This window comes from Osmerus eperlanus, chromosome 22, assembly GCF_963692335.1.
Source record: "Osmerus eperlanus chromosome 22, fOsmEpe2.1, whole genome shotgun sequence".
Taxonomy (NCBI): domain Eukaryota; kingdom Metazoa; phylum Chordata; class Actinopteri; order Osmeriformes; family Osmeridae; genus Osmerus; species Osmerus eperlanus.
Genome location: NC_085039.1, coordinates 3,830,208 through 3,974,386, shown reverse-complemented (window position 1 = coordinate 3,974,386; position 144,179 = coordinate 3,830,208). Strand labels below are relative to the sequence as shown.

Sequence of the window (144,179 nt, the reverse complement as noted above, 5' to 3'; positions counted from 1 at the left end):
AGATGCAAGATCACAATACTAGCAGATGAGTCAACCAGTTCTGGACACAAATCAACACTAATTGTGTTTTTGAAGACCAGTGTTGATGGAAACATGGACCCCGTTGCCTTTCCTTTGGACCTGATTGAGCTGGATAGTCTGTCTGCTGCCCATATCAAAGACAAGATAATGACTTGCCTGTTCAAGAATAGCTTCACTACTGAGTTGCTGCAGGAAGTCTTCATAGGGTTTTGCAGTGATGGGGCCAATGTAATGTTAGGTGTGAAGTCAGGTGTGGGGAAGCTGCTCCAGGATGACTTCCCAGGAATCATGCTGTGGCACTGCCTTAATCACAGACTGGAGCTTGCTGTGGACCAGGCACTGGACTCAACAGGGGGAACAAAAGACTTTCAGGCATTCCTTGACACCCTGTATTCTTTATATAGCCAGTCACCAAAAAATGTGCGACAGCTGAGTGAATGTGCTCACAACCTGCACATCACCCTCAACAGGATTGGGAGAGTGTTCAGTGTCCGCTGGGTCGCTTCTTCATGTAGGGCAGTCACAGCTGTATGGCAGTCTTATCCAGCCTTGGCACAACATTTCCGGGAGGCATCAGAGGACACTTCCAGGGATGGCAGAGAGAGGGCCAAATTCAAGTGGCTGCTTACAAAATTGTGCTCTGTTAATTTCCTGACAAGTCTTGCACTGATGTTAGATGTTCTCATTGAACTGAAGAACTTGTCAGAAATTCTTCAGGACAGGAAGACCACACTTCAGAAGGCCCATGACATCATGTCACTGTATGTGAAACGTATCGAGAGCCAAAGTACACACTCAGGCCAACATGTTGTTGAAGCAAGCAAGGCAGAAGAAATTATGGAATTCAAGGGAGAAAAGTTAGGTGTTGGCAAGTCCCCCATCATTGACTCTGTGAAGTTCATCAAAGCAGTAGCAGAGAGTATGAAAGACAGACTCTTCACCACCACAGCAAACAGGGCACATGCCAGTGTCAAAGCCACTAGAAAAGAGGCCTACAATAGCCTCATCGGTAAAATGGAGGTTCTTAATCCTGACAACTGGGACCATTGCAACCCTCGGTATGGCGAAGAAGAGGTAAGGGATCTGTGTAATGCTTTTCACCTGAACGAAAAGGAGGCACACCTTGGGTTCATTGAATTCAAGGCAAGTGGAGGAAGAAGCGTTCCCAACAGGTTGAGGAAATTGCTCATTGCTGTGGACACACTGTCGGCAAGTAATGCAGACTGTGAGAGGGGGTTCAGCACAATGAACACCATTATAACAGATTACAGAAACAAACTAACAACAAAAAATGCAGCAAACCTCCTCTTCATAAACACAGTGGGTCCTCCATGTAAGGAGTGGGATGCCCTTCCTTATGTGAAGACTTGGCTTGGCAAAGGAAGGAGAGCTGCTCATTCAACCCAAGGCATGGCTCGTCGTCATCGTCAAGCAGATGAGGACAGCTACTTCAAGCCTCTTTGGAATTTATTTTAAGTGTTAAACTTAAAATAAATTCCAAAGAGGCTTGAACAGAACAGTGGAACAGAACAGAAAAGGTAAAACACAGTGTTTTACCTTTTCTGTTCTGTTCCTCTGTTCTAACTATTCAGCTAAAAAATAAATAAATAAATGTTGAAATTAAGTGTTTGCAATTTATTCATAATCAAAAACAGATACAGGTGGGTTAAAGAGTGATACTAGAGTGATAAGAAGTCCTAGTGAATGCTTGATAAGTAGACTATAATACAGTAAATAAACAAATAAATAAATAATAAATAATTAGGCTAAGTGAAATTTTCGGCGCGCGCATTACACCGCGCGCATTAAACCTGTATCATAGTACCACCAAGAAGTAAAAACTACTTTCACCCCTGGTTATATGTCTGGAGTTTGGAAAGAGACCTTCTAGGATGCAAGTGAAGGCCTTCTTCATGTAGCTAGCTGAGTCACTCACAAAAGCCCAAACTCTATTAAAGTCGACTGCAAAGTTGTTGAGACAGGAAATGACAGCCAAAAAAGCCAGGTCTGCTACAACAGCTCGCTCACCCACTGGTTGGAGCAGGATGGCCAGTGCACATCTACCACAAGCATCTGTGGTCTCATCAAGGACAATGTAGATGTCCTTTCCTGCTACGGCATCTTTGATGTCCTGCTCATATTGTGGATAAAGCTCTGGCAGGTACTCTGTACGCAGGTGGGAGGGTGCTGGAATAGACCCACCCTGCTTGCAGTGTTTTTGCAGAAACGTTGACAATTTGGGGGCCTTTTCAAGTGGTATGTCTGCCTCTATTAAGGTTCTGGTAAGGTCCAAGATGAATTATTTTCTCTCTGCTGTAGAGGGGGTCTTTGCCAGACAGGAAGCCAGAGTTTGTGTTCTTGTTTGAACAAAAAAATAAAAGAGAAAATTAAAGTTATAAGAATGTCCATGTTTTGAGCTCATCAACATGCTTATGAAGTCTCTGAGCAGTGAGCACCCAGAAACACACACACATACATATAGGCTACTAGTCTACTAGGCTACAGACCTTTATATATGGGGTGGCCAAGGGGTGGCCAGGGCTACTTCAGGGGGTCCACAGACCAAGACCTGAAAATGTGTGTGTAACCTTAGCCTGGCATCTAAGCAGTTATTATTAGCAATTATTAATATGATCACATCGGAGAGGGCGTTCCACATCGGAGAGGGCATTCCCTGTGTCCATCTCCGTGAAAACGGAGTAGTATAATTCGACCTAAATTCGGCCTTTATACTACTCCGTTTTCACGGAGACGGAGTGTGGTTAATAAACGTCAATTCGGGAACTTCATCTTATTCCTGGACGATTGTTCCTCTCTGACCAAGTCAGGTCTTTACAATAGATTTCAAATGGCTAAATGATAATGTTTTTGTTTTAAAAGTGTGCTATATAAATGAAAATGAAAAAAACTAAATTGAATCAACTACACCACAGTACGACAACTGCGCTGTAAGCTAGCCTACTAAGCTCTAAACAAAAACAGAGACATTTCTCTTATCTGAATCTGTTATGTAACCAAATTGCCAATATGCATCTTTTTATATGGCTCTGCGGCCCAGCAACTCAACTTTAATAACATTTTGTTCAGGAAGCCTCAACCCCAATGTTAAACCTTAAAACGATAACTGTAATATGATGCGCTAGGATATTGATTGTCAGGTATTGGATGTCTAAACCATCCAAGGTAGACTGACCACGAGCTACGAGGTTGTGAAACGAAAGTTTCTGCTCCTATAAAAGCCACAAGTCCGTATGAAGTCAACCTTGTTATTTGCGATCTTCTGTTGAAATACTACACTACCCACAATCCTAAGCTAAACAACACTGACCAACACTGATTGGTCGAACTCGCGGTTACCATGGCGACGTTTACCGCCCCCGCGACCGGCTTAAGCGATCTGAAGGTTAGAATGTTAGTTTGAGGAAAATAAATGAAATGTACATATGCCAGTGGTGCTGAAAAACTAAAGATATCGGACAACAAAATAAAAGCTTTATTCAGTCTACCAAAAGTGACCTCTTTCTTTGGTCCAGCATCTGTAGAGCTAGCTAACCCTAGAAATGGCAAAGAAATTTGCCATTTCTTTCCAAAATTTTAGAGAAGGCTGTGGCACAACAGCTCACTGAGCACCTCTCCTCAAATCAGCTTTATGAACCTCTCCAGTCTGGATTTCGTCTCCACCACAGCACTGAAACTGCATTAGCCAAGGTAGTCAATGATCTACTGTTAGCCTCTGACGCGGGTTCTATCTCTGTCCTGGTTCTTCTAGACCTAAGTGCAGCTTTTGACACGGTGGATCATGAGATTCTCTTGGAACGTATGGAGAACTATGTTGGGATTTCTGGTACGTCACTTCAGTGGTTTAGATCGTATCTATCTGATAGATCACAATATGTCCACTATGATGGCTGCTCATCCAGGAGCTCCACTGTAAAATACCGAGTACCACAGGGTTCAGTTCTAGGCCCTCTGTTATTTTCTCTCTATATGCTGCCTTTAGGAAACATAATTAGAAGCTCTGGGGTAAATTTTCACTGTTATGCAGATGATACTCAGCTATATATGTCTATAAAGTCTGGAGAATTTCCACATGCTATGGAAAAATGTGTTTCTAGGTTGAGAGCTTGGATGACTGCAAATTTCCTTCTTCTAAATTCGGATAAAACCGAGGTTCAAATTTTCGGTCCTAAAAGATATAGAAATAATTTTTCCAATCTGACCTTAGACCTAGACGGCGTCAAAGTCTCTCAAAGCCAGCTAGTAAAAAATTTAGGAGTCACAATGGACCCAGACCTTTCGTTTGAGTACCATATTAAGCAAATGACCAGAACTGCATTTTTCCATCTACGTAATATTGCCAAAATACGAAAATTTCTCTCAAAGGATGATGCCGAAAAACTAATACATGCATTTGTTACGTCCCGATTGGACTATTGCAATGTGTTGTTCTCTGGCCTCCCAATTACCCACCTAAAAAATTTACAGAGGGTGCAAAATGCTGCTGCTAGACTATTGACCAGAACAAGAAAGTTTGATCACATAACATCTACTCTTGTCTCTCTACACTGGCTCCCTATCCAAGCCAGTGCTGACTTCAAAGTTCTACTACTAACCTACAAATCTCTGCATGGATTGGCACCACTGTACCTCTCCAGTCTCCTTGCACCCTATTGCCCCGCAAGGACACTTAGATCTCAAGATGCCGGCTATCTGGTGGTTCCCAAAATTAAGAAAAAAACAGCTGGAGGTAGGGCGTTCTCATATAGAGCACCTCTTCTCTGGAACAAATTACCGGTCTCAATTAAGGAGTCTGATACTGTTTCGACATTTAAAATTAGGTTAAAAACGTTATTGTTTAGTCAATTCTACGACTGTTAAAGGTAAGTATGTTACTAGTTGGAGGCAACGGGGGACGGGTTGTTTCCATCCTTATTCTATAAGTATAACTTATTTTAGAGTTCTCTTCCCCTGGAACAGATTTCATGTTCCAAATGAGGGGGGCTGTCGCTGTCTTGGTGTGTGGGGTTGCATCAAATTCCCCTTTTTTGCTCTGTTAAATTGCTGCACCAGTCCACACTTGACCGGTGGGGATCTCATTCTATTATGACTGTAACTGTTAGCTGCTCCTGGCATTCTCTAATCCCTGCTCTCCTCTCTCTGTGTCCCCCCCACACACATCCCTTGTGGTGTGGGGGGTTTGAGTTGTCAGCACCTGCCTGGTCGTCGGTCAGCCAACGCTGGACCTGGTCGCGAGTCTCCCGGTCCTGTCCTACATCTATAAAGTTGAACAATGGATTTTGGTGTTTTAAAAACCCATCGACACTGTATGACTATGTTTAGCCTGTGTTCTGCTCCTCTCTCTCACCAACCGTCTCTGGAGGAGGGGATCCCTCTCTGAATTGCTCCTCCCAAGGTTTCTTCAATTTTTTTTCTCCTGTTGAGAGTTTTTTGGGAGTTTTTCCTTGTCTTCCTTGAGGGTTTAGGTTGGTTGAGGGGCAGTTCTATGGGCATATGTGAAGCCCTCTGTGACATGCTTGCGTGTAAAAAGGGCTATACAAATAAATTTGATTTGATTTGTTTTGAACCCTACCGTAAATGTACCGGCGACAGATGTGCGCGCACCGCGCCACTGTCCACGGTGCTGAAATAACGCGGAGCCCATCGTTGTATTTATGATAAGTTCGGTTCAGTGTCAGTCAGACTCTTTTTCTTCTTTGCTTTTGTTAAATAATTCAAGTTGAGGGAATGTTTGAGCTGTTTATTTTTAAGTCAGCCTTAAAGGAGTGTCCAAGGGCCCCCAGATGCTTGAGGCCGCTGCTACTAGGTTTATACTCATTCAAGGATTTTACTGACTGTATAGCCTATATAGATCAATAGTGAATACATTAAATCTGTAAGACACCACACTGAATTGTAAAATAAAAATAACATTAGTATACCTACATCCCTTATTTAGTTGTAGCCTACACACTCTTGACGTTCTCTTAAATAGGCCTAACTTTTCGGGACTTGTAGGCTGCTCTTAATGAACTGCGCTAGATTAAATAAAAAATAGCTGATTTAATAAATATACAGTAGCCTAGGCTACTACTCCAATAAATTGTTATGCTTACCTGGTCCACTAGCCTTCTTGTTCTTGTGTCGGAGCGACCGAAGATGTTCCACAACTGTCTGACGGCGAATATATTCAATTGAGTGCTGACAGACTTTACAAAAAAGTTTTGATCCATCTTCATAAAAGTCGCCTGAAAACTCCCTGGCCCTGTCTCTTGCAGTTATTTTCGTTGATAAGTGTTTCCTTCTCAATTCTTCTGGGCTGAATCTCGGCATTTTGGCTGACGTTTGAAAAATAGAGCCGTAATATGAGGTGAGAAGTTCATTTACATTTTGCCTCAGACCAATGCGTTCTATTTTAAATTCCGCGGGTTTTCGTCGGAATTCTGCGCCCGCGTATTCCGTTTGGGCCTGGTAATAACCTGCAGAGTGCACTTTGTGAGCTGGGCATCGTGGATACGCTCGTCCAAAAAGAGGTAGCCAAAGGGTTCATGATTGGGGCTTATGAGGAATCCCCTTTTTCCCCGTTCAGTGTCAGCCCCATAGGCGTAGCCACACGGTAATACTCGGGCAAGAAGCACCTAATAGTCGATCTGTCTGCTCCGCACGGCTGCGTGGTGCCCAGCATTAACAGCCTGATACCGCGTGAGACTTTTCCCCTGTGTTATGCAAGCGTGGACAACGCCATCCACATGATCAAAATTGTAGGCGCGTGCGCGTGGCTGGGCAAACTGGACATGACCGATGCGTTTAAGGTCATGCCTCTCCACCCCTCCCAATGGCATCTTTTTGGCGTACGATGGCGCGGTAAACTGTATTTTTCTGTTCGGTTAACTTTCGGCTGCCGCAGCAGCCCACACATCTAAGACACGCTGTCGGAAGCGCTGTGCTGGATTCTGTTAAGCGTGCGTAAATTGCCTTTCGTTCTGCACCTACTGGACAGGCGTCCCGTTATCTGACGAGAAGACCGTAGGCCCGCTGACCTCGCTCGAGTTCCTCGGCATCCAGCTGGATAGCGTCCTAATGCAGGCCTCGTTGCCCGCGGAGAAGCTCGAGGGCCTTCGCTCCGTTATGGGGGCCGCCTGCAGTACCTTGTCCATGAGCAAACGCGAAATGCTGTCTCTGTTAGGCCATCTAACCTTCGCAATGCGCATTATCCCTCAAGGGCGTTCCTTCATCTTGCGTCTCCTAGACCTGTGCAAAACTGTGGACAACCTGCAGGACACCCTGGTGCTCGACGTTGGGTGCCAGTGTCGGATTTGTCCTTCTGGGCTCTCCTGTGCGTCCAGTGGAACGGTATTTCATTCTTTTACAACAATGAGGTAGAAACGTCTGCCGCCCTAGAGTTTTATCAACAGTAAAATATTTCACAGCGAGTACAAGAATTTGAAACCGTTACAACTAACCAACAAGAGCAACAAGTCTCTCAATACGAGTCATTGTGATCCTGGAGGAAACTAACATCAGGTCCAGCCAAGCATTCCTAAGTGCCGTTGTACTCCCGGAACAAGTGCGTCTTGAGCCTTTTCTTGAAGGTGGGGAGACAGTCAGTGTCCCTGATGGAGGTGGGGAGTTGATTCCACCATTGGGGGGCCAGACAGGAGAAGAACTCGTGTTGGGACCGGGCGCTCTTGAGCGGTGGGACCACCAGACGGTTGTCAGAAGAAGACCGTAGGTGGCGGGGGGGTGTAAGGCTGGAGGAGAGACTTGATGTAGTCGGGTGCAGTCCCATTCACCGCTCGGAAGGTCAGTACCAGAGTCTTGAATCTGATACGGGCTGTGATGGGAAGCAAGTGGAGGGAGATGAGGAGCGGGGTAACATGGGAGCGTCTGGGTAGATTGAAGACCAGACGGGCCGCTGCATTCTGAATCCTCTGGAGAGGGCGGGTTGCGCATGTTGGGAGACTGGCGAGCAGCGAGTTGCAGTAGTCCAACTTTGAGAGGACAAGTGCTTGGACTACCAGCTGGGTGGAATGCTCAGATATGTATCTCCTGATCTTCCAGATGTTGTAGAGGGTGAATCTACACGACCGGGTGACCGCAGCAATGTGGGCTGTGAGGGAGAGCTTGTCATCCATGGTCACCCCGAGGTTCCTGGCAGAGGATGAAGGGGTCACCGTCGCCGATCCCAGCGTGATTGAGAGATCGTGGGAGATGGAGGGTTTTGCCGGGATGATGAGGAGTTCTGTTTTGGCGAGGTTCAGCTGGAGGTGGTGCTCGGTCATCCAGGCGGAGATGTCTGTGAGGCAGGCCTTGATCCTAGCTGAGATCCCCGGATCAGTCGGGGGGAACGACAGGTACAGCTGCGTGTCGTCAGCATAGCAGTGGTAGGAGAAGCCATGGGAGGTGATGATTGGTCCAAGCGAGGTGGTGTAGAGGGAGAAGAGGAGGGGTCCAAGGACGGATCCCTGTGGGACACCAGTGGAGAGCTGGCGGGGGCCTGACACTTTGCCTCCCCAGGAGACCTGGTAGGATCTTCCCGACAGGTAGGATGAGATCCACTGAAGTGCAGGGCCAGTGATGCCCATCTCAGAAAGTCTGGCCAGCAGGATTTGATGGTTAACCGTATCAAACGCTGCAGAAAGGTCCAGTAGAATGATGACGGATGACCTCGAAGCCGCTCTGGCAGACTGGAGGGCAGTGGTGACTGAGAGGAGGGCAGTTTCTGTGGAGTGGCCAGTCTTGAAGCCCGATTGGTTGGGGTCAAGCAGGTTGTTCTGAGAGAGGAAGTTTGACAGTTGGTTAGATACAGCGCGTTCAATTGTTTTAGAAAAGAAGGGTAGTAGTGATACCGGTCTGTAGTTCTGGAGGACAGCTGGGTTAATGGAGGGTTTTTTGAGTAGAGGGCTAACTCTGGCCTGTTTGAAGGCAGAGGGGAAAGTTCCGGAAGTAAGAGAAGAGTTAAGGACATGGAGAAGAAAAGTTATGATGGAGGGAGAGATGGTTTGAAAGAGAGGGGAGGGGACTGGATCAAGGGAACAAGAGGTGGGGCGATGAGAGAGAATGATGTAACGCAGGGTAACTAATGGGTTAATGTTAAACGGATTTAGTCTTAACTGACTGTGGAAATAACCTATCAGATTAAGATGGTTCGGTGGTTTGGGCCAATTAAATGACATCTAGATATTGAGGGTCGGCTTTAGAAAAGAGCGGGGAAAAACCATAGGAGAAAAACCAGAGATTTCGTTGGAAGAGCTTGATGTAAGGAAAAAGAGAACGATTATAAAGAAAATCAAAGTGCTAAAACTAGTAAAGTAATAATAACAAAAATATTATTATTAGAGATTGATCTTTTAGAACCATTGGTATTTGGAAACGCCAGTTGCACATTTTTGATCGTCTTGGTAAGCTTCACTCGTTGAACTACGATGCTAGCATGAATATCACAATGCACGCACAAGTTTGATGTTTGTTCTTTATTAAAATGTATTACAAGGTTTAGTTGTGAAATGTGGTAGGTCAGTTCAGACTGTTATATAAGGGTCAAACTTCTAAAGAGCCTGCTCAAAGTAGGCGCTAGCTTTTATTTTTTATTTTTCATATCTCATGGAAACATGGCTTTGGCGCATAGCTCATTGTCGATATAATGTTGGTTAGCATAGGCATTGTGTTACAAGTTACGTTCTGGCTAAAATGGTTAAAGGTTAATGTGATTTGTTATTTTGTTTGAAGGAAGACAAAATTAATAGCAAAATGTAAATTGAGGGGAATGGCGAGCGAACCCACAAGGATAAAGCTGGAAGACTTGGAACCTTCAATTTGAGGACGAACTATTCCCTTCTTTCATATCGGACTGGTAACAGACTGATTCCAAAATCACCATTGGTGGTGATTTATTTTCTTTGGTGTAACCGAATTTAGCTGGAACCAACATTTACGAATATTGTTTTTTATGTTTCTGTGTGATCCAATTTGTAATTACGGATGGTATTATAGTCAAAGGGTGCACCCAGAAAATAATTGATTGTATTAATATCTGTGGAAGATTGTTCTGTTAATGCATGTGAGACCGTTGCCTTGTCTGCAAGTAAAAAATAATAATACTTGTTGCAACTCAGTACTACTGCTACCTCTTGTTCGCATCTAATTTCTTCTGATCAATTGGCCTATTCTTCCCATTTAGTATAGTTAACAACTTTGTTACAATGAGGTCAGAGATCTCTGCCTCGGACAGGGGAGAGAAAGCGTTTAGAAATTTAGTTGGGTCAGTCATAGAGGGTGAGTGGGTAGGAAAGGTGGGTTCAGGGAACCGACTGCTAATGTCAGCAACTTTTTTCTCAAAGAAGGAGGAGAAGTCGTCTGCTGTCAGGGTGGAGGGGGAGGTGGGTTAACCCTTGTGCTGCCTTCGGGTCACATGACCCAAAGGTTCACAACGAACCATCGTTGTGTTTACCCAATTTTACCCAATACAAAAACAAATAAAAAGTATTTTCTTTTAACCTTCGCGATGTGGGGGGTCTGAGACAGCCCGACGGTTAAAAGAAAATGCTTCACTTTGTTTTTGTATGCTGTAAAGTTGTCACAATACGATGGTGGGTCACAATGACTGATGGGTCAGAATGACCCGAAGATAACACAAGGGTTAAGAAGGGTGGAGAAGGTAGAGAAAAGTTTGTGATGGTTTGAGGCAGAGTTAATTTTGTTCAGGAAGCGTCTAGACAAGTTACAATCAATTATGGCGTATCCGTTCTTTGACAACCCTGTGGTGGATGAAGGTGCTCAGATTATACAAAGAGCGTTTATCCCACCAGCCCCAAGGGTCTTCAGAGACAAAAGTAATGCCTTCCTAACCAGTATCTGTGGAAGAGTTCAGCAGGCCCAGCATAGTTTATCTAGATAGATGTTATCATTCTTAAAAAATATATACATAGAAAAACACTTTAGCAATTCTTAAGGATGGCAATGAACACATAAGAGAAGCCTACCATCCTTCGTAGAAAGTAGTAGAAAGGAGAGTAGTAGACTAATAGTAGAAATGAGGGGGTAGCCTAGTACAGGGGTTCCCAACCTTTTTCCCGGGAGACCCCTAATTTAACATTCAAAATCCTTAACGACCCCCCCCCCCCTCCTCCTGCCTTTACTATTAGTTAATCAGACAGGAATTACATCATCTGTTCTCAAGTTTTTAATAAATGCAACAACAGCAGAATAATAAACACAAAACGCAACGATTCAGAAGGATACTTTTTTTCTTGCAGCATCAGGCTCCACTCCACTCATAATAATTATACAGTTTTTCTCAGTCGCTTTGGTGCATTTCTCACATCACTATTTACATTTGCACAACAGTTAATGCAGTTCTCAAAACAATTAGTACAAACTGCAAAACCTAGTTGATAACCTGCAAAAGCGTGTCACTTGCTCAAAATGGATAACTCATTCCTCAAAAGCAAGTATTCATGTCAATGAAAGTGTCAGTGTCATCAAGATGAAAAGTCCCGACACCATTGTTTATGAACAAGATAGTCAAATGGCTTTGTCATGTTTTCATTATGACAGTTTACTCTGTAAATGTTTTCCAATGCAAAAAAGTCAGATCTTGGTGACACTACCTGAAAATGCTCAAGACAGCACTATATACTATTTGCACAGCCATTTGAAAAATACAGTAAAGTTACTGTATTTAGGGAGGTAAATGAGTACAAGACACTGAATATGTATGTTTCACATTTTTACTGCATATGCTCTTTGCAATTCTAATTTGTTCACAGCATTGTGCAAAAGAAAAAATACACCCTTATTTATAACAAATATAAACTCCCTTTGGGTACAGCTGTGCACAACGGTAAACAATATTGCAGTACAACATGCAACAACAACATCAGGGATCCGCCTATGTACTTGGCCTCTTCTTCCTCTTCCCCTGTTTTGTCCCCTTCCTCCCCGCACCCTCACCCCTCTTCCTCAAGGCTGACCTTCCATTTCTGTGTCACAGTATTGTAGAAATGGTACACACTATGTCCTGCTTGGTTCATATGTGCTTGTAAAGTGGGGGTTTATGGGACTCAGCTCTGACAGTGATTATAGAGAAGTGGCTTATCATTGGTTGCAACTGATACTTCACACACCCCTTCTCTTCAGTGAAAGCTGAGATTCACCTGAGAGAAATGGTTCAATTTAGGAGACATTTTCAGGAAAAAAAAGATTTAAAAAAACTTTGTAAAATTTGCTTGACAGATTTTGACAACTAGTTCAACATTTTTGTATATAATGACTCAAACAATGAAATGAGGACTATTAGTTTTATATGGAATGACTATTCAGCATTCACAAGTATAGTTAATTTTGACTGACATGACATAAGCAAATGATAATGTTATAAAACAGCAGAGAGTTGTATGAAAGCAATTGATGCATGTCCAAACGCACTTGCAATTTGTTGGAAGGAATGAGAAACTGCTACTATGATGTGCACAAATGACTAAATGTTGTGGAGGTTGAACTAACTGTTGTGCAAATGTAAATAGTGATGTGAGAAATGCACCAAAGCGACTGAGAAAAACTGTAATAATAAAATAATAATAGGAGCAAATCATAATCTACTCATGTTCAGTTAATCAGAGAAATCACTTATGAAACAAATGTAGCAATTGAATTTTCATCCATAGGCCTATATACAAAAAAAAACGTATTTTGATATTTTGTCATGTCTTGTATTGTTTTCCTTTAATTCTTTGTAGCCTATCCTTTCCTTTAATTAGGTTTAAAAGTGTAATAAGGCTATTTAATGTGAGCTCTGGGCCTGCATTTCTTGAGCTAGAGATTGGATGTCAGGTGCGATTTTCGTTACAGCCGAACGAAAGTCATTGTGCACTTCTAACTTGTTGCGTGCCTTCGTTTTGATGGTTACCAAAGAGCTGAAAGAAGTCTCCGACAGATACGTTGTGGCAAATGGCAGGAGGAGTCTGGTGGTGGCATGGTGTGCAAGCTTCGGCGCAAAGTCGGGTCCTTTCACGAGCCAGAACCGTTTGTACCCGTGTTCGGTAAAGAATCTCTTCATAAGAGAATTTGTCTTGACATCCACAAGTTCATCCTCCGCTTCTAGATACTCCACGTCCTCCTCTTTTGCGGTGAATGGATCCATTACCCATGTGCATTTGGCCACATGTTCATTGACATCCGAGAATCGTGACTTCATCTCCTCTTGTAGCAGTTCCATGTGACGTGTGAACTCTGCTCAAGGATTCCGGCAACTTTCCATCAGTATGTTTGAGAAGTGATGGAAAGTGTTGTAGGTCATGTTTCAGCAGTTTATTCTTTCTGAATTCCACTTTTTGCACGAACGCATCAAGGATTTCCTTGCATTCCAGGATGTTTGCATCTGCGCCCTGCATGCGCTTGTTTGTTTCATTGTATAGGCTGAATATGTCAGCCAGGTATGACGTTCTAGTAAGAAATTCACAGGTCATTTGGTCATGCAGTTTCTGGTTGTTCAGTTTCAGGAATTCCTTTATTTTTTCTTTCAGTTCAATAAAACGAACCAACACTTGGCCCCTTGATAGCCAGCGCACTTCGGTATGAAGGAGTGTCTGATGCGCCTCATCTTCACACAGTTCTGCAAAGATTTGTTTGTTCAATGGACGGGCTTTAATAAAGTTGACTATTTTAACAACGGTATTGAGCGTTTCATTCAGCTCATCAGAGAGGTGTTTGCTGGCCAGGGCTTGACGGTGTATCATACAGTGAAACACAAGACATTGAGGAGCCTTTTCCTTTACTCGTGCATTAACCCTTGTGTTCTCCTCGGGTCGTTCTGACCCATCAGTCATTGTGACCCACCGTCGTATTGCGACAACTTTACCGCATACAAAAACAAAGTGAAGCCTTTTCTTTTAACCGTTGGGCTGTCTCAGACCCCCCACATTGCAAAGGTTAAAAGAAAATTATTTTTATTTGTTTTTGTATTGGGTAAAATTGGGTAAGCACAACGATGGTTCGTTATGAACCTTTGGGTCATGTGACCCGAAGGCAGCACAAGGGTTAAAGCCCTTATTTTTCCCCATCATTGAAGCAGCTCCATCTGTGCAGCACGCAACTAAATTATTATAGGGAATGTTTTGCTTGGTAAAGTACGTATCAATCGCATTGAAAATATCTGCTCCCCGCGTCGTTGTTGACAAATTAGTAGACAGAAGAATGTCCTGCTTTATTTCTGCGTCTTCAATGTACTGTACATATGCAATGAGTACTGCTTCATCTGCCACAGTAGAAGTTTCATCAAGTTGGATAGAAAATGGGTACATCTTTAACTTTTCAACTAATGTCTTCTCAACATAATCTGCCATTCTGTTGATTCTGTCTTTTACTGTATTATTTGATAAAGGTACAGTTTTAAGTTTGGAAGCCACCTGTGCGCCACACATTATTTCTACCATCTTTACACAAGCGGGTTTAATCAGAGTTTCCCCGATGGTGTGTGGCTTTTTGATTTTGGCAAATAGGAGAGCGCACTCAAAAGACGCAACAGTTGCCTGTCTGTTTTCATTTCCAGCTTTAGTAAAAGCATCTGATGTTCTGGGCCTGTTTGATGTAACCAGTTCTTTTTTCCTAAGGAAAAATTCCCTGGGTTTACCGATTGTCTGTGGGTGTTTGGTGCCTCTTCAGTTTGCAGGGCTTCATGCTTTAATTCGCTAGCTTCTCACCACATATTACACACTCGATTTTCACTTTGTCCAAGGCTTCAATAAAACCAAATTCAAGATCACTCTCCAAATAAATCCTTGTTTTTTTTTTGGCGCATAGTCCTACATCTTTCTCTTCTCCCTGGCGCTTTGCCATAATCGTTTGTTTTACTATAGTCGCTATGTTGTCTTGAGCGTTGCATTAGAACCAAAGAGTATAGCACTTCTAGTTGCTTCAGTGCTTTTATACTCTTTGCTAGATAGCCGTTTGAATTTTGCCGCGTCTTTTTTAGCCGCTTCTCTGATTTCCACTCTATGCACAGCAATAACAAAAAAATCTTGATGTTAATAAAAATGTTTCTTTTCATATAGCTTACACACTATTATACTTGCAATAATTTTATTTATTTGTGATGTTTAACAGTTTTTATTTGTGTATTATTTCTTCCTCTTTACACTCTCGAACTAGAGTGAGCTTGGCGACCCCTCAGAAATCTTTAGCGACCCCTAGTGGGGGTCGCGACCCCAAGGTTGGGAATCGCTGGCCTAGTAGACTGCAGTCTATGTACAGTGCCTTGCGAAAGTATTCGGCCCCCTTGAATTTTTCGACCTTTTGCCACATTTCAGGCTTCAAACAAAGATATAAGAATGATTTTTTGTGTGAAAAATCAACAACAAGTGGGACACAATCATGAAGTGGAACGAAATTTATTGGATATTTCAAACTTTTTTAACAAATCAAAAACTGAAAAATTGGGCGTGCAAAATTTTTCGCCCCCCTTAACTTAATACTATGTAGCGCCACCTTTTGCTGCGATTACAGCTGTAAGTCGCTTGGGGTATGTCTATCAGTTGCGCACATCGAGAGACTGAAATTTTAGCCCATTCGTCCTTGCAAAACAGCTCGAGCTCAGTGAGTTTGGATGGAGAGCGTTTGTGAACAGCAGTTCAGTTCTTTCCACAGATTCTCGATTGGATTCAGGTCTGGACTTTGACTTGGCCATTCTAACACCTGGATATGTTTATTTGTGAACCATTCCATTGTAGATTTTGCTTTATGTTTTGGATCATTGTCTTGTTGGAAGACAAATCCCAGTCTCAGGTCTTTTGCAGACTCCATCAGGTTTTCTTCCAGAATGGTCCTGTATTTGGCTCCATCCATCTTCCCATCAATTTTAACCATCTTCCCTGTCACTGCTGAAGAAAAGCAGGCCCAAACCATGATGCTGCCACCACCATGTTTGACAGTGGGGATGGTGTGTTCAGGGTGATGAGCTGTGTTGCTTTTACGCCAAACATAACGTTTTGCATTGTTGCCAAAAAGTTCGATTTTGGATTCATCTGACCAGAGCACCTTTTTCCACATGTTTGGTGTGTCTCCCAGGTGGCTTGTGGCAAACTTTAAACGACACTTTATGGATATCTTTAATAAATGGCTTTCTTCTTGCCACTCTTCCATAAAGACCAGATTTGTGCAGTATACGACTGATTGTTGTCCTATGGACAGAGTCTCCCACCTCTGCTGTAGATCTCTGCAGTTCATCCAGAGTGATCATGGGCCTCTTGGCTGCATCTCTGATCAGTCTTCTCCTTGTATGAGCTGAAAGTTTAGAGGGACGTCCGGGTCTTGGTAGATTTGCAGTGGTCTGATACTCCTTCCATTTCAATATTATCGCTTGCACAGTGCTCCTTGGGATGTTTAAAGCTTGGGAAATCTTTTTGTATCCAAATCCGGCTTTAAACTTCTCCACAACAGTATCTCGGACCTGCCTGGTGTGTTCCTTGTTCTTCATGATGCTCTCTGCGCTTTAAACGGACCTCTGACACTATCACAGAGCAGGTGCATTTATACGGAGACTTGATTACACACAGGTGGATTCTATTTATCATCATTAGTCATTTAGGTCAACATTGGATCATTCAGAGATCCTCACTGAACTTCTGGAGAGTGTTTGCTGCACTGAAAGTAAAGGGGCTGAATACTTTTGCACGCCAAATTTTTCAATTTTTGATTTGTTAAAAAAGTTTGAAATATCCAATAAATTTCGTTCCACTTCATGATTGTGTCCCACTTGTTGTTGATTTTTCATAAAAAATTACATTTTTATATCTTTATGTTTGAAGCCTGAAATGTGGCAAAAGGTCGAAAAATTCAAGGGGGCCGAATACTTTTGCAAGGCACTGTAAGTAGGTAGGCCTAGACTATGTAGTCTGCTGGAAGCAAACTCACTGTAGCCAAGCCTTGACCACTGTTCAGTCTGTCTGCATCTCGGTGTGTCTTTGCATGTGGGACATTCTTGAACAGGGTTGGTGACTTAAAAAGGTTTAGCAAAGGCAACTATGCCAGGAAATATGAAGGGTATACCTTGCTCCAAAGCAGTACCTGAATATTATCATCAGTTTTCCAGGTCATTTTGAAACACAAAGAAACAAGGATACTTTTTATTCAATTGTATAAAGCATGTTCATTGTTAAAAGTAGCCTATATGTTGACAAGCCTCTATATTACTTCATCCTCTCCTTCTGGCTTCCCCAATATTATAGGTGCATATACTGTGGCTGTGCATATACATGGGCGTATCCAGGCCCACTGGAAGACTCAGGGTGTAACTGCCTGGTGCCCCCAGGGTTGAAAAAGCGTTTCTAAAATGCTCTCTAGAGTGGCAAAAATTAGACCAAGTGCCCTACTGTCTGCCATTCACATTGACATATAACAAACCAGACCAGCCGCAATCTATCTGCGGTCTCTCGAATCCTTCTTAGACTCGAGCTGCCTTTGCAGATTCCCAAACACAAATAACACACCAGCTGCAATCTATGTGCGGTTATCTCGAGCTAGCCTGGCTCTGCCCTCGTACGTACTACAGGGAGTCAGATGGCTGAGCGGTGAGGGAGTCGGGCTAGTAATCTTAAGGTTGCCAGTTCGATTCCCAGCCGTGCCAAATGACGTTGTGTCCTTGGGCAAGGCACTTCACCCTACTTGCTTCGAGGGGAATGTCCCTGTACTTACTGTAAGTCGCTCTGGATAAGAGCGTCTACTAAATGTACTTCTGCTCAATTTAGATTTTGCTTCTGTACTAGGTCTGGGATTTCGGTGTATTAGTCGGTTTTCAGAAACAATTTTTTTGTAGGTCCAATCAGCGAACAGAGGGAGTGGCTGAGAACGATGACGTTGATGTTGTGCACTAGTTTGAGTTGTAGTTCAGTAATGGCGGCAGAGAAAGATACTGTCGAAGTACAATAATCCAAATTTGTATCCAATATCCAAGTTTTCATCCAATATCCAAGTTTTTAAAACAGCACGGAAAAGGCAGCAAAGTAAGATGCAAAGTGTTTATTAGAATCCAACACAGAGGAACGATTCCAACAAACGTGAGTGTGGTCTCGAGATCAGACTAACTTTTTCTCCGGACATTTGTCTATATATCTGCTTTCCATTATTTTGAGATATTTTGTCATTGGTACATTATCTCTGGTCACAGATGCATGTATGCATTTCACGCCTGGTTGGTCAATGGTCACAAAATTTACATTGCTCGTACTTTACCCCTACTTTCTCTTTCCAAGGCCCACGTGGGGCCATGCCGCCCAGCTGCACAGGGACACTGAGTCTAAGGACATAAATCTGTCCCCTGACATCAGGCGGTTGTAGTTCTCAATATCTGGGCTATGTACTCCTTCATGGGAGAGGCCTACACACATTCTTTTCTCTCTGGGACTCAAACCCCATGTATCTGGACTTCCACATTTGGCCATGTTTTAGTGGCAATTCTAATCCATCAACAGCTTTGCATCTGGTTTTCAATAATATAGAGTATAAAAGTAAAAAAGGTGATTAAGTGGTTCTATATCAATCATATAAACCATGATCATTTCTCCATCGTCATAATTACAGCAGTGTGATGTTTTTTCCACAACAATACGAGCGAAGCTATTCGGTCTGTTGTGGCAACGCTGCCGAATATCCATAAGTTAAAGCCGGAGCAAGAACAATCCTTGCTGAGTTTTGTTGGTGGCCATGCACCCCACGGGGTTCGGGAAAAGTTTGATTTTCCAGCTACGGCAGCTAGCTCCGTTACAGTAGTGGTGAAGGAGTTGGCTTAGGCGAACGCTAGCGATTGGTTATGGCAGATCAGAGTGGCTCTGAGCAGATCCAATAGTTTTAAACTTCAACAGAGTACCCGCCTTCAAAGACAGTTTCAAGGAGTCGAAGAACAGGTTTAGCAAGGCGGTGAGGGAGGCTAAACGACTGTACTCTGAGAGACTAAAACACCAATTCTCTGCAAACGACTCTGCTTCTGTCTGGAGAGGGCTCAGCCAGATTACCAACTACAAGCCCAGAGCCCCCCACTCCACTAACGACTCCCGCTTGGCCAATGACCTGAATGAGTTCTACTGCAGATTTGAAAGACAATTGGACAGTCCTGAACTACCCCTTCCCACCCAGGAGGCCTCCCACCTCCCCCCCTCTACAGTGACGACTCTCTCCATTCAGGAGGGTGAAGTTAACAGACTTTTCAAGAGGCAGAATCCCCGCAAAGCAGCTGGGCCGGACTCTGTCTCTCCAGCCACCCTCAAGCACTGCGCTGACCAGCTGTCTCCGGTGTTTAACTACATCTTTAACACCTCACTTGAGACTTGAGACATGCCATGTGCCAGCCTGTCTCAAGTCCTCCACAATCATCCCTGTGCCCAAAAAGCCAAGGCCAACAGGACATAATGACTACAGACCCGTCGCCCTGACCTCTGTGGTAATGAAGTCTTTCGAGCGCCTGGTGCTGGCACACCTTAAATCCATCACTGACCCTCTACTGGACCCCCTGCAGTTTGCCTACAGAGCCAACAGGTCTGTGGACGATGCAGTTAACATGGCCCTCCACTTCACCCTACAGCACCTGGACTCCCCAGCATCCTATGCCAGGATCCTGTTTGTGGACTTCAGCTCTGCCTTCAATACCATCATCCCCGCCCTGCTTCAGGACAAGCTCTCCCAGCTGAACGTGCCTGATTCCACCTGCAGGTGGATCACAGACTTTCTGTCTGACAGGAAGCAGTGCGTTAAGCTGGGAACACAAGTCTCTGACTCCCGGTCCATCAGCACCGGATCACCTCAGGGCTGCGTCCTTTCTCCTCTGCTCTTCTCCCTGTAAACCAACAGTTGCACCTCCAGTCATCCGTCCGTCAAACTCCTGAAGTTTGCGGACGACACCACCCTTATTGGGCTCATCTCTGGTGGAGACGAGTCTGATTATAGGTGGGAAGCGGCCAACCTGGTGACCTGGTGCAGCCAGAACAACTTAGAGCTCAATGCTCTTAAGACAGTGGAGATGGTTGTGGACTTCAGGAAGAACACAGCCCCACTCACCCCCATCACCCTGTGTGACTCCCCAGTCAACACTGTGGAGTCCTTCTGCTTCCTGGGCACTATCCTCTCCCAGGACCTCAAGTGGGAACTGAACATCAGCTCCCTCATCAAGAAAGCACAACAGAGGATGTACTTCCTTCGGCGGCTGAAGAAGTTCAACCTGCCAAAGACAATGATGGTGCACTTCTACTCAGCCATCATTGAGTCCATCCTCACCTCCTCCATCACCGTCTGGTACGCTGCTGCCACTGCCAAGGACAAGAGCAGGCTGCAGCGTATCATCCGCACTGCTGAGAAGGTGATTGGCTGCAATCTGCCTACCCTCGAGGACCTGCACACCTCGAGGACCCTGAGGCGAGCGAGGAAGATTGTGGCCGACTCCTCCCACCCTGGACACTCCCTGTTTCAGTCACTCCCCTCCGGCAGAAGGCTGCGGTCCATCAGGACCAATACCTCACGCCACAAAAATATCACCTGATAATGGACTCCGCGGAAGCAACCTTCACGCCTCCGCATCGTCCATTATCAGGTGATGTTGGACACCTCGTCGGGCATTATCCCTTACATATCCTACCTTTAGATAACTGCAGAACAAAGTGTATAACTACATATATTTCTTTAATAATGTGCATATATCATCATATGTCAAAAACTGTAAATACAGTTATAAGCTCCGGCGCAATCGCTACACTCTACGTCCTCGTTATCAGTCCAAACTTAAATACTGTTCATAACAGAACGCTTTTGTTTTCAAATTGTATCTCAACTCGGGGTATCACTGGCACAGTTGATGGCAGCAGCAATATGCTGCAACTCGCACAGTTTTTATTGGTGATCCACCGGCCACCAAATAATGTGGTTTTCGAGCCTCCACCTCGCCTACAAGTAACAGTGTCTGAGAAGATACTTTCTCGTGCGCGGCACCAGAAACGTTCTCGTGCTCACCAGAAAGGTTTTTATTTTTTATTTTTTTTATAATAGATTAATTTGCAGAGCTAACGAGCCCCAATTCCGTTTGTGTGGTAGGCCTATTTGCTATAATCTTTGCTATCGCCAGTTTACTCCAGATCGGCACACAGGTGCTTCAAAGTCCCTAAAGACGATTACCTTATACAACTAGACCATTTAAGATAATTATGACAATGGTAGAATATAGTGTAGTTCTGTTCAGTGTATCGCTAACCATGACTCCGAAGAACTACAACTACACGTGATGATCTTGGATTAAACTGACGCTAGCAAAGTTTCCATCTTTTGACGACGCCACATAAATGGAATAGGTGCTAGCTAATCTTTGCTCCATCGGTTTGTTTGCTAGCTATGCTAGGGTGACCAGACGTCCTCTTTTACCCGGACATGTCCTTTTTTCGAGACCTAAAAAATGCGTCCGGCAGGGATTCCAAAATTGTCCGGGATTTTGCCTCGTCGGATATTTGTGTTTCTCTGGGTCTTTCACAAACTATTACGCCCTTACAAGCAGGGGCGTAGCCACGTGGTGGCCAGGGGGGGCCACAGCCACCATTGGTCAGAGAATGGCCACCCTGCCATGGCCCCCCCAACCTCACCCTTTTTTTTTTTTTTTTCAAACCCTCCTGAACAGAAACGGTATATAGCTGAAAAATGCATTAGTATTTTTTTATAAAGTAGTCTTATATTATCATTTGTCACTTACGCTACAAGCCCCATATTCGCAACATGTTGGGCCACGCCCCCATCAACAGCGCAAACCAACGTACCTGCATTCTGACAGCGCTTCAATGGAGACTAGCAGCTAACCACTCGATACCGTTAGAAAACTGCTGCTCCCAGAAATAATGTCCTGGCTACCCCCCTGCTTACAAGTTTTGGAAAAGGCACCTCCCTTACGTTCCACCTTCTTGCGCGAGCTCTGACTGCAGAGAGAACTGTCATTTTGATCAGATAGTGCGATAGTCTCTCCCCCCCACCCCCTGTCGAAGTGTCCTCTTTTTTACAAACTCAAATCTGGTCACCCTAAGCTATGCAAATGCAGCTAGTGTGTGTGAACCCTGCCAACATAAAGTGAAATCACTATGGTGCGATTAACGATTCGTTAATTTTGACATAATCCTTACAAGGACTCGGGAGTAACGAGTCCTCTCAAAGAGTGATTCGTTCATTTTCTCGTGGCCGCGCATCAGGGGTCTCATTTATAAAGCTTGCGTACGCACAAAACGGGGCTGAAAATGTACGTACGCCACTTTCCATGCAAAGGTTGTGATTTATAAAAAACAAACTTGACGGGAGAATGTGCGGTCCTCCACGCAAACTCTGACCCTCCCGTATGCCTACGCACATTTTGGAAACAGTTGGAATTGGCGACGCAGATGACCGTACTGTAGTCAGACTGCAGAAAGTAAATGTGGGAAGAACGATTACTCGTAATATTTATATATTTTGTTTTCCTCACACGTTTTTTTCACTCGATTTCATAATTATCATGAAGATTTAATCCAGCAGTATTATTTTAGCTTGTACTGAGTGATAATTGTTCCATAAACACCTTGTACAATCAACTCAAATTCGAAATAAAAATTCAGCGCTGTCTCACCATCATATTGTCCACTACCGGAGTGCAGGAGGGGGAAATGCCTGACTGCATGGAATGCAGATAACATCACATATCCTACCTTTAAATAACTGCAGAATACAGTGTATAACTAAATATATTTATTTTATACTGTGCATGTATCATCATATGTCAAAAACTGGAAATACAGTCGTTAAGCTCCCGCGCAATCGCTACACACCACGTCATCGTTATCAGTCCAGATTTTAATAGATTACTGTTCATAACAAAACGCTTTTGTTTTCAAATTGTATCTCGACTCGCGGTATCACTGGCACAGTTGACGCCACTCGTACAGTTTTTTTTAATTGGTGATCTACCGGCCACCAAATTTTCGGAGTTTTCGGGCTCCACCAATAGGCTAACAGTGTCTGAGAAGTTGTCATGCGCTATGATTCACCGTAAAGAACAATCGCATGCCAGGGTCATGATGAGATACTAGATTAGCATTCATGAGGTGCTTTGCATTGACTATTTATGGTTAAAAATGGGCGTGTTCAGGGCGGGGTACAATGCTGATTCACGTACGCACATTTATGGGTAATCTGTGATTTATAAAGGGAACATTGCGTACAGGTGTGCGTACGCACGGTTTTATAAATCTGAATTTTTGTGTGCGTACTCCATTTTAGGCTTTTGGGCGTACGTACACTTTTAGTAATAATCCTACGCACAGTTTTATAAATGAGACCCCAGGTCTTTGCCTGCTGGTCCTGGTGGCCATGGGTCTAGGGTGCTCCACTCCGCTGGGTCTGGAAGACACACCCTCACCTGCTGGGTTCTCTTGTGGTGGCTGTGAAATTGTGGGTGTGGTGTGTATTTTCCAGACCCAGAGGAGTGGAAAAAACAGTCCCTGGTGGTACAGTACCGATCCCAGAGGTCCCAAATAAGTCATCCATTTGCTGGAGAGAATAAAAACATGTCAATGTACCTTGCAAATAATTAATCATTATTTTGAGTCAGACATGAAAATGGCATTTCAGATATGCAGGCATATACTGTCCAGTTTTCTTGGTTATGCACAGGGGGATGAAGGTGCTTTTTATATCCAAAAGAATCATGAGGAATAGCTACCACCTGTTCCATTCATTATTACTAGTATTTACCAAGTGCATCCAATTTCTTTTCAGTTATCTTTAAATTACCAGTGATTGCAATGGTGTTTTAATGATGGAATGATTAATTATTGAACCAACCCATGTGTAGTCTATAGCTTTGGGTATTGTGCGGAAAAAAAACTGATTTCTGTGCATATTATAATCACTCAATTATGATATATTCATATGTTCTGTCTTATTCATTCATAAATATGTGTTCAAATTGTTACCCAATGTATTCTAAAGACATTCGCAGGTTTATGTAGTATGAGCCTGCCTAAAAAAAACAAACACTTATTGGCTGTATGTTATTTTTTTATTCACTATAAACACTGTCTTCTGATCTTCATGCCTCAAAGAGACTTTGCTAGTACCACTGTGTCTCAATTGGTCATTTTATATCTAAGGGTAAGTTTAAACTCACTCTCCGATCTGCAGGTCAGCTATAATTAGTCTACACCACTTTCTTCAACAATTACTGCAGTCAGTCAATAAAGGCAAATATTTAATTCAATTGTACTGTTTGGTCCGGATTTGAGCATTGGCGAAACTGCAGAGGCCTGTTCCATAATGCGAGTTTACCGAATAAGCCAGATTTATGTCAATTAGTATAAATAATTTCTAGTTAATTTAGGTTCCATAAAGCTAGCTCAACGTAGTTTGAACTCAGTTACTATGGTAACTTATGCTTCGAAACTAGCCTGTTCCGGGGCAGGCTAATTCATTTGATTCACATGACGTCACTGTAGCTTTGCGCTGCCATCTTACCGACCGACTCGGTCTCAATCATGCCTGCAATATGTCGAGCAGTTGGCTGCAACAACAGCCGAAAGAGGAACCCCGGACTGGTATTTCATTCTATACCAAAAGACTAAAGGCTAATTCTCTTACTATTGTTATAATGGGTAGCATCTACGACTCCATAGTTGGAGTCGTAGATCTTCTGTAAACCTTCTGTAGGCCTCGTTTCCCTTCCCTTCATGTTCTTCCAATGAGTATGAACACATCTCAGGGCTCGACACATCTCATCCGCTTGTCCAGGACAAGTGGATTTTTTTGTAGGGCAAGTGGAGTCAGGTGGCTGAGCGGTTAGGGAATCGGGCTAGTAATCAGAAGGTTGCCGGTTCAATTCTGGCCGTGCAAAATTATGTGTCCTTGGGCAAGGCACTTCACCTTACTTGCCTCGGGGGGAATGTCCCTGTACTTACTGTAAGTCGCTCTGGATAAGAGCGTCTGCTAAATGACAAAAAAAAAAGAAGAAAAAAAAAAGTGGAAGAGAAATGAACTTAGTTATACCTCAAACATAATAAAATGCCATGTTACTTAATGTGATGTGCAGTGCCACTCATTACGTCTAATTAACCGATTTTAAAGTTGATAGCTTTTTTCCTCGGTTAAGTTGATAATTTAATCTCTGTAAATTTTGCACCAAAAAGGTCGAGGAGGACAGCCTTTGAGAGAACGCGATTCCCCATTGATCTGTCGCATCAGAATTTTGATTTGGGTCACGAAATCTTGAAATTTGAGTGAGAATGCGTTGCCCGTATAGTAGGCGGCAGCCATGTCTTGGTCCCCCGTTACACTGTTTTGACGTTAGCCTCAGAGTCAGATTCGGGCGCTCACTGGCAGTGTTCACAATATCGTATTTCACTCCATTTTACACCAAAAACGTTGGGGAGTTTTTGTAGATATGAGCCTGCCAAAGATAGCCAGAATCTTGGATTTCTTTAACCGAGCTTATTTCATTTGTCATTTGCCTGAGAAAGCGACCTCCGTTAGCCAGGCTAGTTTTGCGCGTTTCACTAGGTCAGGCTATTTAAAGGTCTCAGACAAGTGACTTTTGTGCATGGAACGTAAGTGCCTCAAAAAGTTAATATCAAGCCCAGTATCTGACATTAAAGAACATGTCTTGATTAATGACAGCTAGCCGTGATCTAAGTGGCACTAAAATGAGTTCTAGCTAGCTGTTAGCCACTTAGCTATCAACTCGCTACGTAGTCAACTACTAGTCAACTAGTAAACTACCACCAAAATCATACATTAGATTTTTTTGTGTAATACTTAAATTTCCCATGATTAAATATAAGTCCTTGGTGGCCAGGTGCCGCACTTTCACGTCATTCACCCATCCAGCCACAGCATATTGATAAGCACCCATAAATTCCCTTACCAACTGCTTGTCGGCAATAAACAATTGGATGAATGATAACTTTCTTAAATTAAATGAAGACAAAACTGAAGTCCTACTATGTGGCCCCAAATCCAAAAGAGAGATGCTAACTAAGAATCTCGGAGGTTTGACCCCCAGGCTTAAACCAGAGGTGACAAGTCTCTGTGTTATCCTGGACTCAAGATTTGAATTTCAACTCTCACACTAATAAAGTGACCAAAACAGTTTTCTTTCACCTGAGGAATATAGCGAAGGTATGACCATTCATAAACCAAAATGATGCAGATAAGTTAATTCATGCTTTTATATCCAGCCAGCTGGACTACTGTAACGCTCTTTTCGCTGGTCTTCCCAAGAAAAACACTGAAAGACTACAGCTCATTAAAGATTCTGCAGCTAGATTGTTAACCAAAACTAAAAGGAGAGAACACATTCGTCCTGTCCTAGCCACATACAAAGCTCTAAACGGACAAGTACCTAGCTACATTGCTAACTCTCTTATTAACTACACACCAGCTAGAACACTGCGATCATCAAATCCAGGCATATTACAAGTCACCAGAAGCAGTCATAAGAAGATTGGTGATGCGGCCTTTGTCAATTACGCCCCAAAACTATGGAACAAATTACCCATAAATATTAGGGAAGCAAATACGCTAGACATTTTCAAAAGACAGCTTAACCCTTGTGTTATCTTCGGGTCATTCCGACCCATCAGTCATTGTGACCCACCGTCGTATTGCGACAACTTTACCGCATACAAAAACAAAGTGAAGCATTTTCTTTTAACCGTTGGGCTCCCTCAGACCCCCTACATTGCAAAGGTTAAAATATTTTTTTTTAAATTTGTTTTTGTATTGGGTAAAATTGGGTAAACACAGCGATGGTTCGTTATGAACCTTTGGGTCATGTGACCCGAAGGTAGCACAAGGGTTAAATGTATCTGTGCAAAATTGTACAAACTGCAACACTAAGGAGTTTTGGTACAGAATGCGAATACTGCAATCAAACCCCCTCCATATACAGTGTGCTCCTGACTCACTGCTTCTTACAATTGTTACAACCCCCTTGCCCTGATATATTGCACTTTACAACCTCCCCCATCCCTCAGTCACATCACCTATCTCACACATACACACACACACACACCTTAGCCTACCTAACTAGACTTACCTTGTAAAAAAACAGGGGGGTGTTCCATCAACATTGCTAACGCAAGTCGCGCTAACACGAATAAGTCTCACTTGGGTAAACGTCAACTTAGACTTAAGCCTCAAGCCGTTCCACTAACGTTACGTTCCACTAACAGGCAACGCTAATTCAAGCTAGAACTCAATAAGCTTAGACTGTGCAGCCCAGATCAGGCGATCGTCGAAATGAGGAGTTCTGTCGAAAAAAGCAAAGCGTAAACCAGCACAGGGGTGTTATTTTCAGCAGTGTAAATTGATTTTTTGAGTTTTTTGGGAGTTGTCCCCAAAAAGGACAATGTTGCCGCAATTAACACGGCAAGGGATACAACTTGTCAAACCATTACGACCGTTATATTACGTAAATTGTAGGCCTACCAAATCTACTTAACATAACTATATGCAGTTAGGCCTACTGATAATTAGCGTAATTTGATGAGCTGTCTGAAACCGTTCTGACAGTAGCCTATGGCCAATATTCTCAACAGGAGATTGAGAATAATATCCCAAAAAAGAACGTGGCAGCAATTGAAAATTGTAGGATAAAATTCAAAACACTAAAGAAGGCCATGGTTAATTGCACTTGATGTGGGCTAATAATGTTTTTGTCTTCACATCATTAACAAAATGTATAAATTACTTCAAAATAACTTTGGCCCACACATTTATTAACTGATAGGCTAAATGCTGAGCTTTAAGATAAAAGGCAAAGATAACCATGACTAAAATGGGGATTCACTGAAATAAGTATTATTGCACAGATCCAGCACAAACTTTCAGATCAGAAGGTGACCCAAACTGTAGCACACTTTGCTTGGCAGAACAGTCATACAGTCAACAGTCAACGGTCAATTGCTCAGCATGCCTAAAAATATCTAATTATTATATTACGCATGCAATAACTGGATGCAAATCCAATTATTACTATTCTGGCTGACAGTGTATGGACAGTTGCCCCATATTTCCATATTTCCAATTAACATAGTGTGCCTCCACAGATCCAGAGGGGGCTTGGACAGTGGCAGACTATGGCTGTTTGAAGGGCAGGGGCAGAAATATTTAAAGGGCTGCTACTGCACGACATGGGCTTTCACCAGTGTAACAATGGGAATGGGACGACACCCCAAGTGTCGTCACAGCCTCACTTTGGGAAAGCATGCCCTAGTGGGCACATTGTAGGGGAGACTGTTGGACACAGCATCTAATCGTCTTCTTTGGAAAGGGCACCATTTGGGACACTGTCATGTAGGGGCAGGATAAAGGGCACTTCATAACAGCACCCTTTTCCACTGGAAGTAAGGGCACGGGAACAGTCAAATTTAGACCATTGTAAGGGCACCTTATAGGGTACGGCATTACATTTTCTCTACTATAAAGGAACTCATGAAGACATGTTTTTAAATTTATAGAGGGCATACTATCATTTATTTCGTTAAGGGGCACCCTGCACTGTAAAAAAAAAAAAAAACATTGTAAAAAACAGGAACAACCTGACAGCTGGAACGCCAGATTAAACCCATTACATTACAGTAAAAAAAATGTTTCATTAACATTAATTAACCGTAAAATAATTGTAATTTTCCTGTACCAAATTTACAAGATATATCTGTAATATTACATTACATGCTGTTCTTTGCCGGTAAATAGGGCTTCTATTAATTGAACTTCTCTGTACAGAAACAGCATAAAATATGAAAAAGGGCCTAAACAAGATACAACGGTTTAACATCTTCATTCAAAAGAAGTCGTGTGCTCAATGTACAGAATCTAGATACTGTAATCGGCATTTAGATACTACAGATACTACCGGCGCTTTTGATTACAACTGTAGCGCCGACCAACTGTGCGAATTGGAGAGAAATATTGCTCGCCATTATATAAATATTTGTGACAGGTTAGATCGCCATCTAACTGGACAACATTCACACTCAGAGTGAACACTAAATGTATCCAAACTACAGACCATCACATCACACATATCAAAACAGAACGAACACAACAACAAAACTCCAAACAATGCTTATCTAACTAAGCTTAAACCTTTAACTCTGTAGCTTTTCAGCTTGACGCGGGGCATTCTGGGTAACAGGGGCGTTTGCCGCTCCACAACTATCTAATCAACTTTCCTTCGTCCTACTCTCGAGTATTTACATTTATTCATTTAGCAGCCGCTTTTGTCCAAAGCGACTTCCAAGAGAGAGCTTTATTAACCCTTGTGTTATCTTCGGGTCATTCAGACCCATCAGTCATTGTGACCCACCATCATATTGCGACAACTTTACCGCATACAAAAACAAAGTGAAGCATTATCTTTTAACCGTTGGTCTTTCTCAGACCCCCCACATTGCAAAGGTTAAAAGAAAATTATTTTTATTTGTTTTTGTATTGGGTAAAATTGGGTAAACACAACGATGGTTCGTTATGAACCTTTGGGTCATGTGACCCGAAGGCAGCACAAGGGTTAAAAGTGCATTGGTCAATGATCATAAACAACGAGATAGCCCCAAAAAGGCTTTTGCAGGCTTTTGTAGTCTTTGATATTGACTTGTGCATGCTGGGATTTCATGACGTCAACTACCCGAGCTCAGTTCACAATTATAGGTTCCTATGTCTAAACCAAAAATTATGTTAGTAAGTTATTTGTCCGTGGGATGAAAGTAAATATCTGCAAAATAACTGGTAAATTAGCTAGTTTTGATAAAGTGAAATTAAGTGTTTTAACAGAACATTTGGTGAACATGTTATTAATATTAGTAAAAAAAAAAACAGACATTCTAGTGTATTTTTAAGTAACAACATTTGGCTGTAATGTTTATGTAAAATTATACATTTACAGTTTGCCATTGTCTTTCTATCTGTATTTCCTGTCATTCAGAAATACAGGGAAAAAACACGTATAATTTACAGAAAAAGTGCGGTAAATTCATCTCTTTTTTTTTTTTTTTACAGTGTGGGCACTCAAGCATATTTTGTAGGCATCAGGCATAGGCCTATATCTCAATCTAAATGATCCGAGTATAATTATCATAGCTAGGCCTATATAATTGTTAACAGTCGCCTATAGCCTACGAACGAACGAACCTTCTATTGATGAGAGAGGGACGAGTTGATTCTCGGTAGCCGGTCAATGTTATCTGAATTTGACTTTGGCTCTGGAGGCTCAAACTTGTAGGCTAAATACAACTAGAGAGGGTACAATTTCTGGGGAAATTGTAGGGTGTGCTTGCTTGCGTCGGTTGGACAGGGGTCCATTTTTTAATGACATTTTTACAACTGATATTTCTGTATTTTATATAAAAATGCATACTTATTATTTATAAAGATTACATAGATTTAAAAGCATTTTTTTTTTGCTGCTCATTTACAACTGAAAATACGAGTGAAGTGTAGAATGAAATAGATGTCTTCTCATTTCCCCTGCAAGAGGCAGCCTCATCGTTGAATCAAAACGAATAAATTTGGCAGACCGGTGTACAAATTGACCTAATCTCTAAGACTTAAACGTCCTTTTAAGTTTTCCCTTCTCGTGATATTTTCAGGCATTTAGCCTACTCATATTGCATTCATTCATGAATAAAGAACCCCCTTTGAAGATTATTCTACGACGTTACCGGCAGTAGAAGATGGAATCGCGATTCAAACAGTACCATCTGCTAACTGAAAATATGCCCCCAAAAACGTAAATAAGCTTGACATTTATTTAGTGGAAAATTCATCTCTTTTTTTTTTTTTTTACAGTGTGGGCACTCAAGCATATTTTGTAGGCATCAGGCATAGGCCTATATCTCAATCTAAATGATCCGAGTATAATTATCATAGCTAGGCCTATATAATTGTTAACAGTCGCCTATAGCCTACGAACGAACGAACCTTCTATTGATGAGAGAGGGACGAGTTGATTCTCGGTAGCCGGTCAATGTTATCTGAATTTGACTTTGGCTCTGGAGGCTCAAACTTGTAGGCTAAATACAACTAGAGAGGGTACAATTTCTGGGGAAATTGTAGGGTGTGCTTGCTTGCGTCGGTTGGACAGGGGTCCATTTTTTAATGACATTTTTACAACTGATATTTCTGTATTTTATATAAAAATGCATACTTATTATTTATAAAGATTACATAGATTTAAAAGCATTTTTTTTTTGCTGCTCATTTACAACTGAAAATACGAGTGAAGTGTAGAATGAAATAGATGTCTTCTCATTTCCCCTGCAAGAGGCAGCCTCATCGTTGAATCAAAACGAATAAATTTGGCAGACCGGTGTACAAATTGACCTAATCTCTAAGACTTAAACGTCCTTTTAAGTTTTCCCTTCTCGTGATATTTTCAGGCATTTAGCCTACTCATATTGCATTCATTCATGAATAAAGAACCCCCTTTGAAGATTATTCTACGACGTTACCGGCAGTAGAAGATGGAATCGCGATTCAAACAGTACCATCTGCTAACTGAAAATATGCCCCCAAAAACGTAAATAAGCTTGACATTTATTTAGTGGAAAATTCATCTCTTTTTTTTTTTTTTTACAGTGTGGGCACTCAAGCATATTTTGTAGGCATCAGGCATAGGCCTATATCTCAATCTAAATGATCCGAGTATAATTATCATAGCTAGGCCTATATAATTGTTAACAGTCGCCTATAGCCTACGAACGAACGAACCTTCTATTGATGAGAGAGGGACGAGTTGATTCTCGGTAGCCGGTCAATGTTATCTGAATTTGACTTTGGCTCTGGAGGCTCAAACTTGTAGGCTAAATACAACTAGAGAGGGTACAATTTCTGGGGAAATTGTAGGGTGTGCTTGCTTGCGTCGGTTGGACAGGGGTCCATTTTTTAATGACATTTTTACAACTGATATTTCTGTATTTTATATAAAAATGCATACTTATTATTTATAAAGATTACATAGATTTAAAAGCTTTTTTTTTTTGCTGCTCATTTACAACTGAAAATACGAGTGAAGTGTAGAATGAAATAGATGTCTTCTCATTTCCCCTGCAAGAGGCAGCCTCATCGTTGAATCAAAACGAATAAATTTGGCAGACCGGTGTACAAATTGACCTAATCTCTAAGACTTAAACGTCCTTTTAAGTTTTCCCTTCTCGTGATATTTTCAGGCATTTAGCCTACTCATATTGCATTCATTCATGAATAAAGAACCCCCTTTGAAGATTATTCTACGACGTTACCGGCAGTAGAAGATGGAATCGCGATTCAAACAGTACCATCTGCTAACTGAAAATATGCCCCCAAAAACGTAAATAAGCTTGACATTTATTTAGTGGAAAATCGCTCATTCATAAAAAGCTCACTGGTAGCGATCATTGTCAGTAACAACGCAAAATGCGATATAGCCCTGTGTGGAGAAGCTGCCCCGGTAAATTGTACTACTACGGTACAGTACTAGACTACTGCTGTGTTCGTCTCGGTAGCGATTGCGTTGGTTGAATTGGATTTAACGTTCCGTTGTACGGTTTAGGCTGAAATTAATTATTTTCATGAACAGATTGACAAAGTTTAGGCTGTGGCAATGAAGTTCAGGTTAGTAGTTAGATAGACTTTTGATTTAAGTAAGGGGAGTGCCGAACATGTTCTGTCGCCGTTTGACTTCCTACAGCTGTGTACTGTACAGTAGATGTTTTTGTAGTGTCTCGCGTAGGCTACAGCGTTGCAGTGAGCAACACTGGTTTGAAACCACAGGTAATGATCATTTCACCCACAAATCGTTTACTTGTAATGTAATGTCATAATAAATCCTACAACGAAAATGTATATGTGAGGAATGTTTATTTTAACGATTGAAAACAGATAACGCTACATCATAGACCACTGTAGTATGTGTTGCCCGGGCAACACAGGCTAATGTCATGATGCTAATACTTCAGTGAAATAGTAGACTACTGTTTCCGAAAGTAGATGTACTTCCTTAATAATATCAGCTTATACTGTACATTACACATCACAATTGTGTGTCATATCACAAAGTAAAATGAGTAAATAGTTATCACCCTGGCCTCTTTGCTTGTGGCGTTTCTGCGGCTGCCTTGCAGTAAAGCTATAGTTAGCCTAGCTATCCCCCAAGTTAACAGATGCGAAACGAATGTTCTGCCAAAGGTAGTCACGCGTGTTTTCGTGACGTTAGTGACGTAGTGACGTTAGTAACGTCAGTGACTGTGGCTAGCAAATTAGCCACCGTTAGCTTCACTTTTCACCACAAAAACTTAACTTCAGCCTAAACCATGCAACGGAACGTAAATTCCAATACAAGCAACTCAATCGCTACCAAGACGAAACTTTTGACACCTACGTTGTCTATGTAGGCCAAATATTGACTGAGTTTTAGGGGGGCGAAAATAAACAATAAATAATAACTAGAAAAGGCTGTTCCTGTGAAACAGCAGTGAGAATGCTGAAAACCTGAATGGGGATAGCTGACCATGCTAAAAAAGCTGAAAATAGTGAAAATTTAGTAGAAAGTTATAAGCTGAAGCTTCAAAGCAACCGAAAGGTATTTTTGAAAGGGTCTGGAGCAGCATTCCAACAATGATTTGAAAGGATTTACCATTACTTTTAAAGGGAGAATAATTTGCACAAAAACCTTTATATTTTAAAAAGTATAAAAGTGAGAAATGAGAAAATACCCGCAAGCTGAAATGAATTTCAAAAATGTGTGAGTGACACAAAAGAGGCAGTGTGGAAGCTGAACTGCATCATCTGCATCATCTTAACAAAGCTAAGAGCTAAAATAGCCTACAATGCGGGAGAAGCTGAAAGCTGAACTGTTAAACAGAAGAAGTAGGCTAGCTAGTCGGAACAAGAATATTATCGTTTTAACAGCTGAAATTATAGTTGGGATAGTAATAGCAGTAGCAGATGTAGCCTACCATTGAGTGCGTTTACTCGGCTTTCTTAGTAGGATTCAATGTGTTGATGGAATGAAACATACAGCAGTAGAGCCGATACAGGAAGACACGGTGACACTTTGTTGCAGAAGGATGATGGTGCAAGTTTTGTCCGTGGAGCATACAACGATTAATAAAAAAGAATCATGTAGACGTGTTTATTGAGTAATCGCATAACTAATTACACATGTAAACGGAGTAATCGTATTATTGGCATAAACCGACAATTGCTAGTAATCCTGTTTCTCATGGTCAAGTAAACGTACCAATCACCTGTGTGAGAGACTGAGTGGTGCGTGTCTGTCGTTACGGTGATGGTGCAGCTATGATTGCTAACGCGTTGAGGGCAGAGAATAAGAGAAATGTAGCTAGAATCCACACCTCAAACAAGATAACCTAGACGCAAAACTGTACGTCCAATCCAAAATATAAGGATATTTTCCGAGACCCAAGACTCTGCCGAAACCAGAGATATTCTTTATATGTCTGTGCAGTCAGAAATACGACTCTACCTGCAGTTTCAAAAACGTGTTCCTTTTGCTCTCCTGGTGCTTGTTTGTTTGGTTGCCACGGTGATGGCGCAGCTGTGATAGCTAACGAGCTAGGCAGAGAGAAAAACGAACATGTACCTAGCATCCACACCTCAAACAAGTTGACCTAGACGCAAAACTATACGTCCAATCCAAAATATAAGGATATTTTCCGAGACCCAAGACTCTGCCGAAACTAGAGATTTCCTTTATATGTCTGTGCGGTCAGAAATACGACTCTATCGGCAGTTTCAAAATCTTGTTCCTTCTTGCTTTCTCTGACTGATTTTACTCACCTCTCCATTGAAGTTAGTGAGAGAATTTGAAAGGCTGCTCTCGCTTCAAGGCTCATAGCTGAAAATCTGTAAATGTGAGCTCTTTAGTAGTTACATTGGCTGAAAGAGGACAATTTTTCCTACATTTTAAGGTATAATTTGTTTCTGTAAGTTAAACTATATGAACGTTAGAGGAATTTGTTTGACAAATTAGTTGAATATCAGAAAAAGATTAATCATAAATTCATCATAAACTCATTCATAAAAATCAAGAAGGAGCAAACATTTTAATGTATTTCAAACTGTCATAATTCAAAATTGGCTGAACATTTGAAAAAGCTGAATCATTTGGGAATAGCTGAATGTCTTGTGAACATTTTAAAGGTTGAATGGTGTCTCTAGCTGAAAGTAAGCTGAAGTAGTTACGTTTGAAAGAGGAGGAAGCTTTTTAATGATTTGAAAGGATTTACCATTACTTTTAATGGGAGAATAATTTGCACAAAAACCTTAATGTCTTAAAAAGTATAAAAGTGAGAAATACCAAAAGTCATAGCCATCATCTCCTGAAGGAGCTGAACGTTTTGATACAAAAGTTGTAGGAATCGGTTAAAGTATGCAGAACGAGTTAAAGGCCAAAAAACGGCGGAAGAACTGAGAAGTTGAAAAGCAATAGTGAGAATGCTTAACAGCATTCTCACAACTAGAAACGGCTGTTCCTGCGAAACAGCAGTGAGAATGCTGAAAACCTGAATGGGGATAGCTGACCATGCTAAAAAAGCTGAAAATAGTGAAAATTTAGTAGAAAGTTATAAGCTGAAGCTTCAAAGCAACCGAAAGGTATTTTTGAAAGGGACTGGAGCAGCATTCCAACAATGATTTGAAAGGATTTACCATTACTTTTAAAGGGAGAATAATTTGCACAAAAACCTTAATATTTTAAAAAGTATAAAAGTGAGAAATGAGAAAATACCCGCAAGCTGAAATGAATTTCAAAAATGTGTGAGTCACACAAAAGAGGCAGTGTGGAAGCTGAACTGCATCATCTTAACAAAGCTAAGAGCTAAAATAGCCTACAATGTGGGAGAAGCTGAAAGCTGAACTGTTAAACAGAAGAAGTAGGCTAGCTAGTCGTAACAAGAATATTATCGTTTTAACAGATTAACCCTTGTGTTATCTTCGGGTCATTCTGACCCATCAGTCATTGTGACCCACCGTCGTATTGCGACAGATTTACCGCATACAAAGACAAAGTGAAGCATTTTCTTTTAACAGCTAGGCTGTCTCAGACCCCCCACATTGCAAAGGTTAAAAGAAAATCATTTTAATTTGTTTTTGTATTGGGTAAAATTGGGTAAACACAACGATGGGTCGTTATGAACCTTTGGGTCATGTGACCCGAAGGCAGCACGAGGGTTAAATTATAGTTGGGATAGTATTAGCAGTAGCAGATGTAGCCTATGCGTTTACTCGGCTTTCTTAGTAGGATTCAATGTGTTGATGGAATGAAACATACAGCAGTAGGGCCGATACAGGAAGACACGGCGACACTTTGTTGCAGAAGGATGATGGTGCAAGTTTTGTCCGTGGAGCATACAACGATTAATAAAAAAGAATCATGTAGACGTGTTTATTGAGTAATCGCATAACTAATTACACATGTAAACGGAGTAATCGTATTATTGGCATAAACCGACAATTGCTAGTAATCCTGTTTCTCATGGTCAAGTAAACGTACCAATCACCTGTGTGAGAGACTGAGTGGTGCGTGTCTGTCGTTACGGTGATGGTGCAGCTATGATTGCTAATGCGCTGAGGGCAGAGAATAAGAGAAATGTAGCTAGAATCCACACCTCAAACAAGATAACCTAGACGCAAAACTGTAGGTCCAATCCAAAATATAAGGATATTTTCCGAGACCCAAGACTCTGCCGAAACCAGAGATATTCTTTATATATCTGTGCAATCAGAAATACGACTCTACCTGCAGTTTCAAAAACGTGTTCCTTTTGCTTTCCTGGTGCTTGTTTGTTTGGTTGCCACGGTGATGGCGCAGCTGTGATAGCTAACGAGCTAGGCAGAGAGAAAAACGAACATTTACCTAGCATCCACACCTCAAACAAGTTGACCTAGACGCAAAACTATACGTCCAATCCAAAATATAAGGATATTTTCCGAGACCCAAGACTCTGCCGAAACCAGAGATGTCCTTTATATGTCTGTGCGGTCAGAAATACGACTCTATCGGCAGTTTCAAAATCTTGTTCCTTCTTGCTTTCTCTGACTGATTTTACTCACCTCTCCATTGAAGTTAGTGAGAGAATTTGAAAGGCTGCTCTCGCTTCAAGGCTCATAGCTGAAAATCTGTAAATGTGAGCTCTTTAGTAGTTACATTGGCTGAAAGAGGACAATTTTTCCTACATTTTAAGGTATAACTTGTTTCTGTAAGTTAAACTATATGAACGTTAGAGGAATTTGTTTGACAAATTAGTTGAATATCAGAAAAAGAGCAGCAAGCAGAGTGTGCCACAGTTGCTCATTCATAAAAATCAAGAAGGAGCAAACATTTTAATGTATTTCAAACTGTCATAATTCAAAATTGGCTGAACATTTGAAAAAGCTGAATCATTTGGTAATAGCTGAATGTCTTGTGAACATTTTAAAGGTTGAATGGTGTCTCTAGCTGAAAGTAAGCTGAAGTAGTTACGTTTGAAAGAGGAGGAAGCTTTTTAATGATTTGAAAGGATTTACCATTACTTTTAATGGGAGAATAATTTGCACAAAAACCTTAATGTCTTAAAAAGTATAAAAGTGAGAAATACCAAAAGTCATAGCCATCATCTCCTGAAGGAGCTGAACGTTTTGATACAAAAGTTGTAGGAATCGGTTAAAGTATGCAGAACGAGTTAAAGGCCAAAAAACGGCGGAAGAACTAAGAAGTTGAATGCTTAACAGCATTCTCACAATAAATATATATGTGAGAGAACAAAGGTTGTGCTCTCGCCGAAGGCTTGAGCACACCCAATTAAGCTGCTAGTGGGATCATCCATTTGAAGCGGCATTTAACAGATGAAAGAGGGCAACCTTCCTTTTTATCATTCAATTGGAGGATGGATAGCCATATACAAAATACCCCCTTGTAAAAACCAAATGCCCCCCATCCAATTCTTTCCGGAGCCGAGCACAAACTATATCGCCTCGCCCCGCCCTCTCGAACTCCACCTTCATAAACCTAAACCACGACCAATTCATTCCGCTATATTGTGTCAGAGTCGTGTACCTCTCTGAATCCCTTTGCGTTACTGGATTTGAGTGGCGGTTTGTCTACAAGTCTTGCACTGCGGAATTAAAATGGGTTTGTTGCCAAAATGTTGGTTCGGATGGGCCACACTTTTTGCCACGGTACTGTCAGTGAAGGGTGCTAGCCAGCGTGATTTCTTTAAATATGGAACACATATTGGAGACGAGGTTTTGAAGCCAGGAACCGACGAAACCCAAGAACTACTTCTGGACCAGTCACTTTTTTTCTTTTCTGAGGCTTATGACACCGTTTACGTGAGTATATTCTAAGCGCACACCCTGCAGTATGTAGCCTAATTGCAAGAATTTGTTAAATTTCTGAATTTGAACAACACGGTTGGTGTTATTGAACTTTATATGATTCAATTTAGGTCTACATTTATCTCTTGTCCCTCCCCTGCACACCTTGATGGCTTTTTATTCCATTATGAGATTTAGATTCTTACATGAATAATCATGTTAGTCAACTGTTTAATTTAGCTAGATAAGGTAGAGTGATGGAGACTGCATGTTTCTGGAATGTTATTGGTGGTTTCGAATGCAGGTTAATTGGAGTCGATAAACACAAGACCTTTCAAATGCCCACATGTGGGCTCTGGCCTGATGCCCTTGTATAAAATATGTTACATATACCCTGCACGATGATGTGATTAGTAATGATACATGCTAGAATTGAACATGATTTACTCTAAATTGTTCTATTATCAACCGTTTGGAATATTCATATTGTCTCACTTTCTCTTTTTATCAGCTGCGTTCTTAACTTATTTAACTCTTGACTGCAATTTAGCTTGCTGTTAATGAATGTTGACGGTTAATTATTAATTGCCTTTAGTGCAGTGTTTTACAATTAGAACTCTCAACCCCTTTGTTTTAGATTGACATAAGTAGCATTAACTCACCAAGTCCTAGACAAGTACATTCACATTGGCAAGCTTTTGGTTGAAACATTGCTTTTGTTGTGGATCTAAAGAGAGTCTGCACTAAGACTTGACGTCCAAATACAGTCCTATTGTGTGACTAATCTCAAAGAAGTTGATTGACTACAGTATGCTAGACAGACCAAAGGTTAATAAAAGGGATTAAAAAAAGTATTCTTACCATCAGACTGAGGACGTCATTTGTCTTACCTCAAAATATTGTCTGTATAATTTGCTTCGAATTTATGTTTTGTCATCCCCTTTACACAATATTGTATTCACAAACTTTATTACAAGAGCTTAGACATTAGACAACAGCTGTAGCCAGTTTACTATCATATACATTTGCTCATGATAAAATGTAGTGCTTTCACTTCTGTTATCTGTTTTCATATTGTTGACTTTTATCAAACTTCCTTGATAAAACACATTTTCCCTGGCCACTAATGACCCAATGTGCTTCTTGACTCACGCCCCCAATGAGTGACCTCCTTTTCTGATCTTTCAACAAATACAGTCCAAGCTTGTTCAGAACTATTCCTAGTGCCACTTGAACTTTTGCTAATAAGCTACCAAATTACTCCAGTCATGGGGTGGTGTAACAACTCCAAAGAAATACATTAAATCAGACAAGATCTGTGCTTTAATTTGGGGTATTTTTCAATTTCGACTATACACTGAGACACATAAGGCATGCTTATATGAGTTGATATGTAACGGTAGTTACGGTGATACATTTCAAAACGTACCCCTTAATTACCCCGCAAGCAAGCAATCCCTTTTTCTTTTTTTTGTATTTTCTTTTTTTAAAGTGAACGAATGGCAAAAGAATGCTATTGCAAATTCAGTAAAAATGTGTCATATTGCATAAGCTGAATCAAAGTGACTCTGACATGGTCTTGTTGCTTGTCACATTTGTAGTCTGTTGTTTATGCAACATGTTCCCATGTCTGCTATACTAACAGTAAACTGCTCCTACATCCCTTGCCCATGTGGGATTTCCCCCTTTTTGTATCTTCCTTACTCCCTAGCTCACTGGTAGATGCACCGAGCCAGTCAACCTCTGCATCCCTCCAGTGTTTTGTCCTACCCTCCTCTGAAGGACTGATTGAGGTTGCGATGCTCTTCTCCTGACTCTCCCATTGTCTTAGATATGATCATGTCCAAAGACGCGTGCACAATATCCCTGTAAATGCTTTAAGTTCTCATGACAGTATAGAAAAGCATGTTGGTTATGGGTGGAACGGATAAATGTAAATGTAAGGGTCCTTAATTCTCAAATGAAATTTTCAACATGTATGTACAATGTGACATTCTCCCCCATTTTTTGTTAAGCAGACTCTAGGGTTAATGGAGATTTAGAAGTTGTAGTTTTTATAGGGTCTAAAGATTGCTAACTACTGTAAACAACTTGAGATTTTATTGTTGTTTTTGAATTAAAAGTGTGGGAAGTTATAAAATGACTGACACAAGCATGTGTCTGTGAAGATTCCTTGTGAATCCTGGCACAGTCAAAACAAAAGCAAAACTATTGACAACAAAATACATGTTGTTTAACCTGAAAGCGTAGGCAACTGCCCTTAAGTATTGGCTCTGTTCTTTTACACTTTACAATTTATAGTAGAACAGTAAAATTGTCCTCTGTAAGAGTCCCAAAAAGTCATCTATGTACAACATCATTGGGTAACTTGGCACATCTGGAAAGTGTCACAACTTACTGTAGCAAAAAGACAAGACTCTTAAAAACAGCTGGTTAGTCTCTCATTTCCTCCTCTCTCCATTTGTCTCCTTAAACTGATAATAAGACCCCAGCCTGACGTAACTCAGACATTGTGCATAGCACCCCAGAAGGTTGTACAGAATTCTCTGAATTTTTCAGAATTCTAGATTGTTGGTTCTTAAGGTTTAGAGCATGAAAGAATGAACAGGACACTCTTCAAGCGTCAATGCTAATGCTTCTAGTGGGCTCCAACTTGATGTTCTCCACACACCCAAACAAAACCATAACTGAACCAAAGAGAGAGAGCCCCTTCCTCTCTGCAACCTTTCAGCTTAAGCCCTTCAGGGCAGGAATACAGTTAGCCATTAGCTTCACCTAGCCGCACAAAAGGTCCCCTGTCTCGTCACATTGCGTTCAAGCATACTCCCCCTCCATAGTCGTTTTCTCTAAAGTCAAATACCTTCTGGGATGGGAGGCGGTCATTCACCCAGATGCTATTGTCATTCATGCGTTCTTCTGAAGGAAGTCTCGTGGAGAGGCGGGAGGCTCGGGCAGAGACAGACAAACCTAAGATTCCCTGTGAAAATCCCTAGAGGCTTCCCTCTTGGCTCAGCTTCCCTCTTGGCTTTTCAAAAACATTCAAGCGGCCGGGAGACTAACCTTAGTTCCTTTCTCAGTTTTCTACAGGTAGATTCAAGATACAGTGCTGTCGCAAATTATTGTTAATATATGTATTTTTAAGATATGTATTCAGAACGAACACCAGTTCCCATCAGCACAATTTATTTATATTCTGAGAGAAATAGCAAGTATAAAAAAAAAAAATAAGCAAGACATCTCGAACATCCTGGCCAACTGTGGTCAATAACTGGTTAAACTGATGCTTACCCAAATGCAAGTTATGCTATCTAGATGAACTTCAGGCTACAATGTGCTTCTCTTTTTTGTTGTCTGCTAGGAACTAGAATATACAAGATGTGGACAATTTAAGCTCCTTCAGCTCCTTGTTTTATAGGGTTAAACAAGAACAGAATAGTGATTCTACAAGGCTCTCATAGAACATGAAAGAGAACTGGTGCCGTTAAATGCTAATACCACATGGCTAATGGTGTAATTTACTCAAACATTGTGGTACCTAAACAAAGAGTACCCCTGTGGCTTTTCCTAAATGTAGTCTTTGTGTACCTGTTTGCCAACCGCAGGAGCCATGCACATTAGCACACAGACCTGTTAACATGACGTTTTAAGTATAGTCCTGAGGAAAATGTATCGGTTTACAGAGTGCAGCCTCTCTTGCCATTATTTTCAAGGTGTCAACAAAGCCTTGTCTGTCTGCAGCCTTCAGGAGGTTGGCTCTGTTTGTATTTGTTTGTATTCTGAAGGAGATAGATAAGTAGATCTTGCAGTGTGGAGAGATTGTTTCTGTGTTTGTAAAATAAACAACCTGCTCTGTTTAAAGTCATTAAAGTAAAAAGCATAATAATTGTGTTAAGTTCACCTGCTGAGTTTATAGACCTGTCGACTTTTATGCCCTTGGCTGTTGTGAACTGTGAACCTATACATTCTTACTGTGAATTCAATGTGCATTATCTTACACAGAAAGGAGCTACACATTGTTGGGGAATCGGCTGTACTTAGTTCATAAACCAGGACTTCTGGGGTTCACTGAGAGAACTCAACTTGACTTTAAGATAGGTCTTATATCTAGTCTTGAAAATAAGCCTTCAATGTGTGAACCATGAAACACGACACTCCTTTGTCAAGTGTGAAATCACCTTCATGTGGCCTTTGGAATGTATGTTACATTCCAAGCCTGAAAGTAACAGTTGCATTTGTGGACATTCATTGTGGTGTTGTAATGAGTCCATGAGGTCACAAAATATATTTTTTTCTTTCTCTTTTGGCTTCTGTGATTTGTATGTAGAATTATTGTATAGCATTCCTGTAGGCTGACAGAGCAAATGAGCCTCTCTGGCTTGTGGGAGGTCATTGTATAGCTTCTAGACTATGGAGTTTAAACGGCGAAACATTAACAACATTGATTGTGTAAAGCAATCAAGAGGTTTTTTGACTATATTCCTCATTTTACTCACATCTGGTCTCTTTCAGTCTTCAAAAAATGCTTAGAATACTTAAAATTGCCCGACTGGACAACTTTTGAAACCTTTAGTGAATGTGGTTAAAACAATTCCAATCTTATACATTTACATTACATTTAGTCATTTAGCAGACGCTCTTATCCAGAGCGACTTACAGTAAGTACAGGGACATTCTCCCCGAGGCAAGTACGGTGAAGTGCCTTGCCCAAGGACACAACGTCCTTTGGAACAGCCAGGAATCGATCCGGCAACCTTCTGATTAATAGCCCGATTCCCTAACCGCTCAGCCATCTGACTACCCAACCACACTAGGTCCAATTGATCCTACATATTTTCTACCTCTACAAATTATCTAAAAATGGATAGAGAGAAAAGTGAGGTACCCATGGTTTTCCTGGGGTGACGGAAGGCCTTGACTAATGGGATGGGAGGGGTCAAGGCATGTTGAGATTTACAGGGCAATTAATCCTCTCGAACCCCCACCGTGCAGTAAAACAAGACATTTACTCAACTGCATCAGGCTGAAGGACAGTGTCCTCATGGGAGATTGAGAAAAGCTGTCTTTGCAACCCTATCCACCAATCACCTCTGAAATTATGGTTAGGGTTTACGTTTACGTGAAAATAGAACTTATGAGTCCAATAAATAAGAAATGCCAAGTGCTAAGCTATATCTGCTGACGATGAAGTGATGATTGAAATAAATTGTATTTTCTTCTGTGTACAACAAAAAGTTTGAAACTAATCATGCTTTTGAAAATATTCACATTTCAGGTTAATACCAACGGCTTTGTTGCAGTAGGGGAACCTACTCCAGAATACGAGTACCTGGGAAAGATGCCAGCCAGTTTTGGAATGATCGCAGCATTCCTTGGAGATCTTGACAACAGCGATGGAGTGGGAAAGGTTTACTTCCGTCAGGACAGCTCTACTGACGTGCTTTTGAAGACAGCCAATCACATCAGCGAGGCCTTTCCTCAAGACGATGAGATTGAGCCTACCCATGCCATTATAATCACCTGGGAGAACATAGCGGCAAACAGTATCCCAGAGCAAGGTGACAGGGGAGACACAAAGGTAACAGCCCATTTCAGCGTAGCAATTATTTTTTGCCGGTTTTCAAAAATACAGAAGGATTACATTATGAGTAAGTAAGAACTGTTTTCAATTGCAAAACATTTTTATGAAGCAATTGCTATGCCAAATTGAATGGTTTCTTAATTATAATTGGTTGAGTACTATAAAAGAGGAATTTCTATTACTTTTCCTGTTGGACACTGTACTCTTCCCTTTAAAAAGAATGTTATCTCCTGTGGTTTCTTGTAGAGGAACACTTTCCAGCTGGTTGTAGCCTCCATGGCATCTGCCTCCTACGCAATCATGTTCTATCCCAAGGATGGGCTGCAGTATGTCTCCACACCACTGGGGAGTGAGCATGAGGTCGTTCAGGGTGGGTTCAACCGAGGCCTGGTTAAGGGCTGGTTCTGGAGGACCAACCTGGGGGAATACTACCGCATCACCACCGACAACGAGTCATCTGTCAGAGAGCTCCCCGAGTAGGCTGTCATCATCTGTCATTTTGTGTCTGCCAAGTGAACACTTTGTAAAGATTGACATGATAATGTGATTGTCAGTTTATGAACCAATGAAGTATGACGCACGCTCGAAGTATGGTTTGACTGTTTTCAACATTTGAGTGAGGACATTCATTCTGTATACTTAGTCACAGATGTACTGTTGATGCAAGCAAGTCACATTAAAATTCCTTGTATCTCCTCCTAGGCAGACCAACTCAGGCAGACAAGGTGTGTGGGTGTACGAGATCGGCACGTCCCCCATCTTCACCTCCATCTCCCCAGGCCAGGTCACCGACCTGCCTCCCGAGGAGATAGTGCCTGGGAGTGTTGCCACTGGGGCCGTTGTCCCCGTGTCACCCAGACAACCTGAGGGACAACAGAAAGTAAAGTTCCCAATGTACGAGCCAGAGGAGGAGCCTCCTACCGTTCGCCCAGTGCAGTACCAGCCCAGATATCCAGTTCAGTCAATACCCTCACGCTCCCAGCCAGAGAACCCTCAGGTGGTAGTAGTGGAAGAGGATGAGGACTTGGATGTGGACGGTGAGCATAAGGCAACCCATCCATATAAAAACTCTAGTGAATGCAGTCAACAGCGAAATGGAAATCTGCGATACAAATGAGAGTATTGGTCAGTATTTAGTTTGTTCCGCCTTGAAATGTCATGTGATACATTCCTGGGTTTGCCTTTGTTTTCAACAGTGTTTGCTTACAACTTTGAGAGGTGTGCCAATAACAGGCTCAAGTGCTCTGCATTCGCTGACTGCAGGGACTACAAAGATGGCTACTGCTGCCACTGTAGGCCCGGCTTCTACGGCAATGGCAAGGACTGTGTGGCTGAAGGTAAGACCTCATACTGACTAAGAACAAAAAAAAGGTTGTTGTCAGGTATGTTATTTATTATAAGTCTCCTGATAAGCATATATCTAGAAATGTTGATGACATTGAGTTATTGAACTATGAACTGAAAACAAATCCTTCCGCTGAAGCAAACATCCATTGGTTCGCACAACTTCACAGGTAAACCACAGAGGATGAACGGGAAAGTGAATGGCAGAGTGTTTGTGGGCAACTCGCCCTCGCCAGTGGAGTTCACCAATAACGACCTGCACGCGTATGTTGTGGCCAATGACGGTAGGGCTTACGTGGCCATCAGCACCATTCCTGGGAACCTAGGACCGTCGCTGCAGCCCTTGTCTTCTCTCGGAGGGGTCATCGGCTGGGCCTTTGCCTTAGAGCAGCCAGGCCACAAGAACGGCTTTGCTTCCATCGGTATGAGCCCTCAACCGTTTTGGCATAATGTTGAAGATGGAATTAGGAAATACTGTTATGAAATAAGGGGAAATGCTAAACAAACTGCAGGTTTGACTGCAGTTGGTTTCAAACATCTACATGCAGGCCTTTTGAACGCTGTTATAAATGATAAGGGTTATATATTTAGCTTCACCTTAGACAAGATTAAGCTTCAGAGAGAAAGATTTGAAAAACCTTGGAGCGTATTTTGGTTCACCATTTGCCTTGAAATGTTGTTCCACCTTATTGCTTGAAGGTTTATGGCTTGAAGTTAAAGCAGGGCAATGTAGAATATAATGGCACGTAAAATGCATGTTTCTGGCTTTTGTAGGTAAACTACAAAGCGTGTAGTTTTCGGGTTTTATCATTTTCAGCTTGGGCTTTTACTAGAATGCCTAGTCTTTGGTACTTTCACAGGTGCGTTCAAATACATAACTCACTTTCTGTCTGGTAATGTGTGAACTGAATTATACTGAAGATTTTGAAAAAGTATTGCTAGAGACAAAAGTTGTAACTGGGGATGGGGGTCTATTTCAGAAATCAATGGAAATATGTTTGCCAGTAATCTTTCGATGATCAGAAGATATGTTTTAGCCTATTGATTCTGTAGCTTTAGCTTTACCTGTTTATTTCCCTTTTACTTAAACACTATTGCACACACACACAGGTGGTGTGTTTTCTAGGCAGGCTGAGGTGACCTTTCAGCCAGGCAATGAGAGGCTGACCATCAAGCAGGATTTCAAGGGTATTGATGAACATGACCACTTAGTGGTCAGTACCGAGCTGGAGGGCCGACTACCCGAGGTACCACGAGGATCTTCAGTGCAGATAGACCCTTACAAGGAGATTTACCAGTACACCACCAACCGTAAGGTTATTCCTCCAGTGTTATTCTGGGATTATTAAAAAAAAATGGATGGATCATAGAAGTTATATTTTATGTTTACCAGCTGCTGTACCATGTCAAAATGCAATATAAAGTTTTGTGATATTTGTGATTTTCCATCTTGAAAATTATGTTTCCCGGAGATAAACCAAAGATGGTCAATAGTGTATTCCAAAAACGTAAATAGAATTGTAACTGATTCAAGCAGGTAATAATGTGTTTGAGTACACCTCTCATCAATGGTGACGCAGTATTGTTTTTTGTTGCCCACGCCAACCTCCATGTCCCCAATCTTTTTTCTTAAGATATCACCTCATCCTCAAACCGTGCCTACACTGTCAGCCTGGCCAATGGAAGTGTTCAGACCAGTAACTACCAGTGGCGTCAAACCATCACCTTTCAAACCTGCCAGCACGACGAGTCCTTCAGGTCATCCCCGACCACCCAGCTGCTCAGCGTTGACCAGGTGTTTGTCATGTACGACACCAGCAACCAATTGATCCGTTATGCCATGAGCAACAAGATTGGCTCCGTTCACAGTGAGTGGTGACCACTTTGCTTTGAACTCACGTGAATCGTTTGTGTCATTGTGCCAGTTTACATTTAGTCATTTAGCAGACGCTCTTATCCAGAGCGACTTACAGTAAGTACAGGGACATTCCCCCGAGGCAAGTAGGGTGAAGTGCCTTGCACAAGGACACAACGTCAGTTGGCATGACCGGGAATCGAACTGGCAACCTTCGGATTACTAGCCCGATTCCCTCACCGCTCAGCCACCTGACTACCCTGAGTTTAGATTTTCATTTCAACATTTCTATAAAAGACACAGGTGTTTTTTGGTTGTTTTTTTTACAAATCAAATTTCTTACATCACTAATGCAATTCACAGAACTCATCCAGTTCATGCAGTTGTTCATGCAGTTGTAATGGAACCTACTACGATCTGCTATGCATGTTGATGAAGAACATCAAACCTGAAGAAACCTTTATCAATCTCACAAATTGTGATGCACACACACTGCTTTCACCTTGTATGTGAGATTTGTTGTACATGCTTGGCTGAAAGTCTTCAAGACAAACGTTTGATGCTTGACTGGGCGGCGAAAGCTATGTGCGTGGGTTTGAAGCAAGATCTTAGGATTTCATGCTTTACCGCTATACATTCCGATGGAATTGGCAGCAGCCGCATATCTCCTCCCGAGTGAAATTATTTCATTCCTAATACTCACAAGCAGTAAATACTACTCATTTCTCTTTTTTTCTTTGTTTAAATATTAGTGACATATAAATAACACCATCTGAGGCTAAAGTGTAATCCAACATATTGCTTCAGTTCCTCAGTTTAAGAACCTTTTGATAAGGGGTTAGGTTGTTAACGGCTTTCAGGTTAACTATTGGCCGCATTGCAGTTCACATAAGGTTATTTACCAGGGGCGGGAGGTGTGAAAGAAGGGATGAAAAGAAGCGCTCCAGTAGGGGGGGGGGGGGAGGGTAGTGCAGGAAGCTTATGCAAACTTCACTCAGCTGGGGTTTTAAGAGAAAAAAGAAGAACACCTGTGGTGAATTTCCTGCGTGGACCTGATGGGGGTCTGCAGGAACTTAGAACTTCAAACGTGCCCCCCTCTAATAAGCAGCTGTCTAATTAGCAGACGTTGTGACTCCTCTAACGGTGCGTGTCCACTACAACGCTGTTTTAACGCTCTGTACCGCTTGCCTTCCCACAGTACACCACGCTCGGGGGCGTGTCCAACAGTTAATACAGAGTAGTGATGGGAAGTTCATTTTAATGACTCGGTTCTTAGAATCTCGTTCAGTAAAATTAACAAATCTTTTTTCGAGTCATTCGTTCATTTCAACGGGGGGGGGGGGGGGGGGGTGTAAGTAAAGTACAAAAAAGTTAAAATAACAAAACCTGAGATTATTATTAACGAATATCATTCACGTCTTACTAAACCTAGTCACGCGAAAGTGAACGAGGTAAACAAATCCTTTCTGTTTCCTCTTCTGAGCCTATGCAGGTCACGTGAAAAATAATCCAAAGACTCATACCCGGCAGATGAACGAATCGTTCACCTACCAACCGTGTCTTCGGAACAATGTTTCGTTCTTCTGACAACCGAGTCTTCGGATCAATGTTTCGTTCTTCTGACAACCGAGTCTTCGGATCAATGTTTCGATCTTCTGCCAACTGAGTCAGTGTTTCCTCTAGGATTTTTTTTAGCAGTGGGGGCTGGTCTGTCCGACACCCCAACCTCCACGACGAAACAAAGTTCTAACCCTATATTTCGGAGCAGGTTAATGTAATAGTCTAATAGCTAATGTAATATTGCACATATTTTCGTCCTATTTCCCCTAAATCAATAAGGTTAGGCTACTTAAAGACACCTTCCACTCATAAAGTATGTTCTAAATGGCATAAATGCTGCCAATTAATAATTGACGTAACAACTTTTTGTAAATGGTCAGTAGACTAGCCGATCGATTTAAGGTACCTACTCGAAAGCATGTACACTGTCTGCTTCATTTGATCTTGATAGGATAAGCATTCTGTAGCAAATAACAAACACACTATTTATTAATTAAAACTACTTCAGCATATTATAATGCACCTAAAATACAAATGTCAGCGAGGGCAGCAATCGCGAACCACAGACGTGCAATTTAGCTAGCAGTGGAAGAATACAAAACAACGGAAATCACGAGTTAACTTAATTTAAATTTGCAAGAACTATAGACTTATACAATAACAGGCTTAACCCTTGTGCTTCCTTCGGGTCACATGACCCAAAGGTTCACAACGAACCATCGTTGTGTTTACACAATTTTACCCAATACAAAAACAATAAATAGCATTTTCTTTTAACCTTCGCAATGTGGGGGGTCTGAGACAGCCCGACGGTTAAAAGAAAATTCCTCACTTTGTTTTTGTATGCAGTCAATTTGTCGCAATACGACGGTGGGTCACAATGACTGATGGGTCAGAATGACCCGAAGATAACACAAGGGTTAAATGAACTGACAACATAAGTTATACGACTTGCAGTTCTCAAGGACGCACACACGCAATCCCAACTGCGGTGTGAAGCGCGTGTCCGTGCTATTCTCCGACATTAACTCTAAAGGCCGAATTATACTTCTCCGACTCCGTTACGGACAGACGGATGGAGTCGGACAGATTGGTTGAATTTATAGTACTCCGAAGGCTAGGGATGCGTATTGATAAGATTTTAACGATTCCGACTCCTTATCAATTCCTGCTTATCGATTCGATTCCTTATCGATTCTCTTATCGATGTTCCCCTCTACAGCCATAGGTCTGTGCGTCCTGCACCCCCCCCACACACACACTCGTTCTAAACGAATTTCTCAAACTGGCTTTGACTGGCTCTGAAATGAGCTAATACCTACCACCTCTACCCTTTTCAAAACAAAATCTAGTCGGAGATAGAAACTTTCAGTTTCCTTGTGTTCAAGCTTCTATTACTCAACACCAGTAGGACTTACAGGGGTCCTAACAACAGGGGAAATAACCTCAGTGTCACCTTTCAAAAGAGACCATTTACATGCATGTACTCCAAATGGTTCAACAACAGCTTTCAATGTACTTTGGGTATGTTGTTTAGGCGTTTTCAGGCACATTTAACAGGACTATTAAAAGGTTAAACAATTAAAATGCTAAGTTTAATAATGGATTAAAAATCGATATGCTCAGTTTAATAATGGGACACGCGAACGTTTGCTGATACCACACGCCGCCCCGATAACGTGAAATGATCAATAAGATCAATACTAATGGGAGACGAATGCCGGAGCTAAAATGTATGCTTCAAACGACGGGACAGAAGATGACTAGATCGACTACACACAATAAAGGCAAATTGCTTCACACAGTAACAAGTGGTGATCACTTTTGAGCAGTTTAGCTCTACCTTAGATAGTTAGAGATGAAGCGCGAACATTAGCTGCGCTGCTGCATGCATCGAAGACATGACGTTCCAGTAGTTCATTCCATGCTGTGTGTTCAAATGCTTCTTCATATTTGTAGTATTTCCTCCCTTCGACGAAATAGACTTTTTACACGCGTTACAAGTGGCGTTGTTGTCATTTTGTCATGTGAAATACAACCAAACTTTAGAACGCTTCTTCCTAGTTGCCATGTTTGCTGCAGTCTGTCTATGCGCGAACTTATATAGTTTATTCAGACAGACGTTCGCGTGTCCCATTATTAAACTGAGCATATCGATTTTTAATCCATTATTAAATTTAGCATTATAATTGTTTAACGGCACAGAGAATCGTTAACAGAATCGTTAAGGAATTTTGCTAAAGATTCCAAGGAATCGATTCCCTGGGAACCGGTTCTAAACAAGAACCGGTTCTCGATACCCATCCCTACCGAAGGCTGTGGGTGCTGAAAACAATTCACCGCCAGAAGAGTAGGTGGCGCTGCACTGCGATGCTAGCTAGGTTATCGAAAAGTCGGAGCAAATTTACAAATGAGCCGTTTCATCAATAAAATAAGCACATTTTCAGCAACTACACTGGCCATATCTCGTCACATTTTAATTCAGATGCTGATTTACATGTACTGTTTAGCTGAAATATGAATTGTAAACTTACAGCAATGGCGGTCAAAGGATTCTGTTCCGTGTTGTTGGTCACGGCCATAGATATATATAGTTGCCGGACAACGGAGTCGAACGTCCGCACATGGCGGCCATCTTGCTACAGTCAACTCGCTCACCCATAACATTGTGTTGATGCTACATGTACTTTTTAAATGACCATAACTTGCTAAATTTTCAACCGATTTTGAAACGGTTTGGTTTGTTATCAACGTCAGAGATGTCGGTATGCCACTGCATACTTATGAATAATTATGTTTTTTTTTTTTTTATAGAATAGAAGTATGCAGTGGCATAACGACATCTCTGATGTTGATAACGTCAGAGATGTCACCTCACCACCAGGTCACCTCACCAGGTGACCACCAGGTCACCTCACCACCAGGTGGCTGAGCGGTGAGGGAATCGGGCTAGTAATCCGAAGGTTGCCAGTTCGATTCCCGGTCATGCCAACTGACGTTGTGTCCTTGGGCAAGGCACTTAACCCTACTTGCCTCGGGGGAATGTCCCTGTACTTACTGTAAGTCGCTCTGGATAAGAGCGTCTGCTAAATGACTAAATGTAAATGATAACAAACCAAACCGTTTCAAAATCGGTTGAAAATTGAGCAAGTTATGGTCATTTAAAAAGTACATGTAGATTCAACACAATGTTATGGGTGAGCGAGTTGACTGTCGCAAGATGGCCGCCATGTGCGGACGTTCTAGACTCCGCCGTAAGACATCTAGTGTTTATATATATATCTATGGTCACGGCAACCCCGCCCTCGCCCCTGACGCAAGCGGTTCTTAATACGGACCAATCACAGCCAAGGGGTATCCGTAAAATGACGGACGGACGGACGGATAGTCAGGAAAATCATGAGGTGCACGTAGAGCTCTCCGAGGGGCTCGGAGAGGACACGGAGAGGGAGTTCCTCGTCGGAGAAGGCGTTCCCTGTGTCCGTCTCCGTAAAAACGGAGAAGTATAAATCGGCCTTTACAATCGCTGCTGATAGACGGCCTAAACATTTTTTTTGTACAGTCCTATTTCTGATACCGTGGCGGCAGAAATGTAGCCGTGGCGGGCTGCCACGGCAAAATCAACATAGAGTAAACACTGCGAGTCTTCGGATCAATGATTCGTTCATCTTTGTCGAGAAAATCCAGTTTGCAACGCTCCGCTCCGCATTTTGATCTATATTGTGAGTACATGAACCCAAGTCTGCACGCTTGGCCATGACTACAACAGTGACCTTAGAGAACTAGTCTACGACTCTGTAGTAACCTGTCGGACACGCCCCCGAGCGTGGTGAACTGGGAAGGCAAGCGGTGCAGAGCATTAAAAAACGCTGTAGTGGACACATACCGTTACTGCCTGTGTTTACGAAATGGCGAGTAAGTGTGGAGTCATAATATTTGTCTGGCTATAGTGCCTATTGAATGGGGTGGGGGGCATTTGAGGCATGCCAGGGGTAGGAGGGAGAACAGGAGGGGGCACACTACTTAAAAATGCTTCTGTGGAATCCTTGTCTAGCTCTCTCTACTTTGTGGCTGCCCTGGCCACCTTTTAGATAGAGAGAGTTAGAGAGAGAGGGTCAGAAAGAGAGGGGTTAGAGTCAATTCTTATTGGGAGTTCCTCCACCTTAGACTGGCTGCAGCCGGGATAGAGGCCAGAGGCCTGTTCCATAAAGCGAGTTTACCGAATAAGCCAGACTTATGTCAGTTAGTCCGAGTCATTTCTAGTTCATTCGGTTCCATAAAGCTAGCTCAACGTAGTTCGAACTCTGTTACTATGGTAACTTATGCTTCGAAACTAGCCTGGTCCGGGTCAGGCTAATTGTCAGGCTTAGACCGTGTTCTTGCTTAACCAGACGTTCCTGTAACACTGAACCAACGGGAAAACGATGATTTACCACGGACATTCTCATTTTCTTATTCTCATCAGTTCAATATGTAGGCTACATTTATAGAAAATCAACTTAAATAGCCTACATAGGCTACAACAGTTAGCCTAATGCATTAAACAATGAAGAACAATGCTTTGATATAGGCTACACAACATAGCCGTTAAATGTATGGCTATGGTAGTTTGTGATTTGAAATGTTTAGGCATCAGGCATAGGCCTATATCTCAATCCAAATTATCCGAGTATAATTATCATAGCTATATAATTGTTAACAGTAGCTTACAATTGTAAAACAAACCTAAATCCATCCATCCATCATCTGCCGCTTTTCCGGGGGTCGGGTCGCGGGGGCAGCAACCTAAGCAGACCTAAATCCATACCCTCCATTTCCCCGACACAAAAACCATGTTAAAGAGTTAGGCTACTGGATAATGTATTGATTAATAGTAGGCTATTTATTTTAAACAATGTCAAAAAAGTCAATTTAGATGTGTTTAGAGGGTGTCTGTTTTTTAATCAACGAAGTATAGGTCTAAAAAGGTCCTTGACCTACGTAGCCTATCGTTCATGTCAATCATGAATCATGAATTTGATGAAGCGGTGGATGAGGGAGCTGTCATTGTACGCAATTTAAAGGGAACATTCTTTCTGGAAGAAGTCATGTGGCCGTGTGCATTGCTTTTGCCGTGGTGGATTGTATGATCCATGTTTTACCTCTCGGGCTGCTTAAGAATAGGGTGCACGCGCAATTAGCTTGACTACTAAAATCTGACTTGAATTAGTAAGAGTACGTGAGCTGGAATTGGCCTTTGTGGAACCGCTTTAGCCCCGCTTGACTAATTGCTCTGGATAAGAGTGTCTACTAAATGACTAGCTTTAAGTCTAACTTTTTTGAGCGGCCTTTATGGAACAGGCCTCAGGTGGCAAGGGTGCACAAGTGGAAGTACTGATTGTTAATGACCCCACCTAAACTGCTCCTACTCCTATTCCGGGCTTTTCCTCCTGCACTGGGGTGCCACGCTTTGCAGACCTCAACCATTGTTTAAACAATTGAAACAGAAATGAATCTTCTCTCCCCTCTGGATAACATAACCCAAATTAGCCTTGCTAGTCAGACACATAAGACCCTACGGTCGTGGTATAGTGATGTTGCATGGTTATTGACAGGTGGCCCTCCGGAGAAGAACCCGTGCTTCACCGGCAGACACAGCTGTGACACAAACGCTGCTTGCAGACCAGTCGAGGGACTCCAGTTCACCTGCGAGTGCGCCACTGGTTTCACTGGGAATGGTCACTCGTGCTACGGTAGGCAGCCTGCCAGTAACCTAATTGGTCTCAAATATAAGCATACAACAGAGTTGGGCTGCACTGGGCATGGTTGTATTTGGGGTTCATTACAAATAACAAAGGTAAAATGGGGCCTAGTATTAAGTATTGTTAATGTCACTCTGCATAATTCTTTTGTTTGGAAATGTTGGAATAACTTGTTGTAAAAACAATATTCTTAAAAAAAAATCAAGATGGACATACATACATGGAAACGTTTTTTTTTTTTATTGTTTCATTTATAGTGCTGTTCACAACTTCTTAAAGTTGGCCAGGTCTTCACTTATAAAATCTCACAGATGTATAGACACATCCTAAAATAAACATCTCCATCTCAAGTTGCAGTGAATGACCACAGTTCCATTCGTCATCTAGGTCAGAAAACAGAGGTTGTTTCTACAATGTGATGATAGGGATCTGCTCTTACAGGAAGTAGGAGTCATAAAGAAAATATAGGAATGGAGACTGCTGTCGGACTTCTTTACATCTTGCTTGCATACATTTTTGTCACTTCTTTTGTCGAAAAAAAAGATGATGAAAATCAAAGCCTATAATCCAACATCTCTCTTCAAAGGCTTATTTAATCTCAAAGAAAAGTACAAGTATCTTTATCACAGACTTTGTATGATGAAGTAATAACACAAATGAGCTGCACATTGAAAGAGATGGTTTCGAGCCCTCAACTAAAATACATTTTGAATAGGGGAAGATCAGATGTGGGGGGTGGTGGGAAAAGTCTGTTTTTGATTGCTGGATGCATCCTGTCAGTTTGTCAACAGTGTGTTGACAAAACATCTCAAGGTAATCTGAGGCTCTCAGAGAAAATTTGATTTTTTTAAGACCTTCTTGCCTAAGTATAACTGAAGTGTGATTTAATTTCAATAATCGAACAGTAGAATTTACCACATACATGTTTTATACATTGTCTTCGACAACATCTACATAAAATGACCATGCACCAACATTTTGTTTAGTCAATAAGTATTATGTCTTCAATCTAGCTTGTATGTAAAGAGCAGACATCACAAATAGGGTGTGTTCAATTTGAAAATAAACACTTCTCTAGCGGTATACAAGTTTAAATATGTTGACATTATACAAGTGTGCATATCCAGTCTTTTTGTTCCCGCTTGAAGACATTGATGAGTGTAGGGAGACTCCCTATATCTGTGGCCAGAACGCCATCTGTAACAACCAGCCCGGAACATTCCGCTGTGAGTGTGTGGACGGTTTCCAGTTCACCAATGATGGGAAGACCTGTGTTGGTATGTAAGATCTCAGTAAGGGTGTGCATTTTTGTGTTAATGTGCATGCACAGCTGTGTGGGTGAGTGTGTGATTTGTTTGGTTAATCCCACAACTTGTTGCACAAACAGGTGTTCAAAACTCTGTTTGTTTTCTATGGATGTCCTGTATGTGATTGTTTGTGATTTTTAGATAGAGAATATTGCAGTGTATGTTTAGTGTTTTTTGTCAGTCTGAGACCCAGTCTCTCATAGTTTATATCTTTTGGGGGAACAAACCAGAGTTTTCATGTGAAACACAAGGGCTATGCATTCACCTAGTCTTCCTCTCCCTCTACCCCCCTGTGCAGAAGTGAACCGTCCCATTGACCACTGCCAGAGGGGAACCCATGACTGTGACATCCCAGAGAGGGCCAGTTGCAGCTACACGGGCGGCTCTGCCTACATCTGCTCATGTCTACCCGGCTTTGTGGGCAACGGCCATTCCTGCCAAGGTAAAGCGATGTGTGGTTGGATTCGGTTATTTCTGATGAAAAGTGTGATGTATTATCTGTTCCACTGTTCCAGTGGAACAGTGTTCCACTATCTGTGTAAGAGCTGAGTTCTCCTTGTTGTATTTCAATCACACCGGGGGCCCCTTGTGAGAGGAAATGCACCCACCTGGACAGGAAATGAAGAAATTCGTCCCTACAGCTGTGGAGCTCATTGGACATGCGTTTCATTCTCTTCTCTCCCATGTTCAGCTCTTGGCTAGCCACCAACCTACGGCTGTAATGTCTATAATGTCTATACACCCCTATGGGATGTGTGTGAATGTTGCTGCTTGTTTTCTGTTGTGAGGCTGTAAAAGAGAAAGACAATGTATTCAGTATACCCGTTGCATTTTTGGTTTCCTAAAATCCTTCAATTTTGTGCAACTTCCCTCCCTGTCCGTTGCTCCACACACAGACGTAGATGAGTGCCAGCAGAGCCGCTGTCCCTGGGACGCAGTCTGCTACAACACTCCAGGCTCCTTCACCTGCCAGTGCCGCCCCGGTTTCCAAGGCGACGGGATTCAGTGTACCCCTGGTTCCTCAGGTGTATAACTCTGTGACTTTGGTGTAAATCCCCCCCCCCCCCCCCCGAATTCATGTTGACATCTTGAGTGGAAACTAAATTTAAGCTTGTGCTAGGAACTTTACAGACACATTCTCGCTTCCATGAGCTTAGATTGCAGAGACAATTTATTTAGTCTATTAGCCATATGTGAATACACAGAACCAAGCAACCAAGCAAGCCAGAGTTTGTCCGTCTTAGGTGTTGAAACCACTGTTCAACATGAGCCTGTTCAGTTGTCGCTCAGACGGAAAGAGAGAGGCCTTTTTTCATCAGCAAGAGTAACATAAAGTACCATGAGAAAGAAGTTGTTTAGATAACTCAATATAAAACTTCTGGCTTACTGCACAGAACTATATATACAGAGTATAAAGGGGGAGCATTCAGGAAGCTAAACGGTTAATTACTGTGTTGTCATCTCCTGGCATGGAATAGAGCACTCTTATCACGGTTGTCAATGCTATGCAGGCTATCTTGGGAACACATCCAGAGACAATAGAACAAGGCCTGAGAAGAAACCAATCCAGAACAATTTGTCCTTCCATAAGACTGTTCTGGAAAACAATCAAAAGGGGTATGGGTCTGAAAAGAGTAGCTTTGAAGCACATTTTCTTTTAGTTCTTGATTGGCCTTGACCAATTCTACAAATGTAGTGTTTGAGACTATGCATCCTACTCAGAGGTTTCTGGGATCCACAGATGTTTGACAGGGATGTAAAGCAGGGGATGTTGTGTTGACATAACATAGTCTTGATAGTGGAACGTAAACATTGAGGGCCACTCTCCAGGCGATTAGCAGTGGGCTCGGTAACATGTCACATGGGGTATGCTGGAACAGAAACCAGAATGTTTACCTCTATAACTCGATGATAAAACTCTCCTCTTCTTTCAAGATACACAATGGCTTGTCTATTTTGTGACACAAAGGCTTCACTGAGGCTATGTGCACCTAATAGCATTTCTTTGTGAGAGAGTATGTCTGTCACCTTTTAATTATACTCACATTTTTCTACTTGGAGGCAGCAACATCATTTTATCATCTTAGCTACACTTGGTAGGGATACCTTTATTTTGTTTTGACTGCAAGTTTTAAGTAGTGTGGCTTTCAAGTGTTTTGCTTTCTCCCAAAATAGTCTGTCTCTGTTCATGTCCCCTTCTGCACTGATCCAGGTGTCGAGAGCATGCAGCATGAAGCTAATTATAGCTCCTCTTGCTCTTCTCTACAGTCTTGTCATTTCTCATCTTTTTAATGAGCCGTTTGAAGGGGAAAAAATGACATAATTTACTTCACTTCACGTCAAAACACGCTGTTCAGTTTTCTGTATTCTGCAAGGTTGTGTCTGAATCGGTTTGTCTCCACAGTTAAGGACAACATGGCAAGTGCTTTGATCTTAAGCCAACTGCAGAGACAGCACCCATTGTTTCCTGTGTGTCTTGTTGATCACTGTGTCCAGATGTTTTGCAAACTGGAGGCTGGATATTGCGACTTGCATGGGTTGTTTTGACTGGTCTGTGGTTTACCAGATCGAGACCCTTTAGAAATAACCTTCCATTGACAGGTCTACTCCAGATGTCACAATGGTTTTCTGTCAGATTAGTGTGGCCATATCAAATGAAGGACTCATTCTGAATCATTTTGCTCATTTTAAAGCCATGTTTAATTTCTAAGCGGAAACCAAATTAGTTTTGAGTTTCTATATGACATACTATGTTGGAAGGGAATGATTTTCAAATGGTTGTTACTATCCTGCAGAAATATTCTAGAAATGAATCTAAAGCTTTCAGTTAGACCACAATGTGTCAGAGACACATGCCTTGCATGACAAATGTTCAAATTTCTATATTTTTTAATTATTATTCCAGAGCGTGAGAAGACACAGTGTGAGCGTCACAGGGAGCGCACCCAAGCCTCTGTTCCAAACTCCTCCTTTTTCTTCTTCCGCCCACGGCCAGCCGTTGGACAGCACGTGCCTACCTGCGATGAGCGTGGAGCCTACGAGCCGACTCAGTGCCATGGCAGCATTGGGCAGTGCTGGTGTGTGGACCGCAACGGTCAGGAGATCCCCAACACTAGAACAGGCCCTGGACAAAAGCCTTTGTGTAAGTAGCCACTCCAAAAGAAGGGATAGAGCACATGAAAACTTGGGTACATAGGAACTGGGCATATATGGGTCAATCCTGCTGTAACTGAAATCTAAATTCAACAGGCTTTAACGACATAATCTCCTTTCTTTGTAATCTAAAACCAAGTGGTTTTTAACTACGTTTTATTAAAGTTTTAATACATGTCCACCCCCCCCCCTCCCCAATTTAAAGGTATTGACCAGGCAGTTACTCCCCCCCCTGTTGGCCCCACCCCCAGGCCTGATGTCAGTCCTCTGGCCCCCGGTACCCACCTGCTGTTCGCCCAGAGCGGCAAGATTGAACACATCCCACTGGACGGCTACCACATGAAGAGAGAGGAGGCTAAGGCTCTGCTGCACCTGCCGGTGAGTGTCGGCCGTTATGACCCCAAAATATAAACGCTACCTTATCTCAGCCAAGCACTATGCAGAGTTACTAATTCCCCTTTACAAATGCTGTTCTGGCAAGAAACCTCATTCCCAGTCAAGTTGGTGGCTTTGCTTAAAGAAGAAAAAAAACACACAATTGGTTATAGGATACTCACGTTATGAGCGACATGGTAAAAATGGGCTTTCAGACAGTGTGCGAATTACAGGGGGGTTTGGGGGGGGTCTGACCCCCCTAATTAAGACTTGAACCCCCCAAAAGAGGTAAAAACAACAGGTTTGGGGGGTTGATACATTTATATATCGTGCTTACCTGTAAATATTACAATATATTTACCATATTCATTCAATAACAGGTTGGCGATACAGAAATGTTGACTTTATGGCAGGGAATATCACACACAAACACTGCGCGTGAGTGACCAGTGTGCAATACAGAAGCTGCTTGAATCACCTCAGAGTGTAGCTACCGCGTAGTGAGAAAGTTCAAGAAAGGTAAGTTAGCTAGCTAATACCAAAAAAGTTACTAATATAATTTAGATCTATAATATTTTTGCCACGATTGTATTTGTAATGGCAATTAGCTATATAATATTCACAAGAATGTTAATGATAGAAGCACGCGCCTGCGCTGTACTGGGTTCCCTTTACGCCCTGGAGAAGAAGTTGACCCCCCCGATTGTCACTGTATAATTCGCACACTGCTTTCAGAGATCAGTCTAGCTGGAAGTCCTTTCACTGCTGGTGCACAAAGCATTGACGCAGACCAACAGTCCTCTGATGCTGTACAAATACATGAAAAGACGGTGTTGTGTCAATTTTCATTTGTCTCATTCGACGAAACTGAGAGCTCATTGATCCCATTGCTGTCCACGCCCACTCTGGAATGCCCCAAATTCCACTCAAACAATCTTCGGATTGTGCCAGAACAGAGTTACGGTTCAAACTCATCCCAAAGCTTTTCCTCTCTGGCAGAAAACATTTCTGGCATAGGAACATATGTGACATGGTCCAATGAAAAGGGGCTCTAGTCAGCATTCCGTATTGTCCGCTAGAAGCGGGGTTTTTAGGATCACTATATACTCCTAATTTGTTCTTGTTTAACTAAGCTTCCAGTTGAGTTGTATGCGTGATGTGATTTCATTTGCATCACGGTGCAGCCGTTTTTTCCCTAGGCTACTTATGCTAGCGCAGTGGTACTAGCTGTAATGTTTCGGCTGTGTTTGAATATACAAAGTACGATCCCATCCCCCCCTCCGAATCAAGTAGTGAATCGGCAGATTTGGTCTCGAGTCAAGTACCCTTAAATATAATGTTTCACAAGTAGTTGTGTCAACATTCAAGCATGGCCTCCCTTACAAAAAAGAAGTATATTAAAGTATACTATAAGTATACTAAAAATGGATAGTACACTTTTAGTTCACTTTTGATATACTTTTAAGAAGTATTCTTAGAAAATAGTTCACTTTTGATATACTTTTAAGAAGTATACTTAGAAAATAGTTCACTTTTGATATACTTTTAAGTATGCTTTGAAAATAGTTCACTTTTGATATACTTTGAAGAAGTATGCTTAGAAACAGAAAAGGGTATACATTTCTTCTGGAGTAGGATGTATGTGTTATTATAGAGCAAAACAACCTGTACATTACAGGTTAAATGTTTTAGATTTATCTTGTATATTATAATTATTCATGTGTAGGAAAATCTATTATGCATTGCACATTGAATCTTTTTTGGTACTGAAGCTGTAACCTTAATTACTGCCAAAACATTTTGAAGCCTATACTCTTATACTAATAATTATCAATTGGAGTATTAATGGAAAAAATGAAAAAGCTACTTGAGGGAGAAGCAGACAGAAGGATTTCATTATGCATTTGAAGGTTATACTGTCAAACTGACTGAAGAACGAAATAACGACGTGAAAAAATGAAGATAGCGTGGCTCATTGGCTGGTCAATTCCCATGATGCAAGGCGGTAAATAGTGTTTAAATTTGCTTTTAAGTTTGCAGTTTGTTCTAAATACAAATGTAACTTCATGAATTTCGTTTTTTTCTGTGTCTGCTTAGAATGTAGTGTTTTGTTGCGTGGTAATTGGGTGTGCTTTGCCTTCGGCAAGGGCACAACCTTTGTTCTCTCACATATATATTATTATTATTGTGAGAATGCTGTTAAGCATTCTCACTATTGTTTTCCTGTTTCTCTTTATTATTGTGAGAATGCTGTGAAGCATTCTCACTATTGTTTTCCTGTTTCTCTTTATTATTATATCAACTTCTTAGTTCTTCCGCCGTTTTTTGGCCTTCTGCATACTTTCACCGATTCCTACAATTTTTGTATCAAAACGTTCAGCTCCTTCAGGAGATGTTGGCTATGACTTTTGGTATTTCTCACTTTTATACTTTTTAAGACATTAAGGTTTTTGTGCAAATTATTCTCCCATTAAAAGTAATGATAAATCCTTTCAAATCATTAAAAAGCTTCCTCCTCTTTCAAACGTAACTACTTCAGCATACTTTCAGCTAGAGACACCATTCAACCTTTAAAATGTTCACAAGACATTCAGCTATTCCCAAATGATTCAGCTTTTTCAAACATTCAGCCAATTTTGAATTATGACAGTTTGAAATACATTAAAATGTTTGCTCCTTCTTGATTTTTATGAATGAGCAGCAAGCAGAGTGGCACACTCTGCTGGCTGCTCTTTTTCTGATATTCAACTAATTTGTCAAACAAATTCCTCTAACGTTCATATAGTTTAACTTACAGAAACAAGTTATACCTTAAAATGTAGGAGAAATTGTCCTCTTTCAGCCAATGTAACTACTAAAGAGCTCACATTTACAGATTTTCAGCTATGAGCCTTGAAGCGAGAGCAGCCTTTCAAATTCTCTCACTAACTTCAATGGAGAGGTGGGTAAAATCCGTCAGAGAAAGCAAGAAGGAAGACGATTTCGAAACTGCCGGTAGAGACATATTTCTGACCGTACAGACATATAAAGAATATCTCTGGTTTCGGCAGAGTCTTGGGTCTCGGAAAATATCCTTATATTTTGGATTGGACGTACAGTTTTGCGTCTAGGTTATCTTGTTTGAGGTGTGGATTCTAGCTACATTTCTCTTATTCTCTGCCCTCAGCGCGTTAGCAATCATAGCTGCACCATCACCGTAACGACAGACACGCACCACTCAGTCTCTCACACAGGTGATTGGTACGTTTACTTGACCATGAGAAACACGATTACTAGCAATTGTCGGTTTATGCCAATAATACGATTACTCCGTTTACATGTGTAATTGGTTATGCGATTACTCAATAAACACGTCTACATGATTCTTTTTTATTAATCGTTGTATGCTCCACGGACAACTTGCACCATCATCCTTCTGCAACAAAGTGTCGCTGTGTCTTCCTGTATCGGCCCTACTGCTGTATGTTTCATTCCATCAACACATTGAATCCAACTAAGAAAGCCGAGTAAACGCATAGGCTACATCTGCTACTGCTAATACTATCCCAACTATAATTTAATCTGTTAAAACGATAATATTCTTGTTACGACTAGATAGCCTACTTCTTCTTCTGTTTAACAGTTCAGCTTTCAGCTTCTCCCACATTGTAGGCTATTTTAGCTCTTAGCTTTGTTATGATGATGCAGTTGAGCTTCCACACTGCCTCTTTTGTGTGACTCACACATTTTTGAAATTCATTTCAGCTTGCGGGTATTTTCTCATTTCTCACTTTTATACTTTTTAAAATATTAAGGTTTTTGTGCAAATTATTCTCCCTTTAAAAGTAATGGTAAATCCTTTCAAATCATTGTTGGAATGCTGCTCCAGCCCCTTTCAAAAATACCTTTCGGTTGCTTTGAAGCTTCAGCTTATAACTTTCTACTAAATTTTCACAATTTTCAGCTTTTTTAGCATGGTCAGCTATCCCCATTCAGGTTTTCAGCATTCTCACTGCTGTTTCGCAGGAACAGCCGTTTCTAGTTATTATTATTATTATTCTTTTTGCCCCCCTAAAACTCAGTCAATATTTGGCCTACATAGACAAAGTAGGTGTCAAAAGTTTCGTCTTGGTAGCGATTGAGTTGCTTGTATTGGAATTTACGTTCCGTTGCATGGTTTAGGCTCAAGTTAAGTTTTTGTGGCGAAAAGTGAAGCTAACGGTGGCTAATTTGCTAGCCACAGTCACTGACGTTACTAACGTCACTAACGTCACGAAAACACGCGTGACTACCTTTGGCAGAACATTCGTTTCGCATCTGTTAACTTGGGGGATAGCTAGGCTAACTATAGCTTTACTGCAAGGCAGCTGCAGAAACGCCACAAGCAAAGAGGCCAGGGTGATAACTATTTACTCATTTTACTTTGTGATATGACACACAATTGTCATGTGTAATGTACAGTATAAGCTGATATTAAGGAAGTACATCTACTTTTGGAAACAGTAGTCTACTATTTCACTGAAGTATTAGCATCATGACATTAGCCTGTGTTGCCCGGGCAACACATACTACAGTGGTCTATGATGTAGCGTTATCTGTTTTCAATCGTTAAAATAAACATTCCTCACATATACATTTTCGTTGTAGGATTTATTCTGACATTAGTAAACGACTTGTTGGTGAAATTACCATTACCTGTGGTTTCAAACCAGTGTAGCTCACTGCAACGCTGTAGCTTACGTGAGACACACTACAAAAACATCTACACTACACAGCTGTTTAGGAAGTCAAACGGCGACAGAACATGTTCGGCACTCCCCTTACTTAAATCAAAAGTCTATCTAACTACTAACCTGAACTTCATTGCCACAGCCTAAACGTTGTCAATCTGTTCATGAAAATAATTTCAGTTTAAACCGTACAACGGAACGTTAAATCCAATTCAACCAACGCAATCGCTACCGAGACGAACACAGCAGTAGTCTAGTACTGTGCCGTAGTAGTACAATTTACCGGGGAAGCTTCTCCACACAGGGCTATATCGCATTTTGCGTTGTTACTGACAATGATCGCTACCAGTGAGCTTTTTATGAATGAGCGATTTTCCACTAAATAAATGTCAAGCTTATTTACGTTTTGGGGGGCATATTTTCCGTTAGCAGATGGTACTGTTTGAATCGCGATTCCATCTTCTACTGCCGGGCAACGTCGTAGAATAATCTTCAAAGGGGGTTCTTTATTAATGAATGAATGCAATGAGTAGGCTAAATGCCTGAAAATATCATGAGAAGGGAAAAACTTAAAATGACGTTTAAGTCATAGAGATTAGGTCAATTTTTACACCGGTCTGCCCAATTTATTCGTTTTGTTTCAACGATGAGGCTGCCTCTTGCAGGGGAAATGAGAAGACATCTATTTCATTCTACACTTCACTCGTATTTTCAGTTGTAAATGAGCAGCAAAAAAAAAATGCTTTTAAATCTGTCATCTTTATAAATAATAAGTATGCATTTTTATATAAAATATACAGAAATATCAGTTGTAAAAATGTCATTCAAAAACGGACCCCTGTGCAACCGACGCAAGCAAGCACACCCTACAATTTCCCCAGAAATTGTACCCTCTCTAGTTGTCATTGTTGTGCTGGTTTACCATTGTAACCATGAGTTAAATGACTGTTACGTTTGATCAGAAGAGCTGGATTTTTACGACACAAGTGCATACATAGTAATTAGCTTCTTTCAGCTAATAATCTGTAGTGTCACTTGGCGAGGACCCCCGTCAAGTAACGCAAGATTGGCGGCATTTGAGCGGCCCCTAAACATTTAAACATGTTAATAAATCATAGTAAATGGACATTTATTAAGTTTACTTCTTGAAGTACTTACATTAATTAAAAGTGCACTTGAAAGTTTTCCAAAGTATACTTTGAGGTACTTTAGGAAGTATATTTCATGAGCTGAAAGTACACTACACAGGTTACTTTAGAGTATTCCAAAGTATACTTTGAAGTACTTTAGGAAGTATACTTCATGAACTGAAAGTGCACTACACAGGCTACTTTACAGTATTCAAAAGTAAACCTCAAATACACTATAAGTGTACTTTAAAGTGTACTAAATGACCTAAAAAGTGGGCCAATTAAGTTTACAAAAATAGTATATAAATATGTACACTGCTAGTATACTTTAAGTGCCATGATAATAGTATACTTTTTATACTTAAGTATACTTACTTGCGGTAAAGTTGTCGCAATACGACGGTGGGTCACAATGACTGATGGGTCAGAATGACCTGAGGATAACACAAGGGATATCTATATATCAGGTGTCAGGTGACACTTCTAATGATTAACACAAAACAATGAAACCTCTCTTAAGGCGCGAAAAGATCTTTGAAGCAGAATATCTGTGCTAGAGCTTTCCTGGTTTATCAACATTCACCTCCCTGAAATGAGTCTCTGCAGGTTGGGATGTCTCAGTACAGACAACCGCCCTTTTTCACCAGAGCGTGTCACATATGATTTTGGCAATTTTGAACATAACATCTTGTAACTTAATTCATGTAGAATATTGAAGTAGTCCATATTGGACAAAGAAACTGTGTCCATAACTTAACTGTTATCTTACTACAAATAGTAGTTCAATTGTTCCATAATATTTCAGTAGAAGCAACAAGAACAAGAAGGATGCCTACTCTCTCTCTGTGTTTCCCCCAGGACAGAGTGGTAATTGCCATTGCCTACGACTGTGTTGAGAAGATGGTGTACTGGACTGATATCACAGGGCCCTCCATAAGCAAAGCTAGTCTGGAAGGTGGAGAGACCATTCCTCTGGTAACTTCACGTGAGTTGCAGCTGTCATATATTTTGTTGGAGTGAAACCCTGTGTCCCTTTTAGACTGGTTAACAGTCTGACTTCATGGAATGAGTCATTTAGCTTCAAGGTTCCACATATATCTGGTTTCTTGTTGGTTTAGATGCTATACATTATATTGTATTATACGTTCTCTCAGCACTTCATTGGTCTTTAACTTCTGTATGCAGAGCTGGAGAGTCCGGAGGGTATTGCGATCGACCACCTTGCGCGTCTGATGTTCTGGACTGACTCTATGCAGGACAGGATCGAGGTGGCCAGGCTGGATGGGAGCAACCGCCGGGTCCTGTTCGACACTGACCTGGTCAACCCTCGACCCATCGTCACTGACCCGTCCTATGGGTGTGTTTCAAAAGAATGTCGTAAATCTGATGTTGTAAAACGATAAATGGTCAATGCATTCGTTTGAGTGGCTTTGTGGCTGTTGGATTTGTTAGATTTGAGCCAATAAATCTCTTAATCTTTGTCCAGGCGACTTTACTGGGCAGATTGGAACCGAGAAGGACCCAAAATCGAGATGTCCAACATGGATGGCACTGACAGAACTGTCTTGGTGAAAGACGACCTGGCCCTGCCCAATGCTTTGACCTATGACCCAGCAAGCCAACAACTATGCTGGGCTGACGCCGGTAAGACCAGACAATATGATTTTTGGAGCTTATATCTTTATGCTGGTTTTCTTTTTTTGCTCCATTTGTTGGAGCATGGTGTTAGCACCACAAGGTAGTGGGGTTCAATTTCCTCTGGTTCTGGTATCATTGGATCAAATGACATTGTTTTACTGTAATTATCCCAACCTAGCATGTATTTTGTACTGAATGTACTGTAGTCTTTTAATATATGTTTTACTGTAATTATCCCAACCTAGCATGTATTTTGTACTGAATGCACTGTAGTCTTTTAATATAAATGCTTTAGCATATTAGTTTGTGTGTCGTTAATACATTTTCCTGGGCCAAATGGTGAATTTATCACCACCAGGATTTTCTCAACATGAATTGTCTGAATATATTCCTCATGCTCTCTAGGTACCCGTAGGGTGGAGTGTGTCGACCCCAACCGCCGGGTTCGTAATCAAGTCGTGGAGGGGATTCAGTATCCCTTTGCTATTGTATCCCATGGAAGGAACCTTTACTACACTGACTGGAGAAGGTACCACGTTGAGCATTGATAGTCTATACTGAATCTTCTCATGGCTGATTTTTCATGGCTGGGGTTTTCTCTGCTGTTTTATGAAAAAGTACATTGGAAAGTAAAAAAGCAATTACTCTGGCTACAGTATGACTTGTCACATTAATCGTATGTATGCATATTGAATGTCAGCTAATGTTGTTAGTGTTTGTGGTTAGTCAAAGTTCTGTGTGTGGCCCCCATGAACGTTGGATCTTCTGTTGCCAGGGAGGCTGTGGTAGCTGTGGACCGCGTGGCCCAGAGGGAGACAGAAGAGTTCCTGCCACAGAAGCGCTCACGTGTCTATGGCATCACCACCACTCCAACACAGTGCGCTCAAGGTAGGCCTGCTTGCCATCTTCTCTGGTGATACTAATACCGCTTTCCTCATGCCCTGGCGGGAGTCAGTTCCATCTCAGTTTATTTTCTGTAAAATCACATATAATATGTGATTTTGGAGTGTCAGCTCTAGTGATGGGAAGTTCGGATTCATTTTACTGACTCGGTTCTTTGAATCTCGTTCAGTAAAATGAACGAATCTTTTTTCGAGTTATTCGCTCATTTCAACAGGGGGGGGGGGGGGTCCAAAAGACTTGTTCAAAATGAATGAATCATTTCTGTTTCCTCTAGCTACCAGTACTGAGCCTATGTAGGTCACGTGAAAAATGATCCAAAGACCGGTACCCGAAAAAAGGAACGAATCGTTCACCTCCCGATCGTGTCTTCGGATCAATGTTTCATTCTTCTGCCAACAGTGTCTTTTTTTTTTTTTTGTCATTTAGCAGACGCTCTTATCCAGAGCGACTTACAGTAAGTACAGGGACATTCCCCCCGAGGCAAGTAGGGTGAAGTGCCTTGCCCAAGGACACAACGTCATTTTGCACAGCCGGGAATCGAACCGGTAACCTTCAGATTACGAGTCCGACTCCCTAACCGCTCAGCCACCTGACTCCTTCGGGTCTTCGGATCAATGATTCGTTCATCTGCCGAGTTCGTCTTTGGATAATTTTTCACGTGACCTGCATAGGCTCAGAAGAAGAAACAGAAAAGATTTGTTTACCTCATTCACTTTCGTGTGACTGCTAAGTTTAGTATAGTGAGTGATAAGTACAGGTTTTGTTATTTAAACTTTTTTTTTATCTCGGCCATGAGAAAATGAACAAATCATTCTCTGAGACTACTCGTTACTCCCAAATCATACTAATGATTCGGTCAAAATGAACGAATGGTTCACGAACGATACATCACTAATCAGCTCAGCAATCCTGTATACTGAATTACATTATCCACCTAATGAGTCTTTTAAGTACGAATTTAAGCATAATTGTTTACATAATTTGTAAATGTATACTAGGTAGCCAGGTAGTCTGGCATAAATGAATTGAAATGTGACCATGATTGGTAGTAGAACAGAGTTGAGTATATAAACACTGCCCATGGCAATAGTGTTAGCTTTTGAGGTGATCCATTGCACACATGAGTCTTATGACTTATGATGAAACCCCAGAGAGGGCAAGTGATGGAGAAGGCAGTTGTAAATTCCTCATTGATAATTAAGGATTTTTTTATGTTTACATGGGGGGGAGGGAGACAGCTGAGAGTATCACTGCCATGGCACAGCTGGTTGGACTGAGGTTAACTTTACTCAGCAACCCCAAATTCTCCACTCCTTTCAATCCATTCCCACATGGAATGGTCTGGAATCAATTACCTTGTGTTTGCAGCTATGTGAACAGCCTTCGCACATCTGTGCTCCCACTACATGTTCTGTAACTGGTCGCTCCATACATTTGGATTTGTGGGGTTTAGGCTGAGAATACCCTTGCAGCAAGCCTGTTTTTCATTAGAACTAATACAGAGGTACAAATTTGACTTCACTTAAACCCTGTGACTCAGTCTGGGTTGTGGTATTCTCATATTGAGATACAGGATCCCTGCTAGACCTAAATGCTGCATTAGATCACTGTTAACTGTTATGAGCAGTCACTTTTACAGCTGGGTGTCTCACAGGGTCTTCAACCCTGCCATGATGGGACTAGTGTGTATGTAACACAAATAGCCTTTATTATGTGCACTTGACTTGCATTCCTCTGGATGACTCTGAAAGACTGAAATGTGTTATTTTTTCGGCACCCCCTCAGGGTACAACTACTGCTCCAACAATGGCGGCTGCTCACATCTATGTCTACCACGCCCAGGTGGCTTTACCTGCCGGTGCCCTGACGTGATGGGTGGAAGGTGCGTGGAGAGGAATGAATGAGTCCCGGCCGGCAGTTCTGGAATTCATGAAAACGGCGTCACCTGTTGCTTTTTCTCTCAGTTTGGAAGAAATACCGCTGACTCCAGCAGGGGTTATGCTCAGGCCCAATTCCAATCTGAACTCATGGCCCCTACCACTAGGCCCCTTATTTGATTCCCTCTTGCAGATTTGATAGGTAACAGCTGTTGAAATACGCCCACTCAAAATAGGTGTGGTTAATTTGAACTATTCCACCTTGCGTATGTGGAACAAATAAAGGGCATGGAGAGTATCAGCTAGAGATCAGACTTGAATTGGGCCTATTATCCCACTGAGCCAGTGATGGACTGAGGGGGGACAATTAGCAGGCTAGGGGGTGAAGAGGTTGTGTTTAGGTATGGGGAGGAGGGTGGGGTTGAAATACCTGGGGATTTTACCGAGTTACCTTTCCTAATCAATTCTTACACTTACCAAATTATTAGTCCCAATTTTTTAGTAGTAACTTTTTGTAACTTGTAAATAAATACCTGAAATATAGACATTATCTGAATTACAGTTGCTTTTTTTTAACCTAATATAGATTATAGTGATGACAACTGCCGGTCATGCAGTAATATGTTTTTTGGCTGCCGCAAAAGCCCATCTGGAAGGACCTTGGCCTGGCGCCTTTTGATGACCTCATGCACCATAGGGAGGGTTGGGAGCCTGTGGTAGGATGTTCTGTCTGTGCAGCTGGGTCATCAGAGATATGGAAGAAACAAAAAAAATATTATGCATAGCCCCAATAAATACTTTTTGTACTAAGTGTTGTGTACATTGTGTCTTTTGCTTTGAGAATTGTGTAAATGAAACAAAGCCAGGGTTTCCCGCAGCACTTTGCTGTTAAGGCGGCCGCCTTAGCAACACACGCCTGCCGCCTTTACTGCGTTTAATTATTATTTTTTTTATTAGCGATATTCGCCGTGTTTCCGCCAGTTTTCTCCCTTTCATTCCCTTCACACCCTACCACCTTGACTAACACATTTTCTGCGGGAAACCCTGAAAGCATCATGCAACGATTGAATGAGATACAAATGACAACTAATCTTGTCATCCAGTAGACTTTAGGTGGGACTTTATTACTCTTTGTGGAGTCTACCTCATACTGTTTTTTTCAACTCTATCTTGTAAGCAAATTAAGTCAATTTAGACCAGTGGTTCCAAACCCTGGTCCTCAGGGCACACCTGTACTGCATGTTTTGATGTTTCCCTGCTCCAACACACCTGGGCCCCGTTCGTCGTAAGGGTTGAAGCTAAGTTAATCAATTGTCCCTTTAGCCCGTTAACATTAGCGAGATGAGTGAGAACAGCAAATATCGGTTCGTCAACGGCTGATCCGCATCCAAATCATGTGGTTAATTTCAATCAGGCTAAACTTATCAGGGAAATTGCACGTGCACGTCCTACTTCAAAGGCAGGAAAGGTCGATCACCAAAACCGTGATTTTTCTAACGGTATGATGGCGGAAAAGACGAAAGAGAGAGCGGTGATAGGCTATTCTCGCCATCCGAGCAAACTATTATAATGAGTCTCTAAGAAGACAATAAGCATATTATCATGGCTAAGTCAAACACCGCCACCGCTGCCAGAGCAAGACAATCAGCTTGGCAAAAAAATTGCCGATAAGCTAAATGCGAAAGTTTTGGGGAAATGTATAGGCTCATCTTAAGTGCCTCATTACCCCAATCAATCAGATCACATTTCTTTAAATGTGCCTGCTGGTATAGGCTTAATGGAAATTAATAATCGAATGAGATCTTGCTAGCGAAAATAATGATCTCAACTCTTTCAGAATAAGTAGGCTCGATAAAAACAAGGCCAAAGAGTATCTAACTGATACGAATTCATAGACAATTATGAGGATATATGTAGGCTACTGCGCTTATATCATGTACTATATATGTGTATATGCATGTAGGCATATGTGTAAATCCCTCTTTGATGTCATTGACTGGGACATGGCCAGGGAATATGATGAATTGATTCATCAGCTGGTTAAGCGCCAAGTACACTTTTCTTACAGCAACGCATGCTGCGGCTTTGCCAATGTTTTCTGCATCGCCTATACTGTATAAAAATGTAGCCTATAGCCTACCTGACGCAAAAAACCTCAAGGCTATGCAGTCTGAAGCACAGTTAAAGTTTCAAGTAGGCTAGCTTTATTGTCAATTTCTTCACGTCAAGACATAAAAAGGAATCGATATGACGTTTCCCACTCTCCCACAGTTACACATATAAAAAGCACAGGCACAACAGATAAAACAAGACATTTCGTAAAACATAGCGTTACATATTCACATACAGCAGCATAAGCTAATAATAAACCATAAAGCTTGCTGCGGCGTGTGATATTTGCAATGTACGGCCCGAGAAGGTCTTGCAAATAAATGAGTCCTTGTCGGCTGAATCGATATCGCTCAAACAAGAACTCATCCGTGTGAAATAAAGGATCTTGGCAATCGCGAAGAACTCGCGATTGATAACTGGTATGGAAAGCTAATCGAACTAAAATATAGCTCCTTGGTCAACTGGGTCTCTCAAAAAGGCCATGTTATTTTCCGGGGGTGTGGCAGGCTTATGCTGCTACAGTTACGTCACGCCTGGGACACACTGCCTGCGATCGGCTGCGACGCGCCTGGAAGCGCCTCCTTTTTTCTTTTGGCGCCCATGTTATCAAATGGGACCGACCACACTGGCTGCGAAGCGCCGCGATTGCCTGCGATCTGCAGCGATCGTTTCGGCAGCTGGTCGAATTTTTTCGCGAGACGCTTGCGAAATCGGCTGCAGGATGATGAAATACACCATATTAGTTGATATATTTGAATAAAAAAACATGTTATTAAGATTTTACTCCATTAATTGTAGACTACGGTGAACATTTGTAAAGTTGTAGACTTTATAATTACACAATGTTGGTAACGAACGTCCTTTACATGTGGTTACCCTGATGAAAACGAATGAAAATAAACGGATTTATCCGTTGAGCTAGCATGCCCGTAGTTGTTTTGTTTGTTTGAGAGAACCGAGTTGTCACGCGTTGCACACAACACACACGCAGACATAGCCTACCGAGAGAGAACCCCCAAGTCTATTTCTAAAATCAGCATCAAATGAATTCTCGAAGTTGAAAAGCACAGGGAGTTGTTGTATGTCAGCAACAATTTTACAAGGACAACGTAGAGAAGGATCAATGCTGGGATATAGCCAATGCCATGTTTATGTACCATGTCAGCGTAAAGGAAAGCTCAGAGTAGCTGAAAGGCTTGGTGACCGGCGCGGAGAAATGCGCGTCTGGTGTGAACAGCTTTTGCTCAGTCGTAGCCGATCGTGGCGCGGCGCGTCCAGGCGCTTCGCAGCCAGTGTGTCCCAGGCGTTAGCCTGCTCTGGAGCAGGTTAGTGCTAATTGATATGTTACTATGGTGATTTATCGAAAGTTGCTTCCACGAACCAAAAAGAGGTGCATTTTTATCTTAGCCTTAAAATTAGCTCGGTAAACCGCTTAGCGAGCTACGACGAATACCCCCCTGACCCCCCTGATTCAAATGAATGATCATAAGCAGGCTTCTGCAGAGCTGGATAACGACCCATTCATTTGAATCAGGTGTGTTGGAGCAAGGAAACATCTAAAACATGCAGTACAGGGGTGCCCTGACTACCAGGGTTGGGAACCACTGATTTAGACTAATAGCTCAGTTGTCTTGGAATGTAGAAAACATTTCTAAGCATCAACTACCCCCTACTGGTGACAAATAAAGGGTTCAGTTGAATGTTGACAACCATTGAGGTAACTGAATGTATGTCACATTAATAAAAGAACGTAGCTTTGACACTGGTTTTACCTCCATTTTGTCCAGAAATGAACTGTATCCAAATTTTCCTCTACATAAGAAAACATGTGCATGGAATATGTTTTACATAGAAAAGACGAAAGACACATTGAACCACATTTTATAATTCAGCCACCTGCCCAGTAATGATGTACTTGCACCATTAGTCACATTGCAAGTTCTGTACTGTATTGATCCATGCTACATTGGTGCATTTCATGTTAGAAATATAACATAAATAAATGGACCTCCAACGTAGTTTTAATTTACGGCTTCCTTACTACATAATTTAGTGGCATAACTTCATATCCCCTATCAGTTCCATGCAGAAGCTGCACTCCCTTAAATTAGTTCCATACAGACCTTGAACCAAACCCCTCCTAATCCCACTTCTAACCAATGTGGCATAATGTCAGCCATGTGTGCTGACAAAGCAGGTCAACACCATCTTCTAACAGCCTTCACCAGCAAATCCATGCCTTCCCAGTCCAGCACATCTTCCGTCCATCTTTGACTTGCGTCCCCGCCTGTGAGAAGCTCAGGACCAGCGCACCAGTACCTTGTCTCCGTCCTCTATGGAGTAGAACTGCAGTGGCTTCAGGTCGTTGTCGATGTCAATCTCTGTGCCCTCCATCTAGAAGATAGGGTTGGTGATTTTAAGGAGTGCATCGAATATGGATAGAAGGAAGAATGGTCTAGCAAGACAAGACCATTTATTATTTTTAGTCATTAGGTTACCCAGATATAAGAACTATTCCTTACAGTCCCTTCAGCAATGCAGTGTTTCCCCTACCATTGTTTTGGAGGGGTGCCATCATTTGACAGATTAATTTATGTAACAAAACTCACTAATCTATTCTGAAAGTATATCCATTTTATATTGTTGTTCTGTTAGCTAGCCAGCAAACCCCTTTGAAAGCAGCTGATTATCAGTTGTAAAAGCGAATTCACTTTTAAATAATTTAACAGAATGTCCCTATTTTCCTTACTATAAACTCCTAGCGGTAAGCGCTTAGTTTCATTTAATTGCAAATGCCTTTATTAATCGAATTAGTTCATTAATGAAACAAAATTTGATACAGCTTCCTAGTCCACATGCTAGTGAAGCATATGGTGCGAAGGATGACCAGAGAAACAATTACAGTGAAGTTGGGATCAGTGTTGCCAACTTAGCGACTTTCATTCAAAAAAGCGCAGAGCGACAAATCTTTTTCTTATATCAGTTTTCATATTTTATAAAAAATATTCATTAACATGAGGGTTTTATTAGGCTTTCACAGTTGCGCTGATTATCCTATAAATTGCACACACAGTTAAACAAATATTAACCTAATATTTCTTCTTATTAACAAAATATTAAAGGGGTCATTGACTGATTTTATAGGGTAGAGACCTGACCCATCAGTCATTGTGACACACTGTCGTATTGCGACAACTTTACCGCATACAAAAACAAAGTGAAGCATTTTCTTTTAACCATTGGGCTGTCTCAGACCCCCCACATTGCGAAGGTTAAAAGAAAATTATTTTTATTTGTTTTTGTATTGGGTAAAATTGGGTTAACAACGATGGTTCGTTATGAATCTTTGGGTCATGTGACCCGAAGGCAGCACAGGGGTTAAGGTCTCTGGATAGGGTATGTAACATTGGTTGGACTCAAAATGGCCCGGGTACTGTTCTATGTGCCCTAATGCAACCCTGTGAAATAGCCCTAGAATGAAACAAGATGTTTTCTCCTTTTATGGTATGCTCATGAATATATAGATGAGCTGCGCGCTGATTGGTTGGTTTACAACGAGCGAAGCTGCGGAGCAAAGACGCAACATAGCCAAACATGCATTGTGAATTGTAGATTTACATGACAACACAGGTTATTTATTCGAATGTAACACAGTCAGGAAAATGAAATAACGTTAGCCCCATTGCCAATAAACTAAATCACACATTCTACCTATGCTAGATACAGGAGACGTTACCATTGCTAATAACTGTTAGCGACAAAATCAAAATCAAATCATACTTATAGGAAGTACACAGAGCAGCGCCGCAGCTAAACGTGTCTGAGATCTAAATGTTGGGGCGTGACAAAGGTACAGACCAGAGCCAAAAAAGGTGGAGCCTCCAAACTGACGTCACTTTTTGGAAACCGACCGTTTTACAGCTACATTTTTTAATTGAGAGATTTTTTATAGGAAAGAGGTGTCAATGGGACTTGAGGTTCACTGTATGTCCATTTTACCCACCGAGCTGTCGTTATTGAACTATGACAAGGTAGTAAACTATGTTTTGCAGTCAATTTCATAAACTAGAAATTAACAGGGTTGAACTCAATGACGGGGTTGAAAATTATAACAGGCTTGAATATGGTATGATTAACTTACATGTAAAATGTATGTAACAACAGTGTTTCCCACAGATTACATTTACATTTATGCATTTAGCAGACGCTTTTATCCAAAGCGACTTCCAAGAGAGAGCTTTACAAAAGTGCATAGGTCACTGATCATAACAACGAGATAGCCCCAAACATTGCGAGCAGCCAAAACATGAAGCATCCATTGTGAAAACCAAATAAGTGCCAAAGGGAAGAACCATAAGAGCATGCAGTTAAACAAGTTACAATTAAACAACATCAAAAGAGTCATTGTGATCCTGGAGGAAACTAACATCCGGTCCAGCCAAGCATTCCTAAGTGCCGTTGTACTCCCGGAACATGTGCGTCTTGAGCCTCTTCTTGAAGGTGGGGAGCTTGTGTTGGGACCAGGCACTCTTGAGCGGTGGGACCACCAGACTGTTGTCAGAAGAAGACCGTAGGTGGCGGGTGGGGGTGTAAGGCTGGAGGAGAGACTTGATGTAGTCGGGTGCAGTCCCGTTCACCGCTCGGAAAGTCAGTACCAGAGTCTTGAATCTGATACGGGCCGTGATGGGAAGCCAGTGGAGGGAGATGAGGAGCTTCTGGGTAGATTGAAGACCAGACGGGCCGCCGCGTTCTGAATCCTCTGGAGAGGGCGGGTTGCGCATGCTAGGAGACCGGCGAGCAGCAGTAGTCCAACTTTGAGAGGACAAGTACTTGGACTAGCAGCTGGGTGGAATGCTCAGACAGGTATCTCCTGATCTTCCGGATGTTGTAGAGGGTGAATCTACACGACCGGGAGACCGCAGCAATGTGGGCTGTGAGGGAGAGCTCGTCATCCATGGTCACCCAGAGGTTCCTGGCAGAGGATGAAGGGGTCACCGTCGCAGATCCCAGGGTGATTGAGAGATCGTGGGAGATGGAGGGCTTGGCCGAGATGATGAGAAGTTCTGTTTTGGCGAGGTTCAGCTGGAGGTTGTGCTTGGTCATCCAGTCGGAGATGTCTGCAGGCCTCAATCCTAGTTGAGATCCGTCAGGGATCAGTCGGGGGGAACGACTGATCCGGGCAATTTTCAAAAAGCAGGCAAAAAGCAATTTGCGTGTGTGGGTTTGCCCTGTGTCTGATGGATGGGAAGAGATAATTCCTTCATAAAAGGGGTGATTGATTGCAAAACCGATTTTACCTTGTCATAGTTGAATAACGACAGTTCGGTGGGTAAAATGAACATACAGTGAACCTCAAAGTCCATTGACAACTCTTTCCTATGCAAATCTCAAAATGAAAAAAATTGGCTGTAAAACGCTAGCTTTTCAACAAAGCCTTTTTTGGCTCTGGTCTGTATCTTTCTTTTTTCTTTTCTTGCTTTTAATTAACACAGATTTGCAAGGAATGCAAGAACAGCTAGATAGCGAAAACACCTATACTGCAGGCATTTAAACTAGTTTAGCTTGCTAACGCAAGAGCATAGGTAGAATGTGTGATGATTTAGCCTAGTTTATTGGCAATGGGGCTAACGTTGTTTCATGTTCCTGACTCTTTCATTCAAATAAATAACCTGTGTTGTTATGTAAATCTACAATTCACGATGCATGTTTGTCCAGATCTTTGTCAGGTTATTTTTCAGCAAGATGTCTAGAGTTAGCTAACTGAAGCTGAGTTGAATCACAATATAGTTTGGTTGCTATCAGCTGTAACGTTCTACCCACCTAAGTCAATCCAGTTTGCTTCGACAACAGAAGTGGAAACAACTAACGTTATTATTTCAAATGATATCTAGTCAATCTGTTGAAAAGTGTTGTGTAGACACAATAGATTTATTTGCGTGTTTTTATTTCAAGTCTCCACCTTCGGTGTTTCAGTGAGTGCTGTTGGCCGTGTTGCGTTTTTGCTCCCCAGCTTCACTCGTTGAAAACCAACCAATCAGCGCGCAGCTCATCTAAATATTAATGAGCATACCATAAGTCGTTACACAGAAATTTTTAAAAAATGTATTAAATGTATTATGTTGGATGTTGTCCTACTCTTTCTTCAATGCCTAAACAAATCTATCTCTTTCTCTCCCTGACCCTGTCTTTCTGCTTGAGCAGCACTGGTTGAAGCCTGAAAATATTGCAGGCTAAACAATTTCTGCATATATGCAGGTAGCAACGCTAGTGCTAAATTACTATTTAGCTGGTCGGCTCCATGACTCTGGGTAAGTAGGGCTCGTGAGACAGCTCACCAAAAGAACAAAGGGGAACCCACTTGTCTAGCAGATGTTTGTAGGTACCTCGCGAAAAGTAGCCTCAACTTTTCTAGACTTTTAGCTACGGTACTAATGCTGAAGGCTCGCTGATATCGCATAGCGTCATTGCTAACGTGTGCTGACTGTGTGTGTGTGTGTGTGTGTGTATGTGAGAGAGACGCGTGAGTGACAGAGAGACGGAGGGAGAGCAGGGAAAGGAAATGCAGCTGAACGAATACGCTGTGTGTTTTAAATAGCATTAAAAAACTAGAGAGGGTACAATTTCTGGGGAAATTGTAGGGTGTGCTTGCTTGCGTCGGTTGCACAGGGGGGTCCGTTTTTTAATGACATTTTTACAACTGATATTTCTGCATATTTTATATAAAAATGCATACTTATTATTTATAAAGATTACATAGATTTAAAAGCATATTTTTTTTGCTGCTCATTTACAACTCAAAATACGAGTGAATTGTAGAATGAAATGTCTTCTCATTTCCCCTGCAAGAGGCAGCCTCATAATTGAATCAAAACGAATAAATTTGGCAGACCGGTGTAAAAATTGACCTAATCTCTATGACTTAAACGTCCTTTTAAGTTTTTCCCTTCTCGTGATATTTTCAGGCATTTAGCCTACTCATATTGCATTCATTCATGAATAAAGAACCCCCTTTATAGAAGATTATTCTACGACGTTACCGGCAGTAGAAGATGTAATCGCGATTCAAACAGTACCATCTGCTAACTGAAAATATGCCTCCAAAAACGTAAATAAGCTTGACATTTATTTGGTGGAAAATTGCTTTCATAAAAAGCTCACTGGTAGCGATCATTGTCAGTAACAACGCAAAGTGCGATATAGCCCTGTGTGGAGAAGCTGCCCCGGTAAATTGCACTAGCTACTACAGTACAGTAGACTGCTGTGTTCGTCTTGGTAGCGATTGCGTTGGTTGAATTGGATTTAACGTTCCGTTGTACGGTTTAGGCTGAAATTAATTATTTTCATGAAAAGATTGACAAAGTTTAGGCTGTGGCAATGAAGTTAAGGTTAGTAGTTAGATAGATTTTTGATTTAACGGGAGTGCCGAACATGTTCTGTCGCCGTTTGACAGCTGTGTAGATGTTTTTGTAGTGTCTCGCGTAGGCTACAGCATTGCAGTGAGCAACACTGGTTTGAAACCACAGGTCAGTACCGCCGCTTCCATAACGCGCACTACGCGCTGCTAATTTAATGGTTAGCCTATGCATACACCTCGAACTAGCTGACGTTATTGCTAATGTTAGCACACTCAAATATGTTAACCTGTGTCCAATCCCGACCGCTGTAAACTACTATTGTCCAAACCCGAACAGGGTTTGGACACTCAGTTTTCGGTCTTTTTGCCAGCATTTTCTTTTGCTATCGCCAGCAAAGTGTAAGTAGTATTATTTTAGGCATACCAAACAATCTACGTGTAAAATTTCATGAACATATATGGACGTTTACATGTCTAAATAATATAGGACAGTTACTTTGGCCGAAAGACCACTCGGCGACACTCGGGCGACGCTTGGGTGACGATCTTTACTCTGACAAGTGTGTCTTTGTTTTCATCGTACTGCTACTATGGGTTAGCATATGAGTGTATTTCAATGCTAGCTTAACACTACTTTGTCTTGCCAATGAAAATACACGATCATGTGTGACGTGATCTGTAGTCGAGGGGAGGAAGGGATGGGGGCTAGCAAACTTTGAGAAGAGTTCAACAAAACATCCAGCAGGTGGTGGTATACAGTCAAACTGAGATTTTATCGCATAGTTTGGAGATGTTGAAGCGTGATATCTTATTGTGGAGGACATAACTACGTCCCCGGATATGTTGACAGCATTGATGGTCAGTTTGGTGACCCTGGATCAAGTTAATATCCCCAGAAAAACAGCAGTGGCCAGTGTTTAGAAGTGCGGTCGGGTTTGGACAAGGGTAGCGCACGGCTAATTTACCGGCGCCAGCGTCTTTTGACCGGCTCTAGTAAAGGCTAAGCTAACTCTAAATTTTTAAACAATATTTAGCTCGAAAGGTAAGAAGTTAAAGCTTAACGTGAAATCAGTAAATCAGCTGAAAACGTGATACGATTATTTTTATCAATATTTGAAGTGGCATTTTCTCAGAATGTTAGCTAAAAACCGGTCGGGATTGGACACAGTGACGCTAGGTGCAAGCTAAATTGAGATTTTACTGTTAAACATTATCTATGCATTTTACAAGTAACTGACGCCAGCGAGCTGTTACTTTACATTCTATGATGCTTTTATATTCGATTTATCAAATAGTTTTTAAATGAGTAATAAAGGTGGAGAGCTCCTTGGCTGCATGCTTTCATTTTTAAATGTTTATAATTTGGAAAAGCAGACTAAGAAACGTAAGGGTGGGGCTGAAGCATTAGGAGACAAAAATACATCACCTTCACTAGACAAGGTTTTACCAATTGAAAAACGGCTGTTTATTTTACATGAAGCTCAAAAACTATTTTGCGCTCAAATGAAGGCCAAAATATTTTTGCGCGTGTTGCGTGCTCGCATTACGTTGGGAACTCCGTAACTAGCATCACATCAAACACAGAATGTGGATGCATTGGCAGGGCAGCTGTGGTGGTGTATACGGGGGCCGGTTCTGGTGGGCCGGTCTGGATCAAAGTCCAGGGCCTATTTTTACTCCCAGTCCGTCCCTGCCAAGCCCTGATCAACCACCCTCAACCAGCTGTTTAGGGACAGATACACAGCAGAGAACCACCACCTCTGAATAGGTGTTACATTGTGATGCTGCTGTTGTGTTAGGCTATTGGTATTGAGTTATATGTTTGGTAATAAAAAGTTAAACTGGCAAGAACAATCATGGTTTTTTAGGGGGGGGGCATCATAAAGGAATTATGCTTAGGGCACCAAAATGGCTAGCAGCGGCACTGCCACAGGTAATGATAATTTCACCCACAAATCGATTGAAATCAGATGCATCATAGACCACTGTGGTATGTGTTGCCCGGGCAACAGAGGCTAATGTCATGATGCTAATGCTTCAGTGAAATAGTAGACTACCGTTCCCGAAAGTAGATGTGGGCCTACTTCCTTAATAATATCAGCTAATATTGTACATTACATTTCACAATTGTGTTTCACATCACAAAGTAAAATAAGTAAATAGTTATCACCCTGGCCTCTTTGCTTGTGGCGTTTCTGCAGCTGCCTTGCAGTAAAGCTATAGTTAGCCTAGCTATCCCCCAAGTTAACAGATGCAAAACGAATGTTCTGCTACAGGTAGTCACGCGTGGTTTCATGACGTTAGTAACGTCAGTGACTGTGGCTAGCAAATTAGCCACCGTTAGCTTCACTTTTCACCACAAAAACGCAATTTCTACTGAAACCATGCAACGGAACGTAAATAAAAATACAACCAACGCAATTCGCTACCAATACGAAACTTTTGACACCTAGGTTGTCTATGTAGTCCAAATATTGACTGTTCCTTAGGGGGGCAAAAATAAACAATAACTAGAAAAGGCTGTTCCTGCGAAACAGCAGTGAGAATGCTGAAAACCTAAATGGGGATAGCTGACCATGCTAAAAAAGCTGAAAAGTGAAAATTTAGTAGAAAGTTATAAGCTGAAGCTTCAAAGCAACCGAAAGGTATTTTTGAAAGGGGCTGGAGCAGCATTCCAACAATGATTTGAAAGGATTTACCATTACTTTTAAATAGCCTACAATGTGGGAGAAGCTGAAAGCTGAACTGTTAAACAGAAGAAGTAGGCTAGCTAGTCGTAACAAGAATATTATTGTTTTAACAGCTGAAATTATAGTTGGGATAGTAATAGCAGTAGCAGATGTAGCATATCATTCAGTGCGTTTACTCGGCTTTCTTAGTAGGATTCAATGTGTTGATTGAATGAAACATACAGCAGTAGGGCCGATACAGTAAGACACGGCGACACTTTGTTGCAGAAGGATGATGGTGCAAGTTTTGTCCGTGGAGCATACAACGATTAATAAAAAAGAATCATGTAGACGCGTTTATTAAGTAATCGCATAACTAATTACACATGTAAACGGAGTAATCGTATGGCATAAACCGACAATTGCTAGTAATCGGGTTTCTCATCTTCAAGTAAACGCACTCAGTGGCGTAGTAGAATAAAACAGTTCCATTAGCAATAGTAGTAAAAGAGATATTAGCAGCACCTGCAGAGTCACCTCTTGTAAATTGTATTAGGTTGAAATACTATCAAACTCTGTCTTGTGACTCCACTAATCAGCTAATACCAATCACCTGCGTGAGACTGAGTGGTGTGTGTCTGTCGTTGCCACGGTGATGGTGCAGCTATGATTGCTAACGCGCTGAGGGGAGACAAGGAAACAAGTTAACCTAGACGCAAAACTATACGTCCAATCCAAAAAATAAGGATATTTTCCGAGACCCAAGACTCTGCCGAAACCAGAGATGTCCTTTATATTTCTGTGCGGTCAGAAATACGACTCTACCGGCAGTTCAAAATCTTGTTCTTTTTGCTTTCTCTGACGATTTTGTCACCAGATTTGCATTGGTCTCTATGGGGCGAGAGTTGGACTTTGTCTCGCTTTCGTGGGGCTCTGAACAAATGTGTACGTCTGTTGGATTCAACAGACAACTGTCTACGACCAGCACAAAATTAGCTATCTATTGATCAAAAAATGAAGCATGAAGAGCGAAAATTGTGGCAATGCTGGCAAACTAGAAATATTTTTTCAACGACATCCGAAGCTGCCCTCCACTCTAAAGCCCAATTTATACTTAGGTCGCAGACACTTTTGAAAAGGTCGCCGACAGAAATGACGTCTCGGTCGACACTTTTAACCGTCGCTTAGAAGTGTCGCCTACCAGGAGAAATTTCTACTGGCGCGGATGTCGTCACATAGTGAAAAATTAAAATTGTCAGTTTCTCCGATTGATCACCTGGGCTACAAAGCGTTAACAATGTAACCATAGCTATGAATGTAACGGTAAAATTATTCTGTTTACGTCACGCGAACCTTGAGCACAGGCGACTGTTTTCCGAAGTATAAATGCAGCAGCCTGAGCGACACTTTTTTTTTTTCGTCGGCTACCATTTCAAAAGTGTCCGCGACCGAAGTATAAATTAAGCTTTATTAGCGATCACAGCTGCTCCATCGCTCTGGCAACCAAACAAACAGCACCAGGAAAGCAGAAGGAACACGTTTTTGAAACTGCAGGTAGAGTCGTATTTCTGACTGCACAGACATATAAAGAATATCTCTGGTTTAGGCAGAGTCTTGGGTCTCGGAAAATATCCTTATTTTTTTAATTGGACGTATAGTTTTGCGTCTAGGTCAACTTGTTTGAGGTGTGGATGCTAGGTAAATGTTCGTTTTTCTCTCTGCCCAGATCGTTAAGCCCAATTTATACTTAGGTCGCAGACACTTTTGAAAAGGTCGCCGACAGAAATGACGTCTCGGTCGACACTTTTAACCGTCGCTTAGAAGTGTCGCCTACCAGGAGAAATTTCTACTGGCGCGGATGTCGTCACATAGTGAAAAATTTAAATTGTCAGTTTCTCCGATTGATCACCTAGGCTACAAAGCGTTAACAATGTAACCATAGCTATGAATGTAACGGTAAAATTATTCTGTTTACGTCACGCGAACCTTGAGCACAGGCGACTGTTTTCCGAAGTATAAATGCAGCAGCCTGAGCGACACTTTTTTTTTTTGTCGGCGAGCATTTCAAAAGTGTCCGCGACCGAAGTATAAATTAAGCTTAAGCGTTTCAGTCTGCACTCTAGGGTTTCACGTAAACACCCATGGAAATCTCAGAAACGGCTTGAAAAAGTCATGAAACATAATCAGTGATATTGAAAAAAGTTAAATAGATATCAAAAAGCTGAATTATTTAAAAATAGTTTAGGGTTTTGTCAAAAATGTTTAGTTTAAATGGTGGCTCTAGCTGAAAGATTGAGGAAGAAGAAGGATTTGGAAGTTGAAGAAGTTTAAAGAAGTTTGAGAGGATTTGAAAGAAAACTCCATTGGAAACCCATGTTAAAAATATTATGAATATTGATTTATATTAATTCAAGCATAAGAGGTACAAAGCTGAAAAGTCATAGCACCCATAGTAATGCTACTACCTGCTAGTGTTACTTGTTAGCCTCCTAATTGTAAATTTTGAAGCCATACTATAGCGTTTGTCATATAGTTTTTGTCTATCGGAAAATAGTCGGTTGGAATGTTCAGAATCACACGTGTGACGGTACTCTGTGGGGCCCGCTTTCGAACGATCACATGTGTGACGCAACTCCTTAACGGGTTAATAATTGAAAGATGTAGAAACAGAAAAAAGTTTGAACAGTGAAGAGCGTTGGCCAATCGGATTAGTTCCTTGTTTCTTGTAATGTAGCAACCGTTGGTCATTGTCAACATTTCTAACCTAGAATCTAGGTTTCAGTATCAGGATTCAATGGGAGATTTCCTACAGTAAGCTAGATCTACTGCTTCAAATTGAAAACGGAGACGATATTTTGATTACAGACAAGTTCCTTAACCTCTGTTGTCAATATCGCCGATAAAAAGTAAATACTGTTACGAAGCATTTGTTTGTAGGTAACGTTAGTTAACGAACGATAGACGTAGCTAGCTATGTGACCTTGTTTCGCCGTTCTATGGCAGCTATGATGACAGCGTTGTAAGCACTCGTCACTAGAATGGCCATAACTTTAAAACAAAAGATCATATTTCAAATCTGTCTGCTGTTCTACATTGCCCACACAATTATGTATATATATCAACTCTAACATGGCCTGTATCTTGTATTGAAAGTGCTCGAAAATTAGCTTGTCTAATGTATGGTGGACTGAGAAAACATTTGTCAAAGCAGAGCGAGCGGATGTCGTGGGAGAATTCCTACTGTTAGATTTACTGCTTCAAATTGAAAACGGAGAAGATATTTAGAGTAAAGACAAGTTTCTTAACATCTGCGTTCAATATCGTCAACTAAAAGTAAAAACGTTTCAGTTACGAAGCCTTTGTTCGTAATAACGCCAGCTGCAGTAAACCTTTCGTGACCCCGGTTTGGCTGTTTGTGACGGTCGGCTATGACAGTGTTGAGCCTCGATTTTTGCAGATTTTTGTGAAGCTTTCTTAAAGGAAAATTATCTAGCTAGATTATGTACACTTTAAGCTCAATGTACATACCTTGTTTGGCCAATTTGGTCGATTGTGGAAAAAAGTAGAACCGTTTTTAGTTATGGAGAGCCATCGCGCTAGATTGGAATTGCGTTATCCCACTCATCACTTCAGTGGTCATAACTTTTAAACAAAATAGTCTATCTTACATCTGTCTGCTGTTCTGAATTCACGACAAAATTACGCACATTTGATACGCTCTAACCTGTCCTCTAGCTTGTATTTAAAGTGGTTAAAAATGAGGTTTTCTAAAAAAGTAATGCAGACGGAGAAGATTTTTGTCAGAATGGCTCCGTGAAATCGTCTTGATAAAGGATGATTTGCTTAACAATCATACAAATATTTATATCATTAGAAAGCCCTACTTCTTGTCTTCAAAATTGTAAAAACAGTTCAGGTATATTATTTGAAAAACTATGCATATTCAGGCAGGAAAGTGTTAAACAGTGTAAAAAATTGACGCGGTGAGAAACAGTTCTGTCAGTGCATGACGTCACAATTGAATTTGACTTGAACATTCTGAACCATTGAAACCCATTCATTTTTTTTAGCACTTTAAACTTTAATACCTTAAAAACTTTAAAAGTTATCAATGAGAAAAGTAATAGCACACTAGAGCAGTTCAGACTTTATCAAATGAAGTTTGAACGGTATTTCTAGCTTAAACGGTGTGAAAGGAGTAGGCGACGGAAAAAAGTGGGAGGAAAAAAAAAAAAAAACTAGAAAGGTACATTTCCTGAAGAAAATGTGTGTGTTTGCTGAAAGCAGTTGAAATGATTGTTTTGATGGCTTGAATAGTGAAGAAGGTTTTACAAAAATTTTAAAACTGGTATGTGCTTTAAAAACAAAATGGTGAGAAAGTGTTAAAAGTATATCTGTCATTGTTATGCATTGCGATATTTTCTTACTGTTGAAAATGGAGAAAAAACAGTGATGAAAAGATATCTTACTGACTTTCATAATTTTTTAAGCGTTAAAAGTATTAAAGAATGAAAGATTGAGAAATAGAAAAAAGTTTGAAGTTAGAAAAATGAGCAAATATAGTGATGAAGAGTATATTGCATAACAGTTATCAATATCATAGCAGACAAAAGTATGTCAGCAGTATGAAGGTGAAAAAAAGTGTTGCTTTGAAACCAAAATGGTGAGACAGTGTTAAAAGTATATCTGTCATTGTTATGCATTGCAATATTTTCTCACGGTTGAAAAAGGAGAAAAAAGAGTGATGAAAAGGGTATCTTATTTAATTTCATAAATGTTAAAGCGTTATGTTAGAGCCATTTTATATTTTATTTCATTCTAAACCTTTTACATTTTTAAACCCTTAGTATTAGTTAGACTTGTACACTTTTTTTTTAAGATTCTTATATGTTTAATGTGTGCACCTTCCTGCCACAGTCAATTCCTTGTCTGTGTGATGTTTCTTGGCAAATAAAACCCATTGTGAAAAGTATTAATAATTGAAAGATGTAGAAACAGAAAAAAGTTTGAACAGTGGAACAGTGACGAGCGTTGGCCAATCGGATTGGTTCCTTGTTTCTTGTAACGTAGCAACTGTTGGTCATTGTCAACATTTCTAACCTAGAATCTAGGTTTTAGGTTCAAGATGAAGGAGAAACTAATCATGTGTGCCTGCACAACCAGTCCTGTTCAGACACTTAATTTAAAGATGACATCAAAATAATAATCCATAGTGCAGGGTTGCCGATGTTGTCGTTGTCCCTGGTGAGTTTTTTAAATTCAATCTCGTCACATTGTGACTTTGTTGTGCAACTGGAAAAGCTAGCTACTCTAACTCAGAATGCTGCTGCAAAAAAAGCAGAACTATTGTGGGTGGTAAATAAGATCATGCTACATCTAGCCAGCGGATCATTTCTTGCAAGTGTGTCAAAGTGGTATTTTTACAGACTGTATTAACACCGTAGGCGTGAATAATGCATGCAGTCATTGTCGTCCATCTTTAGCCGAAGAAGCTAGAGAGAGGATGCAATGGGAGATTTCCTACAGTAAGCTAGATACTGCTTCAAATTGAAAACGGAGACGATCTTTTGATTAAAGACAAGTTCCTTAACCTCCGTTGTCAATATCGCCGATAAAAAGTAAATACTGTTACGAAGCATTTGTTTGTAGGTAACGAACGATAGACGTAGCCAGTTTCGCCGTTCTATGGCAGCTACAGTACTGTATGATGACAGTCGTAGCTAGCGTTGTAAGCACTCGTCACTAGAATGGCCATAACTTTAAAACAAAAGATCATATTTCAAATCTGTCTGCTGTTCTACATTGCCCACACAATTATGTATATATATATCAACTCTAACATGGCCTGTATCTTGTATTGAAAGTGCTCGAAAATTTGCTTGTCTAATGTATGGTGGACTGAGAACATATTTGTCAAAGCAGAGCGAGCGAATGTCGTTAAGTTTCTTAACGTCTGTGTTTAATATCGTCAACTAAAAGTAAAAACCTTTCGTGACCCCGGTTTGGCTGTTTGTGACGGTCGGCTATGACAGTGTTGAGCCTCGATTTTTGCAGATTTTTGTGAAGCTTTCTTAAAGGAAAATTATCTAGCTAGATTATGTACACTTTAAGCTCAATGTACATACCTTGTTTGGCCAAATAGGTCGATTGTGGAAAAAAGTAGAACCGTTTTTAGTTATGGAGAGCCATCGCGCTAGCTTGGAATTGCGTTATCCCACTCATCACTTCAGTGGTCATAACTTTTTAACAAAATAGTCTATCTTAAATCTGTCTGCTGTTCTGAATTCACGACAAAAGTACGCACATTTCACGCTCTAACTTATCCTCTATCTTGTAGTGAAAGTGGTTAAAAATTAGGTTTTCTAAAAAAGTAATGCAGACGGAGAAGACTTTTGTCAGAATGGCTCCGTGAAATGGTCTTGATAAAGGATGATTTGCCTAACATGATCATATAAATATTTACATAATTAGAAAGCCCTAAATCTTGTCTTCAAAATGGTATAAACAGTTCAGGTATATTATTTGAAAAAGTCTGCATATTCAGGCAGGAAAGTGTTAAACAGTGTCAAAAATTGACGCGGTGAGAAACAGTTCTGTCAGTGCATGACGTCACAATTGAATTTGACTTGAACATTCCAAACCATTGAAACCCATTCATTTTTTTTAGCACTTTAAACTTTAATACCTTAAAAACTTTAAAAGTTATCAATGAGAAAAGTAATAGCACACTAGAGCAGTTCAGACTTTATCAAATGAAGTTTGAACGGTGTTTCTAGCTTAAACGGTGTGAAAGGAGTAGGCGACGGAAAAAAGTGAAAAAAAAAAAAAAAAAAAAACTAGAAAGGCATTTCCTGCTGAAAATGCGTTGGAATGCTGAAAGATGAAATTATTTTTCTTAAATTGCAGAAAATACAGAAATGAGAAAATACCCGCAAGCTGAAATGAATGTCAAAAAATGTGTGAGTCACACAAAAGAGGCAGTGTGGAAACTGAACTGCATCAGCTAACAACGCTAAGAGCTGAAATACAATGCGGGAGAAGCTGAAAGCTGAACTGTTAAACAGAAGAAGAAGTACATTTACATTTAGTCATTTAGCAGACGCTCTTATCCAGAGCGACTTACAGTAAGTACAGGGACATTCCCCCGAGGCAAGTAGGGTGAAGTGCCTTGCCCAAGGACACAACGTCAGTTGGCATGACCGGGAATCGAACTGGCAAACTTCGGATTACTAGCCCGATTCCCTCACCGCTCAGCCACCTGACTCCCCAGGCCTAAGCTAGCTAGTCATAAAAAGAATATTATAGTTTTACCAGCTGAAATTATAGTTGGGATAGTAATAGCAGTAGCAGATGTGTGCATTGAGTGCGTTTACTCGGCTTTCTTAGTAGGATTCAATGTGTTGATGGAATGAAACATACAGCAGTAGGGCCGATACAGGAAGACACGGCGACACTTTGTTGCAGAAGGATGATGGTGCAAGTTTTGTCCGTGGAGCATACAACGATTAATAAAAAAAATCATGTATACGCGTTTATTGAGTAATCGCATAACTAATTACACATGTAAACGGAGTAATCGTATTATTGGCATAAACCGACAATTGCTAGTAATCGGGTTTCTCATGGTCAAGTAAACGTACCAATCACCTGTGTGAGACTGAGTGGTGCGTGTCTGTCGTTACGGTGATGGTGCAGCTATGATTGCTAACGCGCTGAGGGCAGAGAATAAGAGAAATGTAGCTAGAATCCACACCCCAAACAAGATAACCTAGACGCAAAACTGTACGTCCAATCCAAAATATAAGGATATTTTCCGAGACCCAAGACTCTGCCGAAACCAGAGATATTCTTTATATGTCTGTGCAGTCAGAAATACGACTCTACCTGCAGTTTCAAAAACGTGTTCCTTTTGCTTTCCTGGTGCCTGTTTGTTTGGTTGCCACGGTGATGGCGCAGCTGTGATGGCTAACGAGCTAGGCAGAGAGAAAAACAAACATTTACCTAGCATCCACACCTCAAACAAGTTGACCTAGACGCAAAACTATACGTCCAATCCAAAAAATAAGGATATTTTCCGAGACCCAAGACTCTGCCGAAACCAGAGATGTCCTTTATATTGCTGTGCAGTCAGAAATACGACTCTACCGGCAGTTTCAAAATCTTGTTCTTTTTGCTTTCTCTGACGATTTTGTCACCAGATTTGCATTGTTCTCTATGGGGCGAGAGTTGGACTTTGTCTCGCTTTCGTGGGGCTCTGAACAAATGTGTACGTCTGTTGGATTCCACAGATAACTGTCTACGACCAGCACAAAATTAGCTATCTATTGATCCAAAAACGAAGCATGAAGAGTAAAAATTGTGGCAATGCTGGCAAACTAGAAATATTTTTTCAACAACATCCGAAGCTGCCCTCCACTCTAAGCGTTTCAGTCTGCACTCTAGGGTTTCACGTAAACACCCATGTAAATCTCAGAAACGGCTTGATCAGTAACATAATCAGTGATATTGAAAAAAGTTAAATAGATATCAAAAAGCTGAATTATTTAAAAATAGTTTAGGGTTTTGTCAAAAAAAAAATTGTTTAAATGGTGGCTCTAGCTGAAAGATTGAGGAAGAAGAAGGATTTTGAAGTTGAAGAAGTTTAAAGAAGTTTGAGAGGATTTGAAAGAAAACTCCATTGGAAACCCATGATAAAAATATTATGAATATTGATTTATATTAATTCAAGCATAAGAGGTACAAAGCTGAAAAGTCATAGCAGGAATGGCCTGAAACTGCAGAATTTTTTGATAGCTGAACGGTTTTAATAGCTGAAGATTTGAAGGCGCTGAAACGTGCCACGGAAGAAATAGAAATAGAAGAATAAGAAGAATATGAAGAAGTTGAATAAAGATTCAAAGAACAATACTTGGAATGCTGAAGCAGCATTCCAACAATAATAAGTATGCAGAATAACAATAGTGTTTTTGCTTGCAGCAAACACACTAATAAGTATGCAGAATAACAATAGTGTTTTTGCTTGCAGCAAACACACTAATAAAAAAAAAAATCACCGTCGTGGTGAAGAAGGAGCTGAGTCGAAAGGCGAAGCTCTCTATTTACCAGTCGATCTACGTTCCTACCCTCACCTATGGTCACGAACTGTGGGTAGTGACCGAAAGAACGAGATCGCGAATACAAGCGGCCGAAATGAGTTTTCTCCGCAGGGTGTCCGGGCTCTCCCTTAGAGATAGGGTGAGAAGCTCGGTCATCCGGGAGGGGCTTAGAGTAGAACCGCTGCTCCTCCGCGTCGAGAGGGGCCAGTTGAGGTGGCTCGGGCATCTGATAAGGATGCCTCCTGGACGCCTCCCTGGTGAGGTGTTCTGGGCACGTCCCACTGGGAAGAGGCCCCGGGGAAGACCCAGGACACGCTGGAGGGACTATGTCTCTCGGCTGGCCTGGGAACGCCTCGGGGTCCCCCAGGAAGAGCTGGTGGAAGTGGCCGGGGAGAGGAAAGTCTGGGCCTCCCTGCTTAGGTTGCTGCCCCCGCGACCCGACCCCCGGACAAGCAGAAGATGATGGATGGATGGATAAAAATAATAAGTATGCAGAATAACACACATAAAAAGTGTTTTTGCTTGCAGCAAACACACTAATAATATATATGTGAGAGAACAAAGGTTGTGCTCTCGCCGAAGGCTTGAGCACACCCAATAATAATAACAACGAAACGCAAAATGTGGCGGCCGGTGTTGATTCTGTGGCACACCGCCACAAATTAGTCTGTGTGGGAAAGGAAACACTATAACATACAACTAAAAGAGGGTCTGTTTTGTTACTGAAACTTTAAAACTGATATTTCTGATAATGTATGAAGATGGCATGGATTAAAAAGCATACATTTGTTGCTGCTCATTTACACTTCAAAATACTAAGATTGAAGTGTAGAATGAAACAGGATTCTCTTGTAATTTACCTTAGTGCAAGAGGGAATGGTGATAGGCTATGTTACAGCCTAACATGGTTGAAAAAGCTGCATCAAAACAAAGAAATTGTGCATTCCTGTGTAAAAATGGTCCTAACCTATATCCAACAACGTTGTCACAGGGAGTAAATCAACTGGAATCGCTATTCAAACATTACCATCTGCAGGGCTCTCAAGTTTTGAAGACAGGCAAGAGTGACATTCTCCCCCCGCCCCCCCCCCCCCGCCAGGGGGTCAAAATTAATTAATTAATTAATTAATTAATTGCTTTTTACCTGACATCTTTGAAAGGCAGCAATGATTAACGCATCCATGGCCAGGATATAATTATAAAATATGACATTATTTTAAAAGTGACCTATAACATCGACTATGCAAAACACTTAAATGTATTTAGTGCTAATAAAATTATTACGCCTATTTGGAAAGAGATGTTTATAATGTGACAATATGTCAGTCATTGTGTGATAACGAAAATAATACTAGGCCAATTATATATAACAGACAAAGTATTGCAAGCTCCGTCAGAGGTATCGGGCCTATGTTCGTCCCGCACTGGGTTCGAACTTGCCACCTCTGACATCCCAAGCGCCACCACTACCAACTACGCCAACGAAAAGCTAGCAATCCGTTGATGCGGGTGGCCTGTTACATACCTGAGGAGTGAGTTTCACCGATACACACTGGCTACATCTATGAACGACTTGTTCTGAGCAGGTGTTGTCAGTGAACAGGCTGTAAATCTGTTGGTTAAGACACTCATGAAAAACTGATGCTAATTATCTGGTAAACATTTTCTAACAGCAGTCAAGTTGTCATTGTTTGTGTCAAAGAAGTTGTGAATATGTTGTAACAGTAAAACAGGAGATCATGACTGTGCTCAAAGTGATGCTCGATCTCCAGTGGTTTGCTTTGTAGGTGAACAAAACTTTCAGAAGACGTTGTAGCAGAATCACGAAAAATTACAGGATATGCTTTTTTTCCATTGGTTGTTGCATTAAATCTTACCCAGATACAATGGTGCTATTTTACGATTGGCTATTGTATAGACCCTTTCTTTTTTTTGATTGGCTGATAAGTGGCAGGCTCGACTAAGAACTCCAGGGGAGACACGCTTGATTCCTGCCGGTTCCATAGTGAGAGCGGCGCGGCCAGAGGAATTTAGGTAGGGTGCTGCGGCATATTAAATATATTATAAATATTTTTTTTCTGCGTGAGAAATACAATGTGTGGCGGGAGGGCGTGACAAAAGACCGAAATGAGTGACTGTCACGCTCAATGCGTGACACTTGAGAGCCCTGCATCTGCAAACTGAAAATATGGCCAAAAAACAAATAAGCTTGACATTTGTTTGGGGGAAACTGGCTAATATAGAGTGATTACTGGAAGCGATCATTGTCAGTAACGTCCCTGTCTTTAAACTCGGGGCTCATGTGACCGGCTATCCCCGTTGTAAGTAGGGAAAGCGCATTCAACTTTGTTAGCTTCTCTTATATTCCCTCTATATCAGCCTTTCTCAATCCTGGTCATTGATCCTGGTCCTTGGGCCAACTGTAGCCTTGCATGCTTTTAGATGTTTATCTGCTCCTAATGATGGGTTGTCAAAACCAAAGTTGGATACAAAATACCACTACTAAGTGTGCACTTTGTGCACCTGCAATTTGTGCTGCTGCAATTTTTCCTCATCTGTCCATATTTATTTAGTGCATACAAGCATGGGCGGCGCTAGGGAGGGGCTAGCAGGTGCTTCAGCACCCCCAAGAAAGACCAAAGCACCCCGATAGCACCCCCCAAAATATTGCTCATTTATTAATAGTATTCAGGCCCGGAGTGGCCAATCGGGAGAAAAGGGGAGAATTCCCGGTGGGCCGCTCTGCCCGCTCATAAATTGGGCCAGCAGATTGCCTGCTTTCTCTTTGTTTTTTCGCACACAGAATTAAACGAGTTTGTTAAGTTACTGTGTGACTGATAAGTAAGCTAATAGGCTACACTAGGTTTTAATCTAAATAAGCGCATGATCAGACCGTGCATTAAAAAGTGCAATTTTCAGTTGTCGCGCATGCCGTCTTTCTTATTGTTGTGGAGGGAATTAGCAAGATTAAGCTGATGCGAAAAGAATAAAATGGATGGGGAAAAGATGCCAGGAGGAACTGAAAAGGCCAGGTAAAAAATGAAAGATCTGTCACTTCATAAAACTATGTTCCTGCAAGTGTGGGAAAAATATGTTTTCTCAAAAGCACAGAATCTTTCAGGTAAAAATGTGGTTTGTAATTTCCGGAAAATATAGCTCTGACGATATGAGTCCAACGTAATGTTTATATTACATAAATCTCAAGAAACCATTTTGCACTGACCCTCGGCCCTTGGTGGGAATGGGCTGGTTTTGACCATAACATTCCCGGGCTGAAAATGGGTCCCACTCCGGCCCTGATAGTATTTATATATATATAGCCTATATATATAATTGCGCAGATCCCCCTGTCAATGATCTAGCACCCTCTCAGCACCTGCATAAAAAAATCTCTGGCGTCGCCCCTGCATACAGGAGAGAAATGTTTGTCTCAAGCGAGATAGAGCAAAGGGCAGTTTGTCAACACTAAATGTAGCTCTAAAACAGTGGCACTCGTCACACATAAGGTCAAATAAGCCGTTTGGCTTCCTAAATAGCGGTTTAATTGTTTTTCTTTCCAGTGTCTCGCATACAGCGTTACAGTTAGCTACACTACATTAAAACTACAGGTATATACTGATAATTTCACCAATGAATCGTTTACTTCAGGGTTTCCGTGGGGTCTTAAAAAGTCTTAAAAACGGCTAGATTTATATCCGAGGTCTTAAATTTAATCTAGTCAGGTCTAAAAAAGTTTTACCCTCGTTCATTTCCAGAAACGCTGGCCGGCGAAAAATATTATAAAGTAGCAAAAAATTATTGACTCGTAGCCTACAGAGCAGAGCTCTAGAGTCGTTGCTACAAAACTAGCAGAACGCTGCCCTCAGAACGTTGGTTCGGTGTGTTGTAGTTCTTTCTGTGGGTCTGGAGTTGGTACGTATGCGGTGATACAACTACAAATCCTGTGATAAATGCAATACCTGCCCGCGAAATACGTCTGCGTCTCCTCACGGTTTAAGTTCGGCTACGTGTGGAAAATGGGAGTGTACTTTCAACGAGACATGGCTAGATCACAGCGATTTCCGTTGTTGGTTACGGTACCCAGCTCCAGGTACGAGGCTCGCTGCAAACTGCCAAAAAAATATTCAATTGGTTGTGAAGGCGCTGGAGTCACACACTCACTCACACACTTTCTCTCTCTATTTGAGGGCAAGCTTGTTTTACCCTATTTTCGTTTTGGGGATTTGGCACGTTGTTGGGTGCGGAAGGTTACTAATGTGATTAACCTGTGTAAAAGTTATGCTTTTTCAATGACTGAATTCATTCAATTTTTTCTGAATTTCTTTGATTTGATTTTTGGTAATGCGTCATGAAGGTCTTAAATTTCGATCTTTATGGTCTTAAGTCTTAAAAAGGTCTTAAAGGTGTGATTGACTAGGTTTTTGGGGTATTTCACACTGTTCCTTAAGGTCTCCGAATAGGGTATGTAACATTGGTTGGGTTGAAAATGGCCCGGGTGCTGTTCTATGCCCCCTGATAGATCCTCTGAAATTTTCCCGGGAAAAAACACTAGCTTTTCTCCTTTTATGGTATGCTCATTAATATTTAGATGAGCTGCGCGCTGATTGGTTGGTTTTCAACAAGTGAAGCTGGGGAGCAAAAACGCAACAAGGCCAACAGCACTCACTGAAACACCGATGGTGGAGACTTGAAATGCAAACGCGCAAATAAAAACGCGCAAATAAATCTATTGTGTCTACACAACACCGTTTTCAACAGATTGACTAGATATCATTTGAAATGATAACGTTAGTTGTTTCCACTTCTGTTGTCGAAGCAAACTGGATTCTTAGGTAGGTAGAACGTTACAGCTGATAGCAACCAAACTATATTGTGATTCAACTCAGCTTCAGTTAGCTAACTCTAGACATCTTGCTGAAAAATAACCTGACAAAGATCTGGACAAACATGCATCGTGAATTGTAGATTTACATAACACGGGTTATTTATTTGAATGAAACAGTCAGGAACGTGAAACAACGTTAGCCCCATTGCCAATAAACTAGGCTAAATCATCACACATTCTACCTATGCTCTTGTGTTAGCAAGCTAAACTAGTTACATGCCTACAGTCTAGGTGTTTTCGCTATCTAGCTGTTCTTGCATTCCTTGCAAATCAGCGTTAATAAAAAGCAGATGAGCTAGAGTCTAGTTAACATTGACTAGACGGGCATGGCTGATGTTTGTCTATACCGTAGCGTAAAGCAGGATTTGCTATGAAGCTGTTGCGTTCCGACCTTACGTTCATCACAACCGCAAGCTGTAGTATGATTTTGTCGGTAACAGTTATTAGCAATGCTAACGTATCCTGTATCTAGCACCTGCCTTTCTCCAGTTCTTTCAAATAGATAATCTAGACAGGCGTTAGCAATAGGCCAGACTGCTATTTGTTTTCTGGCTATTTTTTTCATTTTGAGATTTGCATAGGAAAGAGGTGTCAATGGACTTTGAGGTTCACTGTATTTTCATTTTACCCACCGAACTGTCGTTATTCAACTATGACAAGGTAAAATCGGTTTTGCAATCAATCACCCCTTTATATTTGACTTACTGAAACCTGCAGAAACCCTGTACTTGTAATCTAATGTCATAATAAATCCTAAAATGAACATTTGTTTGTGAGGCATGTTTAGCATTTTAACGATTGAAAACGGATGTATCACAGACTGCTGTCGTATGTGTCGTCCAACCGAGGCTAATGAATAGAACTAGGCTAATAGGCTAAACAATAGATTCCCTCCTACCGGAGGAACCCTAATAATAGAAATACTAACAAAAACAATAGGTTCCCTCCTACCAGAGGAACCCTAACTAATCATTAGCCGATAAAATCACCAATGAAAATTGACAATGTATGTATGTAAGGCGAATTAGTGGATACTCAAACTATAGTTTGCGATCAGTAGGTCTATAGAAGGAGCTATTGAAATTTTCTCAAACATTCAAGGGACTGATAAATCCAGTTATCCTGGCAAAACAGTTATTGTTTTTTATTTATTGACAGGGCAAGGTCCAAGTATTGCATAAATGAGAGAAGTGTCAGGGCTCAACATAAAAAATGTTTGGCACTGGCCCAACCAGGCCAGTGGGTTTGAAACTTACTGGCCCCAAGACAATTTGTACTGGCCCCCCCTCCAAAAGTTGTAATTTATCATTGTTACAACAAAACCAAAGACTTAAAAGTTGTGTTATTCTGTTAACATGTTTAACCATTTATTAAACACATCCTGGATATAAAAAGAACAAAAATGAAATCACATTTCTAGTGATAAAAAAATAAAAAGGTAATAGTCAGCAAAACAATTGACTTTTAACCTCAAACATGACGTGCTCTCTTCCCTGCTGACAGCCATCTCTGCACAACTCTGTCTGGCTGAAACTGAAACCTCTGGTCCCTCAATGCTAACATATAAAAGCTTCCATAGCATTTCATCAGTATGATACTAAGTACCCGAGTCGACACCATTCTTCTGCTGCTGTTCAATAGCCTGGGGGAACGAGGCGAACGGCTGGCCCGTCTTAATTACGTGATATGCCGTTATTATAAGTCGTGCAATAATACGATGGGGATCTACATTTAAATTCCTGACCAGCATGGTCAACAGCCTGGAAGATGGATTGTCAACCATCCGCTTAACGCTAGCTGTCACGCAAACCAGGTGCTGTCTGCGAGCATGGCTGGTCAGGGATTGTTTTTGAAAATTGTCGGTGCCTGTGTAAAAAGTTCCACTTTTGTCTGCTTTAGACGGGAACATACGACAGACGAAACAGTGCATCTTCGTTCCATAAAAAAAGTTGCTTCCGTTTGAGCTCGTAGCCCTACTTTGCTGCCATCTTCACTTTATTGTCTTGCGCCAGTTGTTGAAAAATTTATCGAGATTAGAGAATTACAATTTGACAACCACACGTCGCTCACTACTCAACTCTTGATTTGCCAACTGTGCGCCCCACGAGCTGTAAAGTTATTTATGCATTTAGCAGATAGCAAAACATATGAAGGGTGTTAACTTTTACAATGCAATTTTTTTTTCAATCAATAATTTGCAGTGGCCCGATTGGGCCAGTGAGTTGCTAGTTTAACTGTCCCAACGTTACTTTTTACTGGCCCCGGGCCATCGGGCCATCGTTATTGTCGAGCCCTGAGTGTGTTGGGAACTTTGAAGCTAGAAGCTACGATATCTGCTTGCTCTCATTGGGTGTGCTCAAGCCTTCGGCGAGAGCACAACCTTTGTTCTCTCACATATATATTATTATTATTATTATTTTTATTTCTTTTTGCCCCCCTAAAACTCAGTCAATATTTGGCCTACATAGACAACGTAGGTGTCAAAAGTTTCGTCTTGGTAGCGATTGAGTTGCTTCTATTGGAATTTACGTTCCGTTGTATGGTTTAAGTGGAAATTAAGTTTTTGTGGCGAAAAGTGAAGCTAACGGTGGCTAATTTGCTAGCCACAGTCACTGACGTTACTAACGTCACTACGTCATTAACGTCACGAAAACACGCGTGACTACCTTTGGCAGAACATTCATTTCGCATCTGTTAACTTGGGAGATAGCTAGGCTAACTATAGCTTTACTGGAAGGCAGCTGCAGAAACGCCACAAGCAAAGAGGCCAGGGTGATAACTATTTATTACTTTGTGATATGACACACAATTGTGATGTGTAATGTACAGTATAAGCTGATATTATTAAGGAAGTACATCTACTTTCGGAAACAGTAGTCTACTATTTCACTGACGTATTAGCATCATGACATTAGCCTGTGTTGCCCGGGCAACACATACTACAGTAGTCTATGATGTAGCGTTATCTGTTTTCAATCGTTAAAATAAACATTCCTCACATATATATTTTCGTTGTAGGATTTATTCTGACATTAGTAACGATTTGTTGGTGAAATTACCATTACCTGTGGTTTCGAACCAGTGTTGCTCACTGCAACGCTGTAGCCTACGCGAGACACACTACAAAAACATCTACAGTACACAGCTGTTTAGGAAATCAAACGGCGACAGAACATGTTCGGCACTCCCCTTACTTAAATCAAAAGTCTCTGACCACTAACCTGAACTTCATTGCCACAAGCCTAAACTTTGTCAATCTGTTCATGAAAATAATTAATTTCAGCCTAAACCTTACAACGGAACGTTAAATCGAATTCAACCAACGCAATCGCTACCAAGACGAACACAGTAGTCTAGTACTGTACCGTAGTAGAATTTACCGGGGCAGCTTCTCCACACAGGGCTATATCGCATTTTGCTTTGTTACTGACAATGATCGCTACCAGTGAGCTTTTTATGAATGAGCGATTTTCCACTAAATAAATGTCAAGCTTATTTACGTTTTTGAGGGCATTTTTTCAGTTAGCAGATGGTAATGTTTGAATCGCGATTCCATCTTCTACTGCCAGTAACGTCGTAGAATAATCTTCAAAGGGGGTTCTTTATTCATGAATGAATGCAATATGAGTAGGCTAAATGCCTGAAAATATCATGAGAAGGGAAAACTTAAAAGGACGTTTAAGTCATAGAGATTAGGTCAATTTTTACACCGGTCTGCCAAATGTATTCGTTGATTCAGCTATGAGGCTGCCTCTTGCAGGGGAAATGAGAAGACATATTTCATTCTACACTTAACTCGTATTTTGAGTTGTAAATGAGCAGCAAAAAAAAGATGCTTTTAAATCTATGTAATCTTTATAAATAATAAGTAAGCCCTATGCATTTTTAGATAAAATATACAGAAATATCAGTTGTAAAAATGTCATTAAAAAACGGACCCCTGTGCAACCGACGCAAGCAAGCACACCCTACAATTTCCCCAGAAATTGTACCCTCTCTAGTTTATCCTGCTTTCAAATGTTTGCTCCCTGAACAATAAATTAGACTGTGGCTTGTGTGTTTACATCAACACGAAATGGTGCAAAAACTCTATGCTAGTTTCTAATTAGGCTACTGCTCATTGCTGGTTGAGTTTATGACTGTCGTGTTCACACTTGTAGTTCGGGCTCTATAAATTTACAAGAGTGGCCTTTGGTCTTTGTAATGCACCGGGAACATTTCAAAGATTGATGGAAAGGATTTTCGGCGATTAGAGGTTCCAGTCCCTGTTGCTTTATTTGGATGATGTAGTGTTTTTTTCTTCCACATTTGAAAAGCATCTTGGACTTCTTGAACTGGTTCTGTCATGCTTTGAACACTTTAATATTAATGTCACGTTGAGTAAGTGTTCATAAAAAATTAATCTATCTCAAGTGTCCTACTTTGGCCATGTCATCTCATGATCTCCACTGATCCTGAGGAAATCTGTGCTGTGGCAGTATGGTGCAGGCCTCAGAATTGATCAGGACTGAAATCCTTTCTGGGCTTTGCAAGTTTTTATGGGAGGTTCATGAGGAACTTTTCCAGCGTGGCTGCTCCCCTGCATGCACTCTCTGCGTTGGGTCCATCAAAGAGCCATAAGAAATACTTCCCGGCAGACTGTTCGGCCAGAGCTGGGATTCTGCCTGTGAAGAAGCTTTTGAAACTTTACAGTGGAGACTGACCACTGCACCGGTATTGGGGTACGACAATTTCCCTCAGCCATTCTTTCTGGAGATTGATGCCAGTCATCAAGGATTAGGGGCAGTTTTCTGCCAGGTGTCCAATGGCCAGAGGAGACCTGTGGCATATGCCAGCAGGGGCCTTCGATTGTCAGAACAGAACATGGACACCACTGATACATTTAGGGAGTACCTAACAGGAAACAGGTTCACCGTTTTACCGTCAACAATCCAGAGTCAACATAAAACAGCAAAGCTAGGTGCTGTAGAGCAGCGGTCCCCAACCTTTTTTGCGCCACGGACCGGTTTCATGTAAGACATTGTCACGGACCGGTCTTCAAGGTGTGGCAGATAAACACGACAAAATAAAATGATGATACGACCAGCAAGAAAACAAGAATCTAATAATATACAGTATATAATATGAAAACAAATGTAAAATGCATGAAAAACACAATTTACTGTATTAGTGGGAGCCCTGCGCTTGTTTCTCTGCAACCAAACGGTCCCATCTGGGGCTAATGGGAGACAGTGACACCCGAAGTGCGTTCCTTATGTCCAGTTTGTTTCGTGTTTTGGTTTTGATGGCTGTCACAGCAGAAAATCCCGCTTCACAGAGATAGGATGTTGGAAATGGTAGCAAGGTTTTCAGTGCTTTTGTGGCGATCTCAGGATTTTCAGCCTTGATTTTTCATCCAAAACACCGGCAGAGTTGTTGTCTGAAACGTACTTAAGTCCACCGTCATTTGTGATCTCCAGCAGCTGATCTTCCTCTCGCACGAACAAGCTCGATTCACCTGGTTTGTTCAGAAATGGGTCGCGGATCCATTCCTTCGCAGTTAGCGTGATCCTTCACCAGCTCGGAGACTGAAGGCCCAGTCTCTTCCAAAATCCCGGCTAATGTTTGAAACATATAAAATACTCCTCTCTCCACCTCCACATTTCCAGTTTGGCTTTGAATGCAGATACTTTATCTGCCAATTTGAAGACAGTTGTCATTTTCCCCTAAAGTGACAGATTGAGTTAATTGAGCACAAGTAAGCGAGTTTTGCAACCCACTCCTTGTCGCTGAAATGAGCTGCCAGATATGACTTTTCTGAAAGAAAACTCTACAGTGGCTCTCTTAACTCAAACACTCTGGTCAGCGATCTCCCTCTCGATAGCCATCTTAATTCTGTGTATAAGAGAAGGCGTTTGTGCTCTGCATCCATCTCCTCACAAAGCTGCTTGAATAAACGGGAGTTGAGTGCATGTACTTTGATGTGGTTGATAACTTTAACAACACCATTCAATACGCTGTTAAGTCCAGGTGACATTTTTAGGCTGGCCAGCATTTCTCTGTGAATGACGTCCTCATAAAGATTTCGCACATAAACTAGTAGTATTGCCTTGATCTCAATATCAGTAGACTCGTCAACCTGGATTGCGTACCACGGCGGCGACTTAATCCTTTCCAACAATTGCGCCTCAATGTCCTCTGCTATTTACTCAATACGCCTAGTGACGGTGCTAGCCGAAAGTGGCACCTGTGCTATCTTTTTAACTGCAGCCTCTCCTAGAACTTCACTGCAAATGTCCTTAGTGGCGGGCAGGATCAGTTCTTCACCAATAGTAAAGTTTTTTTTAGACTTAGCTCTGCGGTTAGCCACTAAGTATGATGCTCTCATTGCACTCGCATTTGTTGATGTGGTGGCCCTCAGCAATTGCTTCTGTCCTTCGTGTTCAAATTTTTTTTCTTCAAAAGGTCTCAAAAGGTTTGCTTTTAATGCGGGATGCTTGGTCTCCATGTGCCGAAAAAGTTTTGAAGGCTTCATTGCCTCATTTGCTAGCTTGTCACCGAATATTATGCAGAGCAGGCTCGGCAAATGAGAATCACCTGTTGCGATAAATCCGTATTTTAAGTAGGACTCCTGGTATTGTTGTAGGCTCCTCTTCTGTCACCTCTTTCGTGGGTCTTTTCCCCTGAGCAAAAAAAGCTCTGCAAAGACATTTGCTTTCTCATTTTTTAGCAAGTTTGTGGGCTTCATTGAGCGGTAGGCTAACTATCACGTGTCATGTGTCACGAGGAAATAATGTTATTTTTTTCTGTGTGGCCCGGTACAAAATGACCCACGGACCGGTACCGGTCCGCAGACCGGTGGTTAGGGAACGCTGCTGTAGAGCAGCGCTGGATGTCTGAACTTGCTCAGTTTTATTTTCAGATTGACTGCCCAGGTAGTCAGAACGCTGGTACTGATGCATTATCTAGACCAGGGGTCACCAACCTATATTGAAACAGAGCTACTACACGGATACTGAGTCATATGAAGGGCTACCAGTTTGATACACTTCTAAAATAACAAATTTGCTCAGTTTACCTTTAGTTATATATTATTATTAATGATTAATGATACTCATCTATGAAGACACTGATCATGTTAATAATTTCTCACAATAACTATCAACAATGAGTTAACAAGGTGGGAAACAGATAATAAGCAATTGTTTAAATTTTCAGATGATCACTTCTACATTCTGCAAAGCAGCACAAACGATTGAGACTATTTTGACGATGTTTTGCGTTGGGTGTATAAGTCTATGGTTGGGTGAAGGGCCAACTTCAATCAGGTATTTTACTGCCCGTAGCGCGCTACCCGATGGGTAGTTAGCATGGTAGCTTTTGTGACAGGTAGTGAAGTGTCTCTCCACATTGTGCCGCTTTGCCGTCGCCACATTCGCCCCGCAAATGAGACACACGCATCTTTCTTTCACAGTAGTAAAAAATAACTCTTCCTCCCATTCACTGTGAGAATTATATATATTTTTTCTTTTTTCTGCCATGTTTTTGGGGTAAGTAACGGCATTCAGCTCCCCATCTTCACTGCGCCCGCCAGCTTACACTCTCCACGAACGCTGAAGTTTTGTCATGCGCACAATACTGGTTTTTACTTTTATCAATAAAAGCATTTATTTATTTTAAGATATTGTCATTTTCAAATCTATATAAATGCAAGTGTGATTAAAAAAGAATAGCAACAGAATAAAATGTAATTTTAGACGCAGCTCACTGGTGAGTTGTGCTATTTTTAGAAAAGGCCTGCGGGCGACTCATGTGGTCCTTGCGGGCGGCCTGGTGCCCGCGGGCACCGTGTTGGTGACCCCTGATCTAGACAATACAAAAACGTCTGTTCTCCAAAGGATCATGTGGTCCAGACTTTCAAGGAAACACGTGGTGCCCTTCCTCATCAATTTGCCTCATGAAGAAACTGCAATGGCCTCTTACGACGAGCAAGCATCCACCTCCAGTTCTCCTATTTACAGTAAGGAAGCCCTGTCAACCCTACAGAGAACTGATCAGTTGATGTCTTCTTTCTTAAAATATTGGGCCAGGGACCAGAGGCCTACACGATCGGTAAGGGTGGAAGAATCCCCTAGAACTGTGGAGTTGGTAAGACAATGGGAAAGGCTGGTGGAGAGGGATGGAGTCTTATACCATGAGAGGCAGGATCAGAAAGAGGCAGATGAAGCAGATAGTCTTACCATCCTCATTACAGAAAGAGGTATTAGTTAAAATGCATGATGAGCAAGGGGACCAGGCCACTGAAAGGACCATTAAACTGGTGCACATTTGTTGTGTAGCAGGGTTTTCTCATTTAAGAATAGAAATACTTAATTTATAATAAAGTATTTAGTAAGCGGGACACCACCTCGATATTGGGTTTTAAGACATCAAGGAAACCTAAGTTTAATATATAATAATCAGTAATCTGAAGGAATGAGTTTGATCTAAGTGTAGAGCGAATTGTAACATTAGTAAACACGCACACGTCAAAATATATTTTATATTGAATGTATTAAAGTAAGGTAAATATGGATAGTATGAACAAGTTAGATTATGAATTTGATATGAGATTGGTTTCAATGAATAGAATGAAATAGTCCAACTTAAAGACAGAAATTGTACAGTCAATGATTACGTCCTTACAAATCGGAAACATAGGTCATGCCAATGCCATGTCGGGGAGGAAAGAGTGTTAGCCATAGCTACGTTTTATCAGGGTTGAGGTTGGTTTGCGTCCAAGGCCCATTTGAAGAAACTAAAGTCAAAGCGCAGCTGTGCTGCAGGGATCATGAGACTGAGTCTGCGTGATCTGTCAGGTTGCAATTAGAATTGCGTTTTGGTTTTGTTCTTCTGTAGAATCGTTCAGGGTGTTGCACAGGCACTAATCTTGTTGAATCCCAAGAGGAGCTTGGCAAACATCCTTCGGAACGCCAATCCTGATGGCGGTCATGCCATAGTTGGTTTCGCTGGAGTCAGATCGGTTGTCATCTCAAAGAGTTTTATACAGTTCAGAGTTAGGAGGACCTGTCTGAAGTTGATTGGGGGAAGCTGGGTTCTAAACTCCCCCTCTTTATTTCACACCTACCAAAGGTGTCAACTGGTGTCTGGCTGGTTCATAGGATTGTTCAAGTATTGTTCTGGACATCTTTGTACAGTTACAAAATATAGTTGAATGAATTGGTTATCTTTCAGGAAGAGGGAGTAGTTACTAGAATCAACAAATCAATTTGCGTTTGACCTCCTTATATTCTTTGTTTGTCTATGGCCGCACTGCAGCTATAATTCACTAAATCTCTCTTCCTAATTAAACGTCGCCCTCGAATAAACGTTGCACCAAAAATGAACATTGTGTAATAAACTCTGCGGCGTTTAATCGAAGAAATACGGTATGTTCTTTGTTTAAATTGCCCCCACAAACGGAGAGCACAAATCGTTGGTGGAGACGTGTCATCTCAAGCAGGCCCTTTGAAGCTTGCAAGCCAGCAGGAGGGCATCACATGCAACTCTATGGTCCCTTTTAATCTGCGTTTGGTGGGTAAATCAGCATACTGAGGGTGCCAAGAGGGCTGATTAGGTTTGTCTGATGTGGTCGGATCAGACTCTTACAGGTGTGACAGGATGTTGGCTCCGTTTGGTCTGGCTGACCTCGCTACAGTTGCTTCTGGCCTGGAATGTATGCTGATGTGGAGAATTATTCCAAATTTTGTGAGAGATGTATTGTCCAAAGCTCAACAGCCGAAAGTTGAGACATTCATGGGAAGTACCGTATTTTACGGAAAATAAGCCGCATCGTGTATAAGCCGCACCCCCCCAGAATGAGAACTTTGAGTTTGTAAATCGGAGTATAAACCGCACTGGAATATAAGTCGCACTTTCACTTTAATTACGAGTAATTCCTCTTTCAAGTAATAAGTCCCCGTTCAAGTGTTGAGCATTAAATTAGCTGCACGGTCTGTAGAGATCTTGAGATGAAGCCACTATTTTGTTCTAAAACCGGACTATAAGCCGCATTAATTCAAACCCTTTCAACCTGCCAAGATCAGCTGTCAGTCCTGGGGATGTTGGGGCTGCTTTAGTAGATGCTGGCCACATTAGACAGGTTTGCACTATAGCGCTGAAGGAAATGTTTTTTGGTCTGGCTAATGGTTTACGAGTTATTTTCTAGGCTCATCAGTAGGACACTGATTTATATTAAGGGGGGTGAATGTAGCCTGGGGAACCAATACAAACAGTGGCGACTGGTCATTAGGGTCAGGTGGGGCACAGCCTACAACATAAAAAACTGTGCAAACGAATTAGGATAGATTATTAACTGCAAAAATTTATTATCTATGAATATAGCATCTTTCTTAATTGCTCAATTTCCTCGATTTCAGACTGCGTTCTGCCAATTCGCAGTTACACCTACGGCTACTGTAGCGCAAATGTGGAGCTAGCCCCTCTTTCACAATGCAAAGTCAATTGGACGCGGTAAAATATTAATAGGCATGCTCAGATTATTTGTGTGTTCAACGCTATGACACAAATTTGATGCCAAGTGGGGCTGACAGCAGATAGCCCCACTACAGCGAAATTTCATATTTTTGAGTTGATTGGCTAGCTAGACAATCTGTCTGCCTGTTGCCGGCAACACTTGTTGTCAAGGAGAGCGGGATTTTGTCTTAGCAATGCTGACGCCGGCTAACCTAAAAAAAATAATTAAGTCGATTTTCTATTACTGGAGCATAGGTTTGAAACTCTTAATTTGGAGGACAAATTGGAAAATAAAGCAGCTTGGTGCCCACCAACCACGGGATACTGTAAGTAAGAGAGGGCACAATAACTCTAAGGGTTTTTTTTACTTCGATTTTACAACTGATATTTCGGTATATTTTATATAAAAATGCACTTATTATTTATGAAAATTGCATAGATTTAAAACATTCATTTGTTGCTGCTCATTTACAATTGAAAATGCTCAGAGTGAAGTGTAAAATGAAATGGTTGTCTTCTCATTTCCCCTGCAAGAGAGAATAGTGAATGGCAATAGCAGCCTCATAGTTGCATCAAAACGAAGATATTGGGCAATCCGGTGTAAAAATGGTCCTAACCTCTATGACTTAAACGTCACCTTAGTATTTCCCTTCTAGTGATATTTTCATTCATTTAGCCGACTCATTAATAAAGAACCCCCTTTAAAACAAACAACGTTGAGCTAGCTAACTACTAAACTACTGCTGTGTGTGAATCGCAGGAGCTAACCAGTCGAAGGGCGTACAAAAATACAGGGTGTTGATATCACAGCCTGGAAACATACCTAGCTACATGTTTGGCACCAACATTGTGTATGTAGTGCGAAAATTGACTGAGTTTTTCTTGCTAGGCAGCCTTCTCGCACTGCCTTGCGGGGCCTGTCACGTGGCTTACATTGAAAATGAATGGGAGGCAAAATTTAGGTCTACCGCCGCCCTGAAAAAAATCTTAGGGAAACACTGCAATGGAGATGTTATTAGTGGCTAAAACAACAACGTTGTGCTATACCCAAACTGAAGAGTGCGTCTTCCACTGCTTCCATATTTTTTCACCTTTCTGCAAGTGCCGGAACATGACAGCTGTGGCTGCATTGCTCTTTTGAGTATGTCTTGGTCATTGAGTCAACCTTGTTAAAGGGGTGCAACTAATGTAATCATGTGTTCGTTTTCAAACCTTTGAGCTAGCGTAGGAGAGCTTCAACTGGACACCTGGTATCTTCAGAAGCCTGTACAGCAGGCCTTTCACCTTCTGGATGATCATAGAATCTAAAAGTGATGAGAGGTACAGGATACCCAAAATATGTTCCATTGTTTAACATGTTAGGGTAATTTATTATTCTATAAACTGCAAAATACTATAAAAGCATTATTCTCTCTGCTGCTGAATGTCTGTCTTGTTTTCAATAAAAGACAGCTTGGGGAGACAGCTTCCCTAAACAACTTACCTAAACAATTAGATGTACATTTTCTATATGTAAATATCCAAACACTGAATGTGGGGTGGTCATTAATATACCTGGTAGTTTTTTCACAATGGGCTTCCTGTCTGAATCTTCTGGACAAAGGAATGTAATGGCTGGTAAAGGAAAAATAAATTATTCAGTCCATATACAAAACTGCAGGCTTTTTTCTGCAGAGGGTCTTTTGTATTTACTACGCATGTACTGTATGGTTTTTTTTATTACAGTGGTTACAGTGTAGCCATTTTGTTCAGTTTCAACAGACACGGCTTGAGAACATATGAGGACAACATATAATTACAGTGTAACTGTTCGACAAAGAAAGAAAGGAGTGATGTGAACAAGAAAGAAAAAATAAGGAAGGAGAACTCACACAAGAGTTGGTTTTTCAGCGCAAAAGGCTCCGGCTTTTTGAGCTCTCCTTCCTCCGGAGCTCCATATTCTGAAAATCAAACCGTTAACATCAATTTTTTTTTTACGTAGCAAGGTCATCTGAGTAATTTCTCAATCAGAGCAGGACTTGACAAGGAACATGAAGATCTCAAATCTGATGGATCTGGAGACTGAACATTAAATAAAACGTTCTTGTGTACCACCAGAGTTTGAATCACAGTGGGAAATGACTGACAGTTCTAACAATAACTCTGACATGGTTAATTCGTAAGATGTGCCTCTAGGAATGGACTAGTCCCTACTCTGTATCAACATAAGATAGCGGGGGTGCTGGGTGGTGAACTCTGTGCTGGGGTGGTTCTGTTGAGGATCTCTGTGTCCTCCTGATGCCAGCCACTCCAGCCCAAACATCTTGCAGTAGTCCAGCTCTGCCCCTCTTCTCTCCTCTAGAGTGATCTAGAGGAGATCATGGAAATAGGGATGTATTCAAAACATTTATATTAATAAGTGCAACTATGGGATAGTAACATGGGTAATTTTGGCCAAGAGCACTAAAGCGATAAAGAAAAAAAAAGAAAAAAAACTGACTGCATCCATAAAGAATTCTACACACACAAAATATCCAAAAAGTCTTCTTTAAGAAAAAACTGCTGGGCTTTCAAACGTTTGAGGTATGACTACCTGGCTCCTGTTCAAGACCTCCAGCTTGCCCACTCTGGCTATGAGAAGCTGAGTGGCAGTTTCTGGATTATTCTCTCTGCTCAGAAAAGGGTTGTTCCGGCACGACAGCTTCACCAAGCTGCTCAGCTTCTCCAGCTCGCTCACCACCAGCCACTGTGTTTGCCGTAGAACCAGAGTTTGTAACAAGGTTGAAAGAGAGGAAGAAGAGACACAGAGAGAGAGGGAGAGAGAGCACTTATTCAGTAGCACCAAAAAAAAAATTACACCTTAAACCCACCTCAGCTCTAATATTTATGAGGCATCATATAACTCTGAATATCTGTTAAATTATCAAAGAAATTAAAAGTTAAAGACAGAGCAAAAAGGCAGCACTCACATCTGATATATTGTTATTATTAAGAGCCAACATCTTCAGTGCTGGGAACATGGCCGTCTTGAAACCTGTAGTGTGTAAAGACAATGGCATTTGTGACCTTTAATTTGAAACATTGAAACTATGAAGCAACTTTATATGCTACTTACCAGGTTGAGCATCATTGAACCAAATGGTCGATAGCCCTGTCTTGGACAAGTTAAGGTTTTCCAGTCTGAAATGTAATAAGCAATGGATGTTGGGTCATGGGATCAGCTGATAGAAGAATTAAAGAGCAGTTACAAAATTGTGTGAATCTAGCTACGTCAACACTGACCGTGGTAGCTGGCTGATACTGAGCAGGCTATCTTCAACCAAGGGGTTGTCCGAAAGATCCAGAATGGTTAGAGACTCTAGGACCTGCTGTGATGGACTGCATGAGACTGCACGTGTTAGTGCCCCAGTGCTTTTGAAATCAAACCGTTTCAGACTGTATGCTGAGTAGGGAGAGCTCAACACTGCTTACCTCTCGAGTTTTGTGATGTCGTTCTCAGAGACGTATAACTCTTCCAGCTGGGGCCACATGGGGGCGCACTCCAACAGCTACAAGGGAAGGAGAAGCAAAAACTCAAAATAAAAACCCGTAAGTCCACGGTCCACTGAGCTGGATTGTAAGGTTCCTGCTGCTACTTCAGGTGTTGACGCCTTAAATCAGCACCACCTAAAATCGATGTTATGGATAGAAAGAGTTCATGACCTTAGCATTGCCTTTGATAGAATATGTAAGAATGGGTACGTTAAACATTAGCTCATCGTACTCTTTTGGAAAGAGTACGTATCAATGTCTAAAATGGATATCAGAACATAGCTATTCTTGGCGATGGTAAAGAAAGGTATAATGTTGCCTGTTACCTGAGGCCATGTGAGGGTACACTTTTTGAGGGAGAGCACCTTCAGGCAGGAGAAGGCCTGATTTAGTGCCACGGGTTTGGTAGGCACACACAGTCTGTTATGGCTAATGGAGGACAAGAGAACGATTAAATAATACAAATGACACAAATCTAAATGAGACAATGGAAACACACTAAAGTGGACTCTGCAGTACGATAGTTATCAGTCACATACTGTACTACCCTGTTCATCATGGGTCCACAATCTCCCCCAGAAATACTAATAAATAGGATTTTATGTGAACACTGACACTAAACGGCAGAAAGAGTTGGCGTGAGGCAGTGGTGGACTGAAATATCTCATGGGTATTTACATCCAAGTCACTTTGCAGACATCCTACCCCAGAGCAGGTCTGCCACAAGGTCACAGTAAATGCTGACAACCCTTACAGTAAAAGTGTGTGGGTGTTCAACAAAATCCCAGTATCATGAAGCTGACCTGAGTACTAGCTCTCTCAGTGGCTCCATCTGCTCTGTAATGGCTGCCACATCCTCCCATTGGGATAGCAGGTTTGCACTCAGGTCCAGAGAGACCACATCTATTGGTGACTGTTAAAAAAATATGTACAATTGCAAAATATACAAATTACAGTTAAGAAATAAAAAATACTAGAGGAGGTACCTTTTTTGGGGAAATTGTGAGGTGTGCTTGCGGCCGCTGCAGCTGGAGCATAACCTCCAAACATTAATTAAACTTACTTATAACTGATCTCTGCGTGTGTGTGTATACACACACACGCAGAGATCAGTTATATGTGTATATATATATATATATATATATATATATATACACACACACTTTCTAATATATCCCACCCACCGACTATATTTTACATTTACATTTAATCATTTAGCAGACGCTCTTATCCAGAGCGACTTACAGTAAGTACAGGGACAGCCCGATTCCCTAACCGCTCAGCCACCTGACTCCCCCTATATGCAAAGTGCCAATGCACATTATCACCTTAGCGTTATTCACATCATCCGTCAGTGGTGATAATGTTACGGCTGATTGGTGTACATTGCAACATTGTTACATGTATTGAAATATTACTTTAGTAAATTTAGAAAACTAAACTATTAAACTTTGAAAATATCTTTACTGTAATTTCTAAATTTACTGTCCATAGTACTCAACGTGCATTGGCACTTTGCATATAGGTAGTGTGTTTATCACAGTGATGACATCTCTGGAACCAGTGCATCGTGTTGATTGGCCCGTGAGAAGAAGCTTTGTCATATATTGCCTGATCTTCAACAGTAGCAGCTAGTAGAGATCCAACATGTGATACATGAAACCACTGAATGAGGTGAGGCTCCATAGTTTGTAACAAACGTATTGGTTTAGCACTGAAATTGCTTACATCCGTGTCAGCCATAGTATTGGATCATGCTCTCATCCAATGACAGCCATTCCGGAAATGGCATCACTTTGTATGACTGAGCTTGGACAAGATGGGCCCTAACCTTCAAAAATGGTTTATCAGTGATCTTTGGGTTGTCAGCCACATGAACTGAGGCCATTATTTAATCAAACCAATTTTTCCACATTGCATCTGAAATGCTTTCATTCACGGTGAGGGGAAGGTCATCATTGATAATATTGGGCCTGTCTTGGTCTGTTATAATTCAGCATACAAATTGTCATGGAAATTTTGGAATACAGTTATAATATGTGTGTTTTATAATGTGTTTTAAGGGAAGTCTAAAAGTTTGTTAAGAAGCTTAATACAGTGACAGTCGATTCAACCCATTTGGTAGAGATGCCATTTGCAGTTTTATAACTAGGAGACGTGAAGTCTAAGAGACGGGAAGTCTGGGTGATCTGAGAGGGTTCTTGTCACCTGGGGAGGAAGAGACAGCTGGTCTAGAGACAATGTGGATTCAACTGTATTGTTATTGTGATCTGCTGCTCTGACCCTTCCTGTTGCATTGAGTGGGGTTAATCAAATACTTGTTTGAAGTGGCCCGCACAAAGGATTGTGGGACAAATGGTACAGAGATGTATTGTTTCAAACTGTCACTGAATTGAGTAAGCCAATCATAGACTTGATTACATTGATGGATTGACCTTATAGAATGCCATTTGATCTAACGTTTATATAAGGTAGCGTTTGTGATTGTTCTTCATCACTCTGGCGAACGACCTGTGGCTAGCACCTCCTTCGTTAGACTGATCACAAAGTACTTTGTTAAATCTTGATTTGTACAAGCAAAATAAATTTATTGTAACCGCCATCTCTTGACTATTCAAATCTACACAGTGCCGCTAGAATTTTTCCACATCACTATTCAATCGTCTGGCTGGCAAATGGCCCGTTTCCCCTTCATAGTCCATATTTGACCCATCGCTATCACTAACTGAGGACAGCATTTTTCGCATTTTGAGGTATAACTGCAATGTTGCATTCCTTATCTGGGCCATCACCTGTGTTATCCCACCAGTCACTATTGTTAATATTTCATTTAGACCCTTTACTATTTCAGTATTTGCCAAAGGCAAGCACACCCAATGAAAAAAGGGAAGAAAAGGATACGAGGAGTGATTTTCCGGATTTCGTTTTCCACACCAGGTTTGGACACCTCACACATCCTGAGTGCTACAGTGGTAAGGAACTCTTCCCTGAGGAACAGTTGAAATAGCACAACAAAACAGTGACTTTACAATGGATTGACACTGAGTACATTAGTCCACCAAAAGAGCACCAAACAGGGAATGTGTTTGTTCCCAAGGTCATTTGTTATCATAGCTTGTAGCTTTCAAAATTCATCCAGTCTTACTTCTGTTTCTCAGAGACAGCCTCAAAGCCAACCATCTCCACTGTTTTGGAGGAGATGGTTATCTCTTCCTTCAGAATCTGCTGTACTTTCTTGTAGCGTCCTCGGATGGCTGTTAGATAGTCCACCCCAAAACTGGCCTTCTTGGGACGAACAAAGGAACCCCCCTTTGGGTGCCTATAGCCCGACATGAGAACATGAGACGGCTGAAGTGTGTTTATGCACTCAAAATGCCTCCATTTCTTTCATATAAAACTAAGAGAGAACACGGAGGCACTGAAGCCACAAATGTATATGACAGAGACACACAATTGCTGGATTTCACATTCACTGTGTTGATTTTATTAAATAAAATCTCAGCATCAGATTTCAGTGAGTGAAATGTGAATGAAAGGGGCTAGTTCTTTACAAGTATTTAATGAGTATACCGTTTGATAGAATTTAGCAGGGACAGCTTACCTGCATGTAAAGTAGTGAACTCCTTCATGGGTGCCATCATGTTTACCTCGCTCAGGGTTGTCCCACTCCACACCAAGCCACAGCCCTGGGGGAATTTTTGCATGGGTGAATGCATTCTGGATAACCCATCTGTAATTAAAATTATGCGAAAACCAAGCAAGTAATGTGTGGTTAGCACTGGATACATGCTACACTTCAAGACTCGATGTGGAGGTAAGGGGGTGGGTGGGGTGTACCAGCAGTTGGTGGTACGGTGCCAACAAACCGCACCGTGCCCCGCTCTCCATCGCACGATACACGATTCCCTACAGCGTCTGATGGCAAGCCTTCGTCCATGGTGGTGCTGGCGTATGGCTGGTCGGTGACTGGCTGAATGTTGCTTGCTAATTCACCAAACAAGTTAGCTGGTTTGTTTGTAAGTAGCTAGGCAGTCTGTCAACTAGGGGACAGACCCCAGTGTAAAAGAGAACAACGAAATTACTGAATGACATCGAGGGTGATAAATTAAAAGTAGTTCTACCAACAGCATGTCATGTCATCATTAAGTGAACTCCTGCGAGATTGAATAGCTAGCTACTGTACGTGGCTAAGTTGTCAACAACTGCTTAGCTTTGCAACTAGCAGCGCATTTTTCCTTTTACGTAATTATTTATTATGAATAAACCGTACATATACATTTTGTAGAATGTGAGTTTTAACTTAACTTACATTACCTTAGTCATACATTTAGACCCGCTTTGGTTCCTGAGACAGTAGGGAACGACCAGATAACTGGTGGTACAAACTTGCAGTGTGGCTTATGGATTTCAAAATAAAGGTTTCACACATCCAATGAACAAACTTGGAAGAATACAAACTAATAAACTTCCGTACTTTGTTTTTAACATATTTTTAGGCCTACATTGTATTTATTGAGGTAGCCTATATGCTTGGGTATAAATATTAGGTATATCGACATGGCCCTTTATATAGTTATATTATATTGTTTTATATTTTATACTTTATTTGCTTCCAAATTGTATTTTAGATGAGACTATTTTTTTCTCAATAATTTGTAAGTCCTTGTTCATGTAATTCACAATCACATCCTACAATGGAAGAAAATGATGAGAGGGTTTAACATATATTACAAGAGGTGTTGTTTACAGCCAATCATTGTCAGCAAGATTGAAAAAGGTTGTAGGCCTACATCTGGGGACAAACAAAAACATTGCCAATCCAGACACTCCTACTCCTGTAAGCTCCCTCCAATAACTTTCCCTATATAAATTTGTAACCCTAACCCTAACCCAAAAAGACCCATAAGACCCGCGTTAATATCTTTGCCGTCCAATCACCGATTTTATTTCTGAAAACTGCCAGATACTCATGACAATTTAAGCTCAAAGCACATATCATTGGTTAAGGGGTTACTGCCAGTCAAAAATAAATGTATCGTCAGCAACGGCAGCCATTGTTTTCCGAAGCGGAGCCAGAGCGGATACCATGGGAGATTGCCTACAGTGTTAGATTTACAGCTTCGAATTGAAATCGGAGACGATATTATGAGTAAAGACAAGTTTCTTAATATGGGTTGTCAATATTGTCAATTAAAAGTCTAAACTTTTTACTTACGAAGAATTTGTTTGTGGGAGTGACGCGAGTTTTTTCAGGAAAGAACTGCCTGCAGGACAGACAGTTATGACGGTAGTAGCACTGTTTAGCCTCGATTTGAGCAGATTTCTAAAAAACTTAGAAAAACAACATTAACTAGCTAGATTATATACACTGTAAGCTAAATGTACATGCCTTGTTTGGCCAATTCGGTCGATTGTGGAAGAAACTCCAACGTTTTTTAGTTATCGAGAGGAGTATCCAGCCATAGCGCTAGCTACTTTTGGGGCAGATAAATTTCGGTTTCACCCATGTTTCCCCCGTGTTTCCACTAGTCACTAGAATGGTCATAACTTTTAATCAAAATATGATATTTCTAATCTGTATTCTGTTCTACATTGCCCACAGATTTGTGGATATTCCACCTGCTCAAAGTTTTCCTCCATCTTGTAATTAAAGTGGTTAAAAATGAAGTTGTCTGATGAGGTATGGTGGATGGAGAAGTTTTTGTAAAAAATGGCTGCCTGAAATCACCTTGATAAAATATGATTTGCCTTAAGTAATCATATATTTATTCACATCATAAAAATCCCCTAGTTCTCTTCTTCAATATGGTATCAACAGTTAAGGTGTATGATTTAATATGACAATTCATAAAATTTGAATATTAATATGAATATCATATTTCAACAGCATTTGGAATGTTGGCTTAGGCAGGATATCCCACCAACTGTGTTTGAAGATTTTCCACAGTCTGATCCTGTTGATGGGAGAGTGACATGAACAATAAAGAGTCCACGGACTGACATAATTGCAATCTACTCCTACACCCATTGTGGATAGGGATGAGAGAGACCACTCATGTGGTCCCCTTCTTCATTTATGAAGCCTCAAAATCACCAACTCCTGTCAATAGTGACAAATGCTGACATTTGTCAAAGCCTCTTTCTCAGGCCCAAGACTCTCTCTGGAGACAGTACACGCTTGGTATGTATGCTAAGGTAGACACAGAACCAGTGAATCTGGAAGAAGTCAGTGAGAGAAAGTAGGAGTAAACTGTACAAGAGGAAAAGGCAGGACAGAAAGGCTTCATGAGAGGACAGTACAATGTTGGTAAAGAGGGAAAGGCCATCACTCAATGGATGTTATCGTCAGTTATGTTACACTAGCATCAGATCCCTTATGTTTACTCACATAAGACATTACAGTTGTGCCCAGTCAGCATATTGTGTGCATATCTGTTTCCTCAGAACTTCCTTTGATCTTCTTTTTTTACATTTACATTTAGTCATTTAGCAGACGCTCTTATCCAGAGCGACTTACAGTAAGTACAGGGACATTCCCCCCGAGGCAAGTAGGGTGACGTTCCTTGCCCAAGGACACAACGTCCTTTGACACGGCCAGGAATCGAACTGGCAACCTTCAGATTACTAGCCCGATTCCCTAACCGCTCAGCCACCTGACTCATATTGTACTATCCCCTCTTTAAGCCTTTGTGTCCTTCCTTTTCTTCTGATTTGTCAGCAAGATCATAAACAGTTTACTCCTACTTTCTTGACAGATTCCTCCAGTGGCTGTTGCCTAAATTCAGATGTGCAGCAAAGTAATAGGAATCATTCACACTCTCTCTCTCTTCTTTCTCTCACATACAACAGCTCATGGTACATAAATTACACATTCAACCATGGCCCAAAATGGGTCTATTGTACCTTGAGATGGCAGCCTTAGGGGCAGGATTGACAAGACTGGGGTGGCATGGTTTCAGTGCCATGACCTGTACCAGTCAGTTGGCGTGCTTAGGAAACAAAGTCAGGAGTAGCTGTTATAAAACCACTGAACCCTAAGACTTGTCAACAGAAAGGGTCAGCTTCATAAACCCTTTTAGAAATTGTCCAAAAAAAGTACAGTATTCCGACCTGTTTGACGAATGCTAATGCTTGAAATATATATTGTTTTGTTTGTTTTTAATATTTGTAATTCCTACAAAACGTTATGTAGGCAACAATTTGGACATGCTCAGTTGTATATTTTTGATCTTGCCAGTACAAATAACCAGACTGATAAATCTTTAATCTTTTTTTTTTCTAACTATTATAATTGAATCCCATTAACTAGGTTCTACTTGTTATCATAACTCTGACCTCTTAAATCTGAACATGGAGTAGATTGTGCCTCCAAATTCAGTCGTTTCTACGTAAGACCACGCTTTTATTCTGAAGGCGAGTTTGCGAAACAGCAAAAACCGGAAGTGTCCGTGCTTCGCGGCGGGCATCAGCGGAGATAAAAGCATCAGTCATGTGACAGCCGTGACAGACTCGGGTATTTACTTGTTGAACAACTGGATTCTCCTATCTGCAGTCACCTGACTATAGTGTCCCTTGCTGTTGCAGATTGTGAAGGCTCAAGACAAGACACCTTAGCCACTGACAGTAAGTGGGCTTCTTGAATGCATTATGATTTATGAAGGGATCAGTTTAAGGGGTAAATCTCAGTTGTTATCTCAATGTCAGAGTTTAATTTCAAGCCAGAACAAGCTGTTCCCTGTGTATGTATGTTATGTGAGTGTCAGCACATTGTGTGTGTCTGTTTCCTCCCACAGCCATGAACGTTAAAGCAGGAAAACCCACTGGGCTGGTTGCTGCCACCTTCACTCCTCTCTCTGAACAGGGGTACGAGCTCTGGGTCTATACCAGTATGGCCTAGAGGCAAGGTGTCTAACCTAGAACAGAATGGAAACAAGGATCCAATAAATTGGATCATCGAGGACATGTACAACCTAGAAAAAAAGAGCAATAATCTATGTGATTAAACTATGACAAAGCCTAGTGATCAATTGTATCATATCTGTTGTAGGTGCTCTGGAGCTTTCTTGTTCACTTAGGGTGACTTCAATCCTATAACTGGTTGTGTTTTAATGTAATTAAATCTAATGTCCTCTCTCCCCATCTCTCTCTCACACTATTTCTCTCTGTTCCTTGTCTCTTTCACCATCTCTCTGTTCCTCCTCTATCTCCACCATATATCTCTCACCATCTTTATCTCCATCTCTCTCTTCCTCCCCGTCTCTCTTTGCCTCAGTGAGATAAACTTGTCCCAGATCAAGCCCTATGTTGCGTATCTGATCGAGAAACAAAGTGTTAAACGTGTCTTTGGTAAGAGCTTTATCCTTCTCTCTTTCCCTCCACTCCTGCTCTCTCCATGCTTCCATCCTTACTCTTGCTGCCCCTTCATCCTTCATAAAGAACCTGTGAGACCAGAATGTTCTGTGACCTGTAGATATGCTGCTTCTCATTGACTATCCCTTACCTCCTCTCCCTCCCATCCTTGCCTCCCCCCTCTTTCCTCCTGTCTACCCCTTCTTATCCTATTCCTTCTTCCACCCTCATCCCCTCCCCTCCTCCTCCCCCCTCAGTAAATGGTACTACAGGGGAGGGGATGTCTCTCAGTGTGAAAGAGAGAAAGGCTCTGGCGGAGGAGTGGTGTCACCAGGGCAACAACAGGTAAGCCTGAGGGGAGATGGGGGGGGGGTCCATTCACCTGTGTGACTCAGCAACAGGAAGTAATATGTACATGCCTGTCTCGCAACGCTTACTGTGTGTGTGTGTGTGTATGTGTGTGTGTAGGTTGGAGCAGGTGATAGTACACGTGGGTTGTATGAGTCTAAAAGATTCGCAGGAACTGGTGAGTAAGTGATATGCATGCACATACACTGTTGTGAAATTTAACCACAGCATGCTATATCTATTCACCGATACACCAGGTGAGTGCTAAGGCATTAAACAGCAAATGCAATTTAGTCAAGAACTTTAATGTTTGCAAACATGGAAGCATGAAAGAGCTTGCTACCAAGCTCTAGTTGTCTTTCAAAGTAACAATGATTTCCAGCATGCTTTTTATACACCCTCTTATAACGATTCTTCAGTAGCGGACTATAGCTTTCTTACTCGTGTCATCTCAAATAGTTGCATGCCAAAAGTTACATTACTTGAGACACTAATGCTTATCGTTTTTCTATTTTTATCCCGCGGCCCCTTGGTCACTAGTTAACCATATCAAGGATAACAGTGGACTCCTTCATATCATCAGATAATCACATCAGTAGTGATGATGGTCAGCAAAGTGTTGGCATCTTGTTAGCAAATAACAAATGTCAACACTCACAGGAAATTGCAACAATATTGACAGGGCAAATACATTCCAGAGTAACATATCAAACATTTAGAAAGTATACTTATTACTAATATAGAGAAATATCCACGCGTAGACATCCTCGAGTCATGCGTGGTTCCAGAGTGTTTGAGGCCCTCTATTTCTCCAGGCTCGCCATGCTGTTACCACTGGGGCACATGGGATAGCTGTCATCTCTCCATCCTTCCTCAAACCCTCCAGTGTAGGTCAGTACCAACACCTGGCTCCCTGCTGGAACTGCTCTGCCTGCTTGTTCAGCAGTCAGCTCATTGTGTGTGTGTGTGTGTAGATTCTCTGAAGCTGTACCTAAAGGAAGTAGCGATGGCGGCCCCCTCTTTGCCGTTCTATTACTACCACCTCCCTGCTGTCACCGGAGTCAACCGTGAGTACACACAGTCACTCCGACATGCTCACTCTCCCACAAACACACGCTCACCCACGTGCACATACTTACACATGCTCCCACACTCTAGTATAGACAGCTCCATATAGGTGACACTTCTAGGGTATTTCTTGATAATTGACACATTGAGCAACACACTTCTCTCCTCCCTCCCCTCTATTGTTCCCTCCTACTACCCCAGTGGCGGCCAGAGATGTGCTGGAGGGGATAGAGAAGCAGATTCCCTCCTTCAGGGGGGTGAAGTTCAGTGGTACTGACTTGCTGGACCTGGGGTTGTGTGTGAGCTACTGTCCTGCCCACTGGTCAGTGCTGTACGGGGTGGATGAGGTCAGAAATATACCTCCCTGTCTCTCTCCCTCCCTCTCACTATCTAGTCCTCGGGGTGGCTGTGGGTCAGGGGGTACAGCTGGGGGGGGGGGGTGGTGTTAATCGCAAGGTTGGTAGTTCGTCCCAGACTCCTCCACGCTGTGTGCTGAAGTGTCCTTGAGTAAGACATTGAACCTCAAGTTCCTCCCGATGGGCAGAGTAGCGCCTTGCAAGTAAATGGGTGAACGAGAGGCCAAAAATGTCTGACTGCCGCTAAGGTAGAAAAGTGCTATATAAATGCAGTCCATTTAACATGTAATTCTCTTTCACTCCCTATCCCTTTCCAATTCCCTCTCTCTCTGTCTCACTCACTCTATTCTTCTTTAGCTCTCTCTAAAACAAACTTTTTTGTTTGACTGTTTACATTGTGTGAAGAAGTGCTATGTGGTCTTCTTGTGTTTCATCAGCAACTGCTGGGAGGTCTGGCCATGGGTGCCTGTGGAGCCGTGGGCAGGTGGGTCTCCGTCTCCTCTTTCTCCTGTCCCTCTTTCTTATGACTCTCCCTCCTCCCCCTGTCTCTCCCTACCCCCTCCACCTGTCTCTCCCTTTTCCTCCCGTCTCTCCCTCGTCCTTCTTCCACCTCCCCCACCACCTCTTTCTCTCCCTTCTCTTCATCCTCCTCCCTCTTCATCATATTCTAATCTGACTTTTCCAAATTGTTGATGCTCCCATGACAACCTTCCTCTAAGTGGATGGGATTGATTTTGATTTGGGATGTACATTTGTGTGTCTGTAAACCCAACATCTGACTGACCTTCTGCCTTCCTCCTTCCTCCTCCTCCCCACCTCCTCCTCACTCTCTTCTCCTCACCCTCCCCTTCCTCCCTCCAGCACGTACAATTACATAGGCTTGATTAACAACAAGATGCTGGCTTTGTTTGAAGGAGGTGACCTTACCACAGCCAGGGAGATAGAGGTAGGCCAGTCAGACCTGTCTGGCTGTCACACATTTGATTTATACCACAATCAGTCCCATCAGGTCCCAATTATAAGTCAATTCAAATGCTCCTTAAGGAGCTTGCTGACATGATTAAAACAGGAGTGGTGTTTTATGATGCTGGTTTCTCCCTACAGTTCAAGATCCAGGCTGTCATGTCTGACCTCTTCAAGCTAGGTGAGTGGATGCCCGCTGCTTACTTGTCCGTGATGCTTTGGCTTTGCCTTTGTTGTCTGGGTTTGACCTGTGTCTTGGTGTGCGTGTGTGTATCTGTGCAGGTTTCGACCTGCCCATGAACAAGCAGCTGATGAGTGAGGTGTCAGGTATTAACTTGGGCCCCCCCCGCCTGCCCCTCCAACCCTGCGACCCCCTCCCCATCGCCACCAGCGCTCTCTCCCTGCAGCGGCTCCACCACATCCTGGACAGCTCATCGGGGCAGAAGTCATAGGTCACCGTTCTTGGAGGGGGGGGTGTCAGCCCAGTGATCTGCAGTCAAACACTTGATCAAGAGATCCCCATGTGTCGATTTGCATCTGCTAAATGAATGCATTGCATTATTATTTTCAATATGGTGCCTTTAGGTTTCACTAGAGTGGTAAGATCAGCTGTAAGAATGAAATTAATGCAGTACAGTACATTCCTGTGGGCCAGTCCTGATGTTGGGGTTAATATAGAAATGTGCTCCACACTCCGTCAGTTTACTTGTCCATGTGTCGACTCCAGATCGCTATGGAAACGGGTTCTGACTTCCTTATTCCTGTCAAGCAGTAATAACACAGAGACAAAATGGTGTTTACTGTCATGTTTTCAGCAGCCAGAGAAACACTCCAGACTTTCAGTTCATTTGCCACCTCTTAGTTGATGTGCTGTCAATGTCCATTGACAGCCTCATTATTTGAATATTACTGTACTCTATTGCAATGGAGGACATTGCACTACATTAACTAGGCCTACATCACTACAACAACATACTGTATTAAGACTAGTCCAACATACTTTTTGGCCCAGTTTCCCCAGACATGGATTAAGCCTAGTCCTAGCCAAAAAAAGTTTTGGATGATGGAGATCTTCATTGAATTTTTATCTTACTTTAGGACTAAGCTTAATCCATGTCTGGGAAACTGGACCTTTAAAATATATATTAGTCCAGACTAAAAAGGGAATTATGTACGTTCTCAACTTTGTAAACACACTTGCCAATGTCTTAATAAATTGATACCTTTTTATATGGTTATTTTTGATCATTATTAAATGTAGGCCTATACATTTGTTGTCATGTTTGGGGCTCCAGTGTGTGTTCGAACAAGGCCAAAAGTGATATACAGTATCAGTTGTCACTTCTACCAGATTGAATGGAATCATTGAATGATCGGATGATATACGGAGATGATATAACATGTAGGCTACATTATTTGATCATCTACTTCAAAGATATGAACATTATTTTTAGTGTTACCGGGGTGACTCTCGTTTACGTAGGAACCTTTGGTACTAAATCTGTAGTGGCGGTAGGAAATATTGAGGTGACGGACTTTTCCAATGGATGGAAAACGTGAGGGGAAGGGCTTCGAAGCGAGAAGATAATTTGATGTTATACAGTTTTAAAGTTCAACCTAGAACTTGTTATTTAACGGCAAATTTCCAACACTATTAGCTGTAAGTGAATTGAATTATAAAACTGTCAATAGTAAAGTTGGAGCAAAAATCTGTAACGGAGCTGGTGAAGTGAACCATGAAGAACCATGAAGTGACCATGAAGAAAACACTTCACGGGGAGAGGTTTGTAATTATTTTTAAATGTTCTTTACTAGTACTAGTACGAATAACTTCAACGACTGGAATGCCCCACCTATGGTAAAAGTATATCTGGCATACATTTACTTTAAAATAAAATTTACTTTTGTCAAATTCAGATGGGACAAAAATTCTTAATCATTGAGTATGCAGCCAACGTTCATAAAAACATGAACCGTAACTACTTTGAACAGCTGTATGGGAACCATAACTTCCCAGGGAAATGCATCTGTTCAAACTAATTGTCGAGCATCACGTTTTTTTTCAGTAGGGGGGCGCAAGCAACCAGCAACCAATCTGACTATATGGTTGGATCAGTATCAGGCAGCTTGTTTCTAAAGGAAGCTTCATCCAGCTCTAGATCGCTGGCAGCTTTATTCTCATCTGCACCTCCAGCCAAGGCCCTCATTTATGTCCCTGCACCGAAGGTAAGCAGTGTTTGGAGTAGTGTTACCTTTTTGTGTGTTAGTAATGACACAAAAAAGTCAGTCCTCTTTTTTTTTATGCCTTACGTACATAGCCTGCTCCGAAGAGCAAACAGGAGGATAAGGGAGATGCAGTAGTAAAAGGCCCAAGCAACCAGCTACAAAAGAAGGCTACAAAGAGAAAATCTGCTGCTGACCAGAAGGTGGAAAACAGGTGTGTCGAAAATGAAAGGAAACAGAATACAATTAAAGACTATTTACATTTCTTATGAAATACATACATGTTTGCATTCTGTATTACATGGGTGTTGCTTTATCTTTTTGCTAGATATACTTTTGTTACAATGCAGCTAGATACGTAATGCAAATGTCTCTCACACACTCTTATTCAGAGAGAGTGCGCTCCAGAATGCAGATGCAGATGAGAATGTCACCAAGACACCCAAGAAGGTGAAGAGGAAAGTTTTAGATGTGAAACAGGAGGGCGCTATGGAGGAGGAGCAGAAGAGGCCAACAAAAAGACAGAAGACTGAAAGAGTGGAGGAGAGGATAAAGCTGAAGAGGACAGTGTTTGTTGGCAACTTGCCTGTCAGTTGTACAAAAAAAGTAAACCTAAAAACTATTTTTTCATTTTTACCAGCATTGGCCGTGCAATGATGCTTGGTACACAGGGATTCCACTGTCATGGGATGGAATATTTATAGTCAGGGAATTTAATATTTATTTCAAACTTTGGTTTGTCATGTAAATGAATACATCCTAAAAGTATTGGAGTATTTTCATAGAAATGACTCTTACAAAAACACCCATTTCGGAAGCTAGCAGTGTTGGTGCCATATTTTAGGCCCACTTTAAGTATACGGTCATCGTACTGAAAATTTAGGAGTCATACAATTGTGAAGAAAATACACTTGTCAAATGGTGTGTATACAGTTTCACACAATGTTTTAACATTTTATATAACAAGGAAATCATTTGCTAATTTAACTTTTACAGACCCTGAAAATAATCTTCAAGGACAAAGGGCTTATTGAATCTATTCGTTTCCGATCACTGGTAAAGGCTCAACTCAACTTTTTACAGATGTGAATTGTCTATCTACCAAGTTAGACACAATGATCTGTGACTGGTAAAACACTTTTTCTTCACAGGTGAGGGAGGATCCTGGCATGTCACGGAAGTGTGCTACCATTCAGTAAGTAACTATTTTGGAATGTTAACAGTATCTAGTATAATAAACAATTTGACACATTTTCTTAATTTTAATAATAATTTTTTTAAATAAATAATTTCCAATCTGATGATGTAGGGTTTATTTGGAAGGTGAAGGAAAAAGAAAAGGGACAGGTTGAGTTATAGTTGTGTTTTCCTCCTATAGACGCAAAGTTCATTCTCAAAGAACAAGTATCAATGCATATGTGGTATTCAAAGATGAGGAGGGAGCTGTACAGGCACTGGAAAGGTAAGGTAAACTTAAGTGAGTTACATTATGTGCTACCTGAAAACAAGTAATTTAGATGTTGGGATGAAAATCTTGTGCATTATGAAAGACTTGGCTCATCAAGGTATTTATGGCCCCTATGATTGCAGGAATGGCATGGAGATTGAAAAAGACTTTCATATAAGAGTTGACAAGGTTTCCCAAAATTCCCTTGTAAGTGTCCTTTTATTGAATTGTACTGACTTTAAAATATTGAAGCAAAACCTGCACATCATGTGACAAATTTCCTGAGTTTCCTCAGTAAAAAAATAAAATAAATGCTAATGCCTAAAACAATCTTGATTTTTAGCATGACCACAAGAGATCAATTTTTGTTGGAAATCTCCCATTTGGTGAGTATCTTTTCTAGTACTGCATTAGATGTTGTTTGTAAATAGGAAAACAGTGCACTGTTTTCTTCTTTAATGCATGTTTCCTTTCAGAAATAAATGAGTTGCCTTTACGGCAGCACTTCGAGGAGTGTGGTACAGTGGAGGGGGTGCGTTTGGTGCGGGACGTGAACTCCGGGATGGGCAAGGGATTTGGCTACGTTTTGTTTGAGGTGGGACACAAAAATACACACTGTTAATCACTACTGTTAATCTTTATTGATAAATTATTGTAATCACTTGTTAATATAATCTGCTAATATAATTTCTGCTCCTGTTAACAGAGTGCAGATTCTGTCCAGCTGGCTCTGAAGCTGAACGGTTCCAAACTCCAGGACAGGAGCATTCGTGTGAAGAGGTCTGTCCCAAAGGACAAGGCCATCAGAATGGCTTCTAAGAAAGGACCTAGAGGGAGGAGAGACAAGGGTCCTAACAAAGAGACAGAAGGAAGAGAAAAAATGGTCAAGGTGAAGGACAAAGGTACCGATAAGGTTCAAGAGTTCAAGAGAAGACCACGGCAGGGACCTCAAAACAAATCCATGGGAAAGACGTTCATTAAGAGTCCAAACAAATACCAAAACACATCCTCCGAGTCCTTCAAAGGTGAGATGAGTGACCCTACCAAGAAACCTAAAAAGAAAGGGCTGAAAAAGAAGCTCAGACCCAGGAGGAGCCAGAAGACTGTCCACATTTGAAGAATCTGTATTGAAGTATTTAACTGTAAATGTATCAGATATCCTGCCCATTCAGATGTGGTTCGGAGTTTTTGCCAGAAATACCACTGAGGTTGTATTGTAAGGCTGGATGTGTGTGTTATACATGTGGGCTTTCAACTTCCTTACCAATATTTTAGAGAATTTACTTCTTTTTTTGCCTATTAAAATGGGATAGACGATGGGGAAACATTCAATAACTTGATTTCAGTGTTTCATCCACCTTTTATTTTCATTTCTTACAAAGAGGGATGGCCTCTTCAAAAGAAAAAGCTTAACATTAAATCACAGTAAAAGTATTTTGTCAGACCATTTTGTTTTCTCAAGACCCCCCAATATTTTATAACCTAACACCGTTTCGTACAAAGACATTTAACACAAACAATAAACCAGTTTAGTGGACTGTGAATGATGGGGTAACTTTCCCTCTGCATACAGTATATTTAGTCTTAGCTACACTGTTAAGGGTTAGGGAGAGTTTTGCCAACTTGACACCTGTATACAATCAACTTCATTTCTGAATAAGTGAACAGCATGACAATGTGATCAATGCAAACAATGGGAGGGAACTGTACAGCAAATGTTGCTATTTTCATTTAGACATACAGGAAGCTGCAAGGACAGATTCAACCCTCGAGGCATTGTTTTAAATGAGAATGATGATGTGAACCAGGTAACACAACATTCTTTCATAGAACTGTTTTTTTGATGTTGAAGTTGGTCGCCACAGGATAGGAGTATTTTCAAGCAGAGGAGTTTAGTCCAAGGCCCTCTTATTCTATATCGTCTTCGCTCAAGCTCTGTGCGCTCACAATACGCTGTTGAGATGAGAGAGGGAAAACCGTTACCTCATCTTCTACCTCAACTATTTACAAAAGCTCAGGAAACAAGATGTTTTACCAGCAAGTCACTCACTTGTATCCAAAACTTTATCAGTTTAACCCTTGTGTTATCTTCGGGTCATTCTGACCCATCAGTCATTGTGACCCACCATCGTATTGCGACAACTTAACCGCATACAAAAACAAAGTGAAGCATTTTCTTTTAACCGTTGGGCTGTCTCAGACACCCCACATTGCGAAGGTTAAAATAAAAAATGTTTTATTTGTTTTTGTATTGGGTAAACACAACGATGGTTCGTTATGAACCTTTGGGTCATGTGACCCGAAGGCAGCACAAGGGTTAAAAACAAACAAATCTTAAGCCTTCACTGGGTGCCTTAAATTCTGACTTGTGCAAGTGCACGATTATGCAAGCTGCCAAAGATAGTCTTCATACAGCTCCACCAAGGCGGACTGGCAGTACTCAATGGGCAATGATACTGGGTAAGCAGGCCTGGTACCTGGCTGATGGTGGGTAATTTGGTGAGCAGCATCTGGAACACGGGCGGTGGCAGGGTCTGCTGTAGGACCTGCAGCAGCTGCTGGGGCTGGCCACACACGGCAATGGCGTTAGTCAGGTGGTCCACACCATTCTCATAATCTCCTGTAGCGACCACCAGGCCCATAAAGAGAGAGTGTCGATTACTGGATAAAATGGGAGGTATCTGAATGGATGGTGACTTCCTACACAAATTAACAATTGCTCAAAAGTCATTCATTTTATTTAAGCAGGGAAATCTCAGACCAGTCAACTGTTGTCCAACTCCTATGGGGCTGACTATGTAGCATAGCCTAATCACTGCTTGAATCAGGGAGAACAGGTTACTGTTATTAGCCATCATCAAAGTTCGCTACTTAGGAATATGTTCCCACTCTGTAGCTTTAACGTATCACTGATTTAAATCTGCTGAATGGCCGATATAGAAGATATATGTCATATTGCTTAAATCAATCCAGGTCAGTGATCAGTAACACACCAAGGAGGATGTGATGGAGGAGCACTGTTGTGACCTAACTAAGAATGGGAACTAAGACTGAAGCTTTTTCTGGTAAATTCAGTTGGAACCAAAGCAATTTAAAGAACAGGACTTCCACCGCTATAGAATATCGTCCTTTTGTTTTTTACCCTGGGCCAACAGCTCTTCTCCCAACTGGATCTCCTCCAAGAAGAACTTCTGGACAGCCTCTGCATCCTTCAAGTCGGGGAGCTGAAAGACCAAGGCACCCGATGACATAGTTCATAATCCAAAGCAGATACAAGACTGACCACCTGTCCGAACCTAAGATATTCTTTAGTGGACATGGGGGCATTTGTCATGCAACTTTATGAATTGAGCATGTGACAATGTAATAGTTAAACTTCTCATAAATATAAACCCAACTTAAAATATTTTCTGTAAATCCCTTTTCGGAGTGAACAACATTAATAACTGGAGACACTTAATAGTTCTGCTCCAATCACATGTCAGCATCATGTTAGCTGTAGTGTGGATCTACATTATTGATCATTACATAAATTCACAAGTAATCCGTTCCACTTTTTTCATTGGGATTTTGCATTGATGCTGTCAACTGACCACTTCTGGAGGACCTTCCCAGCGGCCATTCTCTCCAATGCATTCCCTGACTGGCTGCATGGGCATGCTAAGGACTACGATATTTACACAACTATATGTTGTGGATTTGTGCTGTAAAGGAGGGGAATTTAACCCACCACCTCTTGATTAGTATTCAGACGCTTAGGGCTTTACTTACCCCAATATATACAGTGCAGTTTAACTACAACATCTATAAAGTGATTCTCTGTCATGAAATAATATTGAGTTTCCATTATGTTACAATATTGGATTGCTATATACAGGGAGTCAGATGGCTGAGCGGTTAGAGAATCGGGCTATTAATCAGAAGGTTGCCGGTTCGATTCCAGGCCATGCAAATGATGTTTTGTCCTTGGGCAAGCCACTTCACCCTACTTGCCTCAGGGACAATTTCCTGTACTTACTGTCAGTCACTCTGGATAAGAGCGTCTGCTAAATGTAATATATCTATTGTCCGTATGTTCCTGTTGTGAAAATGTTTTTAGCCCTAGTATCAGGTCTATTAAACTCTCCTGGTCTGTTGTAATCAAATCAATAATCATTTTAAAGCGTACATTTTAAGGAGTCAGATGGCCGAGCGGTTAGGGAATCAAGCTATTATTCAGAAGGTTGCCGGTTCGATTCCCGGCCGTGAAAATGACGTTGTGTCCTTGGGCAAGGCACTTCACCCTACTTGCCTCGGGGGAATGTCCCTGCAAATGTAAATGTAGAGCAACCCTTACCTTTGACAGTCCGGACCTGTCCTGTGCCACCTTCTGCTTTCTCCTCCCTAGAGGTGAATTATAAACACATTTTAAATATGTTGCATTGCATTTTTCTGCATATTTTTTACAAAAGGATTTAAAAGTTAGACAGACATTCATGATTGACTTATCGGAATCCGATTTTATCACGTTTGAACCTCTGCTCTAAGATTATCCACAAGCTCTACCCACTTCGTTTGGGGAATTTACCAACCAAGATACATCGTAAATAATGGCATCACACTAGCCAGAGGCTGACATGACATTGATGTAAATACAAACTAATACAAATGGCATTATTAACATGCGTTGTCAAGCATAAAAGTAAGATTGTAGAGCCTTTATCAGCAGCAAAACAGAGCAAGCAGGTTTGTTCCTTTCATTAGACTCGTCGTGGGCTGATTACCTAAAGAGCTGCTCATCATATTTGTCAAACTAGGGTTAGGGTTGATAGGAAGATGATTTGCAGTATGTTGCATGACAGGTTCTGTGTAAGCAAGCTTTAACTAGTTAGCTAACGTTAGCCGCGTATTATATCAATGAATCATGCTCGGCTAGCTGGCAAGCTAGTTTGATGGCTAGCACACTGTAGTCCAGTTAGAACAGTGATTTGATTTCTTCGTACTGGGAGACACTAAAATGTTTTGCTAAGTAAACTAGTCTCGGGTTAGCTAGCCAATTCGCTTGCTATTATCAGTCTAATTAGCAACTAATCCATGTGAGAAGATGTTGGATCGCTAGAGCTAGATCTAGTTCTAAATTGCCAACAGCCAGCTACCCCACAATTAAGTGCAAGTGCAGTGTTCAATCAATTATTCAGAAAAAAACAACTACAGTCGAGCTACCCGTCTAAACCATACCTCGGAATACGAAATAGTTTAACGTTAACAGTATTGCTTTGGCATTGGATTCAGAACATCACCTGACTTTGTTTCCTAAACCGGGTGTACACGGTCGGTAGGTCAACACTCACGTTCTCGGAGCCTGTTCTTGAAGTTGGGGTCACTCCGTCTTTTCCTGTCGAAGTAAATGCAATAGCCAACAAAAAGAGCACCGCAAACACCGGCGGCTATCGTGCTCGATCTACCGCCCATCATAACTTAAATAACGACTAATTGTTTTTCGATATTTGAATGTGAATAGAGGGCTAAGTTTCAGAGATCTCTCATGACCCCACTGGCGCAGGCTTGTGCGAAAAAACCTACAGTACAGGACCCCTCAATAGCTTGACCAATGGGGTGTCACTACTGAACGCCTGATTGCAAATGATTAAACTCGTGATTTTAATTTTGTCGGCAGGTTTGATTAATTGCACCTCATTTTTATCATTTAAAGCCTGGAATAAACTATTATCGTTGATAATAGTTGAAAGAGCAAGCCTGCTCTTTCAAGATGGCGTCCCCATTAATGTCTATGAAAAGTGCTCAGTGGCGCAGTGAGGCCAGACCCTCGCCCCTCGGCTTGAAGCAAATGCCCCGGTGGATGTAGGTGGTATTGCATTTCTTGTTAGACATCCGGCTCTTCCGGTCGTTTTTATTCTATTAACTCCACTCAACATTTACAAAACTATCTCCCTGATAGTTTCACTTTTCCTGATTTTTGCTAAGTTTGAAACCAATCCGAAATGGGTAAAGTAGCACCCCATTTATTTGCTTACGTCAATAAAAGTTGCCTGCAGATGTGCTTGCGGATACGAACAGGGCACGAGCACAAAAGTGCACATTGGCCGATTGCCGATTTACCTGGAGCTGAATGAGCCATAGACTTGTATTGAATGAACTCAGGGAGAAATGGCTTGAGTTGCCTGCCCTTTTGTAGCAAGTTTAGCAAATGGTTGTCACACATACATGAAATGTTGTTAATATAGTTTATTCCCGTTATTTTAAAACAGATTTGATTTTTCAGTCATTAACGTTTTTACGTTCATGACATGATGGCAAATATTGTATTATGTTAAGGCGTGAGCATAGATTGTTGACATGTCTATCTGGAGCAAAGACGAAGATTAATACTTTAACTGATAACCACAATAGGAAATTATATATATTTAAATAATATTAATCTTGCCCTCAGAAGCTTTTGTTAAACACACCCATTATTCTTTTTTTTTATCGTGTCATCAAGCCAGACTGCTTTTGTGGGACAATGAAGGTCCATTCTCAGTGACTCTATGTTTCACCCCCACTTATATCTGATGTAAACGTCTTCTATATAGTTCTGTTAATATGCCACTTTCAAAGGCAAATGTTCTATAAAATATATTTTAGACACACTTCTCCTGCCACTGCAATGCCTTAGCTCACACGCTCGCGACCATATAAATCTATGCTCGCGACTGGTTGTCGCAAAGTATGACGTGTACAGCTAGTTGCAAGCGTGCACGAGTCTCGGAGCTAGGAAAAAAGCGAGCCACTGTTTAAGCAAGACCGGAAGAGCCGGAACTGGAAAGATGGCGCGGTCCATTTCGCGCTCTCGCTTGCCTCACTGCGCCACTGAGCACTTTTCATAGACATGAATGGGGATGCCATGTTGGAAGACAGAAGTAGCTGTGTCTATTAATATATAAGTCTACGCTTTTTTCCTAGCTCTGCGACTCGTGCACGCTTGCAACTAGCTGTACACGTCATACTTTGCGACAACCAGTCGCGAGTATAGATTTATATGCAACGAGCTATTTGAAACAATTGTGTCAAAAAAAGTATAGCCAGAGAATGTCTAATATGGGGAGAACTTTCGGGAAACTGCCGGGTTCATAACTGGTTGCAGTTCCACTCTAGTTCGTTATTAGGGCGCTAACGGTCGAATGCAGAATGAATGGAGGTCTATGGAGCTATACCCCTCAAATTCCACTTTTCTCAGGATATCATTTTTTGTATAGTAATTTGAATGCTGAATTCGAAAGGGGAGGCAAAAAAATACACACTGCTGGGTTTTAGATATTTTTAAATTTGCCTTTTGTTCTAAAAAGCCTTTTAAAATGTTGATGACGTCATACACATAGTACAGCAAGAGATGCTGCATTACGGCAAGCTCTGGTCACTTCCTTTTTTCTCTCGAGGCATCAACAACACAGCTGACAGGTTAGGCTCTCCTTGTCAATACACATGCTAGAAAGAGTTTTGGTTTGCTAATGTTGTTGCTAATGTTGCTAATGCTCTGACATTCTGGTTCAGCTTCGGATGCCATCAAGCGGGATCTCTGGTCGTAGTCAGTCCTTCACTAACCAATCAGCATTCATTAGCAGAATGCTAGCGTGTTATGGGCAACAACGACTCACCCTATAAGAACTGGAAAGGACATAAGTACTCGTTAATTCAACTTTCGACCTATAATCCATGTTGAACTTGCAAAAACTACAATCAAATCTGAGATTTCTCAACTACAATCAGGTGAGAGACAAATGTAGCCGTTTAGCTCCTTAGACTCTCATTCATTTTGCACTCAACCACGATCACTCCCAGTGGAACTCAACAAAATTCGGTACAATGGGGCTTAATAGGGAGTGGGCAGGCTCTCCTTAAAGGGGCGATTGATTGCAAAACCGATTTTACATTGTCATAGTTGAAAAATGACAGTTTGGTGTGTAAAATAGACATACAGTCAAACTCATAGTCCATTGAGACCTCTTTCCTATCAAAATTTCACTTTTTGAAACTGCAGCTTGCAAACGCTAGCTTTTGAAACAGTGCAAGTTGTGACGTAACAACTTGCAGCATCAACTTTGTCACGCCCCCAAATTTACATTTACCTGCCCTCTGGTTTTCTGGTCCAGGAACATAAACGGGTGGTGGTTCCCCTCTTTAAAAAGGGGGACCGGAGGGTGTGCTCCAACTTTAGGGGGATCACACTCCTCAGCCTCCCTGGGAAAGTCTATTCAGGGGTGCTGGAGAGGAGGGTCCGTCGGATTGTCGAACCTTGGATTCAGGAGGAGCAATGTGGTTTTCGTCCTGGCCGTGGAACTGTGGACCAGCTCTATACCCTCGGCAGGGTTCTGGAGGGTGCATGGGAGTTCGCCCAACCAGTCTACACATGTTTTGTGGATTTGGAAAAGGCGTTCGACCGTGTCCCTCGGGGGCTCATGTGGGGGGTGCTCCGGGAGTACGGGGTACCGGACTCCCTGATCGGGGCTGTTCGGTCCCTGTACGACCGGTGCCAGAGTTTGGTCCGCATTGCCGGTAGTAAGTCGAACTTGTTCCCGGTGAGGGTTGGACTCCGCCAGGGCTGCCCTTTGTCACCGATTCTGTTCATAACTTATATGGACAGAATTTCTAGTCGCAGCCAGGGCGTTGAGGGGGTCCGGTTTGGGGACCTCAGGATCGGGTCGCTGCTTTTTGCGGATGATGTGGTCCTGTTGGCTTCATCGGGCCGTGACCTCCAGCTCTCACTGGAGCGGTTCTCAACCGAATGCGAAGCGGCTGGGATGGGAATCAGCACCTCCAAATCTGAGGCCATGGTTATCGACCGGAAAAAGGTGGAGTGCAATCTCCGGGTCGGGGAGGAGATCTTGTCCCAAGCGGAGGAGTTCAAGTATCTCGGGGTCTTGTTCACGAGTGAGGGTAGGATGGAGCGCGAGATCGACAGGCGGATCGGTGCGGCGTCCGCAGTGATGCGGGCTCTGCATCGGTCCGTTGTGGTGAAGAAGGAGCTGAGTCGAAAGGCGAAGCTCTCCATTTACCAGTCGATCTACGTTCCTACCCTCACCTATGGTCACGAACTGTGGGTAGTGACCGAAAGAACGAGATCGCGAATACAAGCGGCCGAAATGAGTTTTCTCCGCAGGGTGTCCGGGCTCTCCCTTAGAGATAGGGTGAGAAGCTCGGTCATCCGGGAGGGGCTCAGAGTAGAACCGCTGCTCCTCCGCGTCGAGAGGGGCCAGTTGAGGTGGCTCGGGCATCTGATAAGGGTGCCTCCTGGACGCCTCCCTGGTGAGGTGTTCTGGGCACGTCCCACTGGGAAGAGGCCCCGGGGAAGACCCAGGACACGCTGGAGGGACTATGTCTCTCGGCTGGCCTGGGAACGCCTCGGGGTCCCCCAGGAAGAGCTGGTGGAAGTGGCCGGGGAGAGGAAAGTCTGGGCCTCCCTGCTTAGGTTGCTGCCCCCGCGACCCGACCCCCGGACAAGCGGAAGATGATGGATGGAACATAAACGGAGCTTGCGTAGATCTCCGACACTTTTTTAGCTAACTGCGAGCTGCTCGGTACTTCCACAGGAATTACAAATGAGAAAGTTACAGTTACTAGCAATGCTAACGTATCCTGCCTGTATCTAGCATCGGTAGAATGTGTGATGATTTAGTTCATTGGCAATGGGGCTAACATTATTTCTTGTTCCTGACTGTGTTTGATTCAAATAAATAACCTGTGTTGTCATGTAAATCCACAATTCAAGATGCATGTTTGTCCAGATCTATTTTTCAGCAAGATAGCTAGAGCTAACTGAAGCTGAGTTGAATCACGATAGTTTGTTTGGTAAGCTGTAGCTAGTGCTAACGTTACCCACCTAAGTCGATCCTGTTTGCTTGCACAGGGATCTTCTACGCTAGAGCTACGTTATAGACAAACATCTGCCATGCCCGTCGAGTCAATGTTAGCTAGACTCTAGCTCATCTGTTTTTTTATTAACGCTGATTTGCAAGGAATGCAAGAACAGCTAGATAGCGAAAACGCCTAGAGTAGGCATGTAAACTAGTTTAGCTTGCTAACGCAAGAGCGTAGGTAATGTGTGATGATTTAGTTTATTGGCAATGGGGCTAACGCGTTATTTCATGTTCCTGACTGTATTTCATTCGAATAAATAACCCGTACATGTAAATCTACAATTCACGATGCATGTTTGTCCAGATCACCTAAGTCGATCCAGTTTGCTTCGACAACAGAAGTGGAAACAACTAACGTAATCATTTCAAATTATATCTAGTCAATCTGTTGAAAACAGTGTTGTGTAGACACAATAGATTTATTTGTACGTTTTTATTTCAAGTCTCCACCTTCGTTGTTTCAGTGAGTGTTGGCCGTGTTGCGTCTTTGCTCCACAGCTTCACTCGTTGTAAACCAACCAATCAGCGCGCAGCTCATCTATATATTCATGACCATACCATAAAAGGAGAAAACCTAGCGTTTTTTCCCGGGAAAATTTCAGAGGATGTATCAGGGGGCATAGAACAGCACCCGGGCCATTTTCAGCCCAACCAATGTTACATACCCTATTCGGAGACCTTAAGGAACAGTGTGAAATACCCCAACAACCCAGTCAATCACCCCTTTAAACAGGCTCTGGTCTTTTTCGAAGCGTTTGATACATCTTCTCCATAGAGACACCTGCTGGTCAGTTCATGGTATGGCGACTGTATCGAGAGATTGAAGGAATCGAGTGACGTCAAGTCCTCGGACGTTAGTCTCACAATCGTCACCAATTTGATAAATAAAGGTTATGTGACAAATGTTTCGATGTGTCAAAAATATATCTTGTTGTATTATAAACAACGTAACGTCTTTGCTAATTTACATTCATAACATTTATTTTTAGGATCTGATAGCATTATTCACAAGTAAAGTCAGGTTGAGTATGGCCTCGTGGTAAAAGCGCTGTCCTTCAGTCTAAGAGTGAGATCGAAACCGCTGACCTTGTTTTAGTGGAAGCATATTGTAGCACCCCTAGCCGGGATGCTAATTGAGGAGTCGGGAGTCAACCGGTGAAGTACTGGGTGTTTATTAGATACACAGTCAGTTGTGGGCCACTGTCTACGCTTTAACTAATAAACTGAACAATCTCAATATTGATTCTTAATTGCTCCTGATCTGTTGCTTACTCATGAACTGTTAACTCAAGCACGAAGGAAACAGAGAGCGAGATACCCGCCAAAACAACCCTATGTATAGGCTACAGCCAAAAGACCCACCCCAGCTATCCCACAACCCCCCAGACCCTCCAATAAGAACAGACACATTAACAAACAATGAATGTCCAATAACTCAGGGTCGCTACAATATGCTAAATGAATAATTATGATTTGATAATGTATACTAGCGGCTAGGGATGCGTATTGATAAGATTTTAACGATTCCGACTCCTTATCAATTCCTGCTTATCGATCCGATTCCTTATCGATTCTCTTATCGATTCTCCCCTCTACAGCCAACTCTGTGCGTCCTGCACCCCCCCACTCACACACTCGTTCTAAACGAATTTCTCAAACTGGCTTTGAGATTAGCTAATACCTACCACCTCTAGGTCTCTTCAGGCCTCTGTTTTCAAAACAAAATCTAGTCGGAGATAGAAACTTTCAGTTTCCTTGTGTTCAAGCTTCTATTACTCAACACCAGTAGGATTTACAGGGGTCCTAAAACAGGGGAAATAACTTCAGTGTCACCTTTCAAAAGAGACCATTTACATGCATGTACTCCAAATGGGGTATGGGTATGTTGTTTAGGCGTTTTCAGGCACATTTAACAGGACTATTAAAAGGTTAAACAATTAAAATGCTAAGTTTAATAATGGATTAAAAATCGATATGCTCAGTTTAATAATGGGACACGCGAACGTTTGCTGATAACACACGCTGCCCTGATAACGTGAAATGATCAATAAGATCAATACTAATGGGAGACGAATGCCGGAGCTAAAATGTATGCTTCAAACGACGGGACAAAAGATAACTAGATCGACTACACACAATAAAGGCAAATTGCTTCACACAGTAACAAGTGGTGATCACTTTTGAGCAGTTTAGTTCTACCTTAGATAGTTAGAGATGAAGCGCGAACGTTAGCTGCGCTGCTGCATGCATCGAACACATGACGTTCCAGTAACTTCATTCCATGCTGTGTGTTCAAATGCTTCTTCATATAGTATTTCCTCCCTTCGACGAAATAGACTTTTTAAACGTGTTACAAGTGGCGTTGTTGTAATTTTTTCGTGTGAAATACAACCAAACTTTAGAACGCTTCTTCCTAGTTGCCATGTTTGCTGCAGTCTGTCTGAATAAACTATAAAAGTTTGCGCATGCGCAAAGGCACAGAGAATCGTTAACAGAATCGTTAAGGAATTCCAACGATTCCAAGGAATCGATTCCCTGGGAACCGGTTCTAAACAAGAACCGGTTCTCGATACCCATCCCTACTAGCAGCTAAGGTTTTGGAACATGCTTTTGCAACCGTAAAAAGGATGGCCACATTTGAAGGCTGGCAAAACTAGAGAAAGATGTATGTGTTTATGTATTCCTACTCTCTCACATCTCACATCTGTATCCAGCTCTGTCTATCTATCTGTATCTCTGGCTCTGTCAATTAATGTATTCTATAGCGTCCGTAAATATGTATCCGCTCTATAACCTATGAATATTAGTGATTTCTGATCTCTTAAGCGTTTGAATAAAACGTGTTTGTCTCGGACTGTAGCACGACACTGTCAGCTGTTCGTGTGACGTCCGAAGCTTCGACAGGTGATCACGTTGCCCATTTGAAGCCACGCTCGACACACATTTGTGTCGGTACCAATTGCCTCGAAAGGTCGATACCGCTTCCGCTTCATGAGCACGGCTTCGAGCGTAACATCACTACTTATTCCTAGCTCCGAAACTCGTGCACGCTTGCAAATAGCTGTACACGTCATACTTTGCGACAACCAGTCGCGAGCGCGTGAGCTAAGGAATTGCATTGGACTCTGTTTTTATTGATTTTATGTAAAGCACCTTGAGCTACAATTCTTGTATGAAATGTGCTATATAAATAAAGTCTTACTTACTTACTTATTGGGGTACAAGTCCGATCAAGATGCAGATAGCCTACATCATGTGAACTTTACGAAAATAAATGCTATTAAAACTGTATAGTATTCCTTTCACTTGGTTTTTAGAAATATAGGCCTATTCTAGATGGAACATACGTTCCACATATGACTCAGGCTCACCAAATAGCCTATACGTTGTTCTGTTTGCTTTGTGTTTTTAGTATGACAGCTTAAGTAATGTGTCGGATTAAAGAAACTGTCAACTTGAATATCTGGCTCCGTCGTTGTTCTAGCTTGGCAAAGCAAGCAAAATTAAATTAGACTATAAATATGTTACTATTATAATGATGAGTGTTGCTTTACTATTACTAGCTTAGTTATTGTAGGTGCCATCATTGTGGTGTTAAATGACATAACGTTACATAACCATAACAATATTGTGGTTATCAGACATGATTTATTCATCTTTGTCTTTGCTCTAGAGGACGTCAACAATCTATAATGCCACGATTAACATACCTTAATACCACAATATCACTTATTATATTAGGCTATAATTACGTTTGTAATTGCTGTAAAATATTAAAATAATGATAATTAAAAAATATAGCTGCAAGCAGCAATGGGGTGGCCAAGCAGGTCAGATGACCCAGAAGAAACTTTCGACATCCTCAGAAGAGTGTTCCGAGTACATGCAGCAAGTTTGGCGTGAATCCATCAAAGATTTGCTGAGATACGACACAACTTTCTGTTTGGCGGCTCTGCTGACGATTTCGATTGGCTGTACCGGACAAACGGTTTCGAAAATCTAAAATCATTTTGATAGTTTGTGTGAGGATTGCATTGACTATAGCTTGTAGCTTAACTACAGGTAACTAGCGACTGCGGTGTACCTGGCTTCCTTTGCAGTGTCTTACAGTCTCGCTAAACAGAGAATCAGAGACATGACAAGCTTGTTGGCTTTGGCTGGATTCGAACCTCTGACGTTGCCGTTGCCAGGACACCAACTTATCCTAGTGAGCGATTCTCAGTGCTGCAAATCACAGTTCAGTTACTGGGTAAAAATATAAGCAGTTTTTCCTGTGGCAAGCGGTTGTCCGATTTTGCCCAAGTTTAAACAGCTGTAATTCAGTCCTATTTTGACATGTCAAGGTGATTGTGGTCTGAAGATAATCTGTCCCAAATTTGGTGAATATTTGATATATTTTGTAGGAGGAGTGAACAAAAACGTTTTATTAATTCATTCAAAATGGCGGCATCAATTCGGCTGGTATCACAAGTTAACATGTGTCAGACACGGGATCGCCCCCCTAGAGGTTAGAGGACACATATCTACAAAGCACAATAAATCTGACTCTTCTTAAGTATAGATCCCCTGAGAATGAAACATTATCATTACCATTGTACTGTTGGACAGCTACTGTGGCATACCTGGCTTCACTAAACAGATAAACCAGTATCATGACATGCTTGATGACTGTGGCTGGGTTCGAACCTGTGACCTTGCACTTCAGAGGAACCCGTCTTATCCCAGTGAGCTATTCTCACTGCAGGGAAATGCTGTGTTCAGTTACTGTATAAAAAAAAGTAAGCAGTTTCTCCTGTGGGAAGCGTTGTCAGATTTGACCCAAGTATAAAAAGCTGTAATTCGGTCCTATTTTGACATGTCAAGGTGATTGTGGTCTGAAAATGATTTGATTACATGTCCATGAAAATAGGAGCAACGGCGAACGAGGAGTTTGTCTTCATGAAAATTCCAAATGGCCGACGCCCAAAATGGCAGACACGGGACAGTGTGATATATTTCGACTTAGTATGCCACGTAGAATCAGAAGAGACCAATCTTGTGATTTATGACAAATCTGTTCAGAAGTTATGATGCAAGAAATCCGATGCACTGGCTAGATGTAGCATCACTATATCGACAAAGCACAATATATCTGACTCTGAGTATAAATCCCCTGAGAATGAAACATTATCGTGACCATTATGATTATACTGCTCGACAGCTACTGTGGCATACCTGGCATCACTAAACAGATAAACCAGTATCATGACACGCTTGAGACTTTGGCTGGATTCGAACCTACGACCTTGCACTTCAAAGGAGCCCGTCTTATCCCAGTGAGCCATTTTCAGCGCTGGGAATTGCTGTGTACAGTTACTGTATACAAAAAGTAAGCTGTTTCTCCTGTGGCACGCGTGGTCAGATTTGGCCCAAATTGTTGCCCGAACAGCTGTAATTCAGTCCTATTTTGACATGTCAAGGTGATTGTGGTCTGAAGATAATCTGTGCCAAATCTGGTGAATATTGGATACATTGTGTAGGAGTAGGGAAAAAAGTTTCATTCATTCAAAATGGCGGCCTCATCAATTCGTCTGGTATCATGCGTTAACATGCGTCATACACGGGATCTCCTAAGATATCACGAGACATAGGAATCACTTAAATACGACAAACAAATCAACAGTTATTGGTCAAAACACAGTTTTGCCTATTGTAGCGCCCCCTAGAGCTCAAATGGCCCTACCTTTTTCGGACCTCTTAATAACAGGGTCATGTATCCATACACCAAGTTTGGAGTCAATGCATCAAAGATTCACTAAGATATGACCTCACTTCCCTTTTTCCGGATCAGTTGCTGAATTTGATTGGCTGTAACTAACAAACGGTTGCGAAAATCAAAGCTCCAGGGGATAACTTTTGTGAGGCTTGGTCTGAAGATCATCTGTGGCAATTTTGAAGAAGATTCGTCAAGAATTGTAGGAGGAGTAGCGAAAAAACGCTTTTTGTTAACATTCAAAATGGCGGAGAATCTATATGACTGGGTATGACGTCATAGAGTGCGTTGAACTTGTCTTGATCCAGGGAATCCAATGATACCTCATTTTGGAAAATGCGGCATATGGTTCAAAGGTAACGTGTGTAAACACACCTTCAAATTTGACCCATTGGTGGCGCTAGAGGGTTGAAAGGGGAGACTTGAAACTTGGTGAAAGTGATGAGGGGACAGGTCCCAAAGAGTGTGCCAAATTTCAAAACTTCTGAGCATGTGGTTCTAGGGGCTGCCATAGACTCCCATGGCAGATGTATAATAATAATAATAAATATAGCTGCAAGCAGCAATGGCGGATTCCTCCAAACATTGCGAACCATTGAAAAATGTATATTCTTCACAAATTGTCACTGTATAGAAAAATCCATGCTGTAGACTTACCAATGGGATACCAAATCTGAAATGCAATACCATCAAGATCCACAAGGGCTTTTATCTCAAGCCAAGAAATGAAAGGAGGGGGCTTGGTGAGCCTACCCATTCCAGAAAGCCTTGTATCTTTGTGTATCAGGGCGTGGCCTGTAGCGTCACCTATGGGTGATATTGGGCCATTTGTGGTGTGGTAGTTACTCTTGGCCTATACTATCAATGTTTCAGGATTTTGAGAACATTTTAACATTGCACACAAAATCGGAAATGCAATACCATCAAGATCCACAAGGGCCTTCACTTCAAGCCAAGGAATGAGTGGGGGCTTAGTCAGCCCACAATTGCCTGAAATGTTGTGTATGCGTCTCGCCAAGCTTCCGCGTGTGTCAAGGGAAAGGCTGAGTGTGTGAGAATGTGGAGCGCGCGCGCTGAGGAGCAGAGGGAGACATTTAATTGGAAATTTCCTTAACAATTAGCCAAGCATGCATTTTTCAAATATTCACCACAAATCGATTTTTCATCTCACAGTCAACTTTTTCTCAGATTTGTGTACTAAACATTACATTTACATTTTACATTTAGTCATTTAGCAGACGCTCTTATCCAGAGCGACTTACAGTAAGTACAGGGACATTCCCCCGAGGCAAGTAGGGTGAAGTGCCTTGCCCAAGGACACAACGTCAGTTGGCATGGCCGGGAATCGAACTGGCAACCTTTGGATTACTATCCCGATTCCCTCACCGCTCAGCCACCTGACTCCCCGTACAACATTCTCAAGAGTCTTCATGAACTTGTGATTGAATCAGAGTTTTTTGACTGGCGGATGTGTAAAGCATTATTTTAGCATTAGAAATAAACTAGATTTCCTTTATTTCAATCATTTTTTAAGATATTAATTTGCCTTCTCACATGGGAACATGATGTAGTGTCTTTCACGTGACACACCAAGTTTGGTGTTGATATTTCAAAGATTTGCTGAGATTTGATCCAACTTCCTGTTTGGTTGATTTGTTGACGATTTTGATTGGCTGTACCAGACAAACGGTTTTGAAATTCAAAAATCTGTTGAAGAGTTCAGTGAGGGTTGCTCTGACGATGATACCTGCCAATTCTGGGGAAGATTGGACAAAAATTGTAGGAGAAGTAGCGAAAAAACGCGTTTCCTAAATCTTTATATTACAAAAAAATCCAATATGGCGGCCGTTATAGGTTATTGAGGTTTTTTTGTTCCTCATGAGAAATAAGGCATATCTAATGAATTTCAGAATTTTGGGACAAATGGGATGCGAATGGCATCACTTTGTAAATGGACAATTGGGGCTTGGCCGTAGCGCCACCTATGGATAATGGTGCGTCATTTCTGGTGTGGTAGTTACTCCTGGCCTATACTATCAATGTTTCAGGATTTTGAGAACTTTTTCTAAAATGCATTACCATCAAGATCCACAAGGGCCTTCACTTCAAGCCAAGGAATGAGTGGGGGCTTGGTCAGCCCACAATTGCCTGAAATGTTGTGTATGCGTCTCGCCAAGCTTGCGCGTGTGTCAAGGGAAAGGCTGAGTGTGTGAGAATGTGGAGCGCGCGCGCTGAGGAGCCGAGGGAGACATTACATTGGAAATTTCATTAGAAATTAGCCAAGCATGCATGTTTCAAATATTCACCACAAATCGACTTTTCATCTCACAGTCAACTTTTTCTCAGATTTGTGTACTAAACATTCTCAAGAGTCTTCATATGAACTTGTGATTGAATCAGAGTATCAGTTTTTGACTGGCGGATTTGTAAAGTATTATTTTAGCGTTAGCGATAAATTCGATTTGCTTTATATCAACCATTTTTTGAGATATGAAGTTGCCTTTGCACATGGTAACATCATGTAGTGTATTCCTTGTGACATACCACGTTTGGTGTTGATATCTCAAAGATTTGCTGAGATTTGACCCAACTTCCTGTTTGGTTGCTTTGTTGCTGATTTTGATTGGCTGTACCGGCCAAACGGTTTAGAAAGTCAAAACGCCATGGGATAACTTTTGTGAGGCTTGGTCTGAAGATCATCTCTGGTAATTTTGAAGAAGATATGACAAAAATTGTAGGACGAGTAGAGAAAAAACGTTTTTCAATGAATTCAAAATGGCGGCCGCATCAATTCGGCTTTTATCACAAGTTATCATGTGTCACACACAGGATGTCCCAAGATATCATGAGACAAAGGAATCACTTAATAAAGGCAAACAAATCAATAGTTATTGGCCAAAACACATTTTTGCTTCCTGCGGCCACGCCCAGTGATCACATGACACCAAATTGTGTAGACATCCTCAGAAGAGGGTTCCGAGTCATCATACCAAGTTTGGCGTTGATATCTCAAAGATTTGCTGAGATATGACTTCACTTCTTGTTTGGCGGCTTTTCTGCTGAATTTGATTGGCTGTACCAAACAAACGGTTGTGAGAATCAAAATTCTTTTCGATAACTTTTGTGAGGCTTGGTCTGAAGATCATCATTGGTAATTTTAAAGAAGATCTGACAAAAATTGTAGGAGGAGTAGGCTTTCAAAGGTTTTTGATAAAACCGGAAATGGCGAAAAATCTATATAACCGGAAATTGACGTCATAGGGTGCGTTGAACTCGTCTTGATCCAGGGAATCCAATGGTACCTCATTTTTGAAAATCGGTCATACGGTTCAAAAGTTGCGTGTGTAAACACAAGTCCAACTTTGACCCATTGGTGGCGCTAGAGTGGTCTAATGGGATTCATGAAACTTGGTGTAGGTATAGAAGGAACTGTCCTTAATGAGTGTGCCAAATTTCTCAAAAAGTTATCCAAGGGTTCTAGGGGCTGCCATTGACTCCCATGGAACTAGAATAATAAATATAGCTGCAGGCAGCAATGGCGGGTTCCTCCTCAGCATTGCAAACCATTACAAAATTGACATGACACAGACATGTATTTCATACATGTACACAACATTTCAAGACAATTGGATGAATGGTTGATTTGAAGTCATTTTTTGAAATTCTTCACAAATTGTCACTGTAGAGAAATATCCATGCTGCCGACATTATGGGTTCTTGAGACTTATTTGTTCCCCATTGGCAATAAGGCATGCGTACCAACTTTTAGACATGTTGGACTGACAGGGTTAAAATGCCACCCTTTTGAAAGTGACAACTTTGAAGCGTGTTGTGTCAGGCCACCTGTGCTCTGGTCAGGCCCATCATGCAGAGATCCATTCTTTAAAAGCTTTGATTACAACAATAACTCCATGAAAGTGAGGATACACTTCACTAAAGGAAGTGTGTAGGTTATGTACTACTACTGCTTGCTCTGCCCACACACTTTCCCCATCCATGCGGTTTCCCTCTATCCCAGCGCAGGTCATGCCAAGGCATAAATGCGGCAGCCGTATGAGTATTAGAAGTAGCCCAAAAAACATACCATACACAGTCACACTGTTTTCAAAACTGAAACTGGTTAGAAGACCATGGCTATTAGAACT

The 144,179-nt window shown here is 41.6% G+C and overlaps 5 protein-coding genes across 9 annotated transcripts; 3 read left to right on the top strand and 2 right to left on the bottom strand.

Moving 5' to 3' along the window:
- The first annotated feature begins 38,055 nt into the window (after positions 1-38,055).
- On the top strand, positions 38,056-70,327 carry LOC134008736 (nidogen-1-like). The gene is made up of 20 exons (XM_062448244.1): positions 38,056-38,361; positions 43,619-43,921; positions 44,171-44,400; positions 44,627-44,961; positions 45,121-45,261; positions 45,439-45,690; positions 46,379-46,579; positions 46,903-47,136; positions 54,278-54,415; positions 55,573-55,701; positions 56,030-56,173; positions 56,628-56,756; positions 58,637-58,873; positions 59,090-59,262; positions 65,957-66,083; positions 66,284-66,455; positions 66,585-66,742; positions 67,142-67,265; positions 67,512-67,624; positions 69,425-70,327. Exons 1-20 carry the CDS (start codon positions 38,158-38,160, stop codon positions 69,541-69,543), a joined length of 3,663 nt encoding a protein of 1,220 aa, XP_062304228.1. The 5' UTR covers positions 38,056-38,157; the 3' UTR covers positions 69,544-70,327.
- Positions 70,328-73,493: 3,166 nt separating this feature from the next.
- tbce (tubulin folding cofactor E) lies at positions 73,494-114,052 on the bottom strand. Of its 4 annotated transcripts, none has more exons than XM_062448818.1 (18): positions 113,945-114,052; positions 113,473-113,675; positions 113,237-113,321; positions 112,781-112,954; positions 112,537-112,622; positions 110,439-110,538; positions 109,962-110,064; positions 109,576-109,652; positions 109,387-109,482; positions 109,220-109,284; positions 109,074-109,138; positions 108,698-108,850; positions 108,319-108,472; positions 107,997-108,065; positions 107,680-107,739; positions 107,338-107,429; positions 92,272-92,358; positions 73,494-74,022 (listed from the first exon to the last, which is right to left on the bottom strand). In XM_062448818.1, exons 2-18 carry the CDS (start codon positions 113,570-113,572, stop codon positions 73,927-73,929), a joined length of 1,662 nt encoding a protein of 553 aa, XP_062304802.1. In that variant the 5' UTR covers positions 113,573-113,675; positions 113,945-114,052; the 3' UTR covers positions 73,494-73,926. The 4 variants fall into 4 exon arrangements, with proteins under 4 accessions (XP_062304802.1, XP_062304801.1, XP_062304803.1 ...); XM_062448817.1 differs by having other exon boundaries at positions 113,950-114,052; XM_062448819.1 differs by having other exon boundaries at positions 113,473-113,619; positions 113,950-114,038.
- Positions 114,053-117,085: 3,033 nt separating this feature from the next.
- On the top strand, positions 117,086-121,510 carry npl (N-acetylneuraminate pyruvate lyase (dihydrodipicolinate synthase)). 2 transcript variants are annotated; one of them, XM_062448498.1, is made up of 12 exons: positions 117,086-117,258; positions 117,429-117,498; positions 117,908-117,981; positions 118,242-118,329; positions 118,453-118,510; positions 119,148-119,223; positions 119,307-119,399; positions 119,602-119,747; positions 120,194-120,240; positions 120,618-120,702; positions 120,801-120,900; positions 121,002-121,510. In XM_062448498.1, the coding sequence occupies exons 2-12, from the start codon at positions 117,431-117,433 to the stop codon at positions 121,169-121,171; spliced, it is 1,005 nt and encodes a 334-aa protein (XP_062304482.1). In that variant the 5' UTR covers positions 117,086-117,258; positions 117,429-117,430; the 3' UTR covers positions 121,172-121,510. The 2 variants fall into 2 exon arrangements, with proteins under 2 accessions (XP_062304482.1, XP_062304483.1); XM_062448499.1 differs by having other exon boundaries at positions 117,090-117,258; positions 120,861-120,900.
- A 735-nt stretch (positions 121,511-122,245) lies between these two features.
- On the top strand, positions 122,246-125,729 carry rbm34 (RNA binding motif protein 34). Its single transcript, XM_062448093.1, has 11 exons — positions 122,246-122,502; positions 122,786-122,945; positions 123,038-123,156; positions 123,335-123,548; positions 123,939-123,998; positions 124,094-124,137; positions 124,321-124,404; positions 124,533-124,596; positions 124,733-124,775; positions 124,866-124,984; positions 125,096-125,729. The coding sequence occupies exons 1-11, from the start codon at positions 122,456-122,458 to the stop codon at positions 125,504-125,506; spliced, it is 1,365 nt and encodes a 454-aa protein (XP_062304077.1). The 5' UTR covers positions 122,246-122,455; the 3' UTR covers positions 125,507-125,729.
- Positions 125,730-125,737: 8 nt separating this feature from the next.
- tomm20b (translocase of outer mitochondrial membrane 20b) lies at positions 125,738-130,110 on the bottom strand. Its single transcript, XM_062448094.1, has 5 exons — positions 129,720-130,110; positions 128,726-128,772; positions 127,532-127,613; positions 126,867-127,009; positions 125,738-126,342 (listed from the first exon to the last, which is right to left on the bottom strand). The coding sequence occupies exons 1-5, from the start codon at positions 129,841-129,843 to the stop codon at positions 126,298-126,300; spliced, it is 441 nt and encodes a 146-aa protein (XP_062304078.1). The 5' UTR covers positions 129,844-130,110; the 3' UTR covers positions 125,738-126,297.
- Between the last annotated feature and the right edge of the window lie 14,069 nt (positions 130,111-144,179).

Coding starts and splice junctions, on each gene's coding strand:
- LOC134008736 (XM_062448244.1), top strand. CDS start 38,158: ATGGGTTTGTTGCCAAAATGTTGGTTCGGATGGGCCACACTTTTTGCC. Junction 58,874..59,089: donor CCCTGGACAAAAGCCTTTGT/GTAAGTAGCCAC, acceptor CCCAATTTAAAG/GTATTGACCAGGCAGTTACT. Junction 67,266..67,511: donor TACTACACTGACTGGAGAAG/GTACCACGTTGA, acceptor TTCTGTTGCCAG/GGAGGCTGTGGTAGCTGTGG.
- tbce (XM_062448818.1), bottom strand. CDS start 113,572: ATGGACGAAGGCTTGCCATCAGACGCTGTAGGGAATCGTGTATCGTGC. Junction 112,623..112,780: donor GCTGTCTCTGAGAAACAGAA/GTAAGACTGGAT, acceptor ACTGTTCCTCAG/GGAAGAGTTCCTTACCACTG. Junction 108,473..108,697: donor AGGTCTTGAACAGGAGCCAG/GTAGTCATACCT, acceptor GATCTCCTCTAG/ATCACTCTAGAGGAGAGAAG.
- npl (XM_062448498.1), top strand. CDS start 117,431: ATGAACGTTAAAGCAGGAAAACCCACTGGGCTGGTTGCTGCCACCTTC. Junction 119,400..119,601: donor TGCTGTCACCGGAGTCAACC/GTGAGTACACAC, acceptor CTACTACCCCAG/TGGCGGCCAGAGATGTGCTG. Junction 120,901..121,001: donor GTCTGACCTCTTCAAGCTAG/GTGAGTGGATGC, acceptor GTATCTGTGCAG/GTTTCGACCTGCCCATGAAC.
- rbm34 (XM_062448093.1), top strand. CDS start 122,456: ATGAAGAACCATGAAGTGACCATGAAGAAAACACTTCACGGGGAGAG. Junction 124,405..124,532: donor GCTGTACAGGCACTGGAAAG/GTAAGGTAAACT, acceptor CTATGATTGCAG/GAATGGCATGGAGATTGAAA. Junction 124,985..125,095: donor TTGGCTACGTTTTGTTTGAG/GTGGGACACAAA, acceptor TCCTGTTAACAG/AGTGCAGATTCTGTCCAGCT.
- tomm20b (XM_062448094.1), bottom strand. CDS start 129,843: ATGATGGGCGGTAGATCGAGCACGATAGCCGCCGGTGTTTGCGGTGCT. Junction 127,614..128,725: donor ACAGGTCCGGACTGTCAAAG/GTAAGGGTTGCT, acceptor TTGGTCTTTCAG/CTCCCCGACTTGAAGGATGC. Junction 127,010..127,531: donor AGAAGAGCTGTTGGCCCAGG/GTAAAAAACAAA, acceptor TGGTCGCTACAG/GAGATTATGAGAATGGTGTG.